This window comes from Pongo abelii, chromosome 6, assembly GCF_028885655.2.
Source record: "Pongo abelii isolate AG06213 chromosome 6, NHGRI_mPonAbe1-v2.0_pri, whole genome shotgun sequence".
Lineage (NCBI taxonomy): Eukaryota > Metazoa > Chordata > Mammalia > Primates > Hominidae > Pongo > Pongo abelii.
This window is the reverse complement of record NC_071991.2, coordinates 34,707,808-34,851,986: the sequence shown is the minus strand read 5'-3', so window position 1 is coordinate 34,851,986 and position 144,179 is coordinate 34,707,808. Positions and strand designations below refer to the sequence as shown.

The 144,179-nt window shown below is 43.8% G+C and overlaps 1 protein-coding gene and 1 long non-coding RNA gene across 13 annotated transcripts; one reads left to right on the top strand and one right to left on the bottom strand.

The window, feature by feature from the left end:
• Window positions 1-23,660: 23,660 nt before the first annotated feature.
• IKZF1 (IKAROS family zinc finger 1) lies at window positions 23,661-124,070 on the top strand. 11 transcript variants are annotated; one of them, XM_054559188.1, is made up of 9 exons: window positions 38,653-38,707; window positions 43,157-43,200; window positions 44,426-44,462; window positions 47,250-47,369; window positions 96,157-96,417; window positions 102,163-102,330; window positions 106,974-107,099; window positions 111,349-111,483; window positions 119,541-124,070. In XM_054559188.1, exons 4-9 carry the CDS (start codon window positions 47,300-47,302, stop codon window positions 120,248-120,250), a joined length of 1,470 nt encoding a protein of 489 aa, XP_054415163.1. In that variant the 5' UTR covers window positions 38,653-38,707; window positions 43,157-43,200; window positions 44,426-44,462; window positions 47,250-47,299; the 3' UTR covers window positions 120,251-124,070. The 11 variants fall into 11 exon arrangements, with proteins under 11 accessions (XP_054415159.1, XP_054415169.1, XP_063582046.1 ...); XM_054559184.1 differs by lacking the exons at window positions 43,157-43,200; window positions 44,426-44,462 and adding an exon at window positions 23,661-23,701 and having other exon boundaries at window positions 38,654-38,707; XM_054559183.2 differs by lacking the exons at window positions 43,157-43,200; window positions 44,426-44,462 and adding an exon at window positions 24,206-24,509 and having other exon boundaries at window positions 38,654-38,707.
• LOC129060309 (uncharacterized) lies at window positions 106,338-113,608 on the bottom strand. 2 transcript variants are annotated; one of them, XR_008526908.1, is made up of 3 exons: window positions 113,498-113,608; window positions 108,119-108,214; window positions 106,338-106,699 (listed from the first exon to the last, which is right to left on the bottom strand). It is a non-coding gene; the product is annotated as an uncharacterized LOC129060309 (long non-coding RNA). The 2 variants fall into 2 exon arrangements; XR_008526907.1 differs by having other exon boundaries at window positions 106,338-106,694.
• Window positions 124,071-144,179: the final 20,109 nt, after the last annotated feature.

Here is a 144,179-nt window from a genome sequence, read left to right as displayed (position 1 = left end):
AGAGGATGTTTGATTGGGATTGCATTGAATTTCTAAATCAATTTGAAAAAATAACATCTTTAAAATATCAAGTTTTTTGATCTATGAACATGGTATATCTATTTAAGTGTATGATAGTACATTTACCTATATTTCCATTTGACTTGTGTGTCCCTTTCTGTTTCTATATTATGAGGCAATTTCTTAGTTTAAAAGCTTGGAATAATTATATTTTTCTGATGAGGCTGTAATTATTCTCTTGGTGTTTTCATAATATCCTTTACCTTAGAGTCTCTTTTGTTTAATAGGAATAAAGCTGCACCTGTTTTTATTTGTTTCTTTGTTGTTGGTTTTTTGTTTGTTTTTGTTATTTTGGTCTCTATTTGGCTATGATATATTTTCTCAGTTTCATTTTTAATCCTTCTGATAACTTGTATTATATGTCCATTGTAAAAAGCACATAGCTTGCTTTGTGTTTAAAATCCACTGCAAATCTAGTTCAATCTCAACTACAGAATTTGGCCTACTGAAATTTCTTTCAAGTAAGGACATATTCTAATTTATTTCTTTCACTTTATGTTTTCTATTTGTACTACTTTTTATATTTTTAGTCTTTTCTTGCTTCCTTTTGGATTTAGTGTTTTTTCTTCACTACTGGTTTGGAAGTTATCTACCTTATTCCTGTTTTTTAGTGGTCACCATAGGAGTGTTAACATGCGTACTTAATATGAAAAGTTAATAAATATTTTTACCTCAATCCAAATCATGTTGAGACCTGAGAACATCTCCGCTTCAGACCTTTTCCTCCTAATCCTGACTTATATGCCTATTGCCATAGTTGCAACTCAACAAAGACTGGCCAGTGCCTTAGATTTCGTCTAGATGGTACTTTTCCTGAAGCTGAAATTCATTTCCATATTGGCACAGCCCCACCTCTCTCCTCCCAGGATCTCCCATCACCAGCTTTGGATAGAACTAGAACGAGTTTATCCTCAGGCTTTGGTGAAATCAGAGAAAGTCAGAGGAGAAAACTGCTATACTTGACTGCGTCTTTGCCAGGATGAAGACGACCAGGGAATATTCTTGTAGCATATCTGCCCATCACTGAATCCAGTCCATGTGGGCTTAAGACTGTAGAAATTAAGAGTTGTGTCTATTACATATTCTATGCTTTTGGGCTCTATTTCTGGTTGTAAGAATACTCTAAGGTTCTTTTTAGAGAGGGGAACTTTGAGGCTCTAAGAGAGGAAGTGACTGAGGTCACCCAGGAGTCAGTTGGCAGAACCAGAAATAAACCCCAGGTCTCATTCTCAGTTCAGACAAGGCAGCATGTTCTGCTCTGATGTTGAGTGAAAAAGAAGAGAGAGGGAGAGAATTTTCAACAGACCATATCTGTGAAGTGGAAGCAAGAGAATTATTTTCCTTAGAACAGACCTTTCTTCTCCGCTTCCCCTCAAGCCTGTCTGAAACTCCTCTGCTAAGTGGCTTGAACACTTGGAATATTCCAGATGTAAGAAACGCAGACGGGCAAGAGCACCAGCCACCCTCCCACAGCTGCAGCCCAGATCTTGTGATTTCCGCCAGGCTCAAGCTTGGCCTCTTGGTTTCTCCTTGTCCCGTGTGCTGATTGTGGGAAAATTCTGCGTGGGACACGTCTTTTCTTCAGCACTCTGGGAGTTTGCCACGCCGGCCTCCCCCTCCCGAGGACAGCAGCAGACGTGCACATCTGCTTAGGGGCAGGGCTGGCAGTTCCCAGACCACTCCTGGAAGCTGAAGTGAGAAGATCCGTTACTCTGAGCTTCCGTCTTGTGCACCTCTGAAGTCCCCAAGGATAGGGCCTCCGAGAACAGAGAAAGCGTGGCATGCTCTGCTCCCAAATTCCTTGGGAGAAGAGGTTTCATTGTCCTTGGTTTCTTCGGCTTGTAAAACTTTCCTTTTCTTTTTTTTTCTTTTTTTTTTTTTTTTTGAGACGGAGTCTTGCTCTATCGCCCAGACTGGAGTGCAGTGGCATGATCTCGGCTCACTGCAAGCTCCGCCTCCCGGGTTCACACCATTCTCCTGCCTCAGCCTCCCGAGTAGCTGGGACTAAAGGTGCCGGCCACCACGCCCAGCTGATTTTTTGTTATTTTTAGTAGAGACAGGGTTTCACCATGTTAGCCAGGATGGTTTCCATCTCCTGACCTCGTGATCCGCCTGCCTCGGCCTCCTAAAGTGCTGGGATTACTGGCATGAGCCACCGCGCCTGGCCAAAACTTTTATTCTCTGGTGAGGTTGTTTGAGGCTCTCCATGCAATCTCCCGAAAAAGAGACTGAGGCCCACACAGCATGAGAGGAGAGAAATGAGTACAAGCTAAACGCAGTCCCTTCTGATGGCCTCTCTTTCCCAGAAATAAGAGGTTATAGAGAAAACACAAATGGAATCTAAATCTGGTAAGATTTGCAGAACCTCAAGGTTTCGCTGGGTCAGGAACAGGGTAAAAATAGTCTCTGAGGATGAATCCTGGCCAGGAAAATAGAGACAAGTGAAGGACAGGGAAATACATTGTAAAATTTCACTTTTTCCAGCTTCCTATTTGGTTTCACTCTGAATTTTCTCTGAATCATTTATTTCTCCCACCGCCTTCATAGCACTACAAGGAGCCAGCTACAGTACCAGAATCCAGGAGATGGAGGCATGGGGGCTTTTCAAATGTCCATTGGTAAAAGGTATAGTAAAAATAGATCCCAGAAGTAGGCAACATGCCCACAAAGCTGGCCAGACAAAGTCCTGGGATGCAGGAACCCAGCCACTCAGCACAAAAGACACCCATGGAGCTCGCAGTGCAGACGCAAGGGCCCCGAGAAGAGGAACAGCCAAAGGTCACCTCGTTTTTGGAATGCTTCCAGCTATCCCAAACAAGCAAATGACGATCACATTTCTGAAAATCCTCACCACGGGGGCATTCCTGCTTCCCCTGACGGCTGGTTCCTTTCCACTGGCCAGTTGTTTCAGACACTTATGTTAATTTTCCTGGGGGCAAGCCTGTTCCATTTTCATCTAGTTCCTCATTCTCTCCAGAGGGCCCTATTATGTGCTAGGGTCACAGAGCCAAATAGATGGACTTGAAGATACAATTCCTCTGCCATTATGGTCATAATCATCTTTTTATAAAGGACTGCCTAAAGAAATTCAGCCATGAAGGGCAGCAATAGCAACAATAACTCACAGTTTAACCATTTGCTCTTTGGATAATTAGTCAGGTGGAGAGTAACAGAGACCCATTCAGCTACCTAAAGTAAAAATTTGTGTTTGGTTTTATTTTCTTTGTTTCTTTCCAGAATGAGGTGAGTCCCATGGTGTCCAGGGGCAGAGAGGCACCCGAGGCCTTTTCAGAAGTTAGAAGGAGAAACAAGAAAGTCCCAGTGAGCTCAGCAGGAACCTCAGCCCCTCTCCTGCCTCCAGCAGACCTTAACAGAGTCTTCTGTCTTCCTTTCTAGGGCCTTTCATTCCTATAACTCTGCAAAAGGCATGTGCCTGTTGTGTTATACATATGAACACATATGAAAGCCCAAACCTCTGTTTCACAGCCTTCTTTGGCTATCAATCAGCATGTTAGGTACCAATGCCAAATTCCTGGGGGTGAAAATCTAACTGACCCATTTGGAGTTAGGAGGCTGCCCCAGGTCCTATAAACAATGCCCAGAAGGTGGGGGGCTACAGGGTGAGATAGAGATACTTGCCCACTTTTTCAGTGAGACCTATGTAGACTTCCAAAACCTATCCATTACAGAGACTGGCTAAGAACTTTCACAGACTTAAAGTAGTTAATAAGCTTTGTCCATCCTACTCTGTATAAGAAAATGGCAGCTCTAGAACCTTGGAGGAGAGATTACTTGAGCACTTATATTCTTCCTTGGCACTCTTTACTTTTGCTAGGATTAAGCCTCAATGTGTGAGAAACTTTTGAGTGGGCCTGAGCCCTCCCTGGGTGTGGTCAATGGTAGCCCACATCCTGTCCGCTGAACAGATCAGTGTGTTAATGGGCCGTGGGTTAGTTCATGCAGGGATCAGTTAGTAGTAGGTGGGTCCCCTGCACAGGTTTGTCCCCAGTACTAAACCCATTCCCACTGTGCTGCTGGCCACAGGAAAGTGTGAGCCAGTCAGTTTGGACAGCCAGCCTCCATCTGTCACTTGTCAGAAGGAAATCGCAAAGCCCAAGCACTCTTTATCATCTTTGTAAAGATGAAATAAAGAACTGAATTATTACTTGGAGGATAGAAGACAGGTAGAATACAAAGCCATAATGATGTCCACATTTCAATAATCTCTTAATTCACCAAATGATTTATAAAGAAGCCCCTGACTAGCATACATCTCCTCCTCTGCATAGCATTTATCACCCTGAGTGGCATTTGATCTCATTTCTGTCTTCCTCAGTGAATACTGGTGTTCTTGAATGAAAGCAGCATATTGTAGCCTCTCGCAGGCTTGGGGCCCAGCCCAGGATTTGGTATGTCACTATAAACAGTTGACAGTGGATGGATGAAGAAATGATGAATGGAGGGAAACACTTAGGGATTAAAGGTCTGAAAGAAAATAGGAAGGACTGAAAGGAAAGCGAAGGAAGGAGGGATGGAGGAAGGAAAGAAGGAAAGAAGGAAGGAAGGAGGGAGGGAGGGAGGGGGGAGGGGATGGGGGAGGGGAGGGAGGGAAGGATGGTCTTCAGTAGCAAGTGTAATAATCCCAGTGAGCACTGGGGTCACGCATACTGTGATATGGTGCTGCACACAAATGAGTGCAACCTCCTGGACCAAACCTCCTGGACCAACACGGAGCTGGGACTGGGCTTCACTCAAGAAGCAAATGAGCTTGACCCAAGGCTAAAAGTTCTCAGTGTCATGGTCTTCAGGGAAATCCTTCCTTGCCTCCTCTATGTGTGCCCTTTCCCTCCACTCGGGCAGCAGTGCTCTTCTGGCATCCTCCCAAAATCAAAAGGGAAGTCACTCCCACTGGGCATTTGCTCTTATTGATGGATTACACTGCAATGAATATGCTTCATTGACTTTAGCCCAGTAGTTCTTAACCTTTTTTGGCAGGAGAAGAGAGAAGTTGGCTCGGTGCATCACAGACCTGCCCTGACATCTTGATAAAAGATATGGATCCTCTCCTCAGGAAAATGCACCCCCCCACCACCCCTTAAATGCACCAACTCAGTTTCAGGGCTTCCCAACTTGAGATCTGTTATCAGGGTCTACTAGACTGTATTATTTGGCTCTTTTTCAGTTTTAAGCTTCTGATCTCTAATTGGGGAAGTCTGTTACTTAGAGGATTATCAAGCACCAATAACCAGATAGGGAGGAAGACATTTCTCTGGTCAGAATCAGACTTCAAAGTGCACAAATGAAACCCTGTTAGACTTCTGGGTAACTGGGAAGCAGTAAGATAGCAGGGTGACGTAGGAGCACTACTCCTGTCCTCTGGGATCTCACTGGCCCCTTGTGCCTCTCTTTCTCTCTCACACACACTGGCCACTGGATGGAAGTCCCAGAACATTAAAGCCCCTGGGAAGCCGCCCTCCATTAATGATTGGCATGTGTTAACCGGTTAGCAGCCTTGCTTCCTAATTTTCTAGAATTATCTACCTTTGGCCTTCCAGGACAAACTATCACATACATAATTTTTAATAGATCTTTTTTTTCTTTTTGAGTTGGAGTCTTGCTCTGTCGTCTAGGCTGGAGTGCAGTGGCACAATCTTGGCTCACTCCACTCTCCGCCTCCCGGGTTCAAGCGATTCTCCTGCCTCAGCCTCCCAAGTAGCTGGGCACGTGCCACCATGCCAGCTATTTTTTGTATTTTTAGTAAAGATGGGATTTCACCATGTTGGCCAGGCTGGTCTCTAACTCCTGACCTCGTGATCTGCCTGCCTCGGCCTCCCAAAATGCTGTAATTACAGGAGTGAGCCACTGCACCCGGCCTTCACAGATTTTTTTTTTGAGACAGGGTCTCACTCTGTTGCCGAGGCTGGAATGTAGTGGCATGATCACAGCTCGACCTTCTGCTGGGCTCAGTATTTGTGTTTTGTACAGATGGGGTTTTGCCATGTTGCCCAGGATGGTTGCAAACTTCTGAGTTCAAGTGATCTGCCTGCCTTAGCCTCCCAAAGTGCTGGGATTACAGGTATGAGTCACTGTGCCCAGCTGGCTTTATTTTTTAGAGCAGTTTTAGGTTTACAGCAAATTTGAGCAGAAGGTACACATTTGTTACAATTGATGAGCCTACACTGACATGTCATTATCACCCAAAGTCCAAAGCTTGTATTAGGGTTCATGTTTGATGTTGTAAATTCTATGCGTTACAACAAATATATAATGACATATATCCACCATTATTGTATCATACACATCGTTCCACTGCCCTAAAAATCCTCTGTGCTCTCCTAATTCATCCCTCCTTGCTGCCCCCCAGCACCTTGCAACCACTGATCTCTGTGCTGTTTCCATAATTTTGCCTTTTCCGGAATATCATAGAGTGGAAATCATAGAGTATGCAGCCTTTTCAGACTGTCTTTTTTAACTTAATAATATGCCTTTAAGATTCCTTCATTTATTTTCATGGCTTGATAGATCATTTATTGTTAGTGCCAAGTAATACTCCATTGTCTGGATGTACCACAGTTTATTCACCTATTCACCTACTGAAAGAAATCTGCTTGCCCCCAAGTTTGGACAATTAAAAATAAAGCTGCTAGAAATACTTACCTACATGTTTTTGTGTGGACACCAGTTTTCAGTTCATTTGGGTAAATATCAAGTGAGTGATTACTGAACTGTGTTTGGTAAGAGTATGTTTAAGTTTGTAAGAAACTACCAGCAGAATTCCACAGTGGCTGGACCATTTTGCATTCTCCCCAGCAATGCGTGAGACATCCTATTGCTCCACATTTCATCAAACTTTGGTGTTGTCAGTACTTTGGATTTTCATCATTCTAATAGGTGTGTAGTATTATTTCATTGTTTTAATTTACAGCTTCTTAATGGCATATGATATCGAGTACCTTTCATGTGCTAATTTGTCACCTGCATATTTTCTTGGGTGAGGTATCTGTACTTCCGTGCTGTTTATTCTACTGGTAATGAGGTTTCTTACAGCAAATGCTATAACCTTGTTTCTCATGAAATCGTTGTAACCCTTCCTTGTTGGCTTTTATTTTAGATCAATTTTCTCCAAAACTAAAATTATGTCCTTATTTTATAAAATGAAAACCAAAATTAATTTAAGTATTTGGTTTGTCACTAGCAATCCAGTTGGTTACTTCTCTTATAGCTTATCAATTGAAACCACCTTATCATTTTTAGAATCATCCAGAATCTCTTTTTAAAGTTGGTGACTATTTTTTATTTCCTCTCTTCAATGAAGAAGTAGTGGCTCAGCAAACAACATCTTCCAATTCCTTGGGTATCATAGAATGTAAGCCATTGGGCCCAATTGCAATGAACAAATTCATCCTTCACAGATACTTTTTGGTCACTTTCTTTCCAATTCTAGTATACATTTCATTTCCCCACATAAAGGCTTTTAGGTTTTAGGTCACAATTTTTTTAAGAAAACAAAAACCATAAAATATCTGTACTTTCCTAATTTTACCCTAAAGCTCCATTTTCACCAAACAGATTAAGAACATGCATTTTTTTTAACAACAACAAATCTGAAAACAGACATTTTAATTTGAAATATTTTGGGGAAGATATTTAAGGAAATAATCATAGATTATAAAACATTCTGAGGTTACTCTTATCAAAACATTTGACTACTTCAAAATGCAGTTAAAATGACATTAAAATATGACGCGGAAAGCACACTCAACAAAATAAAAAGAAAGATAAACTGAACTTCATCAAAATTAAAACCTGTAGTGCACTGATGCTACTATCAAAAGAGTGAAAAGATAGCCCACAGAATTGGAGAAAGCTTTTGCAAACCACATATCTGATATGATTCTCTATACTAGAATGTATAAAGCCAAGTACATATCCAGAAGATATAAAGTATCAAGAATATATTAAAGAACACTTACAACTCAACAACAAATGACAATCCAATTTAAAAATGGGCAAAAGACTTGCCTATCATTTCTCCCAAGATACACAAGTGGCCAATAAGCACATTAAAAGATCCTCCATGACATTAGTTATTAGGAAAAGGCAAATTAGAACCACTTTACAGTCACTAGAATGGTTATAATTCAAAAAAAAAGAAAATAATGGGTGTTGGTAAGGATGTGGAGAAATCAGAATACTCATATATTGCTGGAAGGAATTAAAATGAATTACAGTGTGGTCCTACAATTCCACTCCTAGGTATATACCCAAAAGAATTCAAAACAGGTGTTCGAGCAAAAACTTGTACATGAATGTTTATAACAGCTCTGTTCACAGTAGCCAAAAGGTAGAACCAACCTAAATATTCATCAACAGATGAATGGGTAAACCAAATATGATATATTCATATAGTGGAAATTGCTCCACTATAAAACAGAATGGAATACTGATACATGCTGCAACATAGGTTAATTTCAAAAACATTATGCTAAGTAAAGGAAGCCACAGACAAAAGGCCAAAAAGTATATGCCCCCATTTGTATAAAATATCCAGAACAGGCAAATTAATAGAGACAGAAAACAGACTAGTTGCTGCCAGGGGCTGAGGGCGGCAGAAAATGGGAGTGACTGCTTAATGGGTATTGGAATGAACAAGTTCTGGAAATAGTCGTGATGGTTGCATAACATTGTGAATGTACTTAATGCCACTGAATTGTATGCTTTAAAAAGGTTATGATGGTAAGCTTTATGTTATGTGTATTCTACCACAATAAAAGAGACAATAAATGCTTCAAAGGCATGATTTAAATTAGTTTTACTAGTTCATTTTATTTCAGAAACCGGTGTTTACATTGTCTAAAGGTAGAATTAATCCCTGTTTTAAGCTTTTGTTCTATACGGGGGAGAGAGAATGTTGTAATGTTTCTCACCTTCACCCTGTGTTCTTGGAGAGTATTTAATTTGGCTTATTGGCTGCAAATGTACATTATTTTTCTTTTTGAACTTAATTTGACCTCCACAGTTATGTGGAGGACCTCCAAGTTATAGCTTGGGGTTCAAGATATAGGATAGTTTCATCATAAATGCTTCTGGAATCATATTTATGAGTTTTTCTAAACTTTGTATATGTCTGAGTTGTAGTTACTGTTTTACAGTAAGCCCAGTCTTTCAATTTCCCAGTAAAGTTAATGGCTATTAAAATTGCATCTAACATTTTTGAACTCAGTTATCTCTTAGATTTAATTTAGTTTTCTAAACAGTCTTTGCTTATTATGTATTTTCCTTTCCCTCCAAAAATGAATCAATTATTAGTTTCCAACATAATTTTGACCAAATTTAAGTTCTTATTAACACTTTTTTAATTCTATGAAGCAAGTCAAGTGAGTTATCTCAACTACATTTTCATAATGTACGTAGACTTATTGATAATATTAAGTATTACTGCAATGATTAATGTTATATGTCATCTCTCTCTGTCTCTCCCCAATCCCCCCATCCCCCGCCCACCGGTGCTTAAGCTTGGACATCCATCCTCTCCTGCCCTCGGATATTGACAGGCTCCTGGTTCTCAGGCCTTCAGGCTTGGGATAGAATCTACACCACCAGGTTTTCTCAGCCCCCAGAATGCAGATGGCAGATCATAGGCCTTCTCAGTCTCCATAATCATGTGAACCAATTACCTCATAATAAATCTCTATAGAGCTATATCAGTACCTACACCTATATGTATTCTATTGGTTCTGTCTCTGGAGACCTGTTGATACGGTTTGGCTGTGCCTGCCCTGCTGCCCTGCCCTGCCCAAATCTCATCTTGAATTGTAGTTCCCATAATCCCCACATGTTGTGAGAGGGACCTGGTAGGAGATAATTTAATTATGGGGGTTGTTACCCTCATGTTGTTCTCATGATAGTGAGTGAGTTCTTACAATATCTGATGGTTTGGCTTTTCCCCTTTTGCTCATTCTTCTCTGTCCTGCTGCTATGTGAAATCAGACTTGTTTGCTTCCCCTTCTGCCATGATTGTAAGTTTCCTGAGGCCTCCCCAGCCATGCTGAACTGTGAGTGAATTAAACCTCTTTCCTTTATGAATTACCCAGTCTTGGTTATGTCTTTATTAGCAGCATGAGAACTGACTAATACACCTATAATACAATTACTAATAAATGATAATGTAGCTCAGTCAGGGAATATAGAAAATTATTAAGAAGAAAATATAAATCACTCAAGAACCTCTTACCTGCTGGCAATGTTAATATTTTAGTGAATAGCCTTCAGATATATGTATGAGAGATATGTAAAATGCTTAAAACAATCCTGCAATTTTCATTTTCACTCTACTATGCATAGTGGATATCTTTTCATCTTAGAAAATAGACATAAGTCATCTACTGATAGCTCCAAAATATTCATTTGTGGGAATATATCAAATACTATTTCATTTGGGATGAGCATTCAGTTTTCAATTCTTCCTTCTATGAACCTCATTCTAGTGAATGTTAAACACACATATGTTAAATGTTAAATACATGTATTTACATATACAATTAGTTATCTGTACATGTATTTCTTGAGGTTATGAAGTAAAAGGCCTCACGCCTTCTATAGTTTGAATTCTATTGATATTGATATGTAATGCTGACTTCCCTCTGATCTGTCCTAGGAATCCCACCACCAGAACCCAATCTCCATGACCTAAAGACAATCTTTTCTTTGTAAATTTACAAATTACAGTTGTATATATTTATGGGGTACAAAGTGAGATTATGATTTAATCAATTTATTTAAAATTTTATGATTTACAAATATAAAATGATTTATAAATGTGATCTAGAAAAATTAAATCAAGCTAATTAACATACCTATTACCTCAAATAGTTTTCATTTTTTTATGGTGACAATGTTTACTCTTAGTGATTCTGAAAAGGTACAATACACTATCACTAATTATATTCACCACACTGTACAACAGATCTCAGAAAACACCCTTATTTCTCTTGTCTAATTGGGGCTTCATCTAACAGTTTATTTTAATTTTTAGTTTTTAACTTCTACTAAAGTTGAACATTATTTTGCATTCAGTGGTCTTTTGTATTTTTTTATAAATTGTATAATCATGTTCTTCACCCATTGCTTATTGAGTATTTCTTTTTATTAATTTGCAAGAGCTCTTTATATATTAGGAAATGTAACTCTTCTTTCATATTCATTGCAAATATTACCTCAAAATATCATTAGTATCTAATAAGGGTATCCTTGTCGTTTTTCTTTCTTTCCTAAAAATACTTTATCTCTGAAATTTTCAAATAGATACATAGAGATAATTACATAAGGAATCCCCTTATAGCTATCACTCAGCTTCAATAATTATTGTAACTACTACCAATCTGGTTTTATCTTTCAATCACTCTTTTTCTTTGTTGTTTTAAGCCAAGTTCATATTACCCATAAACATATCTGTAGGCATCTCTAATTAATATAGACATTTGGACCCATAATCACATACCATGTTCTCAACTTATCCACCTGTAATATGATGGAAATTTCACCAACTCACACAAAACCATTTTGGATAGCATATACCCATTTTGAAACTTCTTACCATTATCCATACTCCTTTTCCTGGACCTTCTCCTAAAGCTGTTCGGCCTATTTAATCAGAAACTATTTCATTCATCTACTTGTCATAGGTTCTTGAACATATTTTCATAATGTTTATCAGATTCACTTTTTCCACAAAGGTTTTGTTTTCATTCAGATGTTCTCCACACATTGTTCACTTTCTCTTTTCTGTGTATCAGATAATTGTAGGCTTTTGAACCTAAAGGCAGTTGTAATTCTTATTTTCACTGCCTCTCCTCAGTTGCAGCTCAATATTTCCAATTTAAGTGATAGTGTCTGTTGAGATGGCAAGCTCTTCCTGTTAATTTTCCATGTTGTAGGCATTTACATAGGCATTTGGGGAAGTTAAGGGTTTTCCCCAAAGCATTTCCCACTTACCACAACTGTCCACCTCACAGCAGACTTCAGGATTTCCCCCAGATCGATACACTTATTTTAGTCCCATATTAACTCATCTTCATTAAATCTCCCTTTGCCTATGCAGCAAGCAGCCTGGCCCCAGAGTCCCAGTCTTCACCAGGTGTCTCTCTTCTTTTACTCAGGAGGACTTTCCCAGGAAAACCACGCCACCAGCAAAAAAAAAAAAAAAAAAGAAAGAAAAAACATAAAACTTGTCTGTGAGGGATCTTTATCCCTAGGATGCTTCTGTTTTATTTCTTTTTCAGGTTAGGAGAATTTGTGACTTCTTCACTTCTACCCACACAGTCCTGAAGTCAAACCATCCAAGTTTGACCAGAGAGGGTTAGTCACTATAGGTTAGCCGGTGATGGAGTTGGTGATTGTGTTTGTGCATATCTGAGGGTGTGATAAGCCCCAGCTGGTTTTAGCACAGTTAGCTCTCAGTGCTTGAGTCCTTCTGGAATGGTATGGCATATAAGCCAGGGAGGTCAGGTCCACTTAGAGATGATGGGGCAAGAACTTTCAAAGCTTTTCCCTAAAGCAGTTCTCAGTTCCATACCAGCCTCCCAGATATATGTTACCAAGGCCAAGCTGAAGTTACGGAGTATCAGTTAGGGGGCTTCATAGAGATCATCTTGTCAACCTCTATCATCTAATGAATAAAAAAACCAAAGCTTAGGAAGATGAACTGAATGACTTGCCCAGAGTTGGAGAAAGAATCATGACCCAAACCAGGTCTCCTGAATCTTCCATCCACCAAACCAAACCAAACCATCTCTGGTAACACTCTCTAGCTACTGTGATTTCTACTCAAGCACACAAGGCCAGTGTTGACTCTCCAAAGCATCACGTGTTACAGCAGAGCCTCAAACAACCTCAGTGGGACTAACTGTCATAATCAAATTGACTCCAAAGGACATGGAACATAACTTTCTCAATCTGGGATCTCATTCGTCGCAATTCTAGAATCCCTCATGATGGACATCAGGGAATTGGAATTTAGTATGGCCCTGTGGGATAAACTAAAGTTTACTAAACAAAAGGGAATAGTGAGCCTGGGACTAAGAAGAAAAATAGACTTCAAAGGAGAACAGATGATGAGCTCTGGTGCTCACAGGATGCCCCAGGACAAAGTTTCAGTCCCATCCTACCCTTGACCGGCCTCAGACCTTAAAGTAGTTGGTCTTTTGTCTGTAAAAAGACAACAGGATTGGGTCTTTAAGTGAAGAAATAAATAGTAAGTAGTTCTCCAGGTTTTCTGCAGCTATGTCTCATATTTGACAATCTTACACTCACCGACTTGACAGTCTGCTTTCACTAATCCATATGCATATAAGGTGTATATTACCCCCATGTCTATGAGATTCTCACTTAGCCAACGACATCTGTCTTTGAACTGTCACGAAATGCTAGAATGATTCTTTTTCTTTTGTGGTGTCAATTCCTCTTTCTGTCATTATTAACCTTGTTAAATACCCTCTTCCCTCCCCTTCTGAAAGGCATGAACTGAGTGCTAAGTTTCAAACATACCCCCTTAACACATCCAGATGGGGGAAAAAAAGCACATCTAGCTATCTACTTAATCAAACATCTACTTTCACTCCATCAACGGGGAGTAGGCCCTTTTGTACATTTAACAAATTCAAGCAATTTAGCAACTGGGTTAAAGTCTATGTAAAGTACTTCAACAACATGGGAAATGAAGACACTGGTCTTCTGTCTTAGAATTGGTTAATGGAAGATGTGAAGTCTCAAAACGTGCACAACAGTGGGTTCTTACGGAGCTGCCTAATGCACTGCTGGGAAAACCTTGAGAAGTTTTCCATCATGGGGGGAGGGGGGTTGACAGTTTTTGCCTTTGCTGTCAGTTCCACTGTGGGAGGCTCCTAAATTTATTATACCTGGGAAATGATTCTAGCGCAAACCCATCCTGAAAGAAGCCAAGAAGTGAGGCATGCAGAACATCCTTCTACAGGTATTATTGGTTCCCACCCCAAGTTACAGAGGCCGAGTCAAGGCAACTCCATGGGCCATGACCATGGGGTACTTTATCTAACTTGATCAAGGTGGAGCAGAGCAAGAAATTGGTCCTATTTGCCTTGCTACATCAATAAGTTTTCCAAGCCTTAACTTAAAAAAAAAAAGTTTACCTCATAAAACAGAATTGTCACAGTGGAGTGGTGGTATTTTCTACCAGCAACGATGTCTCTATAAAATGCCCTTTCTACTGAGTATTCAAAATGCTCAATGCCACCTGTTAGAAGCTCACATGTCAAACAGTTTTTTGGGTCATCAAGAAACAGCTGTATTTCTTTCTTAAAAAAATAAAAAATAACTCTCCTCACTTTGGGGGACTCCTTTACCTCAGTTTCCTCATCCATAAAATAAGAATAATAATGTGGTCCAACTTCCTGGGGAGGAGAAGATTGATAAGCACTTTTTGCTGATGAGCTCAAAAGCTATGCAAATATAAATTATTGAGTGCTGCACATATTGCCACACTGCTACCCGAGGTGCTGGGAGCTTTCACTGAAATCAACAGGAGCTCCAGGAATGCAAAATAAATATGTACTGGGAGAGATGGGTCCAGAGCATTTTGGTGTGCTTATTGAAGCACAGTGTTGTAGTGGAGGGGCAACTGCTAAGTGTATGATTATCGACCGCTGCATTTGGATTTGCTCTGAGAACTCTGCTATATCAGATAGTCCTGCTCAAAGGACATCAATCATTTGGTGCAACACTCTGTGTCTTATGGGCTTAATGGCCTTTGAATCCAAAGGGCCAAAAGCTACCCTCTGAAGTGGGCAAAGGGCTCTTCAAAGGCTGGAGGAGTACGAGGAGGATGAACTGACTTTTGATTCACAAGTAATAAATAACCTAAAAGTAAGATAATTAAAGTAGCATACAGGTTCTAACCTTCAAAGGATCAATAAACAAATGCATCTCCTGCTCTACACTTTAGCCACTGGAGCCAAATCCCATGATTCTACCCTCAGTTTAGTCCCTTGGCGTAATCATCTTTTGATTGGCCATGGAATTTGTACCCAACTATAGTCAACAGTCTTACAAACATATATATGTCCTGTATTTCTATTTGTACAAAGAATTGGATCTTCATCCTGCATATTATCTTTTCAAAATTAGCCTTTGTTTACCATCTATAAATCAAGACAACATTATTCCTTCTCCCAAAATGCAGGGTCATTCAATACAACTTGTTGGAAACAACCTGCTTGGCTGAAAATGTTTATGAGCTATAATCATAGAAAATAAAGGGATATTATAATGAGAAGTCAATCTTTCAGTTTAATTGCAGAACACTTTTTAAGCTACAGAAAATTGTGAATTTGAGCTCTGAAGTGGAAATAAAGTTGCCAGTTTCAGACTGCATATCACAGAAAATGAGTTCTTTTTCTTCATTAGAAAAACATATCTGCGAGTAATAAGATATTATGAGTAAATATTAAAAGAATACATTGTACTGGGCTGTGTGTAGCTACAGAATACATTATATCTTTAAATTATTTCTAAATCACCAATTTAGAGAAAGTCCTGCTCCTGGCATTACCATATTATAATCTGTATTCTTATCCTACAGAAATAAAGAGGTATCAACTCACTTAGGATAATTGTCTGATACAACCAGAACAGGATTAGGGAAAATTCATTATGGTATTGCAGTGTTGTATTTTAAAAGTGTTCTTTGCTTCCTTTTTGAAAAATGGCTTAAAAATGAGCAGAATAATGTACATACAAGGAAAGTGTGAACTAAATTGTCAACTTTTAGTTGAAAGAAGGAAATTTGGAATATTCTGTGCTGAAGCCTTTACTGCTAAGAGAGCATTAAATAGGTGAAGAAGCAACACTTCTAGTGCATGATTGCAGAACCCCAGACAGGACAGAAGCATAGGAAGGGATGGGGGGCTTTCAGTTGTCAGGAGAGGAAAACACAGTCCCTCTACATATTGGAAAACAAATGTGCCAACTCCTTGCCATGTTATTTAAACAAAAATATTTTTCCTGTAAGATAAACTCTTCAAAAGTAGCACCATGAAATGGAACTATCTGTTGAATATCTGCTCACTGTTCTAGCAACTGTGAGGGAAAAAAAATAGAAAAAAACCAAATCTCTACTTTCAATGAGAGCAAACAATAAATGTTACCAATGAAAACCAGAGAGAAGGCAGGAGAAAAGCTAACGCTCGGGTGGGTCAAGGTTGTTCCCTTTCATGGAGAACAGACAATGACAACTCAACCACAATGATAATGGACCAAACACCTGAAGCCAGTAAGGGGGGTGGGCAGGCAGAAATTCAGGGGAGAAATTTCTAGGAGACAGCAGTAAGTGCAAGGTAGTGAGCTGGTCTGGAGCACTTGAGGACTACAAGGTAGGGCCAAGTGGCCAGAGACAGGCAAGCAAGTGGGAGAGTAGCCAGGCCGATGTTGTCAGGAGAGAGGGATGAGAAGGGAGGGAAATCACACATCCTCCTAAGACTTGGGCTTGGACTGGGGGGTGAGTCTGGCCTGCATTCAGCACAGAAGCACCCCGATCTGACTCTGCTCTTCATCAAGCTCTCTCTGGCTTCTGTGAGGGGCGGGATGGAAGTAGAGAGACCCCTGAAGAGGCTGCTGCTATTTGCAGACTAGAGGTGACCAGCCTGTCTGCAATGGAGGGAGAGTAGGTCCGACCATGGACACCTGATACATGCAGAGCTAGCGGGATCCCCCGATGGACTGGATGGTAAATGAGAGAGAGAGGCATCAAGAATGACTCCAAGGTTTTGGCCTCAGCAATTGCCAGCTGGTATTCAATGAGACGAAGCAGTCTCAGTGAAGCAAGTAAGAGAGGAAGATCAGGGATTCAGCTGGGAGACAGTAAATATGAGTTGCCTATTAAGCCTCCAAGTAAAGGTGTTAAGGAGGTGGGAGAGTTCAAAAGGAGGTCTGAAGAGCAGATATAAATTTTTGGAGTAAGGGTGCAGAGATGACATTGCAAACTGATTCTGGAGAGGCCTTCAAGGAACTGACTGGGGAGGGAGACATGTCCGGAGAGCTGCAGCATTTTAGGAAAGAGGGGAGAAAACAGCCAATGAATGGCACAAGAGAAAAGCGTGGCGAGTGGGATGTCCTGAAGATCTACCTCACTGATATCAGGGTTCAATAAAATGTTCATGCATTTTTTGGTAAATTTTCAAGTGCTAGATGAATGCTGACTTACTACCTTTGGGACCAGCTGGACTTTGCTCCATCCACTGAGATCATTCTTTCCAGCTCTTCTTAGATTAAAAAAAAAAAAAAAAAAAAAAAAATCCACTTTTAACTTAGTCAAGGTTAGTCCCAACTGAGAATCTGGAGACACATTCCTGGGAATCAGAAGCTCTGCCTACTTTTGACTTGTTAGATAGCACTTTCTAAGAATTCTTACAGCCACCCATAAACAGGGGAAAGGGAGAAGGGCTAACTCACATTGATTACTAGGTATTACAATTGAAGACTTATGTTCATGCTTTTGTTTAATCCAAGCCACAACTCCACGAAGCAGGATTCATTTTCCCTGTTGCAGAAATGAGAATGCGATCCTGAGAGAGGTGATGTAACTCAGCTGAGTTCACGCAGTGCCCTCGCCATGCACCTGTGGTCCCAGTTACTTGGGAAGCTAAGGTGGAAGGATCCCTTGAGCCCAGGAGGTGGAGGCTGCAATGAGCCAAGATCGTGCCACTGTACTCCAGCCTGAGTGACGGAGTGAGACTCCGTCTCAAAAAAATAAATAAATAAAAATAAAGAAAAGAAAAGAGAGTTGCTATCATAATTCAAAAATAACTAGGCTAAATTTCAGTCCTACTTGATAGGCTGGAAAGGCTGTTCACATATCTTACTCTTTCCTGGACAGGTCCACTCCCTCTGACCTCTCTACCAAGACTGTTGCTTCTAAGACTGACAATTCGGCCTTAGCAGAAATAAAAGATTTAAAGGGAAGTGGAGGAAAATGCTTCCCACAAATTGGAGAAAGGTGTCTTAAAACAGCAGTACCCAACCTTTTTAGTGCCAGGAACTGGTTTCATTGAAGATAATTTCTCCACAGAGGTCAGGAGGGGATGGTTTGGGAATGAGTCAAGAGCATTACATTTATTGTGCACTTGAGTTCTATTATTACTATTACATTGTAACATATAATGAAATAACAACTCACCATAATGCAGAATCAGTGGGAGCCCCGAGCTTGTTTTCCTGCAACTAGATGGTCTCTTCTGGGGGTGATGGGAGACAGTGACAGATCATCAGCCATCAGATTCTCATAAGGATCATGCAACCTAGATCCCTCACATGTACAGTTCACAATAGGATTTGCAATCCTAAGAGAATCTAATGCCACCATTGATCTGATGGGAGGTGGAGCTCAGGAGGTAATGTGAGTGATGGGGAGTGACTGTAAATACAGATGATGCTTTGCTTGCTCACCCACTGCTCACCTCCTGCTGTGCGGCCCTGTACTGGTCAGTGACCCTGAGGTTGGGAATTCCTGTCTTACAGGAATCAGTCCTTGGAGAGATCTCATTTCTATGCTGGGAAATGTGGCATAAGCAGGAAGAAAGAGGATAAGTGTGGAGCCAGAGGAGGAGCCAGCATAATTCGCAAGGTAATTTGAAAAGAGAGGGCAGACGCATGGCTGAAATATTATAACTGACCAAGATTTGTATCCCAGCCTGGTCACATAAAAACTGAATGCTTCAAAGTGCCAAACACTTACCCAGTGCTTGATATCTGCTAAGGAGCAATCAAAGTGTCCTTAATGTGCACTAACTCGTTGAGACCTCAAACATTTCCGAGGATGTTTGTGCTATGGCAATGTTCCCATTTTACAGAAGAGGAAACTGAGGCATGGAGAAGCCTAGTAACTTGCAGAGCTAACTCCAATAGTTTGGCTCCAGAGTCTGTCATTTCACAGCCAGGTTCTGACCTTTCCATCAACCCCCAGCGAGTCACCTGCCCTGAGCTTCAGTGTACTCGTGTGAAATGGGGAACACAGTGCTGGCTTTGCTGCATCGTTAGATGGGAGATAATGCCTGAATGCCTGTCACAGAGCTGGGCTCAGGGTGGGGAGATGATTACAATATTACTATTAATATTGAGTTAATTCTCTCTTTTGAGACGGATGTTTCCAAGCTCTCCTGCCAGCCAAGTGTGGAGTAGAAAAGCATTTGCTCAGACCTCCTGTGTAATCTCTCCTCACCACCTCCCTCCTTTTGTCCATGAAGCCTCACCCAGCTCTGACAACTCTTTAGTGCTAACCTTTGTGTTCCATAAGGCTCATGTCAGAATTTATCATGACACATTTTGCATCAGAATGAAACTATTAATTGTCCACCGACTTTACTAGATTGTGAGCTCCTTAAGGGACAGATCTTCCTTTCTGCTTTCTTGTGACTACCTGCATCTCAAGGGGCACCTGCAGTGGTATACTCTCAATAAATACAGGCTTTCTGAATAAATAAATGAATACATGCCACCAGAGTGTTTATGCTTCCAGAAATCCTGCTCCAATCCTGTTCCTATTCAAAGAATCAACTGGGAGTGACACACAGCTCTGTTCTTCTTTGTTCTGATCTCTTCAGGTCAGATTAATATATTATTTTTTATTACTCATCAAAAACACCTTCAGAAACTTTTCATCGGAAAGTTTTTTTTGTGTAAACCTATCTCCTCCAAATCACTATATCTGACTCAATGTGATTTTTAGTCTCTTCTAACCAGATGATATTGATAGAAATTTGTTGCTTTTGAGAACCTAAGTGTATTTCTCTTACAAATTTCAAAGGGAATAAAGTGAAAGTATTAACAGGAAGTGGGGAGAATTCATATGTCAGCTGCAGCCCATCCCTGATTTGAAACCTACAGGCAGAGATGTGAATGGTCAGTAGTGCTAAAGGATTTCTGTGGTTCCTGCAGAACCAGGAGCCACTGAGGTGCCAAAACAGGGCCTTACAGATGTTTCAGGAAACCGAGCACCCAGAGGAGTATCTTGCCAGGTTCACCAGGTGCTTCCTACCCAGGCACTGCCAGCAGGACAGTCCTAGCTCTGCACCAGCCCCCTGCCTCTCCTCTGCATCCTGCTCCTTCACCTCCAGCAGCAGGCGGGAGCCAATGGACTATGCTTAGAAATAGCCAAACCAACGAGGGAGCCCAAGAAAAAGGATCGAGGACTTCTCGCCAGGCCAGTGATCATTAGTTTTCAAAAACAGCAGAGGCAGAAGCTGGAAGTCATGAAAATTGGGAAAAAGAAACTGAAGAAGCAGTGTCTTTGTTGCAACAGTTTCATCCAAGTCCTGGGTATATAAATAAAATAAAATTTTATTTTTTAGCAAAAAAACTTTTGCTGTTATTTAAAAATATTCTTGCTGTTTTCCAACCATCAGAGGAAACATGCACTTTTCATTGCTGTTAACAGATCTTTTTTTATTGAAGAAAAATACAATTATGATAACTTCCATAGATTATTTCATTTAATTTCACGTAATTCTATCAAGACCATTGTGAAGTAGATGTGCTCTGCAGTTGAGAAACTGAAGCTCAGGCTTTAAACAACTTGCCAAACACAGTTACTAAGAAACAAAACTATTAACCATATCATATCACCTCAATCATCCTTTTACTTTCCTTTGAAAGTAAAAAACTCACTCTCTTTTGAAAATCCCATCCAGGCTCTACCTGGACAAAAGTGCCTAGCTGCCTCTCTTTCCATAGTGAGCTCTGAATAAGTAGCCTTTGATTAATCCTATAGGTGGTCTCTATTCTTTCGATAATACAGCCTCATAAGAAGAAAAATTGGTGATTTAGCAATTATTGCCTGAATAAATTAAAGTGCTTTATTTAACACTCTTAACATTATGAAGAGGGCAATATATGAATTAATATGTAAATAAAATAAAATGACTTTAGACATAATATGAAAAAAAACAGTTTTACATGTTTCGATTTCTCCCTATATGTTTTCCCATCCATTGTGCATTTTACTGTTGTCCCTAAGGGTTTGAACATTTGATTTATATCACCTCTCTGGTCCCTCTGAGTCTATCCACAGACCCCAGGTTATAATGATATAAGCTTGACTTCCTTCAACTCCACTCGGTTGGGGGCAAGGGTAAGTCATGGTACCTGCAGCCTGACTGCTGTTTTGTTTTGTTTTGTGACAGGGTCTTGCTCTGTCACCCAAGCTGGAGTGCAGTGGTGCCCATCATGGCTCACTGCAGCCTCAAACTTCTGGGCTCAAGGGATCCTTCTGCCTCAGCCTCCTAAGCAGGTTGTTGGGACTGCAGGTGCAAACCACAACACCTAATTTTTAAATTTTTAATACAAATGGAGTTTGATTTTTAAAGTTTAAAATTTTTTTGTACAAACAGGGTCTCGCTTTGTTGCCCAGGCTGGTCTGGAACTCTTGGCTTGAAGTGATCTTCCCACCTTGGGCTCCAAACGCAGGTGTGAGTCACTGCACCCAGCCAAGGAGCCTGACTCTTCACAGTGCACTCCTCATCTCATTGGGACATTGGTTGGGCTAGCAGGGAATAACTGTTCTTACTTGGAGAGTACTCCTCTCTGTCAGGCATGTGGCAAGGTCTTCCACATGTGATCTCCTTAACCCACAAACAACCCCACCAGGAAGGTTATATTATCACCACCAATTTACAGATGGGGAAATTCAGGCTTTGAGAGATTAAGGACCTCAGACAGATTCATAAGCCCAAACTATCTGGGCTCTTAGCCCCACGTGCTCCCGCCTCAGTGGGTTACACCTTGGTGAGATGCCTATGTTTTGGTCCACTGGTCGACTCCTGAAGACCAAGGCACAGGTTTAGAAAGACGTACCAGGGGCTAAAGGTACTTCTGCATCCAAGAACTAGAGGTGTCCCATGTCCCCTTTACAACATTGTTGACCTCCCTCTGGGCTTTGTACCTTATGTTTATTGCCTCATTTAATCCAGGTAAGGACTCTTTAGGATTGGTGGCATGTATTCTTTTTATAGACAAGGAAGATGATGCTCAGGAGTTTGGATAACCTGCTCAAGGTCACGCAGTGGAGGAGAGGACTAGAAGGTAAATCAATGGACCTTTCACTACCTTCCCCTTCTCTGGGCTGTAGCAGTGAGTTAACTGGCTCAGTCTTGCCCAGCGGAATGCCCTTCAGGACACACTGAGTACTGTAGTAAGAGCTGCATATGCGCTCAGGAAGAATGTGGATAGACGCTGTTTGTGATTCACGGGTAAAAGGGCCTTCTACCAGAGGTAGCAGAGGCAGATCCTGTCTCTGGTGTGCCCTGGCCCCCGACTTGGAGGCCTCCTGGGCCAGGCCACGACCTTCCCCGGCAGCGATGGTGTCCAGCCACACTCGACTGCCCTGAAGGGACATTTCCTGCTTATTCCCTTGCCCGGCTGTGCCCTCCACCCGGAAGGCCTGTGCCTTCTTCGCCCGTATGTCCTACCCTGAGGAGGCTCCCTTGGTCTTTCATCGCTCTCCCTACGGGTCTTCACGCCTTCCCAAACCACCGCGCCCAAGCAGGAGCACGCCCTCGGCCCTCTTCACAGGGCGCTCCTCCTCACAGGGGCGCCCGGGATTTTTATTCTGCGCCTTTCTGGTGGCTCCTACAAGTCTGGAAGGGCAGGAGGCGCATCTCACTCCTCTGGGTCCCCTCCCCTAGCGCCTGGCGGGAGCCCAGGCTCCATTTGTGGAATTCATGACTTTTTCTCTCCTGCTCAAGCTGAACACACTGCTGGCTCCTGCTCGGGTGGAGCCCGGCTAATCAGAGTGAGGGGCTCCCCGTAGGGCGAAGGGGTGCGCTGTCAGAGGTGGCATTCCCGTTTTACGGAGACACACGGTGTCTTACACGCCAGGGAGAGGTCTGAGACGCAAAGAGCCGTCGAGCGGGCTGCGGGATTGCTTCGCTGTCACCTCCGCCTGCAGCCACCCTTCCGCACGCACTTGTGTGTGCACCCAGGCCAACATGGAAGGCGCCATCCTAACTTCTGCCGTGAGCAGGTGGGAGGGAAGAGAGACGAGAGGTATTCCATTGGTTGTCTGGGAAAATGAATTGCACCTTCCCCTCCCTTGCGGAGGATCAACTTTTCCCACCCCCTCGGGTGGGCACTCGCATCCTGGGGCCGGAGCCTGAACCCGGGAGCCAAGGGGCCCCAGTTCCAGGGACTTGAAGCTGAGCGTACAGCGGGCGCTCCCAGACACTGGGGAAAGTGCTTTACGATATCCCGAGTCCCTCGAGTCTCGCCAGCGGAGCGAGCGTGAGGGTGCCCCGACCGACCAGCGGCCCCGGGTGCAGGGTGGCGGGCCCGGCGGCGCGCGTCTCCCTCCCCCTCCCGGCGGCCCGCACGTGTCGCCCGCGCCGCGCCCCCACGGGTTACGCGCGGGTCCCGCAGCGCCGCGGCCAAGCTGGGCTGCCCGGCCCGCGGGCACAGCGCCGACCGCCGCATCCCGTGCGTGGCCGCGGCGCGATGCTGCGCTGGAATGAGGAAGCGCGGCGGCGAGGGGAGGGCCCGGGCACGGTGCGCGCGGGGGTGGCGGCGGCGCGCCGAGCGGGCCCGGCGCGGGCGAGCGGGCTGCAGCCGGCGGCGGCGCCAGCAGGTACGGCCCGCGCCCGCCGCCGCCCCGGCGGCCTTTGGGGGCTGAGCCGGAGCCCGGCGCGGTTGCAAAGTTTTCGTGCGCGGCCCCGCTGGCCCGGAGTTGCGGCTGAGACGGGCGCCGCGCAAGCCGGGGGACTCGGCGACGGGGCGGGGACGGGACGACGCACCCTCTCCGTATCCCGCTCTGCGCCCTTCTGCGCGCCCCGCTCCGTGTACCGGAGCAGCGATCCGGGAGGCGGCCGAGACGTGCGCGCGGGGCCGAGCCGGCTGCGGGGCAAGTCGAGCAGGGACCGCCAGCGTGCGTTACCCCAAAGTTTGCGGGGCGGCAGGGTGCGCGCTCGGGCCACCCGCCGCTCTGGGCGGCAGCAGGTGGCAACGCGAGGGCGCGGCGGGGGCGGCCGGCGCGGAGGGGGCCAGGTACGCGGCCCGCGGGCGGCGCTGTGCGCGCGGGGCAGCCGGTCGGCCGGGAGCGCGAAAGCCGGGACTGAGCCGGCTGGGGGCGGGGAGTGTGGCGAAGAAATGGGGAACAATGCGAGTGAGCAACTTCAGGAAGTTATTGTGAAAGAAAGCTGGGAAGAGCTCCGCGGCCAAGTTAGCAGGACACTCTAACAAGTGCCTGCGCGGCCCGCGCCAGGGGCGGTGACTGCGGCGACCCCCCTGGGTCCCCGCGCGGCGCATCCCAGCCTGGGCGGGACGCTTGGCCGCGGCGAGGCGGGCAAGCCCGGCAGGGCAGAGGGAGCCCCGGCTCCGAGGTTGCTCTTCGCACCCGAGGATCAGTCTTGGCCCCAAAGCGCGACGCACAAATCCACGTGAGTGTTTTCAAATTGAATTTCAATAGGAAAACTTGGGGTAACTGGTGAATTTAAAAAGAAAACACACAGTAAAGAAAAGCGGTAAGGTTGATAGACCCTGCTGTCGCTCAGGTCCGCCTCTCCTTTCTGAGGACAGTGAGAGCGTTCACTTCTGTCAAGCGTCTGCTTCTCTGCACTGTGCCAGCAGGTGCAGGACCAGGCCGGCATGGGACACTTCTGAGCAGCCCCGCTGTCACCAGGAGAGGAGTTGTAGCTCCCAACCATATTTAAATTTATATAGACCTACATGTACCCACAGAAGTCAGCCTTTATAAAGTCGTGTGTAAAGAGTGTTCCTTATATTTGAGCCGAGAGCTTTCTTTTTATACTATAAATATGATGAGATCGAGTCTGAACTTGATTTCTGCAAGAGAGGAATTATCCCGGCTTTGAAAAGTTAGTCCTTTTGCTGACCGCAGGTTTGGCGCTCAAGTCACCAAACCTTCTCAGGAAAACCCTTAGTAATATTAAGGCATCAGGTTACTTGCAGTTATATTTGAAATGTATTTTAAATATTTGTCAAGCATCGCTGCTGATGCCTAGGGAACCTCGTGAGGGCTTGTTTTTCCTTCTAATTTGGAGGCATCTAATGACCGAAAACCATAGCGATTCCATAGGGTCTGACCAGGCACAGCTTTCAAATGCACAGCCCCTCTCTCTAGGGGCTGCAGCCCACCCAGACTGAATTTCAATGCGGCGCGCTTTGCTTAGGTTACCCACTCACAATTTCCCACTGCGCCGCAGGCAGTATATTTCAGCTTTGAGATATCTTGTTTTAAAATTCCAGACAAAATGGTGTTGAGGAAATGTCTCCTTACTAGTCCCATCAACTTCTGTTAAAAGAGGAAAATTTATGGAATTTGAAAATACTGCGTATAATATTTAAACTTTCATAGACATTCAAATGCTTTTAAGGCCAGGTTCACTTTGGTTATGAGTTGAGGGGTGGGGGAAACCCACATAAAAATGTCCTGGGTGCTCTTAAGTTTATTTCTTTGTTTGAAGATGTTTGTTCAATGAGGTTTATTGTACTCATCTTTTATATGGAATTTTAAAAAGTAACAATTTCAGTATTATTTATATTAGAATGTGTCAGAATTATTTCTGTGACAAATCGGATAATTTGGGCTGTGGCTTAAAATGTACACGAGGCAAAATATTCATGACAAGAAGATTCACCTTCTTACGCTGGCATCTTGTAAAATGCAGAACAAGTTAAAGAAATAATGGGTACACATACAAATAATGATGTCACATTAAAAATACTACACTATTCTTGCTTGATGGAATGTATCTGATTTCAAATTTCACCATGGACATATTTCATACCTTTTTTACATGAAAAAAAGTGTGACTCTAAGTCGCACAGTCAATCAGAGCTGGTGACCAGAACATTTTATTGAACTAAATGGACAAGTTTTCTTCCCCTTTTGTTTCATAGTGAGAGTTGAAGGAAGGAGTTTAGAAACTCTCCAGTACTTGTTTAATTCATTAGTGTTCTAATTAGAGTGCTACCTCTTGGAAAGCTACACACCCCCCTAATGCAGAAACATCATAGCAATAATCACCCACTCTCAGGGTCTCCAGGAGAGCACAAGGGCTGCAGATAAAAGTCTGGATGTGTTAGGTTTGACCCTTTTGAAGAGTTTTACACAGGCTCCTAAAGAGAAGATCAGCTGTGGCCGTTTGTAGCCATTTCCTTTGTCGAAAAACTAAGATCGCAGTGAATGTATTGGCCAAGAGGTCTAAAGCTCTGTTGTACTGCAGGCCACTGTCTTCCTTGTTTGACTAGAGACTTGGAGTTTGAGAACAGTGGTTCTTTGGTTTGGATACATTTTTTTGTTCTTGATTTGGATGTATGTGTTTCATGCGTGGTTAATGTAGCATATTTTCAATATAAATGTCAAAAATTTTGAAATAGGAAAGAACTCTCTGTGTATTAATATACGTATACACACACTTCAAGATTATGCCTATATTAACAAATACATGAAATAAAGAAATTCCGTGTGCATATGCACATATGCACACACACAGAGCGTGCACACACACAGCATGCACACAGCGTGGAGTGAGAGATATGGGGCAGTGTGGAAGAGTTTTAAGATCAAACAGATATGGGGCAGTGTGGAAGAGTTTTAAGATCAAACAGACCTGAAATGAGTATTAAAGGCCCCCTTTATTTTTAAACTTTTACTAAAACAAGATGGATTTCCCTATGTTATATAATGGTGAATTTTAGGCATAAATAACGTTTTTGAGTGTTGCATAATTGTACGTATCAATGTAATGTAACTGTAGTTAACTAAGAATTCATCAAGGATAGCACGGTTTGTGGCATTTTTTTCCTCCTCTAATCTTTGGAATTGTGAAATAATTTCACTATGAAATAAATGTTGGTTCTTGTCATATTCTAAGGGAGATTGATGTAAGTGGCTCCACTCCAGCTTACAGAAGGTAAACCACGACCTTTTTGCGTTCTCTGAAAACGCTTGTCTTCCGATGCCTCTGTTTCTAAGACTGACAAGCACTCTGGGGGCACTGTGACGCCTGCTTCTAGCGGCAGAGTTGCTGCAGCTCCTGTCCTGGCTGTGAACATTGTTCTCTGTCTGGTGTCTCTATGTTCATAATTACAGAGACTTCAGCTTTATTCCATTTCATATTTGTGCTGAATAATCATTCCATTTTATGGGAGAAAACACAAGATGTAAAAGCAACAAGTGACCCATCCTTTGAAGCTTACAAGAAGAGAAACATGAATCTATTTCACATCTTAAAAACAGATCAGTTTTATTTTGCTCAAAAAGGGCACATGTACATTTTTGATTTAGGTCTTAGAAACGTAGAGTTTCAGAGGATCAGCATTATACACACTGTCACACAAACACACTTAAAATTCAGATGAGAAACAAGATAGGAATGAGGTTTTCTTAGGGACGTAGAGCACCTAAAACCAAAGGATATCGACAGTAACAAAGCTGTTTTTACGGTGGTGCTGACTGAACACCCATGCTAGTGTCTTCATGTGGACCATGGCTTTCTTGTATTTCTTTGCAGTTTAATAAATGACTTCATATCTCAAGTTACCTTTCCACATCTCCTGGAATATATGTTTATGTCCTTAAAGTTTCAGTGTCATCACTTTAGTAGCTTTAGTTTGAGTTTTTAAATGTTTGGTGATATTCCAACAAATATTTTTTAAGACATTATGAAACCTTATGAAGTGCCATATATTACAAGTGAGAGAAAACAGCAAGCAAAAGAAGGTTTGCAGAAGGTTGTTAAGTGGCGAAGTGCGGGCCTGCCCATTTTGGTGTCTCCTTGGTGATTACTCCTGAGAAGGGCCTGAAGGAAGAGCAACCGAGGCCTAATCTACAGGCAACTGCCAAACTGTTTCAGCTGACATTTTTTCCCTCTCATGTTTGACTATGATAAATAGGTAGATGCCAGAGGAGTCTTCAGCCAACCACCTGGTAATAAACTGTTAAAAATGGTGCAAACCCTAGGTCACAGGTGTGGGGGCCATTTGTCTTGCCTGTTAACAGTCCTGGCCTTAATTCTTTTCTCTCATGGCCATTTCTGCCTTTGGGGAACTCACAATTCCTGTTGACTAAAAGAGCACCCTTTTCCACCACAAGCCTGACAAATCAGACGTCCACATAATTTCTGAACTCATTTTGGTTAGGACAGGAAGCACAGGCTCCCTTCCTGTCTGTGTTTTCCTAAGAGAAAACGGTCTTCCCTCCTTTTTTGCATATTTGGCAAGTGGTTCCACCTTTCTCTGCACCCTGGTGGAGTGTGAAGGCAGCAGAGGAACCTTTTGGAGGAGGAAGAGGACACAGAGGCCCTGTAGCCAGGCACCAAGATCCCTCCCAGGTGGCTGAGTCTGAGGGGAACTCCGAGCAGCCCTAGGTCCTCAAAGTCTGGATTTGTGTGGAAAAGGCAGCTCTCACTTGGCCTTGGCGAGGCCTCGGTTGGTTGGTGAGTGCCACACGGTTTCTTTGTGTGCTTGCATGGATTGGAATAGCCAGTGTGTTCTTCCCTCTTCCCTGCTGGTGTTTCCACAGTGGGTGGCCTGAGCCCAGAGCAGCTCCCCATATCCCTGTGCAGGCCACCTGTCTTGGGTGATGGAGAGCATCATTATGCTCCCATCTGAACGCTCTGCTTTCGGATGGCCCCATGCTCCACCTCCTGATAGCTCGTGGCGCGGGGCCACGGCTTAACAAATGGCTGAAAATGGGTCCTAATTAGTGGAAAAGTGCTTTCTTCATATTTTCTCACTCAAGTGTGCAGTGATTCATTTTTCTTCTGCAATCAGCTTACTGCTAAAGTAAATCTGACTCTCTTCCCGCCATTGCACACCAAAAGTTAACTCTAATGGGTAGGAGGTTAGGTTTGTTGAGAGAGCAATTCAGTAAAAAGAGGGGATCCAATGTGGTCTTGTCTGTCTGGTCTTCCTTTCTTCCTTTTTTCCTCCCTTGTCTTCTCTGTCTTTCCCTTCCCTCCATTTGCCTTGCCTTTCCTGTCCTTCCCTTGCCTTCCCTCCCCTCTTTCTTTCTATAATTGGTGGGGGTTTTGCAGACTGCCGAAACACTAAGAACTGTGTAAAGTGTTTTTGAATGGCCTTACACATATTGAAGTAGATTTTTATGCTCCATTTTTGAGATCACACACTAAAATCTATACCTTTAAAGCATTTTCTGTTAGTTTGAAACTATTTGAAAATGAACAATGTGGTTTAGATTAGAGTCCTGTTCTGAAGCTAGGAGTTCCACTATGAATATTGATTTATCAGTTTTTGATGAATTTTTGTTGTTATATCAGATTTTCACTGGCAAACCTAGAACAAATAAAATTCCACATAAGATACTTCCCTAGATCTAATGGGAAAAATGTTTAATTTAGAGTCTTTAGGAGAAATGAGAATGAGGAATTGACCTTTTGTAAGCTTACTTCTGAGGCACTCTGAAGTGTGTTCCAGTGCTTTTAATGGAAACTAGAGAGAGCCAGCAACCCCCTAGTGTGAGCCCCACTTTTAACCGGAAAAAGTGACCTTTTCCTCCTCCTTTGTGCTGAGTTTTGCGTAGGGCAGAAAATTAAGCTGATATTCAAAGAGATTCACTGCAAAAACATATTGATAAATCATATGTTCTATTTCATTAAATTAAAACCATACTGCTAATTATCTCAGGTTGTTAAACATAAGGCAATTAATTATTTTAAAAATTGGTAGGAAGTTGTGAGTACTTTTGCAGTATGAGTGTTTTCCCGCTTTAGTATGAGGTTGTGTATATTTGCTTGAATTTACAGAATTTTCACTTTAAGGGCAGACAATGTTTTGTTAAAGAAATGAAATTTGCTAAAAAGGAACATGTAAAGTGAAACATTAAAAATAAATAATTTCAACTTACTTAAGAGCTGCAGAAAAATCTGATTGCAGTGTTTAAAATGAATTTTCCCACATTTCGCTCTCTCATGGACAGGAGCATTTTCTGTCAGGTTATAAATAAAGACATGCCCATTTTGTACCCTCACAAATGAGGAAGTTGTAAGCTCTCTGAGGTTTTACTGATGAGTCCCCTCCCCCTGGGTTTGCATGAAGAGATCATGGGCCACAAATAAAGGACTACAAAATGGGGTCTAAACTATCCTGGTGGGGCCTGATACCCACGTTTCGCATGGACCTTACGATGTGATGAATGGTTTTCGCATGAGTGTCTTCCAGATTTGGGTTACAGGACAGCCATCGCTGAGCTTCCTGTTGCAGAACAAAATAGGAATCTAGAACATTCTTGCTAACAGGATCCAGCTAAAACACCAAGTTAGATTCTTAAATGATGTTCTTTTCTGTCACTATTTGATTGTTGTCAGTAGCAGTAATTGTTACCAAACCATTGATGCATTTATTCTTCCCTTTGCCCTTCTGAGACACAGCTCATTTTGACTTCAGTGGAACCCCTCGAAGGTGGGGTGATGAGCAAGGTGAATTTTCAAAGTAAAGCTACTTAAGAGACCAAACTACAATTTAAGGAACCTGATTTTTGAATCAAATTCTATATACTGTCGGTGTAGTTCAACATAGATTAATTTCTTATAGTTATTATGAAAAAATCTCATCTTAATTGATGATAGCTGATAATTTTGTGGGTGTCGTAAACAAAACGGAGGTCAGAATTCAGTCCCTTGGGGAAAATTTCTGATTAGTCGGGAAACCAAGTGGCCTACCTTAGTTTGAAGACACCCATCAGGATGTCTGCACCTTTTCATCCTCTCTGGAGGAAAGACTAAATACCCATTATTGTATATAGGTCAGGCCAAAGCAGCCTTTTATATTGCAAGGAATAAGAGTTAAATAGATATATGAGCAACAATGAATCCCCTAATGTGTTTACTCTAGAACACATGTTCTTTCTGTATTTATATGTAGATTTTGTAGATCTTGTCTTACCACCTGCTATTGGTAGATACTATATCTAAATAAGTTGAGGAAAATTTATAGTACCTAGGAATGTGTCCTCAGTGGGCCAATCAATCAATCATGACTTCAGGTTATTTTTAATAAATATACACATATGGGTTCATAAACAATGTGATGTTCTTATGAAGATCTAAATAATTTTACTTCTTTGGGACTAAATAAAATATAGCTCTTGCCAAATAAACTCACACAGGCACTTATTTTAATAGAAGTCAAATGGCTTTGCAGAAACTTCAGTTTTACAGGTGCATTGTTTGAAATGTTACGGGTATACAAGTGGATTTCTCTATTATGTATGGTGTTAAGTTTGAGTTTCAAAATGTCCACCTGAAATGATTTACTTGTATGTTAAGATAATTTCACTGCTAAGAAGGCAAGATAGAGCATTCTTTGTGACACCATATGGCCTTGATGAGGGAAAAACTTACTGTTACAACTTTTTGTTTCTCTCTCTTTTTAAAAAAATGAAGAAAAAAATGTTTAAAATAATGGGAACACAACAGTTCCTGGGCGCCTCTGTCTCTTTATCTTATTATAATAAATTACCAAAAAAATAATGACCTGGGGCATGTCTGTGTGGACCCTTCTTTTGGAGGCAGTTTCTGTGTTTTGTAAAGCTGTAGGTTCTATCTTCACTGCACTTCATATTGTTGCACAGCTCCTGACCATGCATGAAGGTCTTCTGAAATCGGTAAGAGGGCAGAAGAAAATGATTCTAAACTTAGATTTTTTTAACTTAAGTGATGAAGTGTGAAATGCCATTTATATTTGAGGAAGCTACCTAGGAAGTGGCTCATGTCGATGGCCCAAATCAAAAGAGGGCCTGTAAAAAGCCTCTGTCAATTTTGACTGTGTATGCTTCTCCTATGGCTGCTCAATAAACAGCAGTAGTAGTTTAAGAGTGGATGGTACAGTAGTATAGACAGGAAGCCTCTCCTCTCCGTGTGAACCGTGCACCCCTATGAGAGGGTGGAGACAATACAATATGCATGTAACGTCAGGACAGTCATGGCCAGCTTGAACTCCAGCCCTGGGCTTCTTACAGCAACAAACGTGAACGCAGAGGACTGTCTCCACCTCCACTTTCTCTATTTTTAAAACAACTTTTTGAATACAGTATCTGCCATCTTTTCTTATACCTCACTTTGAAACAGGTGGCTCCACTGTGGCATTTAAAATGTTCTGTTTCTTCTCCTTCTGTTATCAGATACCTCTTTACCAAGAAAACATTCAAACAGCATAGTTTTTAACTGTATTTTGAAAGGTTTCCTTAGTTCCCTTTGACCCTTCCTCTTTTGCATATCAGTTCCTGGCCATAAAAATAAAAAATGCTAGGACAGAATTGCACATCTGAGCTGATTTGCCCTCAAAAAGTTTCACAGTGGAACAAACCGCAGGAGGAGTTTTCTGTGGCTCAGTTAAATGTCGGGGGAGGGTGGTGTGAAAGCCAAATTGGATTCCTGCTTTCCTGTTTAAATCTTGTTTTTCATTGTTATTTGCACCAGCAATACTCTGTGGAATAATCATGAAAATGTGTAGATTGGCAGCTAATTTTTGAAAAATGAAAAGAATCAGAAATGAAATAAGAGTGCTCGGAAGTTTTTATGTTCTCTCAACCTGTTTTATCAAATTGTTACGAAAACCTATAAGGTCTCTTTGACTAGATACAAAGACTTTGCATATTGCCTTAGCTTTCTCTTGAAGCATTTCCTTTTTTAAAATACAGTGTAATTCACAGTGATATGATAGATTTGCAAAAGTAAAATCTACCAGTCTGAAGATGAAAGGACTTGTCTCTTAGCAGGAATAATGGGTTTTATTAAAGAAGTCTGTGACCTAAGGCATTTTAAATAAATTACAGGCTTGGTCCATGTCCCCCCCATGTATCTACTCCCTTCAATATAAGCATCATTGAGTATTTAAGGAAATAACCCCAAATATAACTCTAGTGTAGCTTCACTTGTCAGGGAGGAAAAAGTAAATAGCATACATTTGGCCAAATAACCAGAACTTTACTGTAGAAGTTTTATGATGAAATTTGCCTTTATTGCAGCGTATTACAAAGATCATGTTTAGTTTCTAGCAGTATATAAGTAGCATCCATCCTTATCTGTCATGCATTTGGAGTGCGCGACCCCTGCACTGGGCTGCAACATTCTGATGGGCAAGAGTGCTAGGGAGAAAGAGGCATCACCATCAGACTGCACAGGTTCAAGTCTCAGCTCTGTGGTTGATTTGCTGTGTGACCTGGGGAAAGCTATTTCTCTTAGCCTTGGTTCTCTCATCTATAAAATGGAGATAATAATGCAGATGCCTTGGGTTTAATTGGGAGAGTTAAAGACACATTTACATATTTAGCAACTAGGTGTTGAATTCTAGCTCTACATTGGACACTATGCCAGGTGCTCAAATAAACAAGTAGACAAGACAGACAACACCCATGGTCTTATGAGGCTTAACCATTTGCCTCTTCAATGCCAGAAATTTAGTAGGTTGCTTAGATAAAGCCAGTGAGTACCAGTATCCTTTTCTTTGCAACCTTTTCCAGGCACACTCAAAGTATTCAGTACATATTATGAAATATCACTGGACAAAGAATCCCCCTTAGAGTACCAGTGGAGAAGGAAGGCATTTGCTTAAAAGCAAACCAACAGAAAGACACTGTAAGGCAGTTGTTTAAGTCTCAAAGAACTATAATTTTTTTCTTTTTCTTTTTTTTTTTTTCATCTTGCTCTGTCACCCAGACTGGAGTGCAGTGGCGCGATCTCGGCTCATTGCAAGCTCCGCCTTCCGGGTTCATGCCATTCTTCTGCCTCACCCTCCCGAGTAGCAGGGACTACAGGCGCCCGCCACCACACCTGGCTAATTTTTTGTATTTTTAGTAGAGACGGGGTTTCGCCGTGTTAGCCAGGATGGTCTTGATCTCCTGACCTCATGATCTGCCTGCCTCGGCCTCCCAAAGTGCTGGGATTACTGGCATGAGCCACCATGCCTGGCCAACTACAATTTTTTTAAAAGCTTGTAGAATTACTGTGTGCTACCAACAGACAGGCTAATTTTGAGTGACCCTCAGTACTTTGTACAGTTAACTTGGCACGCTGTGTGCTTAGTGGCTTTTTAACAGCTATAAATTTGGGCTGCTAGGAAAGTAGTAAAGTTGTGATTCTTGACAGGCGTCTATCTGCATTTTCATTTTTACTTCATTTGTCTAGACTCAGCTTGTCAGAATTATGGAAGAGACTCCTTGTGTCAGGGCAAGCACGGTGAAGAGAGGTATTCACTGTCAGAAAAGAGAGGGGAGCTGGAGGCAGCTCAGAGGCCTGAGACCCACCTCCACAGGGGCCCCAGCAGGCTGGGCGGGGCTCTGGCCAGACTCTCCTCTGGGATGCTGCAGTTAGAATGAGTTCACTTCCCAGCTAGGCTTGCCAAGGCTCCTCACCTGGAAGCAGCAACTGCCCAGGGCTGTTGGATGTTTCTCCCCAGGAGACAGCCAGGTCCCAGTCCCGCCTCGATGTGGAAGGAGGAAAGGCCGGGTCCAGGAAGCTGTTTCAGGACAGGCCCAAGGTCCCCCAGGGACGCCTCTCAGGGTCAGCGGAGGCTGTAAGTCAGCAGGGCCCACACGGCCTGGAAGAGGCCCCTGTGCTGTCGGCTTGCCCATCTCCTAGTCCGGCTTCTGCTCCTCCTTTGTAAAGTTATGGATATGCTAATAGTTTCCATCTGAAACTGGGAAAGTAAGTCCTATTTGACACTGTTTGGTCAGAAAGAGGGAGAGAAAGGAGAAGGACAGAGAGAGACTGAGAGAGAGACAGTCTCAGACAAAGGGAGACAGAGGGAGGGAGGGAGAGACAGAGAAAGATGGGAGGTAGGTATGGGAGGAGGGAGAGATGCAGAAGGCAGAGGAAAGAGACAGAGATTTAGACCTCCCAAGTCAGTGAGCAGTCCAGAGTTGGAGCGGAGGGTGCCTGGTGGCTTGTGACTTCAGACTCCACTCCCCGCTTCTAGAGGCACAGCCATGGACAGCTTCTGTCACGTTGGCCCTGCACTTATCTCTGCATCTATTTCCCCCTGTGCAAGATTCAGAACTTCGTGCTCCAAAAAAACAATAAAAGCATTCATGTTCATAAGAATTGCACAGGTGAAAAGTAGTTTGCTGATATTGTTGTATTTTTTACTGTCGCTTCTTTTAGCTCTTGCCTGAAATTGTTTGGGTTTCCCAGGCAAAGTAGAAAACTGCGATACGTTTCTGTGAAATAATTATTCCTTCTGGCATCTCCCTTTACAGACCTACTGATCTTGGTTTTTCATTTAGGTGAAAGTTTGTGAAAACATGCCATTAGCTTGCTTTGTGATTAACTCCTTTTACTGAATGTAAGCTCCTTTTAAGCTGAGGCCATATCAGGCTTAAATTCCATATTTTACTTGGCACTCTGCATTTCTTCCATGTGGGAGAGGAGGGGCTCAGTAAGTGCTTTGTAAAATACACAGCCGAAGTGATGCACGTGCTAACAAAGGAGTGTGACAGGACTTGAGTGCCCTTCTAGACACTTCAGGCTCCCCTTTGTAAGCTGTCTTGGAAGAGGCCACGTTTCCTTTCCCTCAAACAGTTTTTCATTGTTTGATTATTCTTTTAGCCTTTCTCTGGAAGCAAAGCCACTTTTACGAGAAAGTCACTGCTTTTTCATCTCAAGAGATGCAAGTTTGGAGTTTGGGGAAGTTTTCAGGTGCCCGTCAAGTCATCTGATGTCAGATAAGGCAGGCCACAGAATTCACAGGGCTCAGTGTAGACTGAAAACTTGAGGCCTCTAGTTCAGAAATTATTAAAAATTTTGGTGAACATCACCCCAAGCAAAGAGATCCCCTAAGCACCAGCCCCCAAGCAACTGCACTGATAAGCCCATGAAGCCCCCTGCTGTCAGAAACAATGTGGTTGAAATTGTGTATGAACTTGGAAGTGAGGTGGATTGCAAAACACAGGTCTCCATGCTGGGGCAGGAGGTGGTGATAGGGCATCGAGTGGAAATGTCCAGCAGGCCCACGTGTGAAAATGCAGAGAGCTCTCTGGCTCTCGCAGACTTGGCTGCTGACAACAGACCCACTCCAGGAAGGTGCTTGCTGTGGTGTGATCTGCTGCCCACCCCTAGCTCCCTCCAGGAGACTGGTGCGGGGACTGTTTGCAAATGACTGCAAAAGTAAGAAGATTCCCACAGAGCAGAACTTGATTTGGGGACCAGCCAAGGGCAGTTTGTCAGGATTCCGGCTTGAAACTGTTCTCACGTCTTACCCCCTGAAAGGACGAGTGTGTCCAGAGGACTTAGCATCGATCACCTCTGTTTCCATGCAGCAAACTCAGAGGCTCAGCCCGAATTCCACTGTAAGGGCGTTTGCCAGTGGTGTTGGGTGGAAGAGCCTTGACTTTGCCTTAGGAAACATCTTTTTTTAAGAATTGAAAATAACTTGAGTATGCAACAATAGGGCATTGGTTATATAAATCAGTTGACTAGTGTGTAGCCAGTAAAATGGTGATGGTGGTGTGTATTTGTTAAATAAAAAGATATGTGTGGTATTAAATTAAAAAATATTTTAAAACAACGTATTTGTAATCTGTTTAGTGTCCTCGTTTTGTAAAAAGCACAGAAATAAATATACAGAAAAAAAAGTAGTCCTAAGTGGTAGAAATTATGAGCATTTCTTGCCTTTAAAAAAAGTTGTAAAAGATTGTATCATTTATGTAGCAAAAAGTTTTAAGTCACCATTCTAAAAATTTCGTGTTGGTATAGTTGCTCTGACAAGGTTTAACTTCTGTATGCTTCATCAATCAATACAGAGGTATTTAAGACCTGGTGTGTGATAGGCCACACTAAAATACTATACACATCTTCAGAAAACTAGAGAACTAACTTCTAACTTCTTATATTAGTGTAGCACGGCTGTTACAAAGATTTTTCTCATTTGAGTCTTATTTCTTTATCATTGTTTTGACAGTTTCAAAGAATCATGGCTTTTCCCCTTTTTTACAGTAAAGGTATCTGAGACTCTTGACGTATTGCCTTTTGGAAATGCTTGTGTTGGTCACATGCTTGCATCTGGGCTAGTGTGTCTGGCTTCCGTGTGCTGGTGGGTGCTTACTCTGGTTTCTGAAATACTTTTTCTGTGCAGTGGCCACTGGCTGTACTCCTAAGCCACACGCCCACCTTGAACATTCATGTCGCTTTTAGAAATAGATAAAAACCCCTCCCATCCAGAAAAAGTGACTATCATGTATATCCTCATCATGACTAATACTGATATTCCTGAAATTGAAAATACATATTCCGTATGCACCATAAAAGGTATTAAAGATACATGGAGTGATAGATATATTATATATAACACTTCTACCCTCACAGTTTTCAGCCAAATTGAGAGGGTAAGATCCCTGAATCATCCATCAGTTTTTCAGGTCTCTGCTGAAAGCAGGCCGCAGCTCAGATCCACACATCTGAACCAGAGACAGAGGTGGCCAAAAATAAAAAGGGGGACAGGGGGACAACCTGGTTTAGAGTCAACAAATAGACTGCGTTTTCTACTTAGTGAAGGAGCTCTCCTGAAAGTCATATACCAGAGCGTAAATGAGCAGATTTCCTTGAGGTCACCTTCTGCTGGCCATAGCTTTCTTATCTGTGGAGCTGCCAGCTGTCATCCACTTTGGGGCACCTGAGACTGCCGAGTGGCAGGCCAGGACCCAAGTGCGAAACACAGCACATCTTTTTGTTTCTACTCCGCTGACACTGGGGTTCTCTCCCTGGTGTTTGTGGCTCGTAGTACACTCTGTGGAACATTCACTATGGTCATGGAAGGGCAGCATCTTCCCAGTCGTTTCTTTATTTTCTTTTTTTTTTTTTTTTTTAATTTAAACTGATCTGAGAAGCCAGCCATCTGTCAGCAAAACAGGAAGGCTTGGGCTCTCTCCTGGGCTCGTTTTGCTGCCGTAGTGAGCTTCACTTCTCCCCGTTAAGAGCGCTGGTGAAGGCTGAGGCAAGGGCCCAGAAAGATTGAGGGACAAAGACAGGAGCGCCCGCATTGCCCGTCTGCCAGGCTGGAGGTGTATTCATTATTGATGGAGGTAGTGCAGTTGCTGCTGAGATATGCAGCCCTGCCTGGGTAAATGAGACATTCTTCAGCAAATTGCTTCGTTTTTTGATTGCTGATTGTACGCGTGTCACCAAGCTGACTCGAGGTTCATCGATGCATGCTCAGTAAATTAGAAAGAACATAACTATGGATCAGCCAAGAGAATGAATTCTGTGCCTACAATGACCCAGGGCCATTTAATTTTCTGCTTAATTTTGTCGCAGTCAGTTTGCATTTTGGGTTATTATGCAGTAGGAAATTAACAATCAATAACAAATTTGGTCCTCCTGTGCTTGTAATGATATTTTTATAAATCTTTGTAATGCTGTTTTTAAAAGGATCAAGGTCTGTGCCAGTCTGATACTCCAGCAAGTATGTGAGGAGGAAAATGCATTATTCTTGCTAGATAACCTTGTTGTTAAATAGCACAGGGGTTCTTTATCTCTCTCTCTCTCTTTCTCATATCTTATTAGTATTTTTGCTTTAAACTAAAATCCCTTCCTCTCTTTCTCAGATAACCTGAGGACAATGGATGCTGATGAGGGTCAAGACATGTCCCAAGTTTCAGGTGAGACCTTATGAGATACCTGTGTGGGAAGTTCATGAGAAAAGCTTCCCTGGGGCCAGAAGTCAGAGTGCTTGGTATGCTCATGGGGGAGGAATAGGGGCTATTCTGCAAAAGAAAAGACCATGATGGAATTTGCCTGAGTGTTTCCTTCACCCGTTACAAATTATCTCACTTTGAGAAGCTGAACAGAAAGCCTTCAAGATGACATTAGTTTTACTGTTAAACCTCAGGAAAAAAAAAATGGGAAGAGTTAAATACATTTTTGTACTGTTGGAAGGAAAAATGGCTGATTGGTCTAAAACCCAAACACATGCCAATGATGGTACTTAGAGAGAGAGAGAGAGAAGCTTGAAAACATAATTGTTGGGCACAGTCATGACTACTTGTTCATTAAGCATGGACACAACATTGCTCCCCTTTGCCATATATCTTTTCAAGCCATATTGGACATAGCTCTTCTCATCCAGGAGACCCAGGAAGTGGAGAAGTCTGTAGTAGGAAAAGCCTAAGGGTAGGTTACAGACTGTGACCCTTTGGCAGTACTGAGGATGGACGGCGAGCCAGTCCAACAAAACCAACAAAACCACACAGTTCCCCAATGCATGGACATAGGAAGACAGCTTTCTATCTGGCCCTGTATCCAGAGGCATCAGCCCCAGTAGCAGCTTTCATGGACTTTGGGGTTTTTGGTATTTCATATTTTTGAGCCTCACAGACTCACAGCCAGCCCCAGAGCCTGACCTCTATTTGAGAAAGTTCTCTCAGTGACACCTTGCCTTGGCTGAGCGCCCTCGTGTTTTGAAGTTTCTATGGGATTCTACAAGTCGGTGCTCCTGATGAAGACCAGGACCTATGTGTGGCTGCTCCCCTGTTTGGTGGTTTCCCTGGAGAAGGTGCAGGAGAGGACCTTCTGAGTTCCATGGAACTGGAGATAGATCTGCCAATCACAGGCTTCCTTCTCCACCACTCCTCAGCCGCTCTATTCATGTTTCAGGTTTTGGACTTAAACTCTCCCAGGTGCAAAGAACAAACGAAAGGCTAGCTTATTTTTCTTTTAGAGTTAGGCTTCATATTTATTACAATATAATTGCCACATTCTTTGTGTAATTCTCACATTTATATCTTAAATATAATTCTCATGAATGAGAATTATATAATTCTCTTTTTGTATATCATTGAATATTTTCACTTAATTTTTAATTTTCTTAATCAACACAAAATAATTGTGTACATAGACACAAAATAATTGGGTACATAGTGATGTGATATATACAATGTATAGTAATCGGATCAGGTAAATCAGCATATTCATCATCTCAAACATTTATCGTTTCTTTGTATTGGGAACATTCAACATCTTCCTTCTAGCTCTTTGAAACTATATATTATTGTTGACTACAGTCATCCTGCAATGGTGTAGAACACTAGAACTTATTCTTCCTACCTAGCTGTAATTTTGTCTCCTTTAACAAATCTCTCCCTATCTTCCCCTCCCCCCGACCTTTCCAGCCTCTATTAGCCTCTGTCCTACTTTTTACTTGTAATGGTGACAGCAGCATTTGTTAGTTTCCACATGTGAGTGAGAACATGTGGCTTTTTAACTTTTAGAATGTGGTATTCAGGCACTTCATGGTACAGTTGGTAAAAGTGAAAATGTGTCCAAAAGTTTGTGATTATCTATATAAACAAAAATGGTATAAATCCAAATATCAATTTTATCAATTTTGCATTAAAGAACTTACCTTAGAGGTATATTCTCACAAGTACACAGAGCATTTAAGCATTTGTTCACTGCAGCATTGTTATCAGTATTTTGAAACTATGGTACATCCATGTACTTCCACATACAGCTCTTAAAAATAAGGAGGATATGAATGAACTAGTATGAAAAGAAGTCCAAATACATGTGAAAGTGAGAATAGCATGGTTCTGAATGGTATGCAAAGTATGATCTCATTCTTTAAGAAGAAAATAAATTACATACACATACACATTTTCTATATGCTTGCCCATAACGTTTAGGAAAATTCTGGGGTGATATTTATTAACCTGGACTTCCTCTTGGAAGATTGATGGTAGAAGGAAGGGGATGAGTTAGGGAAGAGGAGGAGGAGAAGGAAAACTTTGCTTTCCATCTTCTACCTTTTAGCATTATTTGAATTTATTTTCCTTAAGCATATACTTTGTTTCTTAAACAAAAAAGCACAACAACAAAAAACGAGTTAAATGGGAGAAAAAGCAGTGTAGCTCTTTATAGCCTCTCATTTGGCTTCGCCAGCCTCTCACTGCAGCCTCGGAGAGCTGGTCTGGGAAACACTGGTAGATGAGGACTGTGATCCTCACTCATGGAAGAGAATCTCATTCACTGGGTTTGCTGACTGTGACTAGAAGTGATTAGAGTGTCAAAAAACCCAAGCAGGTTAAAAATTTCCAGAGGCCAAAAAGATGCTTTAATTGTTCTGCTCTTCTTTTCCTTGTCATTTTCACTTTGGGTAGCTTCCAAATTGGTATTTTGCATGGTGCATTTAAAGAAAATGAGACCCCTTTGGCCAATGCAGGGATCTATACTCTGATATTCTAGAGTCAAAGCTGAATGCTGACACCTAGGAATTCATCTCTAGAATGTTTATATAAGGAATAGCCCCTCAGTATTCTGATCTCATATCTTAGTAACAAAACTCACAAAAGCCTGATTCTCCTCTGGTAGTTTTCTTGTCTTTACCATTATACAAAATAAGTAATTTGTTCTGCACCCTGACTGTTCAAAGGATAGGGTAGCTGGGGGCGGGGACAAGAATGGAGACCTTATTACATAAGACTTCCTGAAAAAGGAAACTCTATTTTTGTTTGAAATGATTTGGTCTGAAATTTAGTTTGTGTACACTTACCAAAGGGATTCCTATTTCTAAAACACTCATAGTACTTTTGATTTCTGTTAACCTTTGAGCACTCTACATAATGATGAGAGCACTTAAAGAGTCATGTCACTTTTAGTAAAGAATCAAAGGATACTTTTTCTACTTCTTCGAGTTTGATCTCTGCTTCTCCAGTTAAAACCAGTATTTGTTTTTTTCATTTCTAAAGTTGGAAGAAATGACATTTATGGCATAAGGATGTACATTTAACCAAATATGAGTTGACATTCTTGGTAAGAAATCTTATCAAGATTATGTTATAGATTATAAGAAATCTTATCAAGAATATGTTCCTAAATCATCCTCTTTTCCCATAAAATATTAAAGTATCAGCCATTTCATAGGATTCAACCTAATGTCTGTGAAATGCTTGATAAACAGATAAATACTTAATATCAGGCTTTTTTCAAAGCACTGGGTTATTTGTTCCTTGAGATTTATCCTAAATGTGGGCTATACCCTGGTTTACGGTGTCTCGCAGATGTGTAGTAGTAGACACTCCATAAGTGTTTACTGACTTGAATCCACAGGGTATTGAGAAAATGCTACTGATAGACTTGGAGGAGAGCATATCTAAAGCAAGCTACCCTTTCCTTTAGGGCACATCTCACTAATTCTTTGGGTAAAGCATATTTTTCTTTCTTTTGTGTTTTTGGAAGTCTTTCCAAAATGTGTGTTATACCTATGCATTGTTTTTTGGTTTGGTTTCTAAAGAAAGAGTCAGCCGGTGGGAAAGTGAAGGATGTGGGAGCTGAGAGACCTGCATCAGCATCCCACCTCTACCTCCCACGATGGGACCTGAGACAGTTATTTTTGCCTCCTGGACCAGTAGAGTATCATCTGTAACAGGAGGGACTTGAGCCAGTTGATCTCTAAGGTTCCTCTGGCACCTGTGACCCTAAATATATATTGGATATTGGTTTAATGCTATTTGTAGTGTGGTTTTTTGGGGATATGGAAACCAGAAGTTTGTTTCCATAAACATAAACATAAACTATATATATCTAAAGGATATGGAAACCTTTAGATATATATAATCTGCTTACGTAAAGAAGGTTTGTATATATTGCAGTGTCAATGGGAATATTTTATCAAGTTAAGCATAGTAAATCACGTTGATTAAATGCTTTGTATTTACCAAACATTACCCGAAGTGTTTTCTCATTTCAACTTCACAAGGACCCACAGAAGGAAATACAGTTATCATTTCCAACCTGCAGGGAGCTGAGACACAGAGAATTTAAGCAACTGACTGGAAGTCCAATAGGGAGTCAGAGATTGCTCTGGGGTGTGATCCCCACTTGGACACTAGAGTGGAAGCTTCTCCACTACTTTATAGAGTTGAGATTCTATATTTTGAGCTTGTATTTACCCAGAGAATTATATCCTCTTGGGCAATTGTATATAATAAAACCTCATGCATTTAGGAGAGGGAGGATGACAGAACTTTGTTGAATGAATTATAATCTACTTGAGAAATTATTTGCTTACAGTTTATAAGCTAATTATACCATATCTCATCCAATTTTCCCAGAACACTTCTCATAGGTAATGCTTTATTTGAAACATAGGCCATAGGTAAGTTAAGTGTAAGTGTGTATTTTTATAATTTAACCAGAAGTTTATTTCATTTTTCTAAATAAGTGAAATTGTATTGCATCTTCTAAATTATTCTATTTAAACACTTGATGTCTTGCTGTCTCCATCTCTGTGTGTTTGCATGTCATTGTACATGTTCTTAGGAAAAGTGTGGGAGCTTGATGCAATATATACCTTATGTTTCTATGTACATATAGTTTACCAAATAATACCATAAGTTTACTTAGCATATTAGAATCCATGCACATTATTTTTATTTTATCTTCACCACAATCCTGTGGGATAGACCAAAATCATGTTTTTCAGCCTCCTTTTTCCACTTTAGGAAAGGAGTCTTAAAAAGGGGACCAGTCTCATGTTCCCATTCGTCTTACAATTAATTGGTCAAGCCAGAAAGCCAGAACTATGTCCTGGGTCACTAACTCCTAGTCACTGTGTGTTAGTATTTGAGATGCCTGTTGGCTTGATTTAATCATTTATTTTTTAGTGTTTTATAATCCTTGCATACTTTTACATTTTAAATGGTTAACCAGGCAAATTGGTTTAAAATCAGTGCATAAAAATACTGTGCCTATCATGATGGGTTTCATAAAGTGATAACTTTTCATCGTGGAGATCCTCAGCTGTCACAGAAGATGAGGGGCCCTGGGTACAGAGGCTCATGTGAGGGATGAAAGTCTCAGCAGCCTGGACTCACACTTTGGGGCTTTTAGGCAAATCAGACAACCTCTTAAGAACTATCACTGAGTTCAGGCAAGGCGAGCTTGAATTAACACAGGGCCCTTGATGGGCATATGAATATATCTCACTTCACTACCATCCAGTTCTGACTCTTTACTAGATGCCCCTGTACATACCAAGACTGATTTTTTATTCTCCCTTCTCCCCATGTGGTTTCTTCTGCATAGAGAGTTCCTATTGATCAGTCTGACCCATGGTATTTTAGAATTGCGATCCCTACTGTTTCATTATTCCTTTTTCTCCCCCATGTTGAAAAAAATAAATGTCCTGAGATGCAAGATCAAGGACACTGGAGCACTGACATTTAGTTCAGTGCAGCAACTGAAGGCAGATGTAATTCTTAAGAAGCACACCTGTTATTACGAACCATCCTCAACAAATTGTAGTGGATCTTTTTTTCTCATAGATGCAGCAGTTAAATTTTTTAGTAAAAGTAACTAAGAGTTATTTGGATGTATTTTAGCATGCACTGAGCAGAAAGTATGACATTTCTTCACTGGGTAAGTCCTGATTCTTTATTATCCTCACTTGGTTCCAGGGCCCCATGCATCTAAGGGCGTCTCAGAGCATCCTGCAGTGCTCCAGTGTGATCGCAGGGAAAAGCTATAGGAGGAAAAGAGTCAATAAAGTTTAGTTTCTCAACCTCCCACCTCCACCCCATAATAATGACAGCTGGTTAATCATGAGACACGTGCACACCCCACATGCCCTGTACATGTTTACTCATTGGGATAGCATGTCAAGCCAGGAGGCTCCATGGTCATTTCTATGAAGGTACTTTAGCAGGTCTTCAAGAAGGCAAGTGGCCTGGGTCCCTGCCTCCCCAAATTGCAAGGTCCCAGCTTTATGTAGGAGACCTATGTGTATATTACAGTTCTGTGTAAGATTATTTTGTTATTCTTACCCCCACACCCACCCCCCCACCCCCCGCTGCCACCAAGAAAAAAAAAGTATTCCTCTGACAACCTTCGTAAAGTCCTGGAAGTTTGAACACCATTGCTCTAGGAAGTCATCTTATACAAAAATAAGAGTTGTGAGGTGGTTCATATACCTCCTGCGTTCTCCTATTTGGAGTTTTTCCCCATTTATGAAAGAGGTGAAAACGCTAAGATATTTAGCAATTATTACTTTAAACATTTTCTATTTATAGGCCGGGCGCAGTGGCTCATGCCTGTAATCCCAGCACTTGGGAGGCCAAGGCAGGCAGGTCACGAGGTCAGGAGATCGAGACCATCTTGGCTAACACGGTGAAACCCTGTGTCTACTAAAAAAATACAAAAAATTAGTCGGGCGTGGTGGGGACACCCGTGGTCCCAGCTACTCGGGAGGATGAGGCAGGAGAATGGCTTGAATCTGGGAGGCCAAGCTTACAGTGAGCCAAGATCGCGCCACTGCACTCCAGCCTGGGTGACAGAGCAAGACTCCATCTCGAAAAAAAAAAAAAAATCTATTTACAGCAATGAAAATAGTACTCACTTAATGCACATTTCCAAGGCTTTAGCATACAGAGCACTTTCACTCAATGTCTCTCTGGCCTTTTGTTTTTCCTTGGGAAGTTCTTATAATCCTGCTCCATCTTTAACTATTCATTTTGTATTGGCTATCCAAATATACCCAATAATGCTCTTTCTGAAAATGTGCCAATAGTGGTAATTACAGCTAAGCTGGAATATTAAATTGTGATGTCTGTTTTCCAGAGAATGAAGTAGTATTCCCCAGAGCATAGGCTTGGTGCCTGTGCAGGTTCTGTTTTAAATATTCCAGGAAGGGTTGTTTTATATACTGAGGATGATTTTACTGGTCTTGCCAGTCGTCTGAAACGCTAGTGTTACTCTTGTGGAAGGTTTATTCAAACAAACAAGGACATTTCACACAATACCTAGTCATGTTTTTCAGACATTTTAATGTTTGGTTCATCATTGCACACACTCTCAAAAATCTAGGTTCGTCTATGTGTTCATATCATTTTGCCTGTTGCCAGCTCAGTCAGCAGGCACACTCTCCCAGGCTGTTGCTATTTTGTTAGACTTCTTCAGGACCTTTATTTAAAATGGTCTCCCACACGTAGCTGTACTGCATTAGTTCACATCATCTGTTTCTTGCATGTGGGTTGTGTCTCAACTCAAGTTTAAGTTAGATCTGGAAGGGCAGAAACTATAGGAGTTGCAGCTCCTGTGGAGAAAAGAGCATTTCCTACTAGTTATGGCTTCCCAAGGAAGGTTAGATTCCTCAGAGTAGGAGTGATTCCCCAATGCTAGAGCCTCTGGTCAAATATAATTCTAATCCAGTCAAAATAAATACAGGTATTCTGTAAAACCCGATTTCATTTTGTAAATCCTACTTTGTATAGTATAAGCAATTTTCGTATTTGTGTGGATTATATTTTATTTTCCTATTTCAAAGAGAAGAATTTGTGTTAGCAGACTCCCTTTGCATGCGGAGAGGGGATCATTTTCCCAGTAGGCATGGGGTTCCCTTCCATTCCCTGTCCAGTCTTCTTTTCCCCACTAAGTTAAGTCAAACTAAGCAGCTGGTAAGATATTCCCTGGTTCTTGCAAAGAAGGTGAGCAGATGGCAGAATGTATAGCTCTGAGCAGAATACCTGGTGTGGTATCCTCAAACACAAATTGACAGGAGGGTGTGGTGTGGCAAGCTCATTGTGGGGTAAATTGGAACAAGCTTATGGGGGAAAGTTGACAAAAGATAGGAAGAACCTTAAAAATATAGATTCCTTTTATGCCGTGATAAAATGTCTAGATATTTATACTGTGGTGATTATTATGAATATGTGCAAAGATTGGCCATTAGAATGTTCATTACAGTGTTGTTTAATAATTATAAAAGGACAGAAAGCAATATGGACTCAAAAATAGGAAAAGAATTTAAAAAAATCCTAGCGTACCCGTTATAAATGAAATTATGGAAATATGACCCTGAGCATGGAAATATGTACATGAGAATGTCTAAAAGCTAGTTCATTTTGAAAAACAAAATCATGTCACCTCATATTATTTATAGTATATAAAGATGATTTTAAGAGTGGCAGTGTCTGGGATTATAGGTGATTGTATTTCTTCCCTTTTGCACATCTATGTTCTCTCATTTGTCTTGTGTGGGGAGAAGTGACTTTTTTTATAAAAAGAAAAAGGTATATGCATCCCAGCAGAGACGCACTGGCTCCACCCAGTACCTGCCTCTTCATGCCACCCTCTCAAGCCAAAAGCCGGGGGAAGCCCAGGCACCTTGACCATGACCGCCCGAGACTCACACTTCTTCTTTCTCATCAGGGAAGGAAAGCCCCCCTGTAAGCGATACTCCAGATGAGGGCGATGAGCCCATGCCGATCCCCGAGGACCTCTCCACCACCTCGGGAGGACAGCAAAGCTCCAAGAGTGACAGAGTTGTGGGTAAGTGGGTCACCAGCGGCCTCTGTGCCTGTGAAACCTTTATCTCTTTGTATTTTTCCAAGACAGTGATGAAGGGATGCAAGTCATTTTATCCATTGTGTTCCCTCAACCGGCATATTAAAGAAATATGGCACAGAGATCAGCAGGATGGGGGTCCTCTGGTGTGTGGGAGGATGGACACTCACAGGCCAGCATGGCCGTGAGAGCCACACACCCCGCAAAATGTCCAAGTTGAGGAGCAGTCCTGCCCAGGGACGCGTCTCTGTCACTGTCCTCTGTCCTCACTGCACTTGCAGGAATATCAAATGTTATGGATTGTAGATCGTGAAAATTACACACTTATGTGTTTTGGCAACAGTGTTCTTCAGTGTTTGGGTTTAGAAGAAGCCACATCTGGCCATTTTATGTTATCCCTCTAATCTCTAGTTCTTAAATTTCAGATTTAACTGAAAATAGAAAGTTTCATAAATGGTAATTTTTAAATGTTAGAAAAAAATCGAAGCACACATTTACATACCTTTTCCATAAAAAAGTGCGTGTGGAACCATCTGCAACACCACTGGTTAACTTACACATGTGACAGTTTGTGTTTGGAAAACTTCACCCACCCTCTTTATTTCAAGAAACCAAAGACTGAGAGAAGTTCAGTGAATTAACCAAGGTCAAATGACAGAGTCAGAATTGAACTGAATTTCTGACTGAAAGACTAGTTCTCGCTCCATTATACCATGTTCTAATGAGCTAATGAGTCAGCAGTTCCCTGGAATACCTGTTTTCTTCTTTAAAAAGAGAAAGAGCTGTGATACTGAGAGCCACCTATTGGCACAAAAGAATATCATGAAGGACATACAGGTAAAATGAGGTAGACTGGATCAATGTGGGTCAGCTACATAAGCCCCCATAGCCAAGAAGGGAACATGTATGTAAAATTCTCAGGCTTATGAGAATCACCTCAACAGTCTGTCTATAGGACATCCTAATGCAATAATGGGAAAATGTGATAACTGAATTTTATCTACATGTATAGAAAACATATTTTGGGCCAGGCACGGTGGCTCAAGCTTGTAATCCCAGCACTTTGGGAGGCCGAGGCGGGCGGATCACGAGGTCAGGAAATCGAGACCATCCTGGCTAACACAGTGAAACCCCACCTCTACTAAAAATACAAAAAATTAGCCGGGCATAGTGGCGGGCGCCTGTAGTCCCAGCTACTCGGGAGGCTGAGGCAGGAGAATGGCATGAACCCGGGAGGCGGAGCTTGCAGTGAGCCGAGATTGCGCCACTGCACTCCAGCCTGGGCGACAGAACCAGACTCCATCTCAAAAAAAAGAAAAGAAAAAGAAAACATATTTTGTATGTTTTTTATGTGTCTTAGAAACCAAGTGGACTAGGTATAATGGTTCTTTTTTTTTTAACTCAGCAGCACAGTTAATGGCACAAACAGATAAAGATGGTGGCTAAAGCCATTTGGTGTAGATGAATCCAGAAAACAAGTACATTTATGAATTATTTTACCCTATTGGAAAATGGCTACTATATGTGGAAAGTAGAGGGGAAGAGAAATGAACTTGTGGATTATCTACTCTATTCTACCAAAGAAAGATACATATATCATTTCAGGGTTTTCCAAAGTTGGGATGCAAATGATCATGTTTCATTTTAATTTATGTATTTATTTTTGAGATTGTCTTCTATGTATTGCAAGTGATACTGGTTTTACCATGCACTGTACCACCACAAGGGTTCCTTTCAAAACACATTCATATAAATTAAAAAATCAGTTTAAATAAAAACATCAAGTCAATAGTAGTACATAGATATGATAAAAGTTTGCAAAAGTGGCACAGGAATAGTCACTGGGTGGTGATGTTCCCTGATTTTTTTAGTCCCTGAAGCACCCAGCACCAAGGGTACTGTTCTTCCTGCTTAACACAGGAGCAAACAGATGCTCACACCCTGCCCAAGAACACAGAGGCTCAGGGACTGAACCAGAAGAAATGATCCATTAACCATGTAAATGAACAGAGAGCCTGGATGTCAGAGTGAGGATGCCGGCTCGGGTCACTGCGGAGAAAGAGATGGGCTCTCCCTGGAATCCCTGCAGCTGCCCTTAGAGGCTGTGAGCCATCGTGGCTGGGGCATCTTTAGAGAACTGAAAGTCAGGCCCATTCCTGGAGAGTGAAGAATAGCACACGTGCCTTCAAAGCAGTGTCAGTATCCTGTCCCTTATGGACATCATGTTGTTGGTGGGTTTTCCTGGGTGGGAGATCAACCAGCATCTGGTTGGCATTACTGATGGGTTCCCAGAGCTGTCTTTTGGTTTAAAGTCCTGCCCTCGGTCCCAGCTGCCCCCAGCACAGGCGTCACCTTGGAGTCAGGGGTGGGTTTGTCGTTGCCCATGGGTCCTGGCCCTGCCCTTTATCATGTTTGACATAATTTTCAGTCTACTTTTCCTTCAGGATGAAATTTTAGAAAAATATGATTTCAGAATTGTGAAATTTAAAAACCCTAGAAAACCTCTTTGCTTGGCTTGTAAATAGCAGTTGATGCAGCCCTGTGGACAGGCGGGGACAGCCGTGTGACGTAGGCACTGAGATGATTTGGGAGAATGAATGCTCCTCAGTGGGGCTAGAGGCCACAGGAGTGATAGGTTACTGTAAAGAAAGCAAAAAAGATGCAAAAGCCCACATGACAAACCGGGCACGACACAAAGGAGAGGCTTGAGAAGAGGAAGTGAGGGAGGGAGAGGATCCCACAAGACCGAAGTACCCAAGAAGACATGGAGGGAAGAGGGTGCTCTTCACAGAGCTGAGTTTAGAGATCACCCTCGATGGTTCTGGAAGGAAACCAGCCGGCTTTCATATGTGGTGACAGGCTGTTCATTAATTTGTAATGTATAGCATTAAATAAATGAAGTATGTAGAGAACATTAGGAAACAATATAAAAAGGTAGGGGAATTCGTGGATAAAGGGAGTAACCTGGGTACTGTATTTCATCACATTATTCCATGGGAATAAGTCATCAGTGCAAAGGACTGTAAAGAGTGCACAGCAGGAAATGAAAAGACAGAAGCAGTGGGGCCGGCAGGAGGAAATGGAGTTGCTGAAATGCAGGGTGAGCAGCGGGGGCGGAGAGTGCCCTGTGGGTAAGGCACACCTCAGAAGGGACAGGTCCAGGCCCCCTCCTCCCTGGCCTGGAGCTTCTGGCAAGGCTTTTCTTCTCTGAGCCTCAGTTTCCTCTTTTGAAGGTGGCAGTAGCAACTGAACCTGCATCACGGAATGGCCTTGAGGGTTAGATGGAACATATATAGACATAATTTGTTGAAGACAGAGTAGCAAAGCCACAAAGTTTTAAAAAGGACAGAAAAAAGAAATGCAACTTGTGCAAAATAGAAATTTCAAAGATTTACAAGAAGGGTAAATGAAGCTATCATAGCTTCAGTTGGGAAAAGGGAGAGAACAGATGACCAGCACCAAGGATAGAGGAGGGATTTCTTACTTAAAAAAAAAAATGGTCCAAAGAATAAGCAAACTGAAAACAGCCAGAAGAGAAAGGAAGAATTTGTTAGAATACGGCAAGACTAAAGGACAGAGTAAGGGTGCTGGCCGCCACCTGACTCAAGTTCAAGTTGAGCTGCCACTGTTGAAATTTCAAGGAGAAATGGTGAGAGGCCAACAGATGCAAAAAAAAAAAAAAGAAGAAAGAAAAGAAAAAGTGGGCAATTATTTGCCAATAATAGATTACAAGGGTGTCTGCTTTATAAAATGACAAGGAACACTTTTGGAAAGCTGTGAGCTGTTATGACCACTGGCATCCTTCAGTTTTAGACAAATCTAATCTCAACAAGGATAACAGACCATATTAATAAACAAATTGATGGGAATGGTGGAAATCAGTTCCCTGTCATGAGGGTGTGAAGTTATACTGATTGGTGAGTCACTCCCAGAATAAACAAGTAATGGTTTCACACCTCATTGCTTCATTCAGTGTGGAAGGAACATTCTAGGTTTGTGTGTAAGTTTGGGGAGAAAGAGACAGAGCCAGAGGGCAGAGCAGCCCTGCAGCCCTCAGTTGGCCTCCATTTTCTTCCAGGTCTGAAGAAAATGAAACAAAGGATTTAAAGTGTTGCTTGAAGAATTTAAGTTAGACTTAAAGGAGAGATGTGGTCTTTACTTTAGTCATCAGAATGGTCTATTTAATGAGACTCCAGCTTGTTCTTCTGAAGTGGTCTTTTTAAAAACTAGAGAACTCTCACCTCTCTGAAGTGGTTGTGTATGAAACTGTTTAAAGCTGAGGATGCACTCAGTGACCTCTTCAGGCAACCCCAGATTTACTCAGTCAGCCATGGCACACATGCTAGAGAAGTAAAAAAATGAATTGAGACTTGTTCTGAAAACTCTTGAGCAGGGGCTCTTAAAAGTGTTTCATTTAGGAATTATGTCAGGGTTGGGGTCTGGTCTGGAGAGCAGATAAGTGTTTTGTGTGAGAAAAGTAAAAGCTTAGTTATTTTCTTCCCTTATTCAGTAATCCTTGCATTTTTTTTCCTCCTCCTTTATACATACATTTTTGCCAGTTACTGACTTCTCTCTTGTACACATTTTCGTGTCCTAAATTAACCAAGGGTCCTCAGCCACTAGGATTCTATTGACAAGCACACAGGTCTGGAGGTGTGAGTAAGGGCATTCCTCCCCCATGAAATCAGGCAGCAGGGGAGGTGTTTGGGTGGGCGGAACAGAGGAGCAAAAGACCAGAGGACAGAGAAGAAAGATTCCAGGCTAGAAAACGGGATGGCCACCCCTGAGAAAGAGGACAAGCAAATTTAGGGCTTAGAGTAGAATTGAAGAAAAAACCCAGGGCAGAGGCACAGGAATGCTGTAGGACTGAATTGGGACCATGATTGATGTAAGCGGAGATGGGTTGGTTGAATCCATGGAAGGCCAAAGGATTGAGGCCCATATGGGCCTGGGACAGGGCTTACTAAATGACTTGCTGCCTGGCTTGATAATTGGGACAACCTCAGGCAGTAGTTATTCAGGCGGGAGGACACATGAGTTTGAATATAGAGAGATAAGGTATATTTCTATATGCCCTGGTACATTCCAGAATGTGCTTCTCTGGCTCTGTGCACTGGAGCAGCCAACTCCTGGAGTTGTGAGGAGATCGCCATGGTTTCATGAGTGGTTTATTTCAGCTTGCATCTCACAGTATGGTGTTCAGAGGCATAGGCTCTAGGCTCCCTGGCAGCACTGAGAGATAGAAACTGAATCAGCACAACTTAGGTCCTTCACGTTGAATAGTTTGAACAGAATTTGATTTACCCTAGCCTAATTGAAAAAAAAAAAAAAGTAGAAAACAAAATCTAGGTATTTTCCCTCTGGACTCCAGAACAAATGATTGAGTGTGTAAAAGCATAAATCTTTTTTATTCATTCAATTGAAGTAAAAATTTCTTTACTCAGCCATGAGTTCTAAGACTGCAGTGGGAATTGTAAGAGGATTACCATATTTTTAATTGGCTATTCTGGTGCCAAATCTCCCCTTCATTTTACAGTTTCAGGCAGAAGACCAGCACGGTAGTGGGCGGGGGGGAGGGTAAAGAAATGGTGGTAACAGTCCTCTACACTCTGGGAGGGAAGGAGCGGTGCTGGGGACAGCTTTCACCATGGAAAGAAAGCAGCCGCTCTGGTCTAATTGGAGATTGGGCAGCAGGCTTTTGAGCACGGATGCGGAGCCTGCTTATCTAATCAGCAGCTAGAGGAAGTTGTTTTTATCTGCGAAATGCATCTCTTCTGAACCGATAAACCCCATTTTAGCTGGGGAGAAATATTATCTAGCAGCATCTGAGCATTAGCTGCAGCTGAGCTCAAGCATGTTCAGATGTGAGAGAAGTCTCAAGCCGAGAACTGTTTGCCGAACTTCAAGTGGCTGGAGTATTGGTTTTCAAGTTTTCTTTTTTTTCTTCTTTGAGGAATAACTGAAAGCATATTATTTGGATTCTTGTTCACCTTGCTTTTTTAGTTCCTTCCCCCTTCATAGTTGAATTATTGTTCAGTGGTCCGTGGAGCAAATTTTGAAAATTCTATGTTATCCATCTTGCAGTTTACTACCACTATCTTGGAATGCCTCGTGAAGACAGCAGGTATTGTCAGCATGAACATATCCAAACCCAGATGATCCCGGTTGGAAAGCCTCCCCTTTTTCAAATTTCCCAAACATGAGATATAGCATTACAAAATGATCTGCCCACCTCTAAGCTTTTCCATGTTTGATAAGAGAGGCCATCATGTAACAGGTTCATTGCTTCGCATTTCAAAGTCAGTTTTAATTTACAGTCTTCCAGATTGCCTTTTGGGTAGGATTTTTATGTCTGCTAATTTGTCAAATAGTTCAAAATGTTTAGGGATCATGATGTCTTCCACAGAACTTCATGACAGTTTTGATTTTAGATTAAAGTAAGTGACTTTTGTGCTATATCAGATAACATCTTGTACTGGGTTTTGGAATAGACCGGTGAGATCAGGCAGCAGAAGTTTAATAACTTTCCTTGGAAAACTGAAATTGATGTGTGTGTGTTTGTGTATATGTGCATGTGGTACATGTGTTGTGTGTGTGCAGGTGTCTGTATATATGTGTGGGGTATATGTGGTGTGTAATGTATGTATATGTGTGTTTGTGTGTGGCATGTGTGTATCTATGTACGTGTAGTATGTTTATGCATGTAGTTGCACGTTGTGTATGTCGTATGTTTGTGTGTGCATGTATGTGTGTGGTGTGTGTATATGTATGTGTAGTGTATATGTGTATGCTGTGTATATGTATATGGGGTGTGTATGTGTGTGGTGTGTGTATATGAATGGGATGTGTAGTATATGTGTGTGCTGTGTATATGTGTATGGGATGTGTGGTGTGCATATGTAGTGTGTATATGTGTGTGAGATGTGTATGTAGTATGTGTGTGTGGTCTGTATATGTGTATGGGATGTGTGGTGTGTAGTGTGTATATGTGTATGGGATATGCGGTATGTATGTATGGTGTGTGCGTGTGATGTATATGTGTGTGGGATGCATGATGTGTGGTGGATATGTGTGTATGGGATATGTGGTGTGTATGTGTGAGGTATGTGTGTGTATGGGATGTGTAATGTGTGGTGTGTGTGTGTATGGGATGTGTGGTGTATGGTGTATATATGTGTATAGGATATATGGTGTGTATGTGTGGTGTGTGTGCAAGTAATGTGTATATGTGTGCAGGATGTGTGGAGTGTGGTATATATGTGTGTATTGGATGTGTGATGTGTATGTGTAGTGTGTGTGGTGTGCATGTGTGCATGGGATGTGTGGTGTGTATGGGATATATGGTGTGTGGTGTGTATATGTTTATGGGATGTGTGGTGTGTATGTGTGGTGTGTATGTGTATGGGATATACGATGTGTATGGGATGTGTGGTGTGTGGTGTGGATATGTATATGGGATGTGTGATGTGTATGTGTGTCAGATGTGTGGTGTGTATATGTGTTGTGTATGTGTATGGGATGTGTGGTATGTGGTGTGTATGTGTGTATGGGATGTGTGGTGTGTGGTGTGTATGTGTGTAGGGGATGTGTGGTGTGTGGGGTGCGTGTGTGTATGGGATGTGTGGTGTGTGGTGTGTATGTGTGTATGGGATGTGTAGTGTGTGGTGTGTATGTGTGTTGTATGTGTATGGGATGTGTAGTGTGTATGTGTGTTATATGTGTATGGGATGTGTGGTGTGTATGGCATGTGTGGTGTGTGGTGTGTATGTGTGTATGGGATGTGGTGTGTGTGGTGTGTATATGTTTATGGGATGTGTGGTGTGTATGTGTGTATGGGATGTGTGGTGTGTGGTGTGTATATGTTTATGGGATGTGTGGTGTGCATGTGTGTATGGGAAGCGTGGTGTGTGATGTGTATATGTTTATGAGATGTGTGAGGTGTATATGTTTATGGGATGTGTGGGGTGTATATGTTTATGGAATGTGTGGTGTGTATATGTTTATGGGATGTGTGGTGTGTATGTGTGTATGGGATGTGTGGTGTGTCCGTGGTGTATGCGTGCACATGCATGTGGCAGCTGAGCCACTGGGGTGTTTGCTGTGCCTGGGAGCAGGCCATGTGGATAGGTAGGCCTGGCTCTGTTGATTCCTAGCTGTTGGCTGTGGCAAGTGGCTCTGCTGTTCCTGCATTGTGAGGGGAGGGCGCCCCCTCACCCGATCCTGGCTGTCATGTCTGTGAAGCCTGACCCAGCAGGGCACAGCATAGACGGCTGTCCGGAGCAGCTGCACTGACATCATCATCTGCATTTTGGCCTGCTCCACGTCTGACATTCCTGTTAGGCAGGTGGCTTTAGGGAGAAGCACTGACACACTGATCCCAACAAAAAGCTTACAGTTCCTCGGTAATAAAACACAGGGTGCAGCCCGTGGCCAGGCTGGGTCCCCGGAGAAGACTCTGTCGGCAAACGCCATGTGGTTCCCACAGCTGGTAGCACTGGGGGAGGAGGAGCCCTGCCTGGCCCCGGCAGGGGCAGGGGGAGGGTGCAGAGGGAGGGGATGACTCATTTTGCTACAGGCACACATGTGCTGGTGAAGGGGCGTGCATGGGGACCATGGGTCACACCTCGGCTGTCCCCTTCTTTAGGAAGGGGTGGAGGTGGCAGGAGTGGGGCGGGTGCAGGCTCAGGCACAGGAGGCCCTCACTCACTCTGAGGCTGAGGAATAAATGGTGCGGTGCTGGGAAAGGAACCCTCAAACGTGCTGACCGGGAATAGCCCTTCAGGTGGCCTGTCAGATAGCTCGCCCTTGGGACAGGCGGCGGCGAGAGGCCAGGAGGCCTTTGGTGCGGGAGGGGAAGAAGGGCAGAGAGGGGCGTCTCAGCGGGCAGAGAGGGGCATCTCAGCAGCCCCGTGGTGTTTGCCCCTTTGAGGCGGTTCCATCTGTTGGCCGCATTGTCCACCTCGGTGACTGGGGCCACAGTGATTCTGCTGAACGCAGTGGGAACTGTACCCAGAGTAGGGGTTCGCGTGAGACCGAGGGATGGTGTCTAGCCACGGAACAGTCTGGAAGGTAGGGAGGTAAGCCATAGGGCAAGTTCCATCTGTGGGACACTATCAGCTCAGGAGGGACAGCCAACGAAACAGCAGGACCACAGGGGCCCTGGGGAGTAAATGCCTTTAATTGTGTAAGAGAGGAGCAAAGAAGGAGACAGAGAGTGAATTGTGTGATTCAGGTAAAATTTCTAGAAAGAAACATGGCAGGGAAGCCCGGGACAGCGATTTTAGCAAAGGCGAGAGGAGTTGCTGGGGGCAGGATAATGCCCTAGAAAGAGGTGTCTGGGGGTTGGCGGTGGGTTTCCCACAAGCGGCTCGGTAGGATTGGGGCAGAAACCAACCATGTGAGAGGGACCGGGAGCGGCACAGGAGAGGAGGCAGCAGCTGTGGGCTGTCAGGCGTCAGGAACCAAGGGAAGAAGACAAGGAGCTGGTTGGGGTCGGGGGTCGCAGGACTAGGGGATGGTATTTACAGGGTAGTCTTTTTAGGAGAATGTTTAAATGTGATTGAAGGCCAGTAAGTGGGAGCTAGCAGAGAAGAAAGGATTGAAATCTAACTAGCAGCCCCAGGGTAGGCCAGCGTGAGTCACCTATGAGCTGGGCCTGGGCCTGGGCCTGGACTGTCCCCTAGGTTTCCTCTTGGCGCTCTCCTGCCTTCCCACAGGGCTCTGTGCAGAGGTCCCCACACAGAGAGGTCTTCCTGGACACATGCCCTAAGATAGCATTCTCAGCACTGTTGCTGCTTGCCCTGCCTTATAGCAGCAACATCACCACTCGTAGATGAAGGACTCAGCTCTCTGATTTGCTTCCTGCATGATCCCCAGTACCTGGGCATCCCCCGGCCTAGAGTAGGTTGGTGTCCAATACATTGTTATTGAATGAATGAGTGGGAATGTGGCACTGCTTTCTCAAAGATGAGGGCAAATGGAGCATGTAGGACAGTAGAGAGAACTTTCAAAGTGAGAGGAGAGAATTTGAGGCTGCATCTGATGTTCATCATCTTATTTTAGGTCACTGTTTCTCAGTGGGCACAATGATATTTGAGGTAAGGGGCACTTCTTTGGGTTAGACTGTCCCTTCCATTGCAGGATATTTAGCCACCCACATCACAAGTGGTACCATGGTGATTGTGACACCCAAAATGTCTCCGCATTTCTCAGGTGAGGACCCTGCTGGAAAAGCCACCAGTTAGCCCAGACACATTCATCCTCACTTCCTTCAGTACTTCCCACTCGTAAGAGCTCTGAAAATTCAGAGGGGCAATCTTTGGCAGATTTGTTAAGGTTTTTTAATATAGCCAGTAATGTTCCAGAATCTGACATGTGAATTTAAAAAAAAAAACTATAGAGAAATTGGACCAGAAAAGGTTGAAAAATGCCAAACCTTGCATTTTCAACCATGCTTGCAGTGATGACTACATGTCTTCAAAGGTGCAGATTAACTATGGAAAGTTGCTTATTTTTATAAACAAAAACCAATGTTAATCTTCATTTTATTTTGATGCCTTAAACTCAAGATCACATTGAACCTAACTCGTTCAATAAATAGAACCAACTTCTAGAAAATAAAGAGATTCTTAGATTAAAAGTGCTGTCAGAGTACATAGATAACATTTTCTGTTGCCGGGTTTTTGGTCCCAGTTTTATTTTCTGCTTTGTTCCATCTGTGTTGAAAGAATAGTTAGCTCTGTGTATAAAACAACCAACTGACATTTCGTTAACTTTCCTTCTACATGGGGTTTCAGAAAGAAATGGGAAAAAAAAGGCGGGGGAGCTGAGCTGTGGTTGCCAGTTGCCACCTGTCCCCCTATCTGGTTAGGGCATTTTCTGATTTGGGAAGTGTAAATATAACCCAGAAAAAACAGCTTCCCCTCCTTTTATGCAAAAGTAAAAAGGCTTAAACAGAGTGCAGCCTTAACATTGCCCCGGAAAGTTTCCACAGAACCCGTTAGACTAAATGAAAGCTCTTGCTCTGGGGGAGTGGGCCATGCCAGGAAGCTGCCCTACCAAGCCCTCTCTTGCTGGCAAGACAGGGCTGGGCCTGGGCTACTGTCTCCCACCAGATAAGCCCAGCTTTCTTCAAGGCCCTAACAGGAACCTACATTTCACAAATTACCGCAGACATGCTCACAATTTTAAACTCTTTGCCTGTTAGGATCAGTGAGATAACAGAAACTTACAGGGAACTCGGAAAGCGTGCTCTGGTGAGCAGTGAGCCACCTCGAATCAGCCAACTGGTAATATGTGGAAAATCTGCCAGGCTGTTGGTAAACTTTTGGTAGCTTGAAGTCTACCGTGGTTGGGAGTATTTACACCACAGAAATCGGTGAACGCTGCAAATCAAGGCTTTTTCTTTTTGAGAGCCAGTTTATCTGCGCACCACTAGCTTAAATACACTTTTAACGTCCTGACAGCTGAAATTTGGCAGTGAAATTTGAAAGGAGGAATTCTTTTGGGTAGGGTTGTGTGTGTGTGTGTGTGTGTGTGTGTTTGTGCGTGTTGTGGAGGAGGAGCTGGGAAAGGGTGAATCTATTGGGGAGGACTGTGGGGTACATATAATTTGTCCAACAAAAGAGTTGGTTCCAAATGACTCTTTGCTGTTGACGTCACAAACTGCAAATGTTGGAGCAACTGGACTCTCCGTATTCTAAACAAAACACATCTTTAGCATTTAGTTTGGTTGATGGGGGAGTATGATTAGAAAAGGATTTGGCCAGGCGTGGTGGCTTACGCCGTAATCTCAGCACTTTGGGAGGCCAAGGCGGGCAGATCTTGAGGTCAGGAGTTTGAGACCAGCCCGGCCAATATGGTGAAATCCCATCTCTACTAAAATACGAAAAAAATTAGCCGGGTGTGGTGGCGCATGCCTGTAGTCCCAGCTACTGGGAAGGCTGAGGCAGAAGAATCGCTTGAATTTGGGAGGCTTGAATTCGGGAGCCAAGATTGTGCCACTGTACTCCAGCCTGGGTGATAGAGCGAGACTCCGTCTCAAAAAAAAAAAAGAAAGAAAGAAAGAAATAAAAGGATTCTGTGTCTTATTTATGAGATATTATTGCTATTGCTGTTATTTGGGGCTGAATGGTTTTTAAATGTAAAGCAAGATGTCTAAATTACATTGATATGTTACTAAATTACTATGATTTTTCCAGAAAAATATTAGCCCATGCAATATTCTTTAATTCCTGTGATTAAGTTGGTCTTCTGCAAGGAAATTTCTGTTGACTTCCTTAGGTTAAATGCAGCCCTGAGATGGGTGTGCAGGTCCAGGAAGTGGCCTGTGCAGTTCTCCCTGTGCCTGCAGGGGTGGCTTCTTGAGGATATTTTCTCAGTAAGGGCTTAGCAATATGCGCATGTCTGAGGAGTCTATCAGAAAACTACCTCTACTGTGGAAGGGCTGGAGATTGTATTTTTGTGCTTTGAAGCACCTGACACTTGCTGTAACTCCATTAACTGAAGAGCCGTTTGGTGCCCTAGTTTCAGGAGTGAGTTCAGCTGCAGGGATCTCAGAGAGACAGGTCTAGGGTGTGTCTCCGCAAGGCGTGCTGCCAGGAGAGTACTTCCCCCACAGGGGATGTGGCTGCAGGCTGTCGATTTCCACTGAAATCACCAGGCGATGATTCTGGTGAAGCCCTGAATATCCGGTGTCACTCCTCACCAGGCTGGGTGTGATCGATGGAAGGCCTTCAGCATGGCCCCTTGCTGCATGGCAGAGCCCAGTGGTAGATGTGGCTGTTCTCTTTTTCAGAGTGAAGGACTGTTACCCTAGAAGTGAAATCCTGCTGAAATGAGAAAAGGGCTGTTATTATATTTCTACAGTCAGCTATATGATCATTTTTATTATGATTCTTGGAGCCTGGCAGAATTTTGACTGCTTTTGCAATATCTCTGTGCTCTCCACTTGAACTTGGTGGCAATAAAATTAAGAATCTGCCAGTGCCCCCCAAGCATTTCTATTCTGTCCATAATGTTTAGTGACAATTAACTATTACCAGGTATAGCCACCCTTACTTAATCTTAGTGTTATGGTGCAAGTAATCTTTAGTGAAATTATTGTTCTGTAGAGAATGCTGTGATGATCTAAGTGAAGTGACTTTCATCCTGAGATGATAATGGATTTGTTTTTGTCATTGTAAAGGCTGCATTTACTCGCAGTTTTAAAGCATTATTGCTACTCATATATGGTCTCAACACTGATTTTTATATTTGACTTTGTAGCTTTAAGTGTAAAAATTTCTGTTAAGGTTTTATATGCGTTAGTTAATTTTTCCCATTTCAATAACCATGTTTTATTATTGATGGAGTCTCCTAAAAATATACCCTTAAAATCTGCTTGCCCTGTGCCTGCACACATATTTTAAATGTTGGATATGGAGTCTTTTTTTTTTTTTTTTTTGAGACAGAGTTTCACTCTGCAGCCCAGGCTAGAGTGCAGTGGTGCGATCTTGGCTCACTGCAGCCTCCACGTCTTGGGTTCAAGTGATTCTCCTGTCCCAGCCTCCCAAGCAGCTGGGATTACACGCCCGCTACCATGCCCAGCTGATTTTTTGCATTTTTAATAGAGATGGGGTTTCACCATGTTGACCAGGCTGGTCTCGAACTCCTGACTTCAGGTAATCCACCTGCCTCAGCCTCCCAAAGTGCTGGGATTACAGATGTGAGCCACCGTACCCAGGCTGTATGGAGTCTTTCTAATCAGGACCTAGGCAGACAGTCCCAGCCCAGCTTTATGCCTTATGAGATGCAACAACCTTGAACAGTCATTGTTTGAGGGACAGAGGTTTTACAGATGGATGATAACTAGCACCTGTGGAACATTATTTGTGAAATATAGAAATCAGAAATTCCAGCGTAGCACTGTCCAAGGGGAACATAATTTGACCTGCATATTTACTCGTCCATTTTTAGTAGTCACATTAAAAAAGAAAAATGACACAGGTGAAATTAATTTGAATATATTTTCTTAATTCAGTATGCTTAAATATTATTTAAGTATGTACTCAATATAAGCAATTGTTGATGAAATATTTCACTCTTTTTGAACTATGTCTTTGAAACCCCGGGTGTATTTTTTTTTATCCTCACCACACATTTCAATTCGGGTTGGTCACATTTCAAGTGCTCAGGAGTCACATGCAGCTAGGGGTTACCTATTGGACAGGCAGGCAGATCTTGAGAGCTCCAAAGAACTGTGTGTCATTATATTGTGGAAAAAAAAAAAAACTTTTTAGATTAACCCTTGTTGAATGTTAGCCAAAGACTAGTCATTTATCGACTCTCTAAAAGTAGTTTTTAAATCAATTTGCTTTTCAAAACATTTTCTCAGTGTTCAATCACAAATGTATGTGAACATCTGCTTTTTAAGTCTTTCATTTTTTGCCCACATTTGACGTAAAGAAAATCTAGGTCCAGTCCAGTTTTAACATCAATTGGGTTTATTTTATGTAGCTGTGTTTTAAGTACAGGTCTTGTACTTGTAGGCATTTTGGTTGAGTACAAAGTAACGAGAATACAGCAACATGTAAACATGTCAAACAAATCAGTTTTTCAAAGCTAAGTAGCTGAATTAAATGTAGAAAACATGACATTTAGTTTTTGTCTTCATCCCTTCATTGTATTCCCATGTACTCTATGGTAACTTTTTTAAGTTGGGAAGTCCTCTTTAAATTTTTGAAATGAGGTAGCTGCTTTATAGACATGAGGCAGATTCCCCGAAAGCACCCTTGAGGACAGGCTGTAAGCAAACTAAGCTGCAAAGACAGACACCATCACAACTATGGAATTGTTTTGCAAAAATTGTGGAGAGTGATGCCTCTTGATACTTCCTAAAAGATGCTTTTGCAACCTGATGAAGCAACCGAGGAGAGGTGGTGAAGGAAAGGCTTTTTTTTTTTTTTTTTCAAAGAGAGAGAAGCAGCAAGCTGCCTGCCTGCAGCCTGAGAAAGCAGTTCCACCTTGGCACCCATGTCCTCATAGCCCAAGCAGGGCCACCCTGGCATGTGAATCTGCTCTGCAGTGTGCAGCCCAGACCCCAGCCTTCCTGTGTAAGGGACACCTCCTGCTGCTAACCGCTGCTCTTCCTGCAGTTCAGGAGACGGCGTGTGCTCCTGTGGCGGCTGCATTTCCTGAGTACACTATGATCCAAAAAGGCACAGATTCGTCATGGAAGCTTTGATTGGGCCATTACTGTCTTTTGACCTTTCTTGTTTGCTTACCCTTTTGTTTCTTTCCTCCTTTTTCATTCCTTCCTGTCTTTCTTCTTCCTTCCTTCCTTTCTTCCTTTCTCTTTTTCATTTTCCTCCTTTCTCTTTCTCCTTTCTTTCCTTCCTTCTTTCCTCTTTCTTTCTTTCCTCCCTCCCTCCTTCCCTTTCTTCCCTCCTTCCTTCCTTTCTTCCTTCCTTTCTTTCTTCCTTCCCTCCTTCCCTCCCCACCCTCCCTCCCTTCCCCTCCTCTCCCCTCCCCTCCTCTCCCTCCCTCCCTTCCTTCCTCCTTTTCTTTCTTTCCCTTTTCTCCTTCCTTCCTTCCTCTCTTCTTTTCTCCATCCCTTTCTTCCTTTTAACATTTGATCATGGGTATCATTTCATCAAGATTCTGTTACTTAGGTCCAAGGACTAGTGACCAAATTGTTTTTCCCAGGAGTAAACTTTTCTACAAGACATAGAGAAATGGCTGCCAGTGCCATCAGGCACACCATCCTGTGTGATAGGTAACCTAAAATACTGGTACAGCTGGGAGTAACTGGAAGAGTCACAACTACACAAATCTCTTGCATTTTCCTGATCATTAAATGAATTAGGGATTTCCTGGTTTGAGATTTGTGGACAAGGAGAACTACTTCTTAGTACAAGAGGCCTGTGCCAGGAGAAGACACGCTGTGGTTACAATGTTACTGTCTCTAGCTATGGTCATCTCATGTCTTTAACTGAGTGTACCTAGAGTGTAATACAGTGCAGCAGCGATGGGCTGAAGGCCTGATGCACCAGCACACGTGCCTGGAAGACCTGACGTTGAGGATCCGCATTTTTTTCATCACTCACATTTATTTTACATCTCCCTGTTTTGATTACCTTCAGAGACCCAAGCACTTGCTTTTGTATATTTGAGTCTGGGTTTTATTTTCTTTTTAGAAATAGTCCAAAATCCTTTTAGAACCTAGACCTTTGAATAAAGTGCTAACTTAACCTGAGGAATGCTGGGTTTTTTGTTCACAAATAAGGCTTAATTGTGAAGTCGTGAGAATTGCTTTCTGAGCTGACTTATAAATTTACCCACCTCTTTTTCCCCAAACCCCCAAAAATCCTCCAGAAGGTGAGCCCAGCTTGTTGTAAAAGATTTTGAAGCTGAAGTCCTGGGTTTAAGCTTCAGTTCTCTGCCTTACCAGAATCGGGATGTGTGGGGCAGGGCTACCTCCTCTTTCTTCATCTGCAAAATGCATTGAATGAAATCATATTTTTTCCTAAATATATGACATGTAAAGTGGTATTTCAAAAACTCATTGATCTGCATGACCGGGTCAGAAAAGACGCACCTTTTGCCTCGTGTCTAGTGTGTGACTGTCCTCACATGTAGATGACCCAGGCCACATCCATTGATGTTCTCTTCCTTCACTTCTTTGTCCCTTCCAAAGACTCCTTTATGAAGTCAATCAGCGGTGTTTCTAAACCAGGTTCCTTCTCTTTACACATCCCCAACCCACAGGGCAAGTCATCCACATTTTGCTTGTCCATTTTTTGTGCTTTGGGAAACACATTTTACAACTTCCAAACTATTTGCCTAAGTTCATCTGAGAGCACATCTAGAATTATTCCACTCTTCTGCATCAGTGCCAAAAGTACAAACATGTATATAAGCTGTTATACTCCAGTTATTTTGTACCTCATGTGCAGGTAGATTGTAAGATCCTTGCAGGCAGGTACTACATCTACTTGAATTGCTTCACGACCACGTAACACAATGCAGTGTTAGAAGTAGAAAAGTAACTGACATCTTGACTTACAGAAACACTAAATTCAGTGTATTGTGATGATATCTTTTTGTGAGATAGGCTATAGAAATAGAAAATCATCTTAGTTGGAATTGAAAGTCAGGAAGCAACATTTTAAGTAAGAGATGAAAATACTGAAAAGGGAAAGGAGCAGTGCTTACACGGATGAGGGGAAAAAAATAAAATGTATCATCTAAGAATTTAAATCAAATGTATTAGGTTGGTGCAAAAGTAATTGCGATTTTTGCCATTAAAAGTAATAGCAAAAAAACACAGTTACTTTTGCACCAATCTAATAGATGGGAAAAATAAGAGGAATGAATATTTTTAAGTTTTGCTGTATAATTAAAATATTCTTAGAAGTCTGGAGTCTGTGAAGGTCACACCCTCTGGTCTTCTCCCAGCCCATAGGATATAAATAATCTGAATTAATGGCATCCGGGGATCTCAGAAATTATTAGTACATCCCACAGTGAATTACCACCTTACTAAAATATTCATGGGTATATACTATGAATTTGTTTTATCCTATTTAGTCTTAAAAACCATAAAGAAATCTGCAGGCTTATTGACATATTACTCAGAATCATATTGTCTCCAAAGCACGAACTGAATCAGTTACAAGATATTGGACTAGAGATCATGGCAAATCAGAGGTACATAAGACCTAGTTCCCTTGTGGAGCTAAACAAACTGCAGAGACCTAAAGGGAAGCCTCGCACCACACTCTAGGTTTGGAGCTCAGGTTTTGAGTGGTGTCAGCACTCCAGAACACATGGGATCCCTGGGAGGTGGAAATTGAGCCATCTTTGGAGAATCAACTAATGAGACAGACGCATGTTGAATGTCTGCTGTGGCCCAGGCACTCTGCTAGGCAGAGGGGTGAACCAGAAAAATGAGATTTATGGGGCCAAAGAATTTGCCTTCTGGTGCAAGAGAAGATGGACACAGCTTGGCAGAAAAAAAAAAAAGGTAAAAGATAGAAATGAAATACAGAATAATCTATCTCCTCATCCCACAAGCAATTCTGCCTGGTTTGAACATCTGGTTCAGTTAAAATACTTCGTGAAAATATTTAGCTTGATGCACTGAAGTCCATCACTGCTTTTGTGGGATGCACTGATTGCAGTCTGACTGTTCTCCTAGTGGAAAGGGGAGCAGTAGCTTCTGTCTGCATGTGCATGAAACAGACGGAAATTTAGAAGAGATTCTAGTGCAGACACCTTCATCCCACCCCTGCTGCCCACAGAGCTAGCCATGTGCACAGTGTGTTTGAATAATGTTATGTTGCTGCTGTGCACAGAGATCCCCAGTCTCATAAAACATACTAGATGGAAGACTGTCGAGAGATCATCAGGCCCCAGTGCATAAGTTCTTCCTAAGCATCCTTAACAGGTGATCACCTCGCCTATTGAGACCCCTCAGGAGGCAGCCCACTTACGGAAGCACTGATTGCTACAAAAGCCCTGAACTAAATCTGCTTGTCTCTAAAGCCAGCCCTGCAGATGTCTGCAGTGTAACTACTTTCTCTTCTCTCAAGCAGTTCAGCCCTTCAAATCATTGACAATAGCTCTACAAAGCCCTCTAAATAGCCCGTTCTCCTGGCTGAAGTGTGTTGGTTTCCTCAGAATATAATGAAATAAACACCATGATGCCTTTGCCTTGCTTCTTCTTGCTGGTGTCACTCTTCCCTGGCATTCTTCAATGTGCCCAAGTCCTTCCTAGAACATTGCACCCAAAGGGCCTTCCTGGTCTTGCCGGGGAATGCAGAATTAAAAAGAAATCTCATCCCCTGCCTCGAAAGGAGCTCTTCTATGTGTAAGTCTACCTTCCCCCTCAGGGTGTAATGGGAAACAGTTTGCCAAAGCTAACTGTGTAATTCCACATGACTCACTGCCATTAGTCTGAGAAAGCATGGCATATTAAACTCATTTTCCATGCTTCCCAACTTTATTTACTATTCCAGTTCTGAGGGGCAGAGAGCTGAGCAGGAATAACACCTTCCTTGCTCCTCCTAATAGGGCACATGTGCACATATAAAATTGTGTTCGATCTTTGCAGCCACGACCCATGTTAACTGTCAACTGAGAACTCATGAGTCAGTTTCTCAGGAACAGCCCTGAAGACATTATCTCCTGCATCTTGTATTTGTGCCTTTGATATGTGGAGGGAAGGGTAGGATCTGGCAATTATCATTATCTCATTTGGTTCAGTGTTTTTCATTTCAGCCTGTTAAGATCTTTTGGAAATACTGTATGTGCTAGTTACAGGGACAGTGATAAATAAGACAGCATTCCTGCCCTTGAGATGCTATTTCCACAGCTCCATGAGATGCCTAGTTAAAAACAGAGCCTTTTTTGGAAACAGCCTAATAATCTGTTAAAATAATAATGGAAAAAGATAAAGTTAGCATACCTGAGCTGCAAGGGCTGCCTCCTGGTCTGATCTCTGATAACGATCAGATCCTAGAGCCTCTGAGATCCCTGTCCTCCCTGTCTGCACAAGCACTCGCAGAAGGAGAAACAGTTTATGATGGTTCATCATGACTTTGAACCAAGCTTAAAGTCAGAGTCATACTCTTTAAACCATTGGAAACCAAGTTTTTGCCAGTAGCCTAAAGTGGGCAAAAATCCCACGATGCACCTGAGCACAAGCAGGAAAACATGCCACTGTCTCCCCCGGAGTCCTCCTTGACTTCTACTTTACTTTATCCATTGACACTAGTCTTATAAGTAGCTTTGTCTGTCCAATTTTTAATTGAATTTCGTTTTTATTTTCGTGAGTGGAAATATCACCTTGAAAGAAATCAGTCCTCTCCTGAAATCCAGAATTCCTAGAGCTCAGTTTACATGTTTGACCCATGTCACATGATTCCACAAGTCACTCAAGGGCAGGAGGACTACCATTGATACGGAAAGATTTCTTAGAAAGCTTAAGTGAAAGGGAAACCAGGGAGAAAGTGTGCTTTGTGAGAATAGGTATGCGGACAGCTCTTTGTGACGCTCTGTGCAACCCTCGTGTTTGCATTGAACCAAGCTGTGCTGCAGATGGACACCCATCCCATTTCCCCGACTCATACCAGGGAGGCCCACTTTGCAAGGTACACAGAGGAGACCACAGAGCAGGGGGCCATGCAGGGGACCAAGGGACATTTTAGTGTAACCAAAGTGTGAAGTATGCCCTTTATTTCAAAACGATAAAATCACAGGTTTTCCCTCTGATATGCCAGGGACATTTCCAAGAGAATTCCTTTTTTGAGAGAAGTCTCCTTTGATACCCCATCAGTCAGCCATACTGCATAATTGTTAGATAGTGAAAGAAATTCATTTTTTAAATTAGTCAGAAAAATAAATTCTTTGAAGTCTTAAATTGCTGCCGCTGGACATGACATATCTGGCTCTTCCAGAACCCATGTTAGTCCTAGCTGAGGAAGAAGGAGAAGGAGAGGGGCGTTTGTTGATTATTGATTTTGTAAGATGCCCCACACGTTGGCTATTAGCAGAATTCCCACTTCCAAAAGGAAAACGAATGTGAGCTATGTTCAATGAGAAACAGTTATTTTTGGGACATTCTTTGAGGTAAAACACCTCCTTAAGATGCTGCTTCCTCATTGCTATGGGACCAAAATTAGAGCAAGAACATAGTGGTTTTCAGACCCTGGACGTCATCCACAGCCGCTACAGAGGCCCTGCTCACTTGAACAATGAGACAGGCCACCATTTTGTTTTGAGAATGAACAAAGTGAACCACCATGCCAGATGTTGTTAAGTCAGCAACTCTTCTGAAGATGGACATAGTGAAAAATAAACAAACAAGGCAGCACTTGAGATGGTCATGGCAGAGCAATCTCAACAAGCGATTTGTTATTTTGCACAGTGATGTACCCACTCATTGACTAAAATGCACCAGAACCATGCACTACAGATGCCAAGGAGAGTTGTCCTTCAACAAAGGAGACAGGCTCCACTGGCTGTGGGGAAGTTTATGTTATTTGGTCCTTGTCATGGGCAGGCATGGCCCTCTCTCTGCTTCACAGATGAGGAAGGTCCCTGGCACAGGCCCGGTCTCCAGCATGGCCTAGAGGTGGCAGGTGCTACTTAGCATTGCCAGCCTCCTGCTTGGTCATGGGGTCAGCCAGTTTATAACATGAACGGAGGTTAATGAACTGATCTTCCCGTCACGCAACTGGTATGAACCCACGTCTTCTGATTATAAATCTTTTGCTCTTTAACTCTTAGTCATTACCACTGTCTAGCGTAGGCCTGTGTGTTCATGGCCTTTGTTGCCACCAAAAGATCAACTATTAGCTGAATCACATACTGCGACATGTTGGTGTTGTGTTCTAAATAGCACTAGTAAACTGGTAGGGAAATCTGACTATATAGCTACTATCCAGTCTAGTTTTTCTTGCGAAGTGTTTCTTGAGTGTGTAATGAGGAGTAAGGAAGGTGAATAAGAAATGGCCTCAGTCTTTACAAAATAAGCAAGGAGAGAAATCAGTTTTGATGAGAAGCACATGGAATTTTTAGAAGATAGGACATGTATTATGTACCTATAAGAATGGGTAGGATTTTAGAAGAGATGGATGGGGAAAAGGAACAGGGAGTGGGAACAAAACATGGACCAAGGAAAAGCGGGTGTAGCCATGGAAGCCCCACAGCTGGCTTTGGTTTATCGTGGGCCAAGGGGACAGACCCTGTGGGGAGGGCTGGCAGCAGGGAGGTCTTCCAGAAGTCTATCCTGCAGGCAGTAACAGCCACCCAGTCTATAAGCTGAGTGGGCATGGGGGTGATGGGGAATGGGTAGGGAGTTATTGGGGTAACTTACCCCAAAATGATAGCTAGTTGGAACCATTTATTCTATTGCCTTTTATCAATAAATCTTATAGGAAGTACCATCCTAGTGAAAATCCTGTCACATTGAGGGCATTCGTGCTTATGTTTTAAAACATGTTATTGGGTCGGTGAAAAATAAGGCTGAAACCTATGAGCACCCTCCATGCAAAGTTTCAGTCAAGACTTTGGAAACAAGACAGAGTGTCTTACTCGCTTTATAAATTCATTCAGAAAGCTGTAGGTTTGAAAATTCCAAACTTAGATGTAAGAAGCTCTGAGAAACACGTGAAATCATCCCCACATCAGTAGAGATGTCTCAGCAGACATGGGAAGAGGGGCAGCAGGGTGTAGGGAGGTGGGGCAGGCCCGGGGTGGGCCTTGCAGGCTGGGCTTGAATCCCACGGCCACCACCATCCGCTGTGAGGCCTGGAGCCAGCTGCCCGCTCTCTGACCAGCACATGTTGATGCTGTATCCTCGAAGGTACCGTGGTCTGACATCCTGGGATGCAGACCTGAACCCAGCACCCACAGGGTCTGCACATGCCCTCTTTGAGGTGGAGCCCGGCTCCAGAGGCTGGTCCCTGACTCTGTTTCTCAAGAAGCCTGTACAGATGTTCCCCTCACCACTGTTTCCAGTCACCTTTGGCTTTCACGGTGCAGATGCTAAGTTTGATTTTCAGGGCCCATCTGGGAATTCAGTGAACTGAGCAGGTAGCATTTCTGAACCCACCCGTAACCCATGCCCTCCCCACTGATTTTGAAAGAGAGTTTGCTGCAGGTGACTTTGCAGCTGGGTAGAGAATCCTGGGGCAGGATTCCGAGGCAGGCAGATGAGCGAGGATAAATTGGGTTCTGATGGCACGTTGCACCAGTGGACTCTAACGACGACCTTACCTCGCGCACAGATAATTCTGCCTTGTGCTTAACCGTTAGAAATGTGTCACTGAAGTGTGAACATATTTATGCTGTTAGATTTCCCATCATTTCTGTTCTTTCATTCCCTCTCATTTGCATTGGTTACTCATAAATGTAGATCTTTGGTACGATTTGTACAACTGCCGGGTGTCAATCTGTGAAAGAAATCGCGGAGCAAGCTGGGCTCTGGTAGCACTTTATCCCTGCATGCTGGCTTGCCCGGGTTGACTCAAAGGCAGTCTCACATTCAGCTGCGCTGGGGCCAAGGACCCAGGGAGCCAAGTGTGCTTCTGTTTTCTGTATTTACCAATTTAAGACCTGCGTTTAAATACTAGCTATGCATTCTAGCAAAAGAGGTTTATATTTTAACACAGTAACTCTTAATTGTTTAATTCAGTTCGTGTGTTACTTCTTGGAATAAAATAGTGGAAGCCAATTAACTATGGACTTCATAAGTTTGGATTTAAGATCACCAAAACATTTACCGCATCTCAATTGTTCGTTACATGCTCTCTCTTTTTTAATGTAGTTTTTATAATATGGGGAGTGGGGGTGTGGTTTTAACCATTATATTTTTATCATATTGGGAGTAGATTTAACCATTATGTAAATTGGGTTTTTTAATTTTAAAAAGTTACTTATCTTGATGTAAAGTCATGTCTTAGTAACTTTGATAAACTAAGTTTTGCATGATTACACCTTAAGGTTAAAACATATTTCATTTCATCATTTCCCAGAAGGGGCACTGAATTCACCCATTTCCTGTTTTTCATCTCAGAATGTTCTGTGTTTCCTCCATATCTACTTTCCCGGCAGCAGGACCCTGGAAGCAGTCACACCAACCTCATTTACCCCACCTGAGATTTATGCACTTTGAACGTAGTTGCAATCAAATCAACAATATCTTTGCTCAGAAATGGATATGTGAAGTAAAATGTGCTGCCCTGATCATGTACGAAATCATTCAGCTAGCTGGCCAGTGAGCCCTTCATTGCACCAAAGATTTTTCTAGAGCCCCTGCACTATCTGGGGCTATGCCAGGCCTCATACTCCTGCTCACACGTTTGGAGGCTACCTTGGCCAGTATTACCTTAATCCAGCATTTAGGGGAGGGAGCATTTCAAGACTTAATTTTCTAAACTACTCAAGCCTACCTCATTTTATTTCTTGTGTATTTTAACACTTTTGGATGAGGACTCTTCCTAGAACCTACTAACAATTCCCCCCACCCCCATGCCAAGATTCTCTAAAGACTTTCTTGAAAACACTTCAGTCTTTTCTTCTTAGCTCAAAAGTACTATCCTAAATACTAGCTCTGGCATTACAGGGAGATAATTTGTGGGCACACACAGTAAGTTATAAACCCCTTAAGCATAGAAGATTGTATTATCAGTTTATTAGTTTTCTTATTCATTCCTTCAGCACACATTTCTGTTGCCTCCAATGCAGCAGAGAAATTGACTTCTACAGTTTCCACAACAGTCCAGATTTCAACTGTGTAATCCTCTTTCAGCCAGAAAGTGCACTTGTGTTTCCCTGGCCATAGGTCCTGAACCTCACTTCTGAAAAGTCATTGTGCATGGAGAGCTAATAGCTGTACCCTGAATGATCCTGGCTTTGAATTCTCTTATCTGTTTGGATAGTATTATCTGTCTCTTCCTCTGCATTCTAATTTGCTACTTCTAATCTGCTGGGAATTACAATAAGAAAGAACCATTTAATCATTTTTACAACTGTGCATAAAGCGAGTGTAAGTGCTGAGAGAGTGTATGAGGGACTTGCCCATGAGTAAATGCATGAATTTTAGGTCAAGGGTTTTTTGCTTCCCTTTTGGTTGATTACCTCAGATATCAGTTTTACTTTCTTTCTCATTCTTGACCTATCATCACTAGCTGATATGGATGATGTGTACAACTTCTGAGTAAGAATAATGTCAATGGGATGGGATGGGATTGGCTGGTGATTCTGTTGGTCTTAAAGTTTACATATTTTAAGTTTAGTGTTTCAGAATGAGACCAAAGCAGTGACATTTTCAACCTCTTTGGTCTCTCTTCAGTTTTTTTCATTTTAAGTTCTTGTTGTGCTTCTATCACTTAAAGGAAGCCTTCAAGTTGAAATCAAATACTAATGACATTTTTATCTAATGTATAAATGTGTTTTTATTATTTATTAGGAAATTTATTTTACTTGGCCCTCAGCCATGACATATCATGGCATAGTCACTATCCTAAATTTGTATATCTTATCCTTGCATAAGGTAAGACTTTCTATGAATTACACATAATACGTATTTTCCTCTCTTACATATTTTAAGAATTTTTTTTAGCTTGTTTTCTGCAAATTAAATATTGCTCATAAGCAAGGTGATGGCTGCCCACGCCTCTTTTCCCCTGCTTACCCTTGCTTAGATCTTATGGCAGAATCTTTTCATAGAAGACACAGAAAGACATGAAAGAAAGAGCTGGAGAAGCCTGAGGGGCTGCCCAGTGGTCTGCTAGGATGCTGTGCCACAGCCCAGGCACAGGAGGCAGGGAAAGCAACGGGTCTCTTCCCTTCCACCAGCATTCAGCAGAATTTGCAGTTCCATGTTTCCAAAGCTTCCAGGGCACTTGCATTTAAAGAGAGAGAGCAAGCAAGCTGCCTTTCCTCTTCCTCAGTTCTGCCAGCCACACTCTTGCCATGATGAGCAGTTTCAGCCAAAAGCTCCTTCCCCTGCCCTAACACCTCCCGCAAGGCCTGAGGTCTGGAAGCCACCTGCGCCTGCTGGCCCATCCTTTCTTGTTTCTGCAATGGATGTTGTGGCCCTGTGAGGGAGAAGAGAAAAAGAAGTTGCCCTCCTTTCTCTATCCTCACCTCCTGCTGTGCTCTCACCCTTATAAGAGAGAAGGGCTAACCATCCAGGCCAATCCTCCAGTGACGCAGGAGAGGACATCCTGGCCGGAAGAGTCAGAGCTTCCAGATGAGCTCAGGTGGGTCAGCCCCCGAGGCTGTGAAGAGCCCAGGGACCAGTAGATGCCACTTTTGCTCCAGGAAGAATCTTCAACTGTGTCCTTTTTTTTTTAATTTTATTATTATTATACTTTAAGTTTTAGGGTACATGTGCACAATGTGCAGGTTTGTTACATATGTGTCCTTTTTATTCAAGGGGCTCTCTTTTCAGTGAATCTCTAGATGTACTAGTCACAAACAATTGTATTTATTTAAATGTATCCATGATCCCACAATCCTCTTACATATTTCTCTCCAGGAGCATCTCATTTCCGAGGGCCCTGCGCCTGTTTTGTGCAGGAAGTTGCTGTTGTCCCAGGTCCCCCTGCCCCCAGCACTTCTGTTACAAGAAGCAGACCCTTCTTGCCACACTGGGACCCAGGCAGGCCCCAAGCCAGGATGCTGGGATCTTAGTAAAGGTCAGAATGATGTCAGAACATAGAGGAGGCAGAATTCCCCCCCATAGCATCATCCTGGAGGGCGCTGATTTGTGTGCTCTGCCAGGTTCATCTGTAACAGGATTTAAAAGCCCCAGGTGTAGTGTGCCTTCTGTGCCTGCAAGGTGCGTCTTTAGCAGTACTCCCTGGTGTGGAAGGGTCAGTGGTTCTTGCAGCCTGGGCACGCTCCACAGCAAGCCCAATACAGGTGCTGTGAGCAGCTGGTTCATGAATGGTGATCCTGGGGAGAAGGGGAGGATGAAAATGGAAAACCAGTGCAAAGGTGTGTCATCCAGTTGATCACTGCTGTGGGTGCCCAGGCTTCCATCCCACCAGAGCCCCCACTGGCCAGGGCAGCCTGGCGGAGGTGAGCATCATTCTGCTTTCTGGCTGCACCTGTGTGGACAGAGCCCGTTCCAAAGCCTCCCAGGCACAGGGCAGACATCAAGCAAGGGGCAGAGCTGGGGCGAGGGCTCTGGGTGCCCCCCTTATTGAACACAGGCCTGAAGGGAGCCTAAGAGGTGGCTGGCAGGAGATACTACAAGGCAGAATGACAAAGCAGCAGTCTTTATACTGTACGCTTTTGTTTTTTAAGACAGAACAAAAGGCAAGGTTGAGAGATGAGAAATACTCTTGCCAAAAAGAGAACACCAAAATCCTGGAGTCACGGGTCTTCCTTTGCCCTCTCTAGCATTTCTGCTTGTCTTTTCCCTAGTATTGGTGAAGAATTTTTAAAGTAACCAATCCATACCGTTGGTTACAGGCCCTGTGGTCACCGGGCTGTCTCCCCATGATGGGGATGGAGAGTGGTTAGTGCAGAAACTTAGACCTCCCCTCCAGCTTGTTGAATGCCCTGAAGTTTATCTAGGAGGGAAGACACTCAAGCGTAGGATTTCAGTGATGCATTTGGACAGCATCAGTACTATGCTTCAGCGTCAAAAACGTCACTTTGGGTAGGAACAATACATAATGCGTGGCAATGCCTTTTGTGACACCTGTTCAGGAGATTCCCATAGGAAGCTTCTGAGGCAGAGTCCTTGGGTGAGGAGGGGGACAGGCCTGGGTCTTGGGGGAAGGTGGAGATGACCAGCTTCGTGCTTCTCTCCCCAGTGGCCTCAGCCTCCATCAGGCAAATCTTGAGCAGCCTCCTCCATTCTGCAGGCAAATGACTGAGATGTCTGAGCTCTCCTTCCCAACAGGCGGAAATTCACATGGGAAAGGGCACCTGTGAACGGCCTTCTAGAACTATCAGGAAGTTCTGGATTTAGTACCCTGTGAGAGCAGATGGTCCTGGGTGCGCTCGGATGATCCTGCACAGCCAGCTGGATTGCAGAGTGGTCATCATTATCAGTGAGCTATTGAGGGGTTGAGAGCAGTCAGTGTCATGTATAAGGATGGGTCGGGGTACCGGCCAACCCCCGCCATGAGGCCTGGCCACTGGATGGGAGGCGAGAGCACAAGAGAGTCCTGGCTAGGTCTGCCCCGCTTTGCAGGGCCACACCATCCACTGGAAACCCTGTGCCCACTGGGCTGCGTGCTAAGAGGCTGTGGCCGATGCTCTTGTCCAAATTTTGCTGAATCTGCAGTCTCTCTTGTTTTAATTCACTCCAAAGTTTAATGTGTTAGCTTGCAAATAAATAAATAAATAAATAAATAAATGGAAAGAAACATTCCTCAGAAAGTCCCAGTCAAATTTTAATTCCAACAGATGATCAGCAGTTTCCTCTAAGAACAATGAGAGTTCTGGGGCTAGCCAGTGTTTCTCTTGGAAAATAAGGAAGAGGGAAAGCGGTGTATTCATTTAAAAACCTGCCCTAGGGAGGCAGCGTTCCCTGTGAACTCCGAGGCCACAGTGAGCAGAGCAGGCTGGAGGCCTCCCGGCTGTCCTGCCCCTCCTGCCACATGCCTGTGAAAATGCTAGATAAGGACTTTTTCTCAGCAACCTCCATGCTCCTTCGGTGGGGATGTCTTTGACTCAGAGCTCTGCCACTGGTTATCTCCACAAACAGAAAATGCCACAGACGGGTTAATTCACTGTGTTGTTCTCATTTTCCCTCAGTTTCAGGCTTTTCTCTCCTTGCCTGTTTTCCTCGCTTAAAAAATGATGTGGGGGTCCCTAAACGCATCTACCCCGATAGATTTGTTTTCTTTTCCATTAGTCCACTTTGCGTCTCAGCCCTAAAATTAAGTTTTTGATTATAATGTAAGGAAGTTTTACCATATTTTAACTCTGGCTTTTTAAATACAAAAGAAAAACAACAGAATGGCCTTCTAGAACTATCAGGAAATTCTGGATCTAGTACCCTGTGGGGACAGATGGTCCGGAGCCAGTGCACTTGGATGATCTCTCCCAGCCAGCTGGACCGTAGAGTGAACTTGTTACTGTCCCTCCAAGGCTGACAACTAAGAGCTCATACTCTTCTAGCAGTTGATTTAGACCCAAGAAAGGCTGTGTGTGTGTGAATTTGTGAGAGTGTGTGAGTGTGTCTCTGTGCCTGTGTTTCTGTGTATATATGTGTGTACATGTGTGTCTGTGGGGTGTGTCTGTGTGTGCACGGCTGTGTGTCTGCGCGTGTGCATGGCTTTGTCTGTGTGTGTGCGCATGCACTCTGCTAAGCTACTCAATGCAATTCCTTGCTCTTACTTCCCTTTCTGTCACTTCTCCATAATTCTTTGTATTTCGGTTGGGCTGGTATCTCGCGGCGGCTTCCTCTTTTCCTGCATTCCTATATTTCATTATTTGCTCTTGTTCCTCTTCTAGGGCTTTTACAATACAGCCAGGAGGATGTGGAAACCCAGTTACAAGATGACACACAAGCACAGTGTCACAATCGCTGTGCTTGGGCCCTACCTCCTGGAGACCAGGGTGGGACGGTGTCTCTGGATGTGGAGAGAAGGGCAGAAGATCACGGGGTGGCAGAAGGCCCGACTGTCGGGTCTTCTGGAAGCTGGGGTCTCGTGGTCGCTGGGCTGGTGGTGCTCTAAAGCCTAGAGTAACCGAGAGCAGGATGACTGCACCCCTGACTGCCGACTCGCCGGGCTTCGGAGGGCCATGGGTGTGTGATTCCACTTGTGATCCTCCTACTTCCCCTGCTCACCCTGCTGGTCCCCCACTTCTCTCTCTCTCTCTGCCTGTGGAGTGTTCTAACCGACTCCTTCTTCTAGGCATCTCCATCCCAACCCCAGACCAGTTCCCTTAAACCACCTCCCACCACAGGACCCCCACAAGCAGGGACCTCTCACAGTTCCTGTTGCCTGGGGACTTCATCTCAGCTTCCAAGGCCTCTGGAACCAGGCCCTGCATCCTGGGGATGACTGTCCCCATGACTCTCTGAGCCAGCCACCACCCCACCCTGCCCCCCAAGTCCACTGCTGACCCTGCTGTGGTCCCGCACCTCCACTTGTTGAGATTCTGTCTTTCTGCTTCTCATTTTGAATGTCACCCTTATGTGACTTCTCACAACCCCCCTGCCACCCCTCCCTCCAGTTGGCATGCCTTACTCTTCCTAAGAACATGTGCTGCTTCCCAGTACCCAGGGCTGCTGTGCACCATAGCACGTGAGTTTCGGTGCATTTTCCTCCTGCTGTTTATAGATTGCAACATCCCTGGACAGATCTTGGATTTTCCCTCTATAATTTCTCTGGAGACTCCCTCGGGGTTTGCACACACATCTGTGGAATGCCCAAGTTGGAGATGGTCCTCCCTGACGTGTAGTGTGGGTTATTCAGAGGGCCTCATTTCATAAACTCATTAACAGCTAGGACGCGAAGACGGAGAAGTCAGCTCAGGACCTGCGGAGTGGGAGGGAGGCAACGAGTTAAGAAATGGGCTTTGGAGTGCCACGAATTTGGCCTCCACTCTTCTTTTCTACTGTCTTACCTGGCCTTGGGCAGGTCAGGTGACCATCGTGAGTTGGAGTTTCTCTCATTTGTAAGATGGGGGTGATATTTTTCTTACAGGGCTGCTTCAAGGGTTAACAAAGTTAATGTGTAGGAAGGACATAGCATAGCACCTTCATCTGGTTGCAAGCCCCCGGAGTCACATGGCAACAGCTGTGGGACCAGGTAAATGACTTGGCATACATGTTACACGCTCTTACTTGTTCGATTTGTAAATGGGAAGAGTGTGTGACACAAATTGGTCGTTTCCAGATATTTCCTGGTAAATGGTTGTTGAATCATAAAACTAGAAAGATGGGAAAGAAAGGGAGGAACCCCCCTTACTTCGAAGAAGTGTTGTTGATGTGAAGGACAGGACTTTTTGAGACACTCTCATCCTAAGAAACAGCTGATATCTACTAGGAAAAAACATGACATTTGAAGTTTCTTCCTAAGAGATGTGAGGTTTTGACAGAAGTGCCAGGAAGCCGGAGGTGTGTGAGTAGTGGGCCAATCTCGTGTGAAGGCTGTGGGACGAGGAAGGAGAGGGGCAGCCAGCATTTCCTGAGCACCAGCTAATGGCGGGGACCTGGCACCTTTGCTCTGTGACTCTCCAACTGTATGGTGACATGAGGCTGGCGTTTTCTTTGGTTTCATACGTAAGGAAGCTGAGGCTTGGTGATGTCCTGTGCGTGGCTCGGATCCCAGAGCTACTCAGAGGCAGAGGCCGTCTGTAAACACCTTCAGGTGGTTGGAGGCAGGGTTCTGCAGCCAATGCTGATCACTCACAAGCCAAGGCTTTATTGTAAGGGCTAAATAAAATAACATATGCCTAGCATTTGTACAGCACAGGGCTTTTTAGGAAATAGTTAGATGACCTTGGAGAGGTGGAGGAAGAGAGATGGGAAAGAAGAAAAAGAAAAAAAAAAAGCCTTGAAGAGTTCCTTAAGAGAACTATAAATTACAAAGTCCTGGGAGTTTATTTTTCCCTGGTTAGACATAAGTTTACATGAAACGTTAAACGGCTTAAAGTATCCACATCTCCTTCCTTATGTCTTCTCACAGCCACTTGTGAGTTTCTTATCAAGATACAGAATTCTGGCCAAGTGCAGTGGCTCACACCTGTAATCCCAGCACTTTGGGAGACTGAGGTGGGAGGATCACTTGTGCTCAGGAGTTTCAGACCAACCTAGGCAATATGGTGAAACCCTGTCTCTACAAAAAAATACAAAAATTAGCTGGGCATGGTGGCATATTCCAATAGTCCCAGGTACTCAGGAGGCTGAGGCAGGAGGATTGCTTGAGCCCAAGAGGTCAAGACTGCAGTGAGCTATGATCGAGCCACTGCACTCCAGCCTGGGCCACAGAGCAAGATCCTGTCTCAAAAAATAAAATAAAATAAAATAAATTCTGCAACAAGTCACAATTCCTTGCTCAGAAATCTCTACAGGTGTGCTTCTTTGTTAAGACATGGAGGAAACATGAGTTTCATCCTGACTTCTGAGTCTTGTAGAGACCAGATCTGACTCCTGCAGCCTTCTGCCCACAGAGCTGGCAGGTGGGGGAATGTGCGCAGAGTGAGGAGGAGCTGATTTGACGTTCAGAACAGTGGAGACTGCTGCCTATTTGGCTGCACCACTGTCCTTCTGCGTGGAAAAGTCACAGTAAATAATGGACTCTCTACCTGTGAGTCGACTTTACTGAGCTGCCTTTTTAAATATATGTGTAGAAAGGGCGATCTCTGTGTGTCATTTGCACATGTGCATACACATGTACACACACGTGCACATGTGATCACTTGTGTACACGTGTGTGCACCAGTGCACCAGACCAGATGCACCCACCCAATTCCACGCTCGTCAGCCCCTTGCTTTCCTCTGCAGACAGCCAGTTCAGCTACAGTTATGCCAGATTGCCTGCACTCTGATCTTTACCATCACCAGGCTCTCAGCTTGAGCTCGTGCCTGAGAAATCCACTTTCTGGGAGGAAGGCAGAAGAAACTGCCAAGGCAGGACTGAAGACTTGACCTGCACCTGTAGTGGGGTCAGGTCACCAGAGGCTGGCTGACTCCCCAGGATTTCTCAGCAGAGTACTACACAAATACCCCTTCCTTAAAGATTAGCAACCACTCAAAGACACAAAGTGTGCAGGACTGTACCCATGGCCGAGAGCGGCGGGATCAAGAGGGCAACTGAGTTGTTCTTCCCATCCCTCCTCCTCTGTGCTGAGTCACCTTCTGCTTGGAATTCTGACAGGGACCCGTTGGGCTTCTGGAAGGGAGGGACAGCAGAGGATCCACCCTCTGTGTGTCCTGGGGGAGATTACTTATCTCTGGCCTCCCTGAAGCAGGGCCTGGGCTTCTGGAATCTTTGAGGCTGATACCCTGCCAGCCCTGGGGATGAGAGGGAATGGCCGTGTCTGTCTGCAGAGGCTGAGGAGGAGCTGAGCGCAGCCTCCGGAGTTCTCTTCAGTTGATTGCTTAGGTGGACAAAGGCCACAAAAATGGATTTAAACTCCTCAGCCCTTTCTTTGCATGTTTGTTCTCATTTGAAGTCAGAAGTGATATGTCCTACACCTCAAGAACGTGTGAAATGCACATACAATAACCCCATTTCAGAAAGCCAAGTCCAGCTTAACAGTCAAAACATTTCCTTCAGTCTTTAGTCCTTCACTTTGCCAAACTCCCTTTTACACCGGCAGCAACAGTTTAACCTGTTGCTTCTGTAAGAGTGTGCTACTGGGAAAACCACATCTAAAACATGTGTGCAGTTACATCAGCTAGAGCACATGCTAAACAGTTGATCAAAGGCTCTCGCCTTGTGGCCCACGCTGCAGATACTCTGACGACTGCCGAGCTCCACAGCCCCAGGTCCCTTCCGCACTGCCTGCTGTGCCTGTCCTCTCCATGTGGCAGGGAACGCAGCCAGTCATCACCATGTGGCTCTGCCTGGCACTGCCCCAGCATGTCCTGACAGGGCCTAGATATGGAAAGGTGGCTCTCCATGCACACACCCCAAGCCCCTCCTGCCCACTGAGTGGCCCACACTCTTGTGGGCAGCCCAGTTATTTTGTAGAATTTCCCTTCCTTATCATTTTGGCCCATGTGATCCAGTACAAATCTCCCTTATTAGAATAAAATTTGGAATGACAAAATTAAATTTCATTTTTCACTTAATTGAGGACCTCACACTCTTCACCCCTGCCACGATCCCTGACAAGAGCCTTCCTATCTAATCATTGTTCCTCCAGCCCTCTTAGTTTTCTTCAGCCTTTCTTGATTGCCTGAATGTCCCTTTCCTTTCTCCTTTTAAAGCATGAACCAAGCTTTCTTACTCCGTTCTCATTATCATTTTTCCATTTTCTTCTTTGCATATGATTCTCCTTAAATTATAAAACTTGGGGGTAATTTCTAGAGGTGCCATCATAGTGCTTCTGTCTACTCAGTGTCTTTAGAATCAGCAAATATCATTTTTACAAAAAAGTAGTATTTCTTCCAAAAAAGAGTAAGCAAGAAGGGTACAACATTGGGAAAATATCCCTAAGCCTGTTCTTCAACCCGTTGAATGTTTTCCCCTAAATTGTTATATGGAGATCCTGGACCCGGAAGTTGGCTGACATGAAACAGGCCTAGCAGGGCAGCTGAGGAAATGCTCCAGCCTCAGGATCCAGGAAGATTGCACATGGCACCAAAACAATCATTTAAAAGCTAATCCCAGCCAGCCACAGTGGCTCACGCCTGTAATCCCAGCACTTTGGGAGGCCGAGGTGGGCTGATCACAAGGTCAAGAGATCGAGACCATCCTGACCAACATGGTGAAACCCCATCTCTGCCAAAAGTACAAATATTAGCTGGGCATGGTGGCGCGCGCCTGTAGTCCCAGCTACCTGGGAGGCTGAGGCAGGAGAATCATTTGAACCCGGGAGGAGGAGGTTGCAGTGAGCCAAGATCATGCCACTGCACTCCAGCCTGGTGACAGAGCAAGACTCCATCTCAAAAAAGAAAAAAAAAAAGCTAACCCCATAAAAGAACCATCATTTTGAACCTGCTGTTTTCTTTCTTGTACTCTTTAGAAATACCCATTTCTCCCTTTCTAAGCCATAGGTGTATTAATTGGAGCTTTTTCTATCTTAATTAGTTCACTATGAACAATTAAAATTGTGTTAATAAAACAAAAGCAAAAATAGGACTGGTGCCTAGTTGTGCTACATGAAGAGAGAAAGGGCCAGACATTGGTATTTCCTAATCTTCTGTCAAGTTCTGCAAATCATCTGCTCTGGAAGGTAGCTCCAACAGCTGGGATTTGAAGTAAAGCATAGTGACTTTGGCCATCACTGACATGTCCCACTTGAAGCAACCAAAACTGTCCCTCGACCTGACACTCATCCCTGAAACACCATGAGGGTAAGTGAGGCGCTTTGGAAGGTCCACTCAACCCCATTGCCAGATAGAGTAAGTGTCTGCTGGGGCATTTGGAGCTGAAGGGGAGACTGTACAGACTCAGGGTTTGCAGGCACTGAAGGCGTTTTCCTGCCTTCTTTTTCACCTTCAGTGGACTTGAAAAGCACTAGCCCTATTGTTCTTCCCATGTGGGAAACATGGTGAATGTTGGTTGGTTGTAGCTAATCCTATGGGTCTTGAGGTCTTTGTTGACAAGAAGATAGATGTTATCTTTATATGCATGTGGCTTTCTACTAAAACATTAGCTACAGGGCTCTCTTTTTTGTTTTAAAGCGTTTTTCCATAAGGTTCACCCTTACTATTGCTTATCTGAATAATATTACCTGCTGAGAAGTTTATTCATTGCTCACCAGTTGTAGGGAGATTTTGACACAGGACTGGAGGATTTTTTTCTCGTCGTAACAGTGCAGACCCATGGAAAACTTGGAAGCAGATGTGACCGGATAAGAGCAGCTTGAGGATGATAATCTTAGGGCAATGAGCAGGATGATTGAGAGGGGTGCCTGAAAGCAAGGTCCCCATGATGCAAGCAAACAAACTCACATGCCAGACGGCGGACAGGAAACACAGGCAGGATGTGGTGCAGGCTGGGCTGCCTTGGCTGGGCAAAGGCAGGGGCTTCATGGCCATGCTGGGATGTGACGTGGTTGGAAAACAATAAGAATGGAGACCTCTCCAAAGACCTCAGACATAATTTAGCCATGAGACGCAAGAGTAGAGGCGAGCCCCCTGTGGGTTGGAGTGTATGGAATCCAGATGAAGCACCATCAACGTGCGTGGGCTACATAGGAGAGCTGGGACTGGGGGAAAAGATAGGGATTTGGGTTTGGGTGTGCGTGTTCCAGGCATGGAGGGAAGAATGGGCAGATTGATGAGGATCAAGCCCTGGTGGAGCCCCCAGACAGGGGCCCTGGGCATATTTCCACTTGCCTTCTTCTGCAAACTTTTGTGTGCCTGTTGGGTGGAAGGTACTATGCTGGGGCCATCCAGGATCTGGAGCGGTGTAAGACATCATGGCCTGCATGGTGTGACCCTTGACTTCTGAAAAGAAGGAGCTGGTAGAGTGGGAAGGAGACAAGTGGCAGCAGAGTTGACATCATCAGGACTGACCACAGGACAGGCGGTGAAAGGAGCCACTGAGGAGTTACCCAGTGCCCTGGGGAGCTTAGATGTGAGACTTACAGCAGCCAGCACTCCCCAGCTCTGTGTCCCTGGGTCCCACTGAACTTGATTGTATTTTAGTTGCCTCTTTTCTAAGACTGGAGCAACAATGCCTTCCTTGAGTGTGCATGTGCAGTCCATAGATGGCAGCCAGTGTTCTCTTCCCATGAGAAGACTCTGAGCCTCCTCACTAGAGGGTGGTCTAAAAACAAATGTATCCATCCACAGAAGGTCTGAAAGGTTTTCATAGAATCTTGACTTGGTAGCACTTCAGGATCTAACTCGTGCTTTCCAGAAGTGTGGCCTGTGGTGTTCTGTCTGTAGTACTTGGTCCTCCCATCCACCTCCACCTTGCTGTCCTGTCCTGTGACTCTCACTAGCTCAGTCACGGGGTCAGAAAGCCCTGCCATGAAATGCTAGATTTGGAGGCATTGCCAAGGTACCACAAACCATACTCAAACAAGGTCATAATAGACTAATGATCTCACCGTGACTAACAGGTTCATGTGATTTAAAGAATGACAGCATTTTTTCTAAATTTTATAAATTTTCTAAATTTCTCCTAAATACAAATCTGAATGTGTTTACCTTTAGACAGATTTTCCCAGAAAATTGTCGGTGTTCTCGCATTTGAAAGTAGATCAGATCTCCTCCCTCTAGTTTTGAAAATCTCAAGTAGGTTTAGCCTCTCCCCAGAGTGACAATGGCACAAGAAGTTTATAATTTTATGCACAGCTAAATGCAAACTGAAAAGTGTGGTTTGTGGGCATTTCGTTTTTCCCATAACGTTCATCAATTTGGCAATTCAAATAGGATTCAGAATCCAAGGTGTTCGCAGCATTTTATATGAAAATGTGCATGAGAGTTTGGGGAATAGAAATTCTTACCAAATGAGTTAAATTTGCTCTTGATAAGAATATATTTTGTAAAATGTAGAAAACCGAGAAAAAAAGTTTAACACCATTTTATCTGCACCCTTTTATTAAACAGTGACCTGAATTTACTAAAGGACAGAGAACGAGGTTGAGAGGTAATCACTGAATAACAGCTTCGCTAATCCCACAGTGACTGCTGCTTATGACAAGCGAGAGGGTCAGCTTAGAGGCAGGACTGTCTTCAGGGGCAAAAGCAAGTCAGCACCTACAAACCTCTCCAAGAGAGTGAGAAAAAGCAGGTCGTATGGCTCATTTTGCAGCTTGCCAGAAGCAATGTGGGAATATTGTCAGACTGCACAGACCTGGGGCCAGCTGGCTCCTAGAGTGTGAGGAGCTCTCAGTGACTGCTGTGCATACTCACCTGCTCTGTGACTTTGTTCAGTCCCTACCCTGGATGTGTGGTGAAGGGTGCCAGGCTTAGCTGCTGGACCAGTGAGGTCCCTGAGGGGGCGGGGCTAGGAGGTGTAGCAGTCGCACTTGACCAATCATTGATTCACTGGTTGGGAATTGGTTCATTGGGGGAACACCATTACTCCCCATGCCTCACGTGCAGGTGAGTGTGTGTATATTTGCATTAACACACAAACACACTTATGTGTGTCCCTGTGTGTGCAGCTGCAGTACCTTACACACCTTCCAGTGCCTCTGAAGCGTCATAAAAACAGCTTCCACAAAACCTCTACTACCCACCTGGCATCCACAGAGCTCCCAGTGATTGGCTCCCAAAAGATACTGAACTTTAGCATGGAACAGAGTGAGTTTCCACATTTGCTGTTGTACATAATTACCTGTCCAGCTAGAATAGTACACACTTCTTTTACTGAGCCCAGAAGTTTATGTGCATGAACACGGATGGTACAGGAACAAGGGTGAGTGCTTATCAATTCAGCATTACTCTGGAGACATGAAACAAACTGATAGGTACAGCTATATTTTGTTTTTTAAACAATTTTGTGAACCACGTATTTGGGACAAAAATCAACAAGTAAATTTGAATTACACTAGGCAAAGGACTGATTCTTTTGAAATGTGATTGACATTCAATGTCTAACTTTCCAAAAGAAGACATACATGTGGTCCACAATCATATGAAATAAAGCTCATCATCATTGATCATTAGAGAAATGCAAATCAAAACCACAATGAGATACCATCTCACACCAGTCAGAATGGTTATTAATAAAAAGTCAAAGAATGACAGTTGCTGGTGAGGTTGTAGAGAAAAAGGAACGCTTATACACTGTTGAGGGGATTGTAAATTAGTTCAACCATGTGGAAGACAGTGTGGCAATTCCTCAAAGACCTACATACCATTTGACCCAGCAATCCCATTACTGCATATATACCCAAAGGAATATGAATTGTTCTACCATAAGACACATGCATGCGTGTGTTTGTTGCTGCACTATTCACGATAGCAAAAACATGGAATCAGCCTACATCCCCATCAATGATAGACTGGATAAAGAAAATGTGGTACATTTACACCATGGAATACTGTGCAGCCATAAAAAAAAGAAAGAGATCATGCCCTTTGCAGGAACGTGGATGGAGCTGGAGGCCATTATCCTTAGCAGACTGACCCAGGAACAGAAAACCAAGTGCAGATGTTCTCACTTTTAAGTGTGAGCTAAATGAGGAGAATACATGGGCACATAGAGGGGCCTATCAGAGGGTGGAGGGTGGGAGAAGGAAGAGGATCAGAAAAAATAACAGGTAGTAGATTTAATACCTGGATGACAAAACAATCTGTATAACAAACCCCCATGACATGAGTTTACCTATATAACACACCTGCACGTGTACTCCTGAACTTAAAAGTTAAATTAAAAAAAAAATTGTCTAATAATATATTACAGTATTCTTCATATTCAGTGGCAATGTGTGAAGTGGGAAGTGTCTTGACAGAATTTGGTATTTCAAGGCTTACACTTTGATGCCCAAGAGTGCACAAGGCTACATTTTCTACTGGTGAGACAAATTCCAGACACATTGCATTCAGATCTAATCTCTTAGCTCCTTCATCTTCAGGGTACTGGTAAACATGAAGACCTCCCCAGTGCTGTAGTCATCATGATATGTACAGCAGGTGGCTGAGCTCTGGCAGTAGAGCTTCAGGGATATATTAGGAAGTTAACTCTCAAGGCAAGTCATCCTCAAGCACCATATCAGCATGATCCGCAGTATAAGTAGTATCTCAGTGCTTTGTTGTTTAGTCAGAGTTTTGTACTCTATCACCCATTGTAATGTTCCTATTTGCAAAAGGTAATACATACCCTTTAAAACATCTTTGCTTTTTCTCCCATTATCGAGATGCTAGCAGCTTCATAAAGCAGAATAACTAAGGGCAAACAGATTATATAAAGGGCTGGAGCTCAATGAAGATAACAAGAACAGCAAAGGTTATTGTAAAACTGGCTGTTTGCGGGCCAACAAGCACACCCATATGGAGGCAATCAGTTTATGCTACCTCTGTTTGATAGGATTCATAATATTGACTTTATCCATTAGATTTGGACTACCAGGGAATAAAATAAGCAGATGAAGAGTAAGGATTTGCTAGGAAATAATTCAGCCAGTCACTTTGAAAGCTGTTTCTTGAACAGCTTTCAAAGTGTCTCTCAAACTATGTTTGCCCATCATCCCAATAATTTATTTCCCAATAATTTCATGGGAAAAGAAGGAGGTTCTGTGGTCAGATAAGTCTGGAAAACACTGGTTTAAGCAAAGTTCAATAGGTCTGCTTCCCTGCAGGTCACCTCGGAGTCTTTACTCTGCTAACCTAGGAACTCATCCAACAAGTTTAATTTAACAGCTACACTGTGTACGTAACTTTAACAGTCACTGAGATGTGACTCTTGGGGAAAAGATTGTGCGTGGGTGTGTGTGTGTGTGTGTACACATGTGTGCACATGTGCAGAATCTGCCAAATATTAAGAAAAAGGAACATGCTGGGAAACTGTCCTATGAAAGAGAATAGAAACCTGAAGATTTGAAGCAGTGATAGCATTTATGAAAGCGGCTGATAAGGACTAATCACCGAAAGGGATAGCTCTTTTGCTGGTTGGGGAAAACAATAATTTTTCCCCCACCCAATGTGCTGCATTTTCTAATTTTCTATGAACACTTTCTAAGAAAAAGCTGAATGAAGAACATTTGCGATGCAATCAGCTCATTAAGAAACATGCACTTTTGTGGAGATACGTGTTGTCCCAGGAGACGCTCTGCGAGGAGCCTGAGTGTTTGGACTGGAGCTGCTGAATGGTTTCTCACAGTTCTAGAATGTTTGGGGCTGCACCCTCTAAGATATTGAACCCATCAGTAATTGCTCCAAACCACTTTATGGGATATAATGCTGTGAGTTGACCCTGAGGTGATTGTGGTCCTGTTCATGAGTAATTACTTTTCTGTTGCCTATAGAAGGGCCAGCAACAGCAGATTAGTAGCTGAACAGTGGTTTTGAGTAATAAAACGTTCTTTTTTTAAAAAAAGTAATACTTTCTGTTAAACTCTGACTATATCTCTCTCCTGGTATCACAACCCAGCTTTCTTTTTGCCTTCTTTATTGCAGTTACATATGGGGCTGATGACTTTAGGGATTTCCATGCAATAATTCCCAAATCTTTCTCTCGTAAGTATATGCCTTGCTTCTGGAAAACAAAAGCATGCCTTCATCTCCTATCATGTAAATATCGTACATGCATGTTCCTTCATCAACGCCCGAGATACATTAAATATTCACTATTCTATTCGTTAGACACCTACCATATCATTTTTGGGTATTTATACCATGAAGTGCAAAACAAAGGTCTAGGCAGTTGTACGGTGTCCTGGGAGCATGGCAGTGGAGTAACAGTAAGGGTTGAAGTCACAGTAGCACTGATGGAATTGTTACTTCGCGGGTGCTGCTGGACAGCTTTGAGATTCCTCTTGTGATTATCTCCTTTTTATTGAGTGTGAGGATAAGATGGCCATACTTTCTGTCACCAACAAAGAACTGAACATGGTTTCAAGATAATTTTTACAATTTTGTGGGACAAGAGAAGGAGACATGCTCTTCATGTGTGGTTCTGGAGTATTAATTTCAGAACTGAGAAGAGAAAATTGCAGGCCTCCAGGCCGTTATTCTGTGGTGTGTCGTTGCTGGAGCCAACGTTCTGTTCATGCTTGGTGCCCGCAGGACCTTCTCTGATCTGAGCTGTTAAACCAAAAACAGATGTGAATTTCATTTTTCTTTTTTAGATATTGAGCTGATAAATGATAAATTTATTTGGGTAACATCCTCAGATGAGTACTTTAAAGAACAGAGAGTGCTTTTAAAAATGTATAGAGAGCTGAATATTTAAAGTCATACAAGTTGATAATCCCCTTAGGACCTGTATTAGTAAATTCTCTAATACTATAAAGCAACATCAGAAAACAGGTCGCATTTGTTAACACTGTGACAATTATAGGCTCTAATTTGAACAGTGCCAATAACAGTTAAAGACAGGTTTCTGACATCCTGGTTATCAAAAACTATCTGGTGTCTAAGGAATTTAACAGTATCAAAGTACATCTTTTTGCTCACAAACTAGTTTGGCTACTTTTCCAGCCTATAAAAGTTACAGAAATCTTTCTTTTACTGATATTCCTTTGATTCCACTTTAAAGCAATAGCTTGATACCTACTTTTTGAGATGTATATGTATGTACATGTAAATGCTTATATATGTGTATCTGTTTACACGTGAGCTTATATGAACATATAAAACATTATGGTATTGGACAGAGAAATGATATTGATTTGAAGAATCATATTGTTGAAGTATTTTGAGAAGTCAAATGCACTTGAGAGTAAGCTAACGCATCCTAAAACATGTTTCTGTGAAGTCTGAGGAAGGTGTCAGCCAGAGCATATGTTGAAGCAGACCCTTCAGTGAAGCCTTCAGTCTGTAAGAATCGCTGCATGTGAAGATGTGTTAATGTTATGATAGTTACAGTTTTTATAAAAGAGATGATATACACTTGGATACGCTTTCTGTCTATATTTATGCAAATGTGTCCATAAGGTATTGGTGTCTCTCTTTCTCTCCCCCTCTCCCCAGTGTTGGAATTGTGACTATCCTCCTCACACAAGCGGCTACTTGGTCTTGATGCCTTCCCCCGCAAAACAGCAACCAAACTGTTCTGGGCCAATATCACCACCTTGTGGTCATGATGAAGAATTGCCCTCTTTGCCCTCAACACCTCGTCTTGAAAATTAGAAACAACTCCTTTCACCCCCTCTACTGTCCTTATTCCAGTTTGTATCCCTAGTTGCTGGAGGAAAGAAAATGCCTATTGCTCTTTTTTATTCTCTTTATCTTTTTACTTTTCTGCCTTTCTTTTCTCTCCCTGACTTCATTCCATTTAAAGGCCTTAAATTGCAAATAACGAAAAAAGTATTTTCTAATAATATACCCTAGTGGGACGAAAGCAACCTTCTACATTTTAAATGATATTAAATTATAATAAATGGTTCCATGAACTTTAAAATGCTTAAAAGTTTTATAAATCTCTTTTAGAGGCAACACAAAAATATCTATATATATATCTCCTCTTCATCTCAAATGTTCATTTAATTACCATGGTTCAAGATATATCTTAAGTATTTCCATTTCATTTGATTTTTACTTGCTAGTCACCAGTGTTGCAAGAATATTTCTGTACCATTTTTCAAGTAAAATATTGAGCATTTCAAGCTTACATGGCCTAAACTCACACTAGAGTGACTACTTCAGACTATCTTTTCAGTGGAAAAATGTATTCTGAGTAACAAACATTTACTTTTTCAGTAAATATGAAGACACATTCTAAAAAGGAAAGGGAAATGAAGAGGAAGCATAATTCATTGGTCAGGTGGGGACTGACAGGTGTACATTATACCTATGCATTAAAAAATGTTTAATTATCCATGAGCACATACAGTGCCTGGCACAGATTCAGTCCTCTTGGTTCCTCTTGGCATCTGAGTTCCTTGGATTCTCCAGATTCTTCAATCCAAACTTGTCTATCTACCAAAGTCCACCTTCCATACAGGGGTGTGGGGTCTCTCTTAGTACTGTTGGGTGCCAATAACATAGAAGCCCTCCAAGATAGGTCAATGAGATTTTAATTTTTCCCAACTTTAAATAGCATCTGGGAAGGAAAGCAGCTTTTGACTAGGAGTTTGAAAACATCCACTCTTCATATTTGTCACATTTATTGAATAATAAAATTGGGCTCTTGTCCATTATCTCTTAGTCAATGAAAGAGCCCACGGTGGGCCTAAGCCAGAGTGTTCCGGAGAAAGAGAGGACCAGTCTCCATTTCATGTTCTATATGTAATCAGTTCAATTCAGCACCTTACTGAGTTTGACATTTTTCTAAGTAATGGGGTGGGGGGTTACAAAATATTTATAAGTATCTTTCCTATCTTCAGGGAGATGTACCATTTCACTGAAGCAATACCACAGCTAAGCAATTCCAGCTCCAAGTAACAGAGGAAGGAGTGAGCGATTTAGGAACTCACAGAAGGGCATGGCCAGGCAACTCGGGCCCTGGCAAATGTTCCATAGAGACAGCATCCATGGGGTTGAACCAAGCACAATGCCTGCAAATCAGGGGCAGGCGGGTTCATGGAATTGATTCTGGGGCAGGTATGATCAGCACCGTTTAAGGAGTGGCAGTTGTTAAGAAACTGAAGGGATTTCTCATATGGCATTTTCAACAGAATTCAGCAGGAGCCTTGCATATCCCTTGGGGTGGGTTCCGGGGTATTATGGAGCTGCCAGGAGGTGCTCAGCTTCAGTAAGTGCCAGTCATTCCTTCCCAACCTCCTTCATTAATGGAAGCATCAGCTGGTATCATTGCCTTCTTCAGGAGGATGGATTTCAAAATGAAGGGCCAACAAAACTTACATTCTCGCAGAGCCTCCCTCACAACTGCATGTGTTCACTGCCATCAACAGGCCAACATCTGCTTGTTCTTTTCTTCTAGGTAAAGGAAAAGGTCTGTGGGACAAAGGCTCTGAAATCCTCACTCCTTAAATAGGAAGCATATTGGTGGAGGCTGTCACACAACTACGGGTGGCAGGAACCTGCCATCAGGGTTCCCACCAGCCTCCAGGGCTTGCTTCTCTGCCTTCTGTGTGGACACCTTCCGCCACTGCAAACCCCTCTCTCAGAAGGACCACTTCTTGCACTCACCTCCCACTTGCCTCTCCTCGGCACCTTCTCCACCCTCAGGGGCCAAGCTGAGGAAGTGTGCATCCTGTGCCACCAACCTTGCTCGCAGGAATTAGTTTCAGACCCCAATGACTGACTCTTCCAAACGTGCACCAGCCTGTGCTGCCGTTTTGAAAGGAGGCATGCATACAGCCTGGCTGGTACAGAAGATTCCAGATTTCAGTAACTACAGGACTCTGTCACCCCTTCTTCTGTTTTTCTTTTTTCTGTCCACATCTCTGATTGAGCATACCTTCAGGGAAAACCCCAGAAACCTTTTTCACACTTACATGGGAAGCCAAGACACTCTCATCCTGGGTTTGTGTTTTTAAAATCTATATTTTAATTTCACAGGTCCTTACATTTATGACTAATAGGTTTCAGATTTTGAGATACAGTCTGTAGTTGCAACTTATGAAGATAGTTTCATGCCCTGATTTCTGTCATCTATGAAAACAGTAAGCAAGTTGCTTGTATTCTCCTCCTAGCTGGATAAGAGACCCCTGTTTTCATGTACAGCCTCCTTGGGTGGACAGAAATCTCCTGATCTCATCTATGTAACCAGCACCCACTTTGCATTTTTCCGTAAAGAAACGAGGAGCTTAACCCCATTTACAGGAAATCCACGCACTGCTTGAATCTTATGCACCCCGTGGTGACGGTGTTGCCCACTCTGTTCCCACCAAATCCTGCCAGCACCTGGCAGTCATCCAGTCCTTGTCTTAGACTTCACCAACCTTTCCCATCATAACATGGCTTAGAAGTTGTCCGAATAGTGCTAGAAGCTTCCAGCCCTGGAATGCTCAGCATCTGCCATCTAACTTCCATTTAAAACGTTTTGAGCATTTGCTGATATAGGTTCCTCTGTCCTTTGTCCATTATTTTCAGTTCCTTGGCCTTGCCCATAGTGATCTGTGGATATTGTCTGCATACTCTTTTTTAGAAACCTAGAGCATCGCAGTGTCCTTAATTTTCCTCTTCAAACTCCATATATTCCTGAGCTGATCATCCCTACTGCTGTTCCTACAGACCTATGTGACTAATCTTCTATATATGTCCCTACATCTAGCCATCTAGGTGGAGATCTAGGTACCTATCTCCTTAAAATTGTACTTGGTATCCACATTGATCTCAGGACAGTATGTGATAGGCTCTTGTGCCTTTTTGACTAGGAGTTTGAAAACATCCACTCTTCATATTTATTGTCACATTTGTTGAATAATAAAATTGGGCTCTTGTCCGTTATCTCTCAGTCAGTGAAAGAGCCCAGGGTGGGCCTGAGCCAGAGTGTTTGTGTCCCTAGTTCTCTTTTGGTTCTGTTACAGCTCTCAGTGACAGTGTCATAGAGGCTAACAAGGACAGAGTACTGCTTTCAGCCACCATTTGTCCAATGAGTGGCTGATCTCCAGGCCTCTGGCTTTGAGGACATCTGTGATATCTAAGGCAGCATCCATTGTGGGCTTTCCCCCATGTTTCTGTTTCCTTCCTGTCACATAGCTTTGCCTCCTCCTGCAAGCAGCCTGCTGTAGCAGAACCGGTGTTCCTGAAGCCAGAAACCCAAAGGTCGTGTCCAATGCTTCCCTGCTGTTCTGCTCCCCACCTGCAAGCGCCCACACACTGATCAACAGCACTCGCCATAGAGCATGCCAAAGAATCCCAGAAATACTCATTCTTAATGATCCAGAAGAACAAGTGATAGCTTCTGGCAAGTTCTAATAGGCCATATGTGCCCATGGGAAAGCAAGAGTCAATTCTCTGTAGCTGGTTGCCTCTGAATTTATGAAGTCAAGCCGCGTAGGGGAACATGCCAAGAGGATTATCCCAATGCCTGTTCTGCGTGGTGTCCTTTTTCTAGCTTCGGAAGCACTCGGCCTACACCTTCGCTACAGCCCTCGTCTTAGCGCCTGTATTTGAAAAACTTGCCCCACCAATCTTAATTTGCTCTATTGTGTTCTAATTTCATTTTAAAAACCACAAGATAAATGATTAAAAATAATCTTAGATTAAGGAGTACACAGATCTTTACAGCCTCATTGTGTTTCCAGAGCAGGCTGGTGTAGACACTGGTGAACAAGGAGGGCCTAGAGAATTAGCTTCCTCCCAGAAAGATGCACAGCCTCCACATGAGAGTACCGATTCCAGCGAACTCAATGGTCATTAAGCACCATTGCCTCGACAGCCAACCAGCCTCACTTGCCTGCCTATCTCCTTTATTTTCCAGGTATCTTGTCCCTGGCAGTGGGGAGAGGTTAGCAGGAGGCTGCTCAGATGCTCTGAGTCTCTGATCTTCAGGATTGAAGGGGAGAGCATTTGGAGAATCCCCATTGCTGGATTTCTCAGGACAATCCTGCATAATGCCAGGATCTAATGGAGGAGGCAGGCAGCTCTGTTAATCCTCTGGTGCATCCTCACTTCTGTGGTCTCCAAGTCCACCATGTCCCAGTTAATTCATTTCATTATTCATCTGTAAGTCATTTCCCTAAAGAGCTAATAAGAAAACACTGGCAGTACAGTCAACCCTCTATATCCATGGGTTCAGCCTCTGGAAATTCAACCCACTGTGGCTTGAAAATACAGTATTCAAGAGACACGGAACCTGTGGATATAGAAGGCAGATTTTTCATATCCGTAGGTTCTATAGGGCCAATTTAGGGACTTGCACATCCACAGACCTTCAGGAGTCTCAGAACTGATGCGCTGCAGATACCAAGAGATGACTGTGTAAGTGGTTAGGAATTTGGATGCTGGGGCCAGGCTGCCTACAGTCACCTTCCAGCTCTGCCACTTGCCAGCTGTGTGACCTTAGCAAGTTGTTCAACCTTTCCTGTGCCTTGGCTCCTTCAACTGTAAAATAGGATAATGATAGCACTTCCCTTATGGAGTTGTCGTGAAGGTTAAATAGCAGAGTGCAATTAATGTGCTATGTGCCCAGCATGTGGTATTGGGGTTAGGTGAAATACTGTACTTGGATCACTGGGGGTGAGCCTCCATGTGCCATGCCCCAGCCACTATCCTCAGCTAACTTCTTATCTGTCTGTGTTAGGCTGGTGCTGTAATAATTTCCATTTTCATGGATGAGGAAATCAAGGCACAGAGAAGTTACATGACTTGCCTAAGATCTCAGCACTTTTAAATAGTGCAGCTAAGATTCCAGACCAGGTATTTTTATTTCAGTGTCTGGATTGTAGATCTCTAAATCAAGAGAAACTTGCTGAATAAAATAAGCTTGGAGTGCTATTAACTAAGTTGGTTATTTAAGACAGTTGTTCTCAGTCCTCAGTGTACATTAGAATCTTCTGGAGGGTGTGTTAAAACAGACTGCTGGGCCCACCCCAGAGTTCTTGAGCCTGCAACTCTGGGGTGAGCCTGAGAGTCTGTGCTTCTAGTAAGTTCTCAGGTGATGCTGATGCTGCTTCTCCAGGGACCAAACTTTGAGAACCATTGATTGAAAATGTTGATCAAAAATTATGTGGTCTAGGCTGAGCACAGTGGCTCACAACTGTAATCTCAACACTTTGGGAGGCCGAGGCAGGTGGATCACTGAGCTCAGGAGTTTGAGAACAGCCTGGTCAACATGACAAGACCCATCTCTACAAAAAATACCAAAAACAAATGGTCGGATGTGGTGGTACACACCTTTAGTCACAACTACTAGGGAGGCTGAGGTGGGAGGATCACTTGAGCCCGGGAGACAGAGGCTGCAGTGAGCCATCCCACTGCACTCCAGCCTGGGTGACAGAGCAAGACCCTGTCTCAAAAAACAAATATTTAGTCTTGATTGTCATCTATCTCATTGATCATTTTACTTGGCAAAATTTACCTACCTACTCTTATTAGTCTGTAAAAATGTTTATTAAAATGGTGGCTTTCAGTGTAACTACAAATTCTCTTAGTCATTACAGTGTTGGATTCACCAATGTATCATCAGTCAGTGTTTCTGAAGTGTGTAAATGAAATGACTCCTACTTTCTTTAGGAAGAAAAATATTCAAATGACATAATTACCTTGTGATGTGTGACTTAAAGGTAACAGTAATGCAGAGTCAATAGTGGTCATTGTATTCAAGACACTAAAAGTTCACCTCCCACCCCCTCACCCACCACCCAACACGCACACAAGCTTTTTTCTCTTTGGAAAAAAAAGCTCTTCCAGATATCTACATTCATAAACTATCCCAATTAACCCTTCAGCAAGTGGAAGAAGTGTAAGAAAGGGTACCTCTTCTTTAGAACACAGGGTTTGTTTATGTTATTTAAGATAAACAGGAATTCAAATGGTCATGTACCAAAGAAACAGAAAGATCTTCCAGAAATCTGAAAGGGAACTGTGGTCAGAACTCTGAGCATTTTTATGTTTACTGAGTTTTGTCCCAAAGTTTATTAATGTTTACATGCCACAAGGAAAGGTAGCATCACAAGTAAGAGACGTTTTTCAGGCTTGATAACCACTTATTAGGTATTTTGCCAGACAAGTTCACACATCCTAGAGAGCTGGATTGTGTGACCCAGAACCCACCCTCTAGGGCAAGGTGCCCATCTGATGAGTAGGATGTAGGAGTCGGCCTGAGACCACTCCTGACGTGAACCTGCTTAAAATGAGGGCTCAACTCTAAAGTGGGAACTATGTAAATACCTTTCTAGTGCATTTTCAGATACTCGCCATTGGGCCTATGGAGAGGGCTGGCAGATCTCCCTGTAACCCCAGGTGCATCCCGAGGCCTGCCGCCGAAGCCCACTCGAGGCTGAATGCACGGCGAGCTCAGGCTGCTCTCCCCTTGGTATTTGCTAAGAACTTCTGTTTAGTAGCTCTCTACGCCTATTTGATTGTCTTTTTGCTGCTGTGTTGTTTTGTTGAGTTTTTTTTTTTGCAATGACACTGAGTGGCCTCCTGTATTGTTTCTTTCAGCCAGTAATGTTAAAGTAGAGACTCAGAGTGATGAAGAGAATGGGCGTGCCTGTGAAATGAATGGGGAAGAATGTGCGGAGGATTTACGAATGCTTGATGCCTCGGGAGAGAAAATGAATGGCTCCCACAGGGACCAAGGCAGCTCGGCTTTGTCAGGAGTTGGAGGCATTCGACTTCCTAACGGAAAACTAAAGTGTGATATCTGTGGGATCATTTGCATCGGGCCCAATGTGCTCATGGTTCACAAAAGAAGCCACACTGGTAAGGCCTGGCTCAGTTTTTCCTTTAGTGGCCTGGAGAAGGTGCATGGGGTTTGAAGGAGGAAAGCATCCTGTCTTCCTTGAGTGTTCTGAGCATGCTTTCAAATTGACTGGTAGCTCAGTTGTTGCAAGCGATTGGTTCCAAGTGGTACCGAGTCATAGAGTCCTTGTTCTGGTACAGCCTTGTAAGGGACTTCTCAATGTACCAATTCCACCCTATAAATAAAACAAGGGAAAAGTGAACAGCATCACATGAGAGGCCTGGCGAGGGCCTGCTATTATAGTAACACATACTAAGTAGTCTCAGCTGAGCCCTCAGGGTACATGTGCTAAGTGGTCACCCTCCACACAACAAAAAATCCTGATACATCAAAACTTACTTCTCAAATTTTCCACTGAGAAACCATGAGTAAAATGTGTGTTTTAATCATATCCAAACTAACAGGTCTTGATGTTTAGAAACAATAGTGAATGATGGAATAGCAGCAAAATCGAGTTTTCAGAAAGACCTCAGATGAGCTTTCAAATGGCTTGCCCTCTAACAGGGAAGACTTTGAATCAGATGCTTCTATTGCCACTGGTTATCAGCTCAAATTCCTAAAGAACTTCATCCCAAACCCCCTGTCTTGCTGAAAGGTTTACTGGAAGTATAAGAGAATGTCATGTTCTGTGTCCAGAAGGGAAGGAACACGGGCACCCTAGTGTCAGCGAGTTGTGCTCAGGCTCGTAGGATGCTTCCTCACCAGGGACGTGGGAACACGGCGAGCCCCAGCTGGCCGCGCTCTGCCAGTGTTTCTAATAGCTGGTCACGTTGATGGAAGTGTCACAGAGTTGTCCAACAGAACTGTCCAGTCAGAAAACCACCACTCATGGTGCTGGAGTGTCTTAGAAGTAAAATATGAATGGCACACACTTATTTAACTGTAGGCAGGAGGTTTCTTATGAATTGAAGAGAAACTTTTCTTTGCACAGGAAGCTGTTCTAAAGTTGGGTAAAACACAATAGATCCACCACCTCTAGCAGCCACTGATAGCTGAAACGTGAAACATAGAGACCCTAAGCTATCACTGCCTCTGAGCTGGCATTGTTAGGTCATCATAAAGCTAGCGTCTCCCACTGCAAAACCCGAGAGGAAAAAAAAGTTGAAAATCCTATTTTAAAGGCCTAGCAGATTCTATAAGATAACTCGGGAAAGTGATGATGATGACTTGAAATCAGACCCTCGTGTGCTGCTTCCGTGGGGACGAACAAAAATATGTTTATCAAAAATTAAGCAGGAATTCAGAAAATTTTATGAGCCAAAAAAGCTGTGTTGTCAGGAAATGCAGATATTTGTGGGGTTGTAATTTTTTATATTTGAATCGGGCGGTTTCCAAAATGATCTATTCCATTTGTAGTGTATCTGAAAAACTATAAAAATAAGTTGATATCAATAGATATCCATCTTCGATAAAAATTCAACTTCTAAAATTAAGCAAACTCTGCTTTTATTAATTGCCCCTTTATCCTCAAATTACCCACTGAAATAGACAGATCGCACTCAGCCTTAAGTGAAGCAAGCGTGCACGAGAGTAGTCCCAGCCTCACCTTTGTAATGAGGTGGAAATTAACATGAAGGTAGGCTACCCTGTGATAGACACTTAACAGGATACTCGGGGACCCATGGTAATACATCCCTGATGAGGAGTAGACCTCACAAATGAACTACTTGCCTGTTAATTCATTTAAAGCCTGACTGTACAGTGAAAATTCTCTTAAATAAATATTTGATAAGTGGATCAAATTCTGGCATACTAAGTTGCCAAAATATAATGACTGCCTGCCTTGATAAAAAGAATAATTACATTTAATGAATAAACCTGCCAAGTACAGATATGCCAGGTGGCACCTGCTGTTTGCTGCTCACTTCTCCCAACAAATAGCAGCTAGGTGCCACCTGCACACCAATAAGCTGAGTTTTTCACTTACGGAACAAATAACTTTCAGAAGTCAATTTTATAGTTTCTGCCTTGCCCTTTGTTAAAAAAAATACACACACTTGAAGCAAGGAACTCATGAATTGTTTTCATCATGCATTTCCACTTGCCTAAATATAAAGGGTCCCAGGTAGATACAGAAATACCTGGTTTGGCCAAACTTGGTTTGAATAACTAGACATGCTAGAAAAGGTTTTCATTTTCCTGGGATCTGAGTGGAATATGTTAGAAAAGGCATGCTTTCTGAATTCTCTATGCTTAAAACATTTCTAGAGCAGTGCTTCTCAAACTTGAAAGAGCATGTAAATCACCTGAGATCTCGTGAACATACAACTCTGCTTCAGACCTGGGGGGAGGCAGGAGAGCAGGCATTCCTAACAAGCTCCCAGCGTGTGGAGCACAGAGCCGCCTCAGGCAGCAGGGCAGTGCAGCTGAGCAGTGACAGTGAACAGGGCCATTCGGAGGGCTCTCCACCTGGGGCTTAGGTACGACCGGAATCCCCACTGGACAAGCTAGGACTTGCACTGTGGCCATTGTTCCTCCTCCTGCCCATGGCTGAGTCAGCTTCCCAGTCCCTTCCAGGATACACTGAGAGGATTCAGGAGCGGTCTCCCCTCTGCCCATATCCCCATGTTGGTGAAGTACCACTGGTGCCATTTTCTAATCAGCTCATCGGCACCAGCACGTCACTTCCCCTGTGGTGCAGATCAGTTTTATATTTTTGACTCCGGTGTAATAGTTAACATCTTCCCCACCAATGTCTCAGGGTTAGTTGAGAACCAGAGAGGAGAGACGTAGGAAGGAAGCAGGAAATGCAGGGTGCAAATACACCACATTATTATTCTAAATGATGGGATTTTTAATAACAAAGACCAAGAAGATTGTCTGTGCCTACCTAGTTCCCATCTGTAAGATAAAAAGGTGCAGTCCCCGAGCTTCCTAAAAACAGCACCCTAATGGCACTGCTCCTCCCAGGTACGACTGCAGTAGACCTACGTCAGTTCTTGCAGTTCAAACATATTTTTTTCACTTTCTTCTGAAATGCCCTCAAATTCTATGACATAGACATCCATGAAGACTTCCCTTTTTACCCAATGAAGTTATTAGAGGGGGTTCAAACCTTCTTACAGAGGGTTCCTAAAATGGGAGATCTGTGGAGTCATTGGGATTAAAAATGAAATTTCAAATTCATGACATCAATGTCCTCATCCCAGTTAAATAAAAGTAAATACAACCTTGGAGAAATTTGACCTACTCAGCTGCAATAGCTGTTGACCTGCAGAAGGCAAATGATGGACCCCGGCCACGCAAGAACACACATGGCGTGGGCTGCGTTCTTGTGCCCCAGCTCCATGGACGTGTCTTCTTAGCTGCGGACCCCTCCAGAGGAAACTGCTTGAGTGGAGTGCTCTGTATTGTCACTCCCGGGAATGCTCTCTTAACACCCCCATGCCTTGTGCTATGTGTTCATACCAGCATAGGCACTCAGAAAAAAAAATTTCCAATGAAATTTGTTTGCAGGCAGGTATTAAGACACCAGGCACTGCAGGATCCAAGCGAACCCCTGCCTGCTTGCCTGCCTGCCCTGCTCTGCTCTGCAGAAGGGCAAGTGTCTATAGCAATCTGCCCTTTCTGTCTGCGATGGAAGAGACCCTGGCTCTGCCTCCTGTTTTCCCTGTAGCCCTTCAAACCTGGGGAGAGACATGGGACTCCAGCACCTGCCCAGCATGGAAGGGGGTCTTTCCCAGGTGTAAGTGTAGGGCTGGATTCACTAATTTAGGGTCATACCACAAACACTGTTGTGTCACCAGGATGTCATCACATCCTTATTGTGAGCATTTTTGTGACATGAGCTTTCTCCTGAGAGGCCACCCTGTCCAAATGAGAGCTGTGGTTGGAGGCACATCCGTCTCACACTGCCTGGGTCTCCCTGCACCAGCTCACTCTACTTTTCCTTTTTATCCACTTGGAGTTAAATGCACACATTTATGCACAAGTGCACAGAAGGCCCAGAACTGTTCCTAATAGATAATTAAATGATCTCTTTCCAGTGGAAACTCTCCTGGGCTACCTGGCTGCTAGCTGTTTTAGCCTGTTCATCCAGTATTGATTTACATGCATCGGTTTGTAACTCAGACAGTATAGTTAGTTAGTTTGTTTCACCATCACCTTCCAACCTGCTTACGTTTAAACGCCTTCTCTCTGCTTAGCTAATACAAATTTCTGTAGGGATTTGGAGAAATACCAGATATCTCCTGGTTAGTATCAGGACCTCTCCATTGGCCTATAATTGAACATCACTGTAAATTAGTTTCAGCTTTTATAGTAATAAATCTAACCTGCCAGCTTAAAAAAAAAAGTGATGATAATCATGAAATTCAAGTGTCAATATAGACTTTTAAATCTGATGTGGATGTTAATAGTGCCAGATATGCTTCTGTGTAATCATTTTTGAGAAGCGCTGTCTTCTTTACCGTAATCACATTAATCAATCAGGAAATGGTTAAATAGACATTTTAATACATTGTTTTTTCCTGAGAAAAAAAGTGACTCCAGGAAATATGTTGTTACAATATCTCAACACCAGGAATTGTGGTCACATAGCATTCTTCTTCTAAATAAAGCATTTGTTTTACAAAAGAGTTTCATGTTTACTTGTACATGACAAATGTATCACTCTTCGAAGTGAGAGCTAAATGAAATGTTCCCTGATTCAGATTCCAAGACCTGTGACTACTCAGTAGGACAATAGCGTATTTCTTTTACTCAGATACCTGTTTATCCCTTTGTCAGCTTCAGAATGGAGACACAGGTGCTGCCACACAGAGCAGAGGGTCAGGTGTTTTCTTAGTCACAAATGCAGCAGTCTCACCCCTGAAAGAATTCCTTCATAACAACTAAATTGCACCTCTTAGAATACCTGTACTTAAAATAAAATTTGTCTTCTATGGATATAGACAAATAATAGCTTAAATGTTTTAGGATTTGTAAAGAAAGAAAAAACTAGAAATCTCAATGCAACTCTGACTTGTATGTCCTGCCATAGGGAGGTTTGGGACTTTTCTTTGGAAGATGGGGGCTTCCTTCACAGTTTCTTAACTTCTCATTTTATTCAATCTTTCTCCATCTCTCTCTCTCTTTCTCTCATCTCACGCTCTCTGTCTGTCTCTCTCCTGATTTGCCTGCTTAGGGACAGACAGGTAATGGAGAAGAAATTGAAAGGGAAAATACAGGGAAAATGTAAATGAAAAGAAGTTATTATAACTGTTATAATGAAGTGCCTTTCATTTAAATATAAGAATGTAACGCTGAAATGAACTTGTGATCCTGAAATGCATTTTTAATGAGTTTCCTTTTTATTTTGCTGCTTCAGTGGCATATTTTAAAGACCCTTTGAAAAAAGCCACATTAAAAAACCCCACCAAATGCCACAACACGCAAAATTGGATATTGGTTTATTCCAAAACTGCTGATCAGGAAGAGTGGCTCTTCATCACAAAATGTTGCAGTCACTTTATTTAAATGAGTTTGAATTTGCATTGTGATGTGCCATTCTGATTTAGGGAAAAAAAATTAGATTTTCAGATCAAATTGACCCAGCCAGTGAAGCGTTAAGGAGCTGGCAGGTTTAGTCTGAAAGCCTCATGTTCTATCAAACCTGCAGCCGGTGGAAGTCACCAAGCCCCCATGGGAAACAACTTTCTTGTAGCATCGTCCTCGTGTCCCCATGCTGAGTTTAGTTCTCACCAGCTCTCCTCTCTCCATCCCAGGAGAACGGCCCTTCCAGTGCAATCAGTGCGGGGCCTCCTTCACCCAGAAGGGCAACCTGCTCCGGCACATCAAGCTGCATTCCGGGGAGAAGCCCTTCAAATGCCACCTCTGCAACTACGCCTGCCGCCGGAGGGACGCCCTCACTGGCCACCTGAGGACGCACTCCGGTAGGTCCCCTGGACACAGTCCAGGGCTGTCTGGGTGTCCCGGGACTCCTCCACTCTGCCCGCATGGGTCCCGGATTGTATCCTTGCTGGCTAACCCTGAGTCCCTCCCAGCTGGCAGTCCTGCATCGGGTGTAAGCTGTCGCTTCTTTGACATTGCCCCATCCCCCCTCCCCATATTCTACTTTTCCCACTGCACCAGGGAGATTGGGCGCTGGACCCCCATGCACACACACACACACACAGAAGTCTCACCTTAGGTAGCATGTTTCAGAACAGGCCTCCTTATCCCGTTTGTCAGGCTGGTATGGTTTCCCTAAAGGATTTTGCGGGAAATGTTTTCACCAAGTGTACTGCTAAGACCCAAAACGTTTTCAAGTACAATTCTTTATGTTGTTAAGTCCCGCTTTGGAGTGTTTTACACAGGTGTAATGGATAGCTTTTTTGCAGAGCTGGTAGAGAAGGGTGATTTAGGGCACACCCATCCAGACTGAGCCAATTGTGGCCCTCACACCAAAAACCAGCCAAGGCCACAGTTGCAGAGGCCAGTCTGGGGCTGTTACCAGATTTTAGACAGCAGCCTTTCTCTTTGAATTAGACAGATAAAGTACAACCCACATAATCTGGAGTCTTGGCAAGATCATCATAGGCATAAACGCTCTATCATTCTCAGAACACTCCCAGCCTGCAAAGTTCAAATCCACTAAAGTTCGGTTAGATCCTCTGCCTCCTGAGAAATAGTCCTGGGTGTTTCATTATCCAGCAGTCCCTTAATTCTACAGGGCAGAGGAAGAGAGGGCTCTTGGCTGGCCTGTCATGGATCATGTTTGCCTACAGTGTGGTCTATACAACATGACATGGCACAGGTCTCCTTCATACCGTCCAGTTGGGGATATTTGCTGTAGCGTACTGCCTGAGGCTTTGGAGGTGAAAGGTTGATGGCTTTTGTCCTTCCCCTCAAGGAGCTTCCTGCCCCAGCCAGCCACCAGCCAGGGCCCTTCTCCAAGCAGCAGTCTCTCTAAGCAGGTGCCCTGGGGGATGGCAATGCCTCAGACCAGCTGCTCCTCACCCAGCCCGGGTAGCAGGATAAGGAGGAGCCTCCCTCAGGAATGCAGACGGGTGTTCTTTGTGAAAGGTCTGCAGTGGCCCAGGCCATCTCTTCCCAAATGTGATGCGTGTATTTGATGGTTGAGGGTTTTAGAGGCTGCTCATTGCGTCCATCTCTTTATCACACATTTACTGAGCACCCCGGGTGCCCATTCTGCACAGAAGACCTCAGGTGCACACAAGGAAAGCACCAATGTGTTACAGGAGGGATGACAGAGCGTCTGAGGGGACAGTGGGAGCATAAGGAAGGGGACAGTGGGTCCTGGGGTGGAAAGTCAGGAGAGACTTCCCATAGAAGGGAGGGGCTTCTGAAGTACATGCTGGAAGGTGAGTGTCTGAGGTTTGCTTTAGAGACATTCTAAACGAGTGTGTGAGTCGGCAGTAATCCCAGAGAGGGGTGCGGCACTCATGTTGGCAAGAACTCGGTCTCTCTCCTGGTAGGTGGTCCCTGCAGTGGTTCACCCAGTTGGCTGGAGACAAAAAGGAGAGGAGTCACAGGGGCTGGTGCATCACCTCCTCTCCATCCTGACCTCCTTCCTGGCGGTGCACATGGAGAAGGATCCCCACATGCTCTCCATCAGAAAATTGTCATGATTTGGGTGATTTGACTTCCTAAAAACTTCCAAGAAAGGAGCTATACCAAGCTGAGGAGTTGCTTGCCCCAGAGGGTGGGCGGGTCAGCAGGGGGACCATGGAGTGGGACACTTGCCTTGTTACAGAGGGACAGGGAGAACAGGTGGTTCCCCTGAGACAGGAAGACAGTAGCATGACAGTGAGCATCTTTAAATGTTCACATGGGTGATGAGCATGTATGGTGGTCCCACCTGGAGACAAAGGTGGTACCTGGGCCTGATAAGCAAGGCTCATGGAGGCCTCGGCTAAGAGGACTGTGCAGTCTGTGTGCCATGCTAACCAGTGGTCTAGGAAGAAGCTTCACATTTGTTGTTTCTAAGGATCCATGTAGACATAGACACAGTTGGCAGCAATATTGCCTTGGGTTAGTGGGAAGCACCACTTCCCATGTCAGTGGAAAACACAAACACTCATTCTTAGGTTGACACCAACCATAGGTCATCATCACTCCTAGATTATTCTGATTGCAATGGAATCTCTCATGCACATCAGTCCTTAAAAGCAGAGCTGCTCGCTTTCCTTTCTTGTTGTGGAGTTAGGAACATGTAGTGGAGTATTTTACGTTATTCTGGCTCCCGGCCTATGTATTTCATTTGAGGCATGATGGTTTCCTACTCTAAGTACCACTAATTATTGAGTAGTTATAGAATGGTGGTAGACTTTGGACCCTGTATTTCTATTCTGGATCCACGGATGAGCAAGTGGAGAAAACCCATCATGGATGCAGGGCTGCTGGGGATCTGTCTGTCTGAAAATGCTGTAGAGACACACACTGCTCTTGGGGAAAAAAACAGTGGTGATTTCTTCAAAATGATTTCACTGAAGTGAAATAAGGACTTTGGCCTTTGTCTGGCAAATTCAGATGTGGCCACACTCTACTCCATTGGGGAATGGTGACTCCCCGTCCCATTAAAAACCAGGATCAACATCACAGCTTTCTCTAGCAACTGGTGGTGGCCTGAGGTCTTATGAACTAGCATGTTAGCAGGGATAGAGTTAGGGAGTTTGTCCGATGCTGACAGCAAGAGGGGGCTGGGGGAGCTGGAGGGGTGGAGAAGTGATCTGCCTTCCTGCCTCATGGCTTCCTTTGGAAGTTGCAAGCTTAGAATTTCTTTCCCAAAGAATATTGGACTATATGCTTCAAGAGACACTTGAGTTCAGTTGCTTACAGTGAACATACGTCTTATGTTCCAGAGTTAAAATCAATCATATTTTCAGAAAAATAGATACTCAGACACCATGTCATATATACAGGAAGCAATTTGATCATGGAATTTACTGAAGTCATAGCTTTTTCAGGAAAGGGTATCGAGTGGTTATCTATATCCTATTAATTTCTAAAAGCAGTGCTCAATAAAATGTGCAATTTTAGGCAATATTCTGTGTTTCAACATTATTTCCTTATGTTGGGGGTACATCACTTTATATAGATAAAGAAAGATCCTTTTCATTCTCTATTAAATGGTCCAGAGTCAAATTTTGGCTTTCCTGTTGGTCTTCTTACTGTAGCTTCTGTTCACCTAGGAAAGAGATTTAACCAACATAAGCTTCGGCTAAACCATTGTAGCAAACATTTCTATTTGGATGCTCTTAACTTTTATACAATACTTTGAAATGTGTTCAATAAAACAACATGAGAAAGAAGTAGAAGATTCTGCTATTAGGTTGGAAATTTATATTCCTTATATAAGTGATTAAAGATACTTTATTCAGTTTATCCCTTAAAATGGTATCTACTGAAGTCCTTAAAGTTAGGCATGATATTAATTCCTGGCTAGTCTTTCTTTTTCCTAAAATATCACTCAATAAAATCCAGGAAGGACTAAAACTCATTATATAGAACTGCATTGCCCAATACAGCAGCCACTAGCCACATGCAGTATTTTTAATTATAATAAGTTAAAAATAAACAAAATTAAAACTTCAGTCCTCAGTGGCATTAGCCACACTTTTTATGTCCAACAGCTACATGTGGCTGGTAGCTACCATATTGGACAGCACCAATAGAGAGCATTTCTATCATCATAGGAAGTTCTGTTGGACAAGGCTGATCTGGAAGCTACACCATCCTAAAGCTCTTTGGCAAGAAAGCAGAGCTTTTCCATAAGCTCTGTTTATGAACAATATATTTTGTATTTTCTATGTATATGTATATGAGAATACATATATGTAGAAATATATGAAAATACATGTGCATATAAATATACATATACATAGAATAGAAATACATATACGTAGAAAATACAAAATATTTTGTATTACATATACGTATGCATGGAAAATACAAAATATTTTGTATTATATAATACAAATGTAAGATATATTTATATTATGTAAGAAAATACATTTGTGAAATAAAATGCTTATTTCATTCAAGCATATTTGTCCAGCATGGTTTCTTAGAGACCTCAAGTTACCCAGTTTAGCACCTGGAACTGAATTCACTCTGGCTGTGTTAGATGTAGCACCAGCGTCATGGCAGATCTGGCCCACAGCATAGACTGAGGCCTACTCTGGAGGCAAACCTGCAGACAATGTGGCCAACACACGGGCCTTCCTCACATCTCTGTCCAGTCGCTGGTATCCACGTTACAACACGGCAGTGGCTCTTTTTCTCCAGTTAAAGGCTAGGCTTCCGTGATTGAAGCAGGAGAGAATTTGGTAGTCAGTGAAATAGACAAACTAAGACAAAACAAGAGTCGCATGAGTTCTTGGTACAATGAAAGAAACCCTTGGCCACCAACATTTTTAAATTCAGGAATTTTCACCAAGTCCGTAACACTTTTAGCTCTCAAGAGTAGAATTTTTTTTTTTACTTTTTTGGTAATGATTGTATTGCATGCATTCCCCTTACACAGAAGGCTGGCATTTAATTGGGGTCTTGAACTCAATTGTGTTTTCTGCAGTTGGTAAACCTCACAAATGTGGATATTGTGGCCGAAGCTATAAACAGCGAAGCTCTTTAGAGGAACATAAAGAGCGCTGCCACAACTACTTGGAAAGCATGGGCCTTCCGGGCACACTGTACCCAGGTAAGCGCTGCTGCTCGGAGGCCAGCCTGGTGGGCTCTCCCCCCAGCACGGTGGGGAAGGAGGGCGCTCTGCATGCAGCCTTAGGAGCAGAGCCTTGGGCCTGCTTCCTGCCGGGGCTAGGAGGGAGGGAAGTTTTTGGCCAATAACATCACAGTTTCACCAGAAGCACGTTGCGCTTCCCAGCTTTTTAGGTCCTCATCTGACCAGAGAGAGCTTGATTTTAAAACCCTTCCCGCTTCCAATCGGGAGAAACTCCTAGGATAGCAGTGACCTTAAAAGTTTTGGGGTTGTTTTTTGGATGTTGGTGGTTTTAAAACAACAACAACAAAAAAAACACCTCAAGTAGTGATATTTCTTTGTAAACAAAATAAAATGTAAAATCTTGTTTTGAAACAATTTTTTAACAAGGTTGATCAAATAAGAACTTTCAGGCTGTGATTTTAAGCATCAGTTCAGACTGAGGGCAGGGTAACCACTCCTGCATGGAGTGTGAGGTTGAAGTTTGTTGGAAGCCCCTGGTAGTTGATAGTATTGAGGTTATCAAAGGATGAGAGGAAAGGTTGCTTCTTTCTTAGGAGCTGTGATGCTCCACTGTGTTGCATAACGAGATAGCACTTGATTCAGACCCCAGAGCCTGTAGAATAAATGATGTGGAGAGAGTATTGAGAAAGGCTGGATTTACCTGGGGGAATGGCAGTGTTATAAAAGGTTCTTCCCTAATTTTTTAAGAGATAAGCAATTTATAAAGAGATCAAATAAAACTGATCTCTTTCAAAACAGTATTCATTTAGCACTACCCCTGGAAAAATCATCACTAGACTGTGAGGTCGAAATTTAACGAATGGAGGAAAATTTATTAAGCCTCATTCACCTTTCGGACTTTAACAAATGGTTCAAAAGGGAAAATTCACCAGAGTACCCTCAGATTATTAATGGCAGATGAGAGCAGGAAAAAAGAATGTTGAGAATGGCTAAAAATTGATTCCAATTAGTCTTGGCATGGAGAGGCAACATCTCACCTCGCCAGAGCTCTGCAGCCAGAGTGCTGTCTCCTCTGCCAGTCAGCCAGGAATCTGGGGCTTACAGGCGATTCCTCCAGGCCTCAATCTTCTCACCTGTGAAATGGGAAGATACCATAAAATTGTCATTTGGCTTCTTTCAAAATCTCAGGTCTAGAATGGAAAGACATTGAAGGTGAGTGGAAGAGAAGAAACTGGATGTTAAAATAATAATAATGTAAACAGTTATTAATTCACATGGCCAGACCCCAGGGCAGAAGACTAATGGATGAGAGGATGATTATGTTCCTTTGAAATAAAATGTCAACATTCAAATATTGTTTTTTTCTGTAAAAAATAAGGAATGGGTCTTGGAAGGAAGTGCTCCTAATGATGTAGTTTACATATTAATGCTTAATAAACCACTTTATTTACTCAACAAATATTTACTGAGGACTTATAATCAATAACACCAAGCCCTATTGAATACAGTAATCTAATATACACATAGAATTGAAAAGACAAAATGAACAAAAGATACAGACAGTATATCATTTCTGTTTCCTCCACTGTTTTCATTACTCAAGAAACAAGCTGCAGTACACAGCCGGCTGAGAGCTGCTTCCAGGGGAGCAGGAGAAGCAGCACTCATTTCACTGAGACCTGGGTTTGAGTTCTCTGTTTTTGAGTGTGACCCAGAGCTCATCGCTTAAATGTGAGTGATAATTTGTGCCTGGCCACCCTCATAGCAGCGCTCTGAGAGAAACATAAGGGAGTGGATCCAGGTGTGAGCAGGAGCCTAGACATGTGTCAGGTACTTACCTAAACATGGATGTTTAGGTCACTGACATACTGACACCATCAAGCTAATTCTTCTCTATTGGTCTCTATGTCAGTAAGGCTACGTGCCAGTAATGTGTATTAAATATTACCCTGTGGTGAGTATCAATTTCACCCTAAAATGTTCATTTATTCCCTTTGGTGGTTAAGTTACTTGGACTACCACAGTGATGCCTCTATGTCCCCACACTCAGAAGGTATGAAAGCTTCTCTAGGAAGGAGCAGTGGTCTTGTCTCAGTGTGGCAGCAGACAAAGCCAGGCTCGCACTTAATTACATTGAATTCTTTCGGTCTGGTATGGCCTCAAAAGGTGCAAAATGATCATAAATACAGTCACCTTTGGTTTTTGCCATTGCCAACACCTAGCCCTTGTAGGTGCTGCTGGTTTAAGGAACTTGGAGTATTGAGGGGATCCATAAAAGGACTTTGACTGAAGTCTTCCTGAACTGCGCTTAGGACCAGGAAGGCAGGCAGGGGCTTGGTCATTTCAGCTGTGCTGTGCCCGGGTGGGTGGAACCTGTGCCTTCTGATGCATCTCTCCTCCTCTGTTCCCCTCTAAGAACCCCTTGTCTGTGTTCAGATGGATGAGCAAGTAGTCTCTTCTCCCACCCCCAAAACCCCCTTAGATTGGGTGGATTCAGTAAAATCAAAGCCTCAGTTAGGCGATATAGGAAAAGATGAATTTTTCTGAATATAATTTTCTTTAGTAAAAGGCTTTTGGTCACCTCTTATAATTTCTTATTGTCTTTATGGAAAAAAATAAGTTTCTCTTGAGCCTTTGGTGCACAAACAGAGTCACCAGCCCTTGGAGGTACATGCATCTAATGACAGAGCAGCCCGTGACTCGCGAGCATCAGGCTCACTTGTTCCTTGCTGTGATTGACTCTGTGGGTGGAGGTTTTTGGGAGGCCCTGCACCATGGTGCAGAGGAAGACCCCTGACCGCTGGGAGCCCTGGGCAGGCCGTGGGCGCGGCTTTGCAGAGAAGGATGGACATGTCAGGAAGCATATTAGCTTAACAGATGAAGTGTGTGACCAGTGGAATTGGGTTTTATGGATTGATCTTTATCTTGCATATAAATCAGGGTGTGGCCTATGTATGTTTGCCCATTTAATAAAAAACACATATTCCAAATGTTAAAATATAAAATATACCAGCAACAATAGCCGATTTGAAATATATGTTTTCAAAGTAACATTCATAATAGCAATGAAGACATAAATACTTAGAAATGAAGAAAACCAGCAAACCATACTGAGGCAAGAAAGAAAACATGGGAGATTGGAGAGGTAGAGAGGTCTGGATGCTGTCCATGTGCCTCTGCCCAAATTACCGTATCATTTCAACATAAAGCTGGCTTGTAAATTTTACTGGAATCTGGTAACCATGTATCATAAAGTATCTGGATATATACATGAGATAATTGGCAACTTTTTAAAAGAAGAATAATGTCAAGTGATGTATGAAAATGTAGCTGAAATGGATGGAACTCTTTGAAGAATAGGCAGACAAATCAATAATAGAGATGGATACCCTACCGAAGACCCTATGATAAATCAGCATGAAATATCCAAAGCAGGAGGAAGCATAAGGCAGGAATGGTATTGGAAGAATTGATCAGGCATTTAAGATAATCAGTTTACATTATCAGCTCCTTATACACTAGGATAAATTGCCGGGAAATGAAAGAGTTGTATTTTTATAACTCCAACCACAATAACCGATGTAAATGTAGATCCAGCTATGCAGGATACAAAGTTGTATCTTCAATTATGGAAAGAGATGACATAGAAAAATCGAGAATGACTAGAAATGGCCCACACATCAGCATTTACCTCCATAATTTCTAAATTTTCTACAGCAGTCAGGGGTGCTTTGATTTTCAGGAGTTTATTGTATGCTCAGGGATAAGGGGCTCTGGGTTTTTCTCCACATTGCCCAGATCTGCTGTAGGCTCTTGGGGGCCACATTTTTGTATCTCAGTTCACTGTGCTGGTCCATGTTAGGTCACACAGTTCTTTGCATCTCAGAGGGCTGCTGTTAGGGACTGACTGAGGTAGTGGATTTGGGAGTATTATGAAAAGTTAAAAGGACTTGTCAAAGGGACATCAATACTTAATCCCAGTCCAGCCTCTGGTGATGGTAGTGGTGCCTGTGCATTTGGACTTAAAGAGGATGATGTGTGGTGAGCAGCTGTTGGAGGAAGAAGCATTTGCAGGTGGCTGGTCATTGGCATTGCTCTGGCTGCCTCTGCCTGTCTGGCAGTGTTGCTGGGAAGATTAGAATTAATCTCTAGGAAGGGCCTGGCTCTTGTAGGCACTTAACAAATGTCAGATTTAACATTGGACATGACTGAACCCTTTAAACATAAGCCTTTCTAAACTGGCCTCTCTAACTGTCTTTGACTTTAGTCATTAAAGAAGAAACTAATCACGGTGAAATGGCAGAAGACCTGTGCAAGATAGGATCAGAGAGATCTCTCGTGCTGGACAGACTAGCAAGTAACGTCGCCAAACGTAAGAGCTCTATGCCTCAGAAATTTCTTGGTAAGAGTTAAATGTTTGCTGTCTCTTAAAAAAAAACTATGTGGGTGTTTTAGATGCAAGTAGAAATGAGTTGAGGGTAGAAGAAAGGGAAAAAATCTTATTTTTTCAAAAGCAAAAATTGGTAAGCTTAACATTCCTTAAATATCTTAGAATTTTTTCCAATAAATGTCTTAAAAATAACAAACCTCCCACCAGTTTTTCCTAGATTTGATTTTGCAGCATCTGGGGCCTGCCCTGTGATCTGCCTGTGGACATCGCTCCTAGGGGCAGCTGCACCAGCGTGCACAGGGTGGAGAGTTTGGGCCTGGCTCATCCGGGGGACACCACACTGCAGGACACTCCAGGCCTGGGCGGCTTCTCAGAGCTTCAGATCCTCATTTTTCACATGAAGGTCTTAATGCTCCCCTTATGGGGGACTCTGAAGGGTTAATGGGAGGACTCATACAGTGACTGACCCCTGAGAAGTGTCCAGTGAAGACAGGGCTTAGCTAGGATTGCTGTTTTGCCTAATGCTTTGAGGTATTAAAAAAAAAAAAAAAAGAAGAAGAAGAAGACCATCCTTTTCTCTAGGAGCATTGCCCAGAGTAGGTATTAGACACACCAACACCACCATCCAGCCAGATGCTGCAGAGACGGTGAGCCAGGGTCCGAGTGGAAAGGCACTAGGCTTGGGAACCAGCTCAGAGTTAATACAGAGCCACCGCCATTCGCCAACTCTGTCAGCTTAGTAAAATGGCTCTGCCCCTAGAGCCTTGGTTCCATTCTTTAGTATCTCACAGGGTGATTGTGAATATCCCATGACTCCGAGATTGAGAAAACATTTAGAATCCCTTGGTGTGAAGGTTAACTCTGTCCAGGAAGGAGGACCAGTAAAAGGTTCATGAGGCTGAGATGCACCTTGGAAGAGGAATAGAGTTTCAGCACATTCTAGGTGTTGGAGGAATGGGGGAATCTAGGCAGATGTTTAAAATCAATGAGAAACCAGAATGCTGATCATGAGGGCTGGAGTGGGGGCCTAAGGACATGATGGAGGAGCAGGGTGTGTTCCCAGCTTAACTCAGGTACCCATGGGGAAGCAGAAAAAGTGAAGGTGTCCTAGGCAGCTCTGCCACAGGATGAATGGCTTCAGATGCCAGGTGAGAGAGGGACCCTTCATTCAGTCAGCAGGAAAGAAGCATTGGCATATTTTTTATGAGAGCAAAGGCTAGGATAGTAAAGACAGCAAGTACCAAAAAATGACTGGAAAAGGGAGACTGTGGAGGCAGTGGCAGCAGGCATGGAAAGAAGGGCTTGCGAAGGGGAAGGGTTGGTGTCAGAGGAACATAGGGCTGAGGGCAGGGATTAGGTGAGGGAAACCATGAGTCACACTGATTCTAGAGTAGTGTGCCCTTGATGAAAAGGATAACACCAGGTTCTGGGAAAAGACGGGGTTCTGTTTTTGACGTGTTGATTTTCAAGGACTTCTGGTGTCTGTGACACATGGGGAAATTGTGGTGGGAGAGAGGTGGGGCCAGAACAGGGGCTGGTGAGGCCAAGGGTCCCAGAGGGCACCTGTTGACCTTCAGGATGACATGAAGGGGGAAGGACAGAGGCAAGGCCAAGTCCTGGGCACCAGCCTCCCTCTTGCAGATTCAAATAGGGCTCCATTTTGACCTTTTGATTAATTAGAGGTTTGTCATAGGTTGGGGGTTGAGAGGAGCAAGGGAGAGAAGGATTCAATGTACAAAAAGAATGAAAGCCACTGGCTGAGCCTGTGGGGAGTTGTCCACACACACATGAGCCTTTGGACCATGAGAACGAGGGAGGCCTTGCCTTCCCGAATGGAGTAGGAGTGAGGTCCTGTGCTGAGCATAAGCTGTGGAATTCCCACAGCACTGGGCACAGGGCCCATGGGCTGCCTCCTGAGCAGCCAGCATCTGCCTGGGGTGGACACAGTGACAGAGAGATGGGTGGTGACTGGGGTATAGGCAGAGATAAGGCAGCAAGTGTGCAAGGGGAGTGAAGGGTTACTGACCTTAAGAAGCAGGGATGGCGTCCTCTGTCAGTTGAGGAGCCTGGAGAATGCTTTGGTGAATGAACATTTGCAGCCCCTTTTAGCTTTTGGAGACTTGAAACCAAATGAGAAATTCATCTGTGAAACTCTACTGGAGCCACTCCCCAACCCCCACCCTTGTGAGACCACAATGTGGGCGTCGGCTTGAGATGCTTCTGTGTTAGTAGAAGAAATAAACAACACAGTGCTCTGATGAGGCAAAGCGAAGATGAAAAAGGAGTTCCCAGGGGACATAGTAGGAACAGTGGACGAGGGTAGCAGAAGAGGAGTTTGGAGCAAAAGACTCACAAGCAGCTGCATAATCTGTTGGTGATTGGTAGTTCATTTGTAAAAATGATGCCTCTTCCTGCCCTAAAATACCTACTTTACCCCCGCTTCAACTTGATGAGATTTCCATCAGTCACTCCCAATGTGTCACAGCTTCTGCAGCCCTAAAATTAAAAGGTGAGTGAGTCTCTAAGGCCCCTCCCCACTTCTCAGATGCTGAGTTTAGCCTTCATGTGAATGTGGAAAGAGTAGGAATACAACTGTTCTCACGCAAGCTGGCCCAATAGTGGTTCAGTTGAGAGAGCCCCATGCTTCAGAGTCAGCCGCAGCTAGGAGTGACTGGTGGCCTTGAGCATGGTGCTTTGCTTAGTGTTGCCATCTGTGGAATGGGTGTGGGTCTGTCGCCCTGCCTCCTCCCAGAGCTATTCTGAGGCTCAGAAGGGGTGATGGATGTGATGGTGCTCCCAACACTAGAAAACATCTTCAGAATGTAAGATTTTCATGATGACTATTGCTCAGTGTCCTATAGTTTTGCTTTATTGATCTATAACCTATGATTAAAATTTTTACCTTAAACTTTGATGTGAGTGTGAATAAATATTTGTTTTGCCAGCAACATTCCTCACCACTGGGGCCATTAAAGATCTCCCCCTCTGAGATCATCAAATACAGGTCAACAGGACTGATTAATCTAATTAGAAAAGGGCTTGTATTAAATAGCCAATGATAATTGTTGTTTTGAGTCTGTCTGGTGCTTGACTTGGGAACGTTTTTAAAATAGAGAAAAGCACAAAGAGGAAAACAACAATTACCAATATTCCTGCCACCCATTATAATTGTCTAGGTATATTTTCTTCTTTTGTAGGAAAAAGAAACCCTGTTATATTGTTAAAATAACACAAAGTTAATATAAAGAATTTTAATGCAAAGATTAATGTTTTCAAATCACCACAAAGCCCAACATCCAGAAATTACCACTATTAAAAGTAGATAAGTATCATTCTAAATATCTTCTGATGCATATGTATGTGAGTGGATAGACTGATGAATTAGGTGGATTGATGGATAGGTAAATATGAAATAAATACTTGCATAAAGATTCCAACATATCATACATGCCTTAAATTCAAGAGGTGAAAAAAGACCCAAACAAAACTGGAGAAGTGGCTTATCTTAAATATCTTCTGACATAAAGGAATATTATATTTAAAGGATCCTCTAAGATTAAAAATATGTATTATGAAAAACATTAAGAAATTAGAATTTTTTTAAATCCATTTGTTTCCATTTAAGCAGCATCTACTGGCTCACTGCTTTGAAAAATAAGGACAGTATTCCAGTTCACATTCAGTGTCCAGTGTTCACATTATCTTATTATTTTTACATTGTCCAGCTTTGTAATATTCACATTCTGTTCTGTAATCATAATTCATAGTAGTTTAGTTATTTATTACTAACTCTATTTAAATAGATTCAAGGATCAGACCGTGCCCTTTTCTTCTTATTTCTGTTTATTTTGATTAATCTCATAATTGATTGGACTTTACATTCAAGCAACTTTTTAAAAAAAGTTTCTATAGATGTTCTATTTCTATCATTGTATTGTGTTTGAGGATGTTGGCCTGTTGCCTTTGTATTTGACGAGCATTTTGACAGAGTCTATGGTCTTGGGCCACTCTTTCTTTTTCTCCCTTGAGAACTTTTTAGATTTTGCTGACGGCATTGCTTATTGAATGTTGCTGTGGAAACATCAAGTCTAGTGTAACTGTTTCTTCTTCAAGGTAATTTGCATTTTATTCCTGAATGCCTGAGGGTTCTTTATTCAACCCTGAAGTTAGATACCCTAATTAGGATGTATCTTGGTCTATTCATTCGGAATAAAAAATTCCTGCCATTTTATCTAGAGAGTCCCTTTTTTTCTCTTTATTTCTGGGAAATTCTCTTTTATATAAATATGTTTTGTTCCATCTGTTGTGATCTCTGTTGAGGGATACCAGTTGTCCATATGTTAGATAATTTGTCTTCCATATCTGTTAACAGTTCTTAAAGTTTTTTGTTTATTTCTTTGTCTATTTTTACATTTACTCACTGTTCTCTTGTGGTTTTCCTCTGTCAGTAATTTAATTTTTAGTAGTTCCTGTTCTATTACTTGCTATTTTTAATCCATGCATTAATTCTGTAATAATATTATTTTGCTCCTTATTTTGTCTCCTGAGATCCGAAATCTCTTTTTTCCTCTTATTCTGTTGCTTTTGCATTTTATTTTGAATATTTTTAAAATTGATTCCATGTTATGAAGCAATTATGAGACATTTCTTTTCTTCTTGGAATTAAGGATTTTTTCCCCTAGGAGGGACTCTATGGTCTGTGTTTTACTTCCTTTCTTCCCCTGTATTTCTAGAAAATATTTTCCTAGTAACCCTGACATTTCTTTTCATCTTGTTTATTCTAGTTGGTCTGATATAGCTTGATTGACATTTCAGCCTTCTTCCCACTATATTTTTTTTCCTGTGAGAGCTATTGAGTTTTCTAAATCCTGAAAGAATGCCAAAGATGGGGTTGGAGGAGTTTGGTGAGGCAAAGTGCAGCCTTTGTTAAAATACTTTTCCTTTGCTCTCTCTCCCTCATCTGAAATTTAGTTAAATACCCTCAGCCGTCAGCACTGTACCTAGTTGGGGAATGCTTTCATCCCCACAGGAGATTCTCTGGGGCTTTGGGCCATCTTCCCCTTCAGTGTAGACCACAGAGGACTTTGCTTCTGTCCCAGGGAGCCTGCAGGGGCTCACTTCTCCATGGTCATCTGATTCTTGTCAGCCAAGGTTTCAACTGCTTTTCTGATCAGAAGAGCGAAAAGATACCTATCTGAATCATGTCTTTATAGATATGAGGCTATGAGGGAAAATTCTGAGGTTATTCTTGACTCACACCTAAAGATTTGGAAATGAGATTAGCAGCAAAGCTTTGCCCTACATCTCATGTCAGAATTTTCTGTTTCTTTCTAGTCTTTGAGTGTATGTGTGTTCTCACACACACCATAATGAAATGCATATTATATATAATTATGTGTATATATAATATTCTGTGACTATACATGACATGTTCCTTTAGCTGATTGCTGATAGAGAAATTTATAGGTTTTTATTTTTCTTGTTTTGTTGGGTATTAAGGAAGAGAAATTCTATGGTAATTTTCATGTGGCATAGTAATCTGGCATATATGTTGATTTTTTTCCTACACCCATTTGTTGTGATACCAAGTTTGAAAACAACAGATTTCAGTGGTTGCTTGGGAAACCACAGAACCATGACTTGGGGAGAGACAGGATGATTAGGTGGGAAAGCACCCTTTTGGTGGGGCTGTAAAGACTTTTATATTTAGCAAAATTGGCTACAAAGTCCATTCCCCTCCTTTTCTTGCCTTGATTCGGTAGAGGGATAGACTTGGATACAAACTAGAATGGATTCATTCTGCTCTGGAGTTAGTGTAACAAGACATTTAGCTGCTCAACACAAAAACAGAAACAAAAAAATTGTGTGGTTTCAGTAGTGCTATACAATTACTTTTTCTGACCTTTAATGGAGAGAAACACCACTTCTTTGGTCCCTACCATCAGCTTCATAGGGTTTTCATCCTGTTCTGTTTCTGGGAGGGCGTAACTGGCCATGCACAAGTTTTCTTTCTCTAATCAGGGTGTGTGCCACTTCTGACCACCAGTAGATGAAAACAAACGGAAACCAGGCTATTATATGATACATATCCATTACAAAATAAGACATGAAACTCAAAGGTACTTTGTGGTATAATGGGGCATATATTTCTGGACAATTCTTAATGGTCACAGATTTTATAAAAGGACTATTAGTAAATGTATGAATTACAGAGTAATTTATCCTTCTGTTAGTAAGAACCAGCTGATGACCTCAGTGTCAGGTGCATCGTGGGAGGTGTTGGGACCTTCCCTTGCCACCACCCTCACCAGCCATCATCAGCCATAACCTGCACATTGGGGAAGTTTTGACTTATCCCTCACTTTTGCCCCTCTTCAAGCTGTTCTTTCCACAGTGAATGAGAAGGCCACTTCTTCCTTCAAACCTTTCAGTGGTTTCCATTTTCCTTTAGATAAAGTCTCTGCCTAGCTGGCCTCTGCCTGCCTCTCCTGCCTACCTCTCCAGCACTGCGCCCACCTAGGGCTCTGGTTCCCCAACCTTCACTCTGTCCTGCCACACCTCCCAGCCCCTTCTCCCTTCAGAACTTTCCTTCTTGTTGTCCCCAACACTGGGACACAAAACCCTCCTTATCAACCCTCCTTATCTGGCTGACTCTTACAAGATCAGAAACCTGTGTAATGCTCTCATAGCATGCTCCCCTTGTCTTCGTGGATTTCTCAGATGGGAAGGAATTATCTGTGCAATCACGCATAAACTTCTACCTACCCTCCCCTAGTAGCTGTCTGCTGCTAAGGATGGGGACCATTCTCACTTGCTCACTGTTCTGTCCCTCTGCCCAGTCCAGATGTGTTGAAGGATGGAAATATACAGAGTAGTGATAAAATATAAACCGTTCAGACATTCCAAGGATGGGCTCATGTGCTTTGACTCATTAATGTACCACCACTGAAAATAGAACACAGCCGCAGTCTTGCCAGTAAGAGTGCAGTTACTGTAATTAATGAATTTGCTAATTAAGCCATGATTTCATACTGAACTTATGACCAACATATTGAGAAGGTGTGTCTTCAAGAAAATTTATTTTTTGTATTAAGATATTTACTCCAAAGCTAATTGAAGAAGCCAAATCTAGGCTCTGATTTCACCATTGCCAGGGAAATGAGCTCATGGACTCCTATGAACTGATGATGTTAGATCAGAAGTTTCTCAAGGCCAGGGCCCAATCACTGCTGAGGCGTCAGCAGTAGTTCCTTGTACATCAATAATTCTCATTACTTTTTAAAAATAACAGATGAAGAGCAACTATTTTCCCTGTAGCTCCCTTGCTGTGCCTCCTACCCTCCACCACATGTTTCTGGGGAGCCCTGCTTTGGGCCTGCCAACTACAGAGAATTACTTTTGAGTATCCTTTCCACTCTCATCACAAGACAGACTTCATCTACCTTTGGGTTATTTGTCAAAAATGTGTCATTTTATTACAAAAAATATACAATCATCATGTATTTTGATTAAATTTTACACTAGATTATTAAAATTATTAAAATTATTAAATACAATTATTAAAATTATTAATTTAACATATCACATTATTTTAAATATATTGTATATAATGAATAATAATATAATTATTGTGTATTTTAATTCAATAAATGTATAATAAGTTAGCCAGTTGTAAATTATTGAGAACACTCTACTGAAAAAGCATCATTTAAAATACACTATTTGAAATATTAAATGAAATACAATAACATAATTAAATTAATCTTTGGTTCCCCTATTTATGTATTCATTTATCCAACAAAATCTCCTTAAGTGCCTATAATGGGTAGGTCTTGGCTCGGTGTACCCTAGACAGATGCATGGGCCTTCCCCCAGCCCGTCAGTATGGTGCAGGTGTGATGTGTCCGCAGGTGTGTGTGTATGTGTGCAGGTGTGGGGTCCCCAGGCGTGCTGGGCCCCCAGGTGGTGTTCCCCTTCCCCTCCCCGGGTGTAGATTTCAGCTGTTGCTGCCCGACATGACCGGTTCCGGAGGTGGCCGCGCCCCACTCACTGTCGCCTGCTTTCCACAGGGGACAAGGGCCTGTCCGACACGCCCTACGACAGCAGCACCAGCTACGAGAAGGAGAACGAAATGATGAAGTCCCACGTGATGGACCAAGCCATCAACAACGCCATCAACTACCTGGGGGCCGAGTCCCTGCGCCCGCTGGTGCAGACGCCCCCGGGCGGCTCCGAAGTGGTCCCGGTCATCAGCCCGATGTACCAGCTGCACAAGCCGCTCGCGGAGGGCACCCCGCGCTCCAACCACTCGGCCCAGGACAGCGCCGTGGAGAACCTGCTGCTGCTCTCCAAGGCCAAGTTGGTGCCCTCGGAGCGCGAAGCGTCCCCGAGCAACAGCTGCCAAGACTCCACGGACACCGAGAGCAACAACGAGGAGCAGCGCAGCGGCCTCATCTACCTGACCAACCACATCGCCCCGCACGCGCGCAACGGGCTGTCGCTCAAGGAGGAGCACCGCGCCTACGACCTGCTGCGCGCCGCCTCCGAGAACTCGCAGGACGCGCTCCGCGTGGTCAGCACCAGCGGGGAGCAGATGAAGGTGTACAAGTGCGAACACTGCCGGGTGCTCTTCCTGGATCATGTCATGTACACCATCCACATGGGCTGCCACGGCTTCCGTGATCCTTTTGAGTGCAACATGTGCGGCTACCACAGCCAGGACCGGTACGAGTTCTCGTCGCACATAACACGAGGGGAGCACCGCTTTCACATGAGCTAAAGCCCTCCCGCGCCCCGACGCCCGACCCCGAGCCACCCCAGGAAAAGCACAAGGACTGCCGCCTTCTCGCTCCCGCCAGCAGCATAGACTGGACTGGACCAGACAATGTTGTGTTTGGATTTGTAACTGTTTTTTGTTTTTTGTTTGAGTTGGTTGATTGGGGTTTGATTTGATTTTGAAAAGATTTTTATTTTTAGAGGCAGGGCTGCATTGGGAGCATCCAGAACTGCTACCTTCCTAGATGTTTCCCCAGACTGCTGGCTGAGATTCCCTCACCTATTGCTTCCTAGAATCCCCCTCTCCAAACGATTAGTCTAAATTTTCAGAGAGAAATAGGTAAAACACGCCACAGCCTGGGAAGGAGCGTGCTCGACCCTGTGCTAAGCACGGGGTTTGCGCACCAGGTGTCTTTTTCCAGTCCGCAGAAGCAGAGAGCACAGCCGCTGCTGTGTGGCTCTGCAGGTGAGCAGACAGGACAGGTGTGCTGCCACCCAAGTGCCAAGACACAGCAGGGCCAACAACCTGTGCCCAGGCCAGCTTTGGGCCACATGCATCTAGGGCGGAGAGGCTGCGCTTTTGAGAGAAAATACTATTTTAAGTCATATTCTGCGTAGGAAAATGAATTGTTTGGGGAAAGTCGTGTCTGTCAGACTGCCCTGGGTGGAGGGAGACGCCGGGCTAGAGCCTTTGGGATCCTCCTGGATTCGCTGGCTTTGCGGAGGCTGCTCAGATGACCTGAGCCTCCCGAGGCTTGCTGCCCCATAGGAGGAGCCTGTCTTCCTGTGGGCATATCTGGGGAGCCCTGTTCCCCGCTTTTTCACTCCCATGCCTTTAATGGCCCCCAAAGTCTGTCACTACAATTTAAACACCAGTCCCGAAATCTGGATCTTAATTCTTTTTGAATCTCTCAAACGGCAACATTCCTCAGAAACCAAAGCTTTATTTCAAATCTCTTCCTTCCCTGGCTGGTTCCGTCTAATACCAGAAGCCTCTTTTCCTGAAGAAATCCAATCCTAGCCCTCATTTTAATTATGTACATCTGTTTGTAGCCACAAGCCTGAATTTCTTAGTGTTGTTAAGTTTCTTTACCTACCCTCACTATATATTATTCTCGTTTTAAAACACATAAAGGAGTGATTTAGAACGGTCATTAATTTTTAGCTCAATGAAATATGTGAAGCCCAGCATCTCTGTTGCTAACACACAGAGCTCACTTGTTTGAAACTAAGGTTTCAAACATGTTGAAGCTCTTTACTGTAAAGGCAAGCCAGCATATGTGTCCACACATACATAGGACGGCTGGCTCTGCACCTGTAGGATATTGGAATGCACAGGGCAATTGAGGGACTGGGCCAGACCTTTGGAGAGTAATGCCACCAGATCCCCTAGCAAAGAGGAGGCAGGTGGCACTGCAGGTGAGAACCCCACCCATCCGTGCTATGACATGGAGGCACTGAAGCCCGAGGAAGGTGTGTGGAGATTCTAATCCCAACAAGCAAGGATCTCCTTCAAGATTAGTGCTATCATTAAGATCATTACTCTCAACCACCTAGGCAATAAAGAATATACCATTTCAAATATTTACAATACTTGTCTTCACCAACACTGTCCCAAGGTGAAATGAAGCAACAGAGAGGAAATTGTACGTAAGCACCTCAGCATTTAATCCAAACAGGGGTTCTTAGTCTCAGCAAGATGACATTTTGGGCTGAATACTTATTTGTTAGGCGGGAGCTCTCCTGTGCATTGTAGGATAATTAGCAGTATCCCTGGTGGCTACCCAATAGACGCCAGTAGCACCCCAAATTGACAACCCAAACTCTCCAGACATCACCAACTGTCCCCTGTGAGGAGAAATCACTCCTGGTGGAGAACCACTGACCCAAATGAATTCTCAACCAATCAAATGTCTGGGAAGCCCTCCAAGAAAAAAAATAGAAAAGCACTTGAAGAATATTCCCAATATTCCCAGTCAGCAGTATCAAGGCTGACTTGTGTTCATGTGGAGTCATTATAAATTCTATAAATCAATTATTCCCCTTTGGTCTTCAGAAATATATTTCCTCATAAACATTTGAGTTTTGTTGAAAGGATGGAGTTTACAAAGATACCATTCTTGAGTCATGGATTTCTCTGCTCACAGAAGGGTGTGGCATTTGGAAACTGGAATAAACAAAATTGCCACACCAATGCACTGAGTGAAGGAAGAGAGAGAGAGGAGCAAGGGCTTTAGACAGCACTCCTTCAATATGCAGTCACAGAGAAAGATGCGCCTTATCCAAGTTAATATCTCTAAGGTGGGAGCCTTCTTAGAGTCAGTTTGTTGCAAATTTCACCTACTCTGTTCTTTTCTATCCATCCCCCTGAGTCAGTTGGTTGAAGGGAGTTATTTTTTCAAGTGGGATTCAAACAAAGCTCACACCAGAACTGTAAATAGTGGTTGCAGGAATTCTTTTCTAAACTGCTTTGCCCTTTCCTCTCACTGCCTTTTATAGCCAATATAAATGTCTTTTTGCACATCTTTTGTTGTGGTTTTATATTGTAACACCATTTTTCTTTGAAACTATTGTATTTAAAGTAAGGTTTCATATTATGTCAGCAAGTAATTAACTTATGTTTAAAAGGTGGCCATATCATGTACCAAAAGTTGCTGAAGTTTCTCTTCTAGCTGGTAAAGTAGGAGTTTGCATGACCTCACACTTTTTGTTGCGTAGTTTATTCTGTTGTATGATGGCGTGAGTGTGTGTCTTGGGTACCGCTGTGTACTACTGTGTGCCTAGATTCCATGCACTCTCGTTGTGTTTGAAGTAAATATTGGAGACGGGAGGGTAACCCATAACAGGTTGGCCTGTTGATTACAGCTAGTAATCGCTGTTTCTTGTTCCTCCCCCTCCCTTACACCCCAGCTTCCCAGGATGTGGAAAGCCTGGATCTCAGCTCCTTGCCCCATATTCCTTCTGTAATTTGTACCTAAAGAGTGTGATTATCCTAATTCAAGAGTCACTAAAAATCAGCACATTATCATTGCATAGCAAAGGGTAAAGTCCTAGCACCAATTGCTTCACATACCAGCATGTTCTATTTCCAATTTAGAATTAGCCACATAATAAAATCTTAGAATCTTCCTTGAGAAAGAGCTGCCTGAGATGTAGGTTTGTTATATGGTTTTCCCCCCCTATTTTTGTGCTTTTTTCTTGTTTTGTTTTGTTTTGACTGCACTGTGAGTTTTGTAGTGTCCTCTTCTTGCCAAAACAAACGCGAGATGAACTGGACTTATGTAGACAAATCATGATGCCAGTGTATCCTTCCTTTCTTCAGTTCCAGCAATAATGAATGGTCAACTCTTTTAAAATCTAAATCTCTCTCATTCATTTCAATGTATTTTTACTTTAAGATGAACCAAAATTATTAGACTTATTTAAGATGTACAGGCATCAGAAAAAAGAAGCACATAATGCTTTTGGTGCGATGGCACTCACTGTGAACATGTGTAACCACATATTAATATGCAATATTGTTTCCAATACTTTCTAATACAGTTTTTTATAATATTGTGTGTGGTGATTGTTCAGGTCGAATCTGTTGTATCCAGTACAGCTTTAGGTCTTCAGCTGCCCTTCTGGCGAGTATATGCACAGGATTGTAAATGAGAAATGCAGTCATATTTCCAGTCTGCCTCTATGATGATGTTAAATTATTGCTGTTTAGCTGTGAACAAGGGATGTACCACTGGAGGAATAGAGTATCCTTTTGTACACATTTTGAAATGCTTCTTCTGTAGTGATAGAACAAATAAATGCAACGAATACTCTGTCTGCCCTATCCCGTGAAGTCCACACTGGCATAAGAGAAGGCCCAGCAGAGCAGGAATCTGCCTAGACTTTCTCCCAGTGAGATCCCAGTAAGAGAGGGAGAAGAGATGGGCCTCAGGACAGCTGCAATACCACTTGGGAACACCTGTGGTATCTTAATGTGGCCAGCGCAGCAGTTCAGCGCAACATACCTCCCATCTACAACAGTGCTGGACGTGGGAATTCTAAGTCCCAGTCTTGCGGGTGAGTGGAGATAGAGGGCAACAAGAGATACACTTCCAGTTCTCCACTACAGCATGCTTCAGTCATTCTGTGAGCGGCCAGGCCCAGGGTGGTGGGAGCACAGAAGACAGTGGCCACAGTGAATACACCTTCAGCATAGGCAGTTTGCAGAGCCACACATTGTGCCAGGACCGGGCCAGTGATGGGAGGTTTGCCTGAGCTCTGCCGTGGAATTGTACTACTACAGACTCTCTGTGGTGAAAATCCTTGTCCCTTTTGGATGAACAGCCAGACATCACTTGGGTTTAGATCTAGCAAATCAAGTGAGGTGACTACCTTTAATGTGGCATGACACCAGATCCAAACAAGATGAAACTCTAGTGAAATAAACCGTGTATTGGGTTTCACATCCGGGCCTGGCACCACTACCCAAGAGGGACTTTTTAAAATATCTTTGCCAAGGCAGCATCTTTAGGAGAACTTTTCAGCCTCCTCAGGTTACTCATTGAGGAATCATGTTGTATATATGTACATATACATATAATGGTACATCTGTTTACAAATTTGTTAAGTCATTTTTATAACTACACCCTGCATATTTCCCAGTGATCATGGTGCAAATAAATAAAGAAAGAAAGAAAGAATATCTACAGTTAGTTAAAAATAACCTGGACTCAAACTAAGAGGAAAAAGTAATTCAGAAGGGTAGGGGGTAGGACAAGAGGATGAGAAATATGTTGATGTATAATTTTGTAAAACTGTATGCTACAGCCTAGCAGCTCAATGCCTTAGGAAACTAGAACAGCAACATAGTGACATGAAAGAGAGGTTCTAAAACTCTTTTAGGATCCATGGGTAGGATGACAGGCTTCATTTCTTAGTTTTCACTACCTTGTCTTTTACATAGTCATAAGAATTATCTTCAGCATAGCCTTTTGACGCTGTAAATCTTGAGTATTCATTTACCCTCTTCTGATCTCCTGGAAACAGCTGCCTGCCTGCATTGCACTTCTCTTCCCGAGGAGTGGGGTAAATTTAAAAGTCAAGCTATAGTTTGAATGTTAGTATAGAATTTTGGAATTGGGAATTAAAAATCAGGACTGGGGACTGGAAGACCAAAAATTTCTGATCCCATTTTTGATAGATTTGTTACACATTTTCTGTCAAAATAAAACGTCCTGGAGGTTATGACTCCTTGGTGAAACCTTCTCACATTCTCATTGGAAGCACATGGGTTCTCAAGGAAAAAAAAATCCCTTTGGCTGTTTCCAAAACTCATGTCTTTTCTTTTATGGCCTTACAACTCCAACACAGGACTAGGCACAAAAGACACACTCAAGGGATTGAGCAATTGGTAAAAGACCTGGAGGAAGTTCTCAGACAACCAAGACAGAAACTCCACATTCCTCCAAAGCCCAGGAAATCCTTCGCAAAACTTCTGGCCTTTTCTCTGCACCAGAACCCAGAATGGGCTGGCACAGTGTTGCTGTGTGGAGCTGAAGGCAAAATGTTGCTGTTGCCTGCACAGATCTGTCTTCTCTGACTTTTTGCAAATCATCCGCCCCTAACTTCCTCTAAGGAGGCAGAAAGGGATTCCCCGTGGCTCTTAGAATAGCAACACTGCCCTCAGCATCCTAGGCTCCCACTGGCTTCTCCTGCCATTAAACAGGCCTGAGCAAAACCAATCCCTAGTTTTGAGCTCCATGAGACTCCCTCACCGACTCCAGCCTTGCCCAGGCTCCAGTGCCTCCAATGATCTCCCAGGACTTTGTTTCCCAAATGCAGCTTATAATCATCTGAGTGGCTGTTAAAAATGCAGCTTTCAGAAGCCTCCTCCTGAACATTCTGGAGCTGGAGGTCTGGACACAGCCCACCCTCGAGGTGTGGGACCAGCCACCAAGTCATGCTAAGCAGACTCCCAGTCCATTCCTCCTAGAGACAGTTACAGCCTTGCCTCTCTTCCTGGGCCCAAACCCATTTTTGGAAGGGAGGGGAGGAACCAATAATAGTCTCTTTTTTTCCCCCCTGAGTTTGAAACAACCCAGATATTATAGATAAAAGAATCAACAAGTGGGAATCCAAAAAACTAGCTTTCTTACTCATAAAACCGAGATGAGAGGACACAGCTTCACGGTGTGACCCCAGCGGGCATTACACTCATTCTGCATTAGACGGACTTGCCCACCTGGCCACAGGTAGCAATTAAACTTATGAGGCCCCAGCAAAGGCTGAGCCCCTGCCCTGCAGGATGGGGAGAGGGGACCAGAACCTACACCCTGTAGGCAGCAGACCCCTGTGGAGCAAGAGGAAGCGCACTCGGTTCCTACGTCCAGTCTCAAGTCCAGGCCACTCCTTCCCTCCTGGGGTCCAGCAAGGGGTTTTACCAAAGTCCATCCACATGGAGACAGGGGTGAGAAAATAGAGTCTACAGCCATCCCTGCATCACCCCCTGGATCTCAGCCTGTTTCCCCTAATGGAGAAGCCAAGCCTGTTCACCTGGCCCTCCATGGTCCACTAAGATGGAAGGCCATGCCCAAGCTGCCACTGGTCTCCGCAGTGACCCTCAGTGTCACACAGTCTCTCTCCCTGGCCCTCCTTCAATGGGAGCCTCCTAAAGGCCTCCTTACCTCCCGAGTCTCCTTACTCCTACCTAGACTTTTGACTTCTCAATAGTGATTGTGTTAAACCAGGAACCTGACCAATCACTGGCCCTGCCCTGTGCACAGAGATCTCCCCTGGTTTCCTGCTACTCCAAAGCCAAGTGCCATTTCCTCAGCCAGGAGCACAAGGTGGCCCTGCCTTAGAGGTGTCCCTCTGGGCATGTTGAGATGTGCATAAGGCATGGTGATTAGGAATGGGACTCTGGAGCTGCCAAGCCTGGGTGTGAATATCTGCTCTGTACATTAACGCTGTGTGACATTGGACACATGGCCTAACCTCTCTGAGCCCCAGTTTTCTCCTCATTGAAAGCCTGGAAGGTTACAGGAAGGATTAAATCCTCAGTGTCTGTGGAGCACTGGGCTCAGTGCTGCGGGAGTGGCTGCTCAGCCTTTCCTGCCTCACCTGGCGTTTGTATAGCACCTTCTAGCCCCCTTATCTCATTCCAGCTGCATGACAGCCAAGTGAGACAGGGACCCATCCACATCCCCCTTAGAGATCAGACAATTGTGTCTGGGAAGCGGCAAACCTCCTTCTCAGCCATCACCATGCTGGGCATGTCCTGTGTGAGCCTGGGGAAGATGATATGTGCCCCATCGTAAAGTGAAAGAACTGCATCTCAGGGCTCCACAGAGCACCCAGAGTCCAGTGCGGCAGAGGCAGAATGGGCCCAGGGCCCTCAGGCCCATTCTTCTCTCGGCTCCCATTCCATCTCAGCAGTGCTTCCTCCAGGGAGGATGTAGGATTTGATCCACAGGAATGACAGGGTTTGGCAATCCCATAGCCTCTGAATTCCAGGGAGGGGAGGAGAAAGATGCGGGTGAAAAACTGCTTTCAGAGGGTTTTCCCTTGGCTGCCTCCTCAGCCAAACTCACCCACAAATTGCATGTCAAGTTTCCCAGCCTCCACCTGGGGAGCAGGCCCTTTCACTTCAGAGAATTCAGAGGCATCTCCAGGGCATATGCCAGGGCAGGCACAGAGCGAGGAGGTGGGGTTGGGGGTTTCTGGACAGCTCTGGTCCCCTCCAGCCCCACAGAGCACGCAAGGTGGCTGACACTGCTGGAGAGCTGGTCCCTGAGAGGATGGAGAATGCGTGAATCTGAACTAGAAACAGAAGGGCTGGAGGACCAGGAAAAGAAATGAGGGCCAAACAGAGTCTGAGCAATGAAAGGATATTTCAGAGCACAGGAAACACAAGCTAAGCTAAGAATCAGGGGACTGGGAGAGCTCTGCAAAATATCAGGGAGCCTAGAGGTATCTAGTCAAAGATGAGTACAATTACAACCAATAAACTCAAGACCAAGAACAAGAGCAGGGGCATTTCCCCAATTAGACAGTGCTCCCTCTGTGTCCCTGCCCCCAACACACATTGACACATTTGGCTTTTGACTCCATTCTGTTCTCCCTGCACTGCATCTTATCCCTGGCTCTTCTTAATCTTAAGATCCTTCATTGGTTTGTTGAATACCTTGAGCTGCAAAGCAGAGACTGGGAAGTTGGAAATAAAGTAAATCAATTTCTTCTTGATAAAAGAGACACTCCTGACATCACATAATGACTTGACCCACTCATATCACATCGCTCCTGAGCCTTCAGTGCCTGGCTATGTGCTGGGAACAAGGCTCACAGCATCACAGGGGTTGGGGGCTGTAACCACCTGCTTGTGCCATGTGTACTCCCTGTCTGTCTCTACAAGTACCATTGTCACCTCCAGTTCTGCAGATGAGGACTTTGAAGCTTGGAAAAGCTGAGTAACCTGCCTAGGGTCACACAGCTAGAAATACTAGGACCAGCACTCGCCTCTGAGCACCTGGCTCCTGTGCCTGCACTCTAGAAAGCACAGGGAGAAATGACCCAGCACAAAGGTGATTACAAAACAAAGTGCAATGAAAAGCGCTCTAAAGTGATAAAGTGCTGTAAAAGCCCAGTGGAAGGAAACATCACTTCTCACTTGAGGATTACAGAAGGCTTCCCGGAGGAGATCTTGTCTGATCCCAGCTTTTCAGAATGATTGGGATTTTGACATTGGAAGCAGAGGATTGGGGGTGTAAGAAGGGCATTCAAGACAGAACAAATGTGAATGAAATCTGTTGTATGTCAGAACCAGAAGTCCAATAGCAATAGCCCTGTTTGTCTGGGAAAGAGTACTCAAGGAGAAAAAAATAGATAAATTCAGAAATGTAGATTGAGGATAGACAGGAGAAGTTTGAACAGGTGATTGGGGAGGCATCCAGGAGTCTTAGAAGGTAAGGGGGAGGGAGTGATGCAATGAGAACTCTGGAGACAGCAAAGGGGGCCATGCCATCCAGGCAGAAGAGAGGCTTTACCCACAGCAAGGGTGTTGACACTAGCCAGCAGAAGTCAGGAGAGGAGAGAAACAGAGAAGAGAGGACTGGACTCTGCCACCAGGACGCAGGCTTCATGAGCAGGGATTTTTAAAATTTATTTAATGCTATATCCTCCGTGTCAAAAAGAGTACCTGAAACATATTAGATGCTCAATAAATATTTATTGCATAACATCTGTTTAAGATGATTAAATCTATTGTGCTTTGACTAGAGGTGAGGAGGTGAAACCCAGTCTCAGAACCTATATGAGCCATTACTGAGAAAAGGGAAAATGGGCAGAGGATTTGAGGAGGGGAACTTGGCTTTGTGTAAGCATGGGTGGGACAGCCGGGTCCCCATGGATGGCCGATGCATTTGGGAGTCATGAGGCATAGGCTACTGTAATGGGAGCTGTGACAGGTACATGTTGCCTCAGGAAAGAGGTGGAGGGTAGGGGATGGTTCTGGGGAGCGTGAGGAGAGGAGAAGCAGGAGGAATTAGGCAAAGGAAATAAGAGGGGCTGTTCCAGATAGGAAAGCTCATTGGGGACAGCATCTCAGAATTGTTTTTTTTAATTCAAAAAAAGAGGCCCACAAATAGGTTCAATAACGCAGATGCAATAAGGAAGGGGGCAGAGACGAGACCACTGAGCCAAGTGTTTAGGATGCTGGTAATGACCTTCAAGTGGTGGGTGACAGTGGACGGCAGAGATGGGCTCTGGAGAGCAGCCGGCAGAGAAAACAGGACCCTGCAACGCAGCCCAGGCCTCATGGAGGCCGATGCTTTGGAAAGGCCAAGTTCTTGGCTGCACTTTTCTAAGGAGAAAGGTAAGAGCCTCATAGGGATGCTCCCTTGCTTTTTCTGCTTTTTGACATGGCCAGGACAGGAACAAGGCAGACGTCCCTTGAACTCTGTCTCCTGTCCACGTCTGGGATCTGGACTGCTCAAGGCAGGCTGCATCACCTTCCAGCTCCAGGAGTGGCCCTGCAGGTCCTGGAGCAGCAGCCTGGCCCCTGCCCACACCCCCTCCTCCCTGGCAGCAGGCCCTGGGCCTGGGCTGAGCAGATGGGCCCTGGTGACTCGGTGAATCGGAACCATGGGAAGCAGATGCACCCGCCATGGGTCCCCAGGCACAACTGGAACCTGCTGGGGGAGGGAATTTGCATAATAAGGATAATTTGGTACCAAAACTGTCCCCTGAAGTGAACTGCATGGATCTCGATACAGTTAACAAATTTCACTTCTTCTTTCCCATGTTTTGTCAAACCAACTAATTGTGACGTTGAGTGTGTGAATTGTCCCAATGTTTCTGTTTCTCTGCCCATGAGTCAGCCCTGGCCTCTCTCTCTGCTTTGTACCCCCTTGGCCCGAGGAGGTGCCATGCACATGCATATGGGCCTCTCCTGAACAAGGCCACCCTAAGACCTCTCTCTGTGGTTGCGACCACGTGTGATCCCAGGTTCCCAGAAGGCCTCAGTGGCTGCGGCCTCCTCTCCACCACCATCTCACGGTGCTGTTCCTCCCCAGGCACCTGCGCGAGCTTCCTCATTGTCATTCTCCCTCCAGCTTCCTGTGGGTAGAGGGTGGGCCGGGCCCCACAGTAAGGAGGGTGTGTAGTTTCAGGGTCCCTCAATTCGATTCCCCTTTCAGGGACCTCCTCCCTCTGGGCACTGCCCTGATCCCCACCCTCAGTGGGCACTGCCCCTTGCAAAATCCTCTGTAAATCCCCTCGGCCCACACCCACTTCCCACCTCTGTGAGCACCACGATTGCTTTTTTAAGTTGGTCTCATACCGCCCCGTGGGAGAACAGTTGTGTGTTTACATGCACTGATGGGAAATTAAAGCGGACAAGCATGGAGGCAGGGACCCCGAGAGCTGCGGGAAGCTGGTCAGCTGGTCTCCCAGGTCAGATCTCATCTCCAGGAAGGCATCCACCCTCAGTGAGGTGTGACCCCAAATGATCCCTCCAGCCTCCTCCCAACCTCCGAATCACACCTGATTCCCAGGTTTCCTCACATCACAGGGCCCTGCTGGTCCTGGGAAGTCTTCCCACGCTTGGCTGCCTGCTGAGTTCTTCTGCAAGGCAGAACTTATTGCACCTAATTTTTGGAGGTTTCTCAAGACCTGGTCTCTGAGTTCCTCAAGCCCTCATGTCAGCCGTCTTAGGGCTGTCACTCCACAGTGTATGGGATGTCCACCTCCTCCATTGGACTGTGAGTCTGTGGAGGGCAGAGGCTGGTGTCACACATCCTGAGCCTCCAATGACAACAGAGAGAAGCTTCTGCTGGAGATTCCATCCCAGAGCCCTGGACTCCCTGAGGTCTTTTCTTGCTCCAGGCAATGACGTGGGCCTGAGGCCCATGGCTTTCCCTTTGAAGCTCTGGCCATCTTTCTACTTGCTCCACAGCCAACATCGACTGCCCGCCCTGCCGCCCACTCCCAGAGAAAGGGCCAGACGCAATAGAATGCTGACCCCTGGGCTCCCTGGGTGCTCCAGGAGGGTCCTCTCCTCATCTTAGCATTCAGGCCCTTCTTTTGGACAAGGAACTCCTCCAGGGGACAGGCAGAGCCTCTGGCCCTGGGGTGAATTGGCTGAATCTAGAGAAGTGCTGTGGGGCAGGGAAGGCCGGAAGAGCCCCCTTTGGGCAAGGAGGAGTTCAGCCTTGCAGCAGTCACGTGGGGGAGAGGGGATTTCCCTCAAGAAGGCTTCTGGGGCTTTATTTTCCAATGTAAACATGCTCTTAGTACTAAGAATGTGTGTTTGTGTTAACACTCATTCAAGTGCCGCCCTATATACATAGTTCTGTCCTGTCCCACCAGCATTGACTAGGCCTGCCCTTGTCATCCCAGGACCAGGAGCCAGGGTCAGAGACATGAGAATGTAAGGCCACCACCCTGGAGGAGCCGCGGGTGAAATGAGCAACCGTCAGGCAAGACTGTCCATAGACAAGCTCTGTGCTGCCGACACAGACACCTGGGACCCAAAGGTACTCAGGACCCATGGGACCAAGTGCACCTCAGCTGAATCTTGAAAAAGAGAAGGCAGAGAGGGCACAAATTGAATTATACAAAATACTCAAATCCAAAGAAGGCAAGAAGAGTGGAAGACAAACACAAAGCAAAACAAAAAGGCCCACACATAGAATAGAGAACAGTTACAAATGTAATCAGTATGAATCCAAATGTACCCATAATCTCTTTAAACATCAATAGTCTAAGGACGGCAATTGAAAGACAGAGTTTCAGTGGATCCAAAGATGTGACCCAACTAGATGTTGTCTATAAGAAATCCATTTTTCATGCCTGTAATCCCAGCACTTTGGGAGGCTGAGGCGGGTGGATCACGAGGTCAGGAGTTCAAGATCAGCCTGACCAACACGGTGAAACCCCGTCTCTACTAAAAATACAAAACTTAGCCAGACATGGTGGCACACACCTGTAGTCCCAGCTACTCAGGAGGCTGAGGCAGGAGAATCGCTTGAATCCGGGAGGTGGAGGTTGCAGTGAGCTGACATTGCGCCACTGTACTCCAGCCTAGACGACAGAATGAGACTCCGTATCAAAAAAATAAAAAAAGGAAAAAAAAAAAAGAAATCCATTTTAAGGAAAAATACCATAGTTACACTATCAAAAGAAACCCGGAGTAACTATACTGATTGATTTCAGACACAGCAGAGTCACAGCAAGCAAAGGCATCAGGGTAAATGGGGGCATTCCATAATGACACAGGGGTCAATTTTCCAACAAGATGTAACAATCCTTAGCATATGCACTCCTAACAACAGAGCACCAGCATACATGAGGCAAAAGCAGAGAGAACTGCACAAAAATCAATGAACCCACACCTAGAGCTGGAGACTACAACATTCTCCATCAGAAATGGACAGATCCAGCAGGCAGAAAATCAGTAAGGATGTAGTTGAACTGAAAGACGGGAGTTATTTGGGCAAAGAAAGGCAGCAGACAGTTTCAGGCAGAGGGGACAGCGTGAATGCGGTACAGAGGCCTGGACACGGAATAGTGCTGAAGGAAGGCCAGGCCGTGCGGTTGGGCCGGAGGAGTGTCCTGGGGGCTGGGGAGTGCCAGACACCTGGAGAGAAGTGGTCCACCACTCAGCCAAAGAAGTGCCCTCTGAGGGTTGGGGAAGGGAGCAGGAGCTGAGCCCCTGTCCTGACCTTGAAGCTGCAGGGCTGTCATGAATGCATGGGCCCCCTGAGGAAGGGCGGAGAGGGGTGTGAGCACCAATTTCAGGTAGTGAAACTAAGGCCAAGGAAGCAGAGAGCTGTTTTCAAGGTCATAGGGAGTCACCGTCAAGCCACATTTCCTAAAGCCCATTATGCATAATGCAAAAAAGGAGAATGGGGCAAACGATTTGGGAAAAGCCACACACTCTTCCCTCTTTTGGAGATCCACAAGGTGCCTTAGCATTTGAAATGCCCTGGGCAGAATGGAAGATGGTTTATTTAATCCAGCTTTCCACAAATATAGTTAAACTAAAAATGTCCCACCTCCCCTCTTCAACATTACCATTAATACGCATTTCACTGTAGGAAGGAAAACACTGTAGAAAATGGGATCCTAGAGGGAACACCGAGAGCCAGGGAGGGACCACAGCCAGCCTGTCCCTGGCTCTTCCCTGGCCTGGCCGTGTTCCTGGCCTGATGCCCTCGGGTTGCTAATGTTCCCAGCACTGTCGTTCCCTTCATTCCCTGCGGTGCCAGGCCCTGGATCATGGATGAAGTCACAGGCTTGGCTCACAGGGTGACTTGGCCGCGGTTACGCCATCCCAGGGTGAAGCAGGGTGGCCCAGAACCTGCTCCAACGTCATCATGCAAGCTGTCTCCTGACTTCCGGAAATTACCCTTTCCCTGAGAGTGGAACTGGCTTGGTGGGAGCCTCTATCTGCTGCTGGGGGATTTCAGTGCTGAGGCTGCAAGGGAGAGAGGGGGTGCCTAAGGCCTTTCTCCCTAGAGCAGGAAGCAGAGAGGCAGGACTATCTGCCTCCTCAGCTTGCATCTCTACTTGGCATTGAAATTCAGGATGTGACATTGGGCCTGGATAATTCAGAACAGATTTGGGTCCTAAGCATCTGTGTGAACCATATGAAAAGTACCAGCTTACAATTTCTATGTCCTTTCTCGTTCAGGCCTGGATGAAAAGTAGCATTAGATTCACTGTAAAATGCTTAGAGACTTGAATAAAAAGGAAGGAGGAACATTAGCATTTGCTGCGTTGGTATCATATAAGTGCTTTTGTCATTCTCACAAGGTGTTATTGTGCCCACTTACAAATATGGGATCCTAAGGCTCAGACAGGAAAAGTAACATCCACAAAACCATACAATGTTCACAGATCCTCGAAGCCAGGATAACACAATTCACTATAACAAAATCAGTGCAATACGCCAATATTGAAGTAATATGAGATCTTAATAACATATCTGTGTTTTTAAAATAGAGAAGAAGAAACGGTATCAGTTAATAAATTATCTTTGTTTTCCAAATATTTCCCTACAACTGGATGCCTTTAGGTGATATTCATTTGTATGTTTGACAGTGTACAGACCTTTCTATGTAGAGCCAATCATTTGAAATCATGAAGAAGAATCCTCAAAATGGTTTCTCTTGGGTAGTAAACTCCCTCACAATACTGCATGTGAGAGGTTGCGGTGGGGAGGATAGAATAGTTTTGGGAAAGAGAAACATGATATAGAGATTTGACAATGCACTTCAAAGGCATGTGCCTGACTTTCAACAATGGAACAAGGAAAAGTGCTGAACAGGACTGATAGTTCAGAAGGAAAATCAGTAGGAGAAGTAGGCCGGGCACGATGGCTCACACCTGTAATCCCAGCACTTTGGGAGGCCTAGGCAGGCAGATCATGAGGTCAGGAGTTAGAGACCAGCCTGGCCAACATGATGAAACCCTGCCTTTACTAAAAATACAAAAATTAGCCTGGTGTGGTGGCAGGTGCCTGTAATACCAGCTACTCGGGAGGCTGAGGCACGAGAATCGCTTGAACCCAGGAGGTGGAAGTTGCAGTAAGCCAAGATCGTGCCCCTGCACTCTAGCCTGGATGACAGAGTGAGATTCAGTCTCAAAAAAAAAAAAAAAAAAAAAAAAAAAAAAAAAAAAAAGAAGTAGGAGAGGTAGTATTTTGAGTATTTTGGGTAGAAAAATAGCACATAAAAAGATTCTGTTGTACCCTACTTGTTAATATGTAGTGATTATTTTCAAAGTCTTAGCCAGGTATCAAACAGATACACAGCACAAGATGTCACCTTCCTGGGTAAAGCAAGTCTCAATGATCTCAAAAGAATCTCCTCCACAGACCCTGTTCTATACTGCACAAAATCCTTAGCCCAACCTTGGGATAAAATTAAATCTTTCCTGTTCTTGACAATCTCCATGCTTTAAAAGCACATTTATAAAGCTGCAAGTAACAACAAAGCCTTGCAGCATTAGCAGACCCCAGAAGGCATAATGCTTAACCTAACAGCACATAGTAGGTGTGGAGTAAATGTTTGTGAAATAGTCATAATCCCTCCCTTCACATCCCTGATGGCAGCTTTTCTGTTCATTTAAATATTCTTTAATATGAAGAACGGCTGCAGACCAGGGTACGATGAATGTGCAACTTCTTTTCTGCCCTAGGATCTGAGAGGGCAGAAAGCTGCTGCACTGGAGCAGCCAGCCATCTCCAGCATTTCCAATGTCAACCAAAAAGGAAAGCCTTTCTCACTGCCAGGCATTCCTTCAGAAGGGCTCCAGACCCGGGAGCTAACTAGCTTTCCCACTGCACAGATGAACAGAACATTCCCCACAGTGGACACCAGCACAGTTACAGAATGAGGATTTTTACGGGCCAGACACATAGAGAAAAGAAATAGAGGAGTCGTTATCCCCACACCTTAGAGAGAAGAATGGGGCTGGGCCAGCCCCTCACTGAGGTCCCCCAGCTGCTGGGTACCACACCTCTCACCAGCCCCTAGTGCCCTGGGGGCAGCTCAGGCTCCCGATAATGTAAGCTGTAACTCATAAAGAGCAGGATGATGCTGAGCAACCAAAAAAGAAAACACTCTGTCATCCTAAGGAGTACTTGGTCACTGATACACACTAGGTACACACAACCCCTGCAGGCTGTACTAAGTGTATGAGAGAGTAAATGTAGTCAATGGAAAGGCACACCTCCCAGATGCACCCAGCAATCCTACTTCCTGATTGTCTTCTCAGAGAAACCGAGCAACCATTTCACACCTGGAACATCATGATGCCAGAACCTGCAACACAGTGTGTTTCTTTCATTCCCCACATCAAGGGTCTATGTGGAATAGTGCTTTTCCACAGAGTAGCTACTAGCTGCACATGGCTATTTCAATTTACATCAAAATGAAATAGAATTGAAACTTCAGCCCCTCAGTTGTACTAGCCATATTCCAGGTGTTCTATCAGCAGATGTGACTGTACCCACCATATTGGACAGCACAAATGTGGAAGCAGACGTTTCCATTGTTGTAGAAGGCTCCGTCGGGAAGTGCTGATGACATGCCAGTACCTGCCTTGCTCCCTGGAGCTCCCCAAGGTCTAGCACAGTGCCTGGCACAAGGTGAGGGGGTGCCCAGAAAAGATTCGATTCCCTCTCCAAGTAAACCATTCATTCCCAGCTTCCCCAAAGAAGTCTGCCCTGGGGTACCAAATCCTGAAGGCTGCCTTTGGTATTCGAAGTATGCAGCAACTTTCACTTCTTCTTTTTCGACCTGGCCCTTCACTCTGCCTGAGAGGGAAATGTCACTTGCCTGAGGACATGTGCTTTTTCTCAAGCAGGCACACTGGTCCCTTTCAAGGTGTGGGCTGACATGCTGGCTCTCTTCCCTGTATGCCGAGACACGCCTGGGATCTCCTAGCTCCACACTCTGTCTCTCACGAGTCTGAGCCCTGTGGATTTCTGTGACTTCCAGTCCTCTCCTGCCAGTAGCAACCTACAAAACAGAAACCAAGACGTGCAATAGCAGGAGGGTGGGATTTCCAGCAAATAGGGAAGGACTCAGTACGCCTTGCTGGTAGATTGTTGCAGGATCATGCTCCTCTCAGGAGAAAAAGAGGAAAAAAAGGCAAATCACTTTCCTCTTGCTTCTGCTTCTCCTAAATAAACTGCTTGCCTAATTTCCTTTGCAGTTAGAGAAATGTTCCTTGTGAAAGCTGCTATTTCCACACATTCACACACTGTGCAGATTCCGGGCCTTCTGGAGTCATTTGCTTTTCCAGGTTCCCTCTCTCTGTAGCTGATGCTGTCCTTGTACCTCCACTTGAAAAGCAACCCCAGGGCAAGTCAGCCTGGCTGAAGTCTTCGGATTCTTTTTTCAGTGGAGGGGTGCTGGCCTCCACTGGACTCTAGGGACAGGCAAGACACAGCTCTAGGAGGTTCCATCTGAAGGCTGGGGATGTCCCTGCATGGCCCCCATAACCATGCCAGCCAACACAGCCACCTGAATGAGGCAGGCTTCTCTGGGTCCCTACTGCTAGATGCAGGATTTGAGAAAGTCTGACCACTCCTATACTCACGGACACTGAAATAAAGTCAAGTCCCTTTCCTAATTCCAACCTATGCTTGGATAGTTTGTGTATGTTGGGGTGCAGGTGGGGAATCTATGTGGCCAATCATAGCCTCGCCTGCTTCTTCTATAAAAGCAGAGACTAAAAAATGCTCATTGTAAGAGGAATAGGAAGGATTCGGTGAGATAAGAGATGTGAAGAGAGCACTTGGTAAATGCCCAAGGTGATCAGTTCACTATCAGGCATGATTGTGAGAATAGTTTGCTCTGTGCTGAGGCCTTATGAATACCCTGGGGGGTAACAGAAATCTCAAAAACATGTCAGCTGAAAGAATGAGTCCTTACCTCTCTCCCACATCTCCACTATTTCATTGTGTCTGGTTGACGCAGGAGAGAACAGTTCACTTAAGAGATCAAAAGCACTTTTCACATAGAGGCAAGCATCAGTAAAGCAATTCTGCTGGAAATCTCCCAAGTAATAAATATAGGCCAGAACATTTTTAAAGTTCAATTTATTTAGTATAAAAGTTTAAAAAAAAAGTACAATATATTGAAATCGGAAAATAGAAAGTGAAGAAACTCAAAATTTGAGCTTTTGGGCAAATGAATTGACTGAATATTTCCTAACATCTAAATTGGAATTCCTTAAAAAGCTGTCAAAATTTAAAGTGGTTTTCATGGCGGGAAGGCTAAGACCGCCTCCAAGGCCTTCAGGGAGCAGTGGGGAAACCTAAGAGACGCCCTCCACCTAGTGGTGAAGGAACGCAAGGCTGGGAAGAACGGACGTAGTTAACCAATGCCATTTCCAGGGAGGAGGCGCTGCACCACTGGCCCCTGCAGGCCTAGCCCAGCTCCTCGTGGGGAGAGGGAGAAGCTGAGCCCAGGGCCAGTAGGGAACTTACCCAGGTCACTTACCAAGTTAAGGATAGACATAGGGGCTGCCACCCAGGTTGATTCTTTGCTTAGGGCTTGACTTCAAAATTATCCTTAAAATCAGCTATTGTACCTGCTCACATCAATTCTTGCATAAATCCTGCTAACACGCAGAGCAGGGATATCTCCCACACCAGAGGGGCTGTGCAGAGACCATGGCTCTGTGGCCCAGAACCCTTCTGGCCTGGATGGATGCTCCTGTCCTACTCTGGCCTGTGGACCCTCCCTGTCCCAGTTGAGCTTCGCCCAGGCCTGAACAAGGGGCGTAAGGACCCTGCATGTGCTAAGAACCCAGCTCAGAATGCACCTTTTCCCCCCTGCTGGCCCCTTAACCGGAGCTGTCGCTGCTGTCTGCCACCTGCACGTGCCACAGCTTTAGAGGCCGTCCTGGAGAGGGTGGATGAAAGAAAACAGCCCTGGAAGCCAAGAGACCTGGGCTCAAATTCCAGACCTGCAAATTGTGAGTCAGTTGGGCTTGGGCATGTTATTTACTGTCTGCAAGCTCTCATGTTTGCCTGTGAAGTTAGATGATAATAATCTCAGCCTTAAAAGGAGGCTGTGAATATGCAATGAGATGGCACAGGAATGACACAGGGCCCAGCACATGGAAGTCTTGGAAAAAGACAGCTCCCTTCCCTGGGCCCCTCAGCCTCCCATTCACTCCCACACCCTCAGTGCTACTTAGATCTTGTCATCTACTTATCAAAATTGACTCACTTAGAAGTGAGTTGGGCTCAGCTTTCAGACAGGGAGGTCCAGGAGCACCACTGTGGCGAGGACACAACTGAGGGGAAGACAGGCGTTCCTCACAGTCTCTAGACCACACCCCTCTTCCACACGTTTTTCTTTTCCTGTTCTCTCTCCGTGAAACAAGGCATCTTCCACCAGAAGCCTTTACTTCTCTTGTGATGAATCACTTGAATCTTTGAATAGGCAACTAAATTCAAGCAAATCATTCAGCACTATTGATACCAGTTTTATTCATGATAGCCAAAAACCAGAGACAACCCAAATATCGATCAACATGGATGGATAAAAACCATGACACATTGATGCAATGGGACACTACTTAGTGAAAAGGAATGAATACTGATGCATAAAATGACATGAATGAACTTCAAAATAATTATGTTCCATTAAAGAAGTCAGACAAAAAAGACTCTTTATATAAAATACTAATAGATGAAAACTATTGTCTAGGTCAAGAAAGCAGTTCAGTAGTTGCCTGGGTTGGGGGGAGAGCCATAGGTGGGAGAAGAGAATTTCCAAAGGACACAAAGGAATTTGGGGGTTATGCATGTGGATTTTATTTTCATTGTGGTGATGGTTTTATCTGTGCATATATTTGTTAAAATTTATCGAATTTAAACAGGTAGAGTTTATTGTGTCTCAATTATACCTCAACAAAGCTGCTTTAAAAATTTAGGTATCTGACTGGGATGAAATCATTTTGAAACTGCACCTGACTTGAGAGCTTTTCGGAGAATGTTGCCAGATCCCCAGGAGGCCTTCAGAGCTGACTCTGCCAGGCCTGAACATCTCAGGAGAACCCTCAGAAGCTGGGGTACACAGCCATGAAGCCAGGGTAGGCAGCCAATCTGGACTCACAGATATTGTTGTGACAGTCAGACCACATCTGGGGTAGCCTTTTACTTTTAATTGTATTTAGTTAATGTTTGAATTATGGCTCACTTCAGTTTAGAAATTCTTTGAGATGATTTTTGAATACATAACAGTCCCCAATAGCAGGTGTGTAAGAAGTTACATTTTTGCTTTCTTCCTTTTTTATTTTAATGAATTATTTTAATTTTACCTCCAGGCCTTGTCATATTAAGATAGCAGAAAACCAACCTCAGCAATCCCAGGCCCCCCACTAAGGCTGCCAAGCTCTCAGGGCCTCACACGGGGCTGGGATCCAAGAGTCCCCTGCATCAGCTGCCATCTTTCCACTGAGGATGACCTCTCCTTGGTCCTTCTGGCCTTGCTGGCTCTTTTGCTCGGGGCCGTGCTGAGCTGAGGAACCCTTGGTGAGGTAAAGTCAGTTCTTCCTGTTGTATTGTGGCCCCCACCTCTGAAGCCCTGTCATTCATTGCCTTAGGGCACTGCCAAAAAGCTACGACAGTGGATCAGTTTTCCCCTCTCCCCTGCCCCTTACCCTTCTCTCTTCCCTTCTCTCTTCCTCCTCTCTCCCTCCATCTCTCTCCTCTCTGTCTTTCCCCCACCCCCTTTTTTCTCTCTCTCTCCTTCCTCTAGTCCAAAGAAGCATTGCTTTTGTCTGAAGGGAATCCCCTGTCCTCCCCATATTTTCTTCAGGCACCCCTTTTTCTCATATCCTATTGTCTTTATTAGATTTAGGAAGCCTGTCTTAAATATCCTCCCAGGCAAGAAACTACAGACTTAGCTATCTGTTATGGGAAGGGAAAGAAGAAAAGAAAATGGGAAAAATAAGTGAACATCTCAAAAACTATCTTTCCCTGTATGTAAGAAAATATAATTTTAAAAAATCATTACCAGAGCTAATATAAAGTAGAACAAATGGTTAAAATGAGGCAAACGCACACACAGATACACATTGTTTGTGTGCATGTCTGTATCTATAACTCATCTTCTGATTTAGGGTCCTAAGCTATGTTACTAGTGCCATGGCTTTCCTTTTAAGAGAATACAATGTACACTGCACTTTACTCTGAGAGAAATGTCTTCCTTCATGGGACTTCAAATAAGAGACCCTGTATATTTGTAATGCTTTAATCCCCAACCCTGCCTGCATGACAGGATCGAGTGGTAAGCATTTGCAATACAAATGCAAATTGGTTCGGCTCAGGACCCAGGCCGAACCAATGACATCAGGTCATTGCAATACATATAATTTGCAATACAAATACAAATACATACAAATACATAATTTGCAATACAAATACAAATTGGTTCAGCTCAGGACCCAGGCCGAACCAATGACATCAGGTGTCTGGGGGAGCTTAAGGGTCTGTTGCTTCAAAGCTGCCCAGGTGCAGCCAGGGCTGGGAACCACTGGCATAGGTGGTTGATGTCCTCAGCCGTCCCCCTCCCCAGGCACTGCCTAATGGGGTTCTCCAGGCTTTTCCTTGCTAGACAGCTCAAGGTAGCCTGAAGACCTGATGTCAAAAAGTAACACAGTGGTCAATCCTGGCCCAGACATTCAGCTCTCAGGTGATCAGCCTGGATCCAGAGATAAACCAGGAAGCCAGCCTATGGAACAGTCATCCTCCCACACGACCAAGCACTGCAGAGACTGCAGTGAAAAAATATTTACTTAATCAATGATTGTGACCAAGAGATGAGACTGATTCCATGTGAACACAGAAGGAAGAACTGGAACAATGGAAGAAAACTAGAGAAAAACTTTCCACAGTGAGAGATGGCTAAAAGATGCCTGGGAAGGTACCGAATCCTCTGTCATTGGAGATATTCAAGTCTCCTCAGAATCACTGGAATTGGTAAGCATCCTGGGATTTGAAGATTCCAGCTCTCTTCTATTCTAATATGAGTTTTCTTTTTGGAAACATGTGAACATCAAAGCATGCTGATGATCTTTGGTAATTCATGGACAAGCATGTTGCAGAATAGAATAGGCACTCGGCATTCACAAGCAATTTGGGCCAAGGGAGATTTACAGATCCCCAGCTTCACAAATACCACCACAAATACACCCCGCTGAGATCCTGAGTAATGAGGAGCAGAGATTAGAGAAGCTGATGGCATCTTCTATACTAGTCTCACCTTTTAGGCTGAAAGACTGGCCAAGCACACACAACATGTCCATAAGATCCAGGCCTCAGCACAGCTAACAGCACTTCCTGTCCTGAAATTTGGGTCCTCACAAATGGCCAAAATCTCAAATGTTTAACCAAAAATGCAAGATTTCCTGTATACATTCACTTTAAAGCCAGGAACTGAGTCATATTGTGTGTATTTCATGCTAATTCTCAAGTCAAAATGAGATAGTAGTTCTTATTTCATGATACAAAGAACTTTGCTTCTGCTTCACTCTGAATATTATAGACAAAAATAAATAATGAACACCTAATGCAAGAAATCTCAAAATCAAAGAGCTGAGGAAATACATTTGGCAAAGATTTTAGCTCTAAATTCAGGCTTGGGTTTCGAGCTTGAATCCATTGGCTGAATCACTGATATAATTATTAGGCAACCAAATCTCTCATCTGTAAGATGGGGATAAAAATTGTTAAGAAAAATTATCCAAAACAGAAAGGAGAATGATTGGGTGTGTCCTTTTAATGTCATACTGGGACACAGGCTAACAGACCCACCCAAGGACCCTTTAATTCTCTAGGAGAATCTATTTGTGTTTAACCAGCATTGCTGTTGACTTGACCCTAGATTCTGTGAAGTTGCTTATATGCGTGTACATTTGTCCTGTAAAGATACAAATGATTTCTGCCCAATAGTGAAGATAACCCCAAAAGTGACACTTTATTGACCTGAAGACATTCACAGGCTTTGTTGCTAACTTAGCAAACCGGCTCCAGCATTCCCCTCCCAGCTACATGTACACACTCAGCCTCTCAAGTGCTCTTTTCCTCAACTTGACATCCCTCTCATCCCCTCATGAACTCATTAAATAATTTCTGATGAGTCCTCACTATTTTTATGTGTTGTGGATTGCACAGTGTTACCGAAAATTCACATCCACCAGGATCCTCAGAACATGACCTTATTTGGAAGTAGGGTCTTCACAGAGGTTATTAAGGATATCAAGAGGAAATCATTCTGGATTTAGGGTGGGCCCTCGATCCAAAGACTGGTGTCCTTATAGGAAAAGGGAGTGACACAGACAGATACGGAGTCTCAGGGGAAGAAGGCCATGTGAAGACAGAGGCCAAGACTGGAATGGCGCCGCGGCAGGCAGAGGAGCACTGGGAACCACCAACAGGAGCGTGGCCTGTCGACAGCCTGAGGTTGGACTTCTGGCCTCCAGAGCTGTGGGGAAGAGATTTCTATTGTGCTGGTCATTTGTCACCACAGCCCTAGGAGACTAGTCCACTGTTTGTCAGAGTCAAGTTTCAACTCTGAAAATTAGACTTTGCCATAATAGTACCTGCTTCATAGGAGTGTTGTGCTGATCAAATCTTTTAATGCATATCAAGGGCTTAACACGTGCCTGCAACACAGTAAGCACCCGATAAGTATTAGCCATTATGATTAATGTAATCGGTGACTAGTAGGGTTTCCACCAGTGGAGACTGATGATGCGGGAGAGTGCCAGCGGTTTCTGTATTTTGTGTGGATGCTGAAATTTCTCATGTCAACTTCTTCTTTTGCTCTGGGAGCAGTGGGGACAGCAGGTACAGCTGGGGTATCTGTATCCATCATCCTCAGCCCACCCCCAGAGTAAATAGTGCATAGCTTCAAGGCCAGTCATTC

Excerpts from the sequence above, each read along its gene's own strand:
- IKZF1 (XM_054559184.1), top strand. The coding sequence starts at position 38,668 with ATGGATGCTGATGAGGGTCAAGACATGTCCCAAGTTTCAG. Across the intron at positions 102,331-106,973 it reads CCACCTGAGGACGCACTCCG|TTGGTAAACCTCACAAATGT; the intron begins GTAGGTCCCCTG and ends TGTTTTCTGCAG. Across the intron at positions 111,484-119,540 it reads TATGCCTCAGAAATTTCTTG|GGGACAAGGGCCTGTCCGAC; the intron begins GTAAGAGTTAAA and ends TGCTTTCCACAG.